Source organism: Mauremys mutica, chromosome 8 (assembly GCF_020497125.1).
Source record: "Mauremys mutica isolate MM-2020 ecotype Southern chromosome 8, ASM2049712v1, whole genome shotgun sequence".
NCBI classification, from domain to species: domain Eukaryota; kingdom Metazoa; phylum Chordata; order Testudines; family Geoemydidae; genus Mauremys; species Mauremys mutica.
The window spans coordinates 32,574,552-32,695,794 of NC_059079.1; the positions used below are offsets into that span (position 1 = coordinate 32,574,552).

At 41.4% G+C, this 121,243-nt stretch overlaps 1 protein-coding gene and 1 long non-coding RNA gene across 9 annotated transcripts in view; both read right to left on the reverse strand.

The window, feature by feature from the left end:
• Positions 1-17,261, reverse strand: part of LOC123375327 — a 22,691-nt gene extending 5,430 nt beyond the window's left edge. Inside the window, exons 1-7 of one of the 2 annotated variants that reach the window (XR_006581401.1) lie at positions 16,735-17,261; positions 14,810-16,268; positions 10,001-10,165; positions 5,494-5,613; positions 5,142-5,181; positions 2,932-3,053; positions 2,397-2,574 (exon numbers count right to left, since the gene is read on the reverse strand). This is a non-coding gene — a long non-coding RNA (uncharacterized LOC123375327). Of the gene's footprint in view, positions 1-2,396; positions 2,575-2,931; positions 3,054-5,141; positions 5,182-5,493; positions 5,614-10,000; positions 10,166-14,809 lie in introns of both variants that reach the window. The other variant, XR_006581400.1, reaches the window with a different exon arrangement.
• A 28,150-nt stretch (positions 17,262-45,411) lies between these two features.
• Positions 45,412-120,744, reverse strand: ZNF644 (zinc finger protein 644). 7 transcript variants are annotated; one of them, XM_045027538.1, is made up of 10 exons: positions 120,350-120,521; positions 118,014-118,895; positions 86,236-86,285; positions 65,509-65,603; positions 61,006-63,052; positions 60,009-60,564; positions 59,201-59,806; positions 56,566-56,688; positions 46,542-46,644; positions 45,412-45,953 (listed from the first exon to the last, which is right to left on the reverse strand). In XM_045027538.1, exons 4-10 carry the CDS (start codon positions 65,592-65,594, stop codon positions 45,761-45,763), a joined length of 3,714 nt encoding a protein of 1,237 aa, XP_044883473.1. In that variant the 5' UTR covers positions 65,595-65,603; positions 86,236-86,285; positions 118,014-118,895; positions 120,350-120,521; the 3' UTR covers positions 45,412-45,760. The 7 variants fall into 7 exon arrangements, with proteins under 7 accessions (XP_044883473.1, XP_044883467.1, XP_044883466.1 ...); XM_045027532.1 differs by lacking the exon at positions 120,350-120,521 and adding an exon at positions 120,601-120,744 and having other exon boundaries at positions 60,009-63,052; XM_045027531.1 differs by having other exon boundaries at positions 60,009-63,052.
• Positions 120,745-121,243: the final 499 nt, after the last annotated feature.

Sequence of the window (121,243 nt, forward strand, 5' to 3'; positions counted from 1 at the left end):
AGGAGGGATTTGAAGGAAGAGAGGACTGTGACCTTATGGATCTGTTCAGAAAGGGTGCTCCATACTTACAGAAAGGCATGAAAGAAATCACTCTACAGTTATTGGAGGAGCAGACAAAGGGACAGTCAAGGTTCCAGTCATAATCCCTAATCTGAAGATGACAGTGCTTCCCTTCCACCCTACCTCTCCCTATCCCAACTCTAAATTTGGCCTCCTCCCTGTATCACCAGAGAAACCAAGCTGCACAGAAGGCTGAGTAGCTAGATGGCAGCACTGAATGGGGGGCATACAGGTGATGGGGCACTGAGGCCAAGAACAAAGGCCCACCACTGGCTGTGATGGCAGCCCAGAGCACCAGCACTGGCGGCATATCTGTAGTAGGAAACTTCTGCCTAGAGTCTTTCCTGGCCAGCTGTATAGATAAAGTTCTGGCAGGCCTCAGAAGGGATAGGAGGCACACCTGGCCTCTTGTCACATTATCATAGTTTCATCAAAGTCTGCAACAAAAGGAACCAAAGGGTTCCAAAGCATTTCCAGGGAGAGAAAGAAACTCTAGAGGATCTGGACAAGCCTTCCAGAGCCCCATGGCTGCTAAGAAGCCAGCAGTGGTTTGAGAAGATAATATTTCTGAGAGGAAGCTATTTTGCATTCCTTCCCTAAATTGTCAGTCTGCATGTTCCTTTCACACTAATTATGTGACCTTCAGAGGCATTAGAGCTGCAATTCCCATAGCCCTAGGAGAGGACAACACACACTGCTGCTAAATCGAAGACATGAAACCCCAGAGATTAAACCAAGATGGAAGTTCCTGACACACAAACACACTGTCGCTGTGAAGAAGGCAGATTTGTTTAAAGCCATGGACCAAAGCAAGAATATTAACAAGCTAGAAACACCAGTAACATCTCTGGGGCGTTTTTATTAGTATCACCCCTTTGTAACATTTTAAATGCTGCTCTTAAGGAAAATGCTGATAATCCTGCTGAAGTACTCTCTCTGAATTTTTGACTGAGTGTCTGCCAGGCCACCCCCCTGCAAGGCCAAAATGTAGCAAACTACTCCCCAAACAATGTGGGTTTTAAGTAGTGGGCCTAAAGATCAGCCAGATGTCTAAGTGGAGACTAGCGCCTCCTCTGGGTAAATGCCCTTCAAACATTCTTTTGAGAGTTGACCATGGTTTCTAAATAAATAAATTTTTAAACATTCACGTTCTCTTCTTGAAGGAGGAAAAAACCCTGAGTTGCAGATCTTTGCCTAGCATACAAACTGACTCAAAGCAGAAACAAATGGCATTTGAACACTGAAGCTAGACCCTATTCCCAATGACAGTTTTCCCCACTGGTTTCATTGGGAGTAGGATCAGGGCTTCTAGTTTTAATAGTACCAGTATTATAAACAACATAGGTGGAATCCTGGCCCACATAAGTCAATGGCAAAGTTCTCTTTCAGCAGGATGAGGATTTCACCCTATGTCTTCTATTTGACCATAAAGAAGACTCATCCATTTCCCTCTCTTTTCCTTCTCCGTCACGTGGGTATTTTCAGATGCCACCAGGACTTTTTATCGTTGTGCTTTGCTTCTGAATTAACTCTGAGGAAATGATCCCTAAAATCTCCTAAACAATTAAGATTGTGGCAGGTGATTATGCTAAATCCAGCGAACAGCAGACTCCCTTAGTTTTGGGGATGGAGCAGTAATTGATAGCCAAAAAGAGAAATCTTCTCATGAAATTCTATATCAGCAGTGTCATCAGTCTTTTGCCATGGAATCAAATTTAAGGACAATACAACTCCTTACATCACTTCATCAGAGATGGGCCATTGGGAAATGTGGCATCATCTAGTTTTTTCCACAATGTTTTTTGAAGAAAAAGTGAAGTCACAGCCTTGGTATTACTTTTTTAAATGATGAATGGGAAATGCAATGTTCCCCCCTCCTCTTCTTTGTAATGTCCCTCCAACCCCCATAAAAATACCAAATAATTCTATTCACACATCAATCATACAAAATCACGTAGTTCAAAGTAATCTCTTAACTGTAGAGGCTCTGGGCTGGAGATCCTGCTGTTGTTACACAGGCAAAATTCCCATTGACTTCACTGGGCTTCAGAGGGAGGTTTAACTGCCTAGGAAGTGCAGGAGCTTGCAGCAGTGTTTCTTGAATTCCTTAAAATTACTTTTGTACAATATTTTTTTAAAAACTGTTTAGGATTTCTCTAATAAGTAATGCATTGCGGTGTAAATGTCTGCCCTCTGCTTTTAACAGCATTAACTACAGCCCCTGAATTTTATTAATCCCAATTTGGTTTTCTTTGCATACAAAAAAAAAAAAGAGGGTTTTGACAATAATCTTAAAACATAAATATAAATTTATTTCTTAAGTGGTTTTTACTTACCCTTTAAAATACACACTGAAATGCTGACACACACATACTGCTTTTATAATATTTGTGTTATATGAAAGTGACATTCAGATTTTCTCTTAAACTGAAAAGCTTCCTGCATATGAAAGCGACCACAATGAAATTGTGAAGCTCATCTTATATTCTTTCCACAATATAGGAGGGATATCCCCTGTAAAATTAAAGTCAAGAATAAAACAAGACCATTAGGATATTAAATATGCCAAGATACATTCACTGTCTCTAAATCAACGTTGTTTACTTAGAAAACAGAAACCCTTTTTGCACAATGTCAAAGTGCAATTAGTTCTTTATACAATAACAATTTAGGGTGCATTAATTTGGATTGAAATACAAAGAAAATAATAGAAAAGTTTATAACTTAAATTTTAATGCCAATTGAATTAAATTGGAGCCACTGCTGTTCCAAGAAACATTCAGCTCAATAAGCCACTAAGCACTATATAGTGTCAAACATAACCTATTTCCCAGTGTACTGCTGAAAGAAAAAAAAATCAAATCTACATACCTGGAACACCTAGGAGGTGAGGTAAAATCTTGATATGTACCAAAGCTATGCATTAGTTGTGGGGCCCAATTCTGCATTCACTGTTCAACCCAGCCTCCTCTTTCTGTCAATGACGGTGCTGGCTGCACAAAATAGTGAGTGTGGGGTGCTAAGTAGGTTAAGCACTTTATTTAGGAAAATCTATTTACAGACATTTCTGAAAAAAATGACACGCTTGTTCCCAGCCCAAAGATATGTGTGTGTGTGTGTATATAGAGAGATCAATACAAATTCTATTTAGCTCTTTTTAAAAATTGACTTAGTGACATGGTTTGAATGGGAGCTCTGGATGTAAAGTGCTTGTAGGGTTGGGCCCTGGGAATGTGAAAAAAAGGTGTTTTCACATTTTAACACTTCCTGTTTTTTTTTTTTTTGTTTTGGCAATTCAAACAACAGGTTTATTTTTAACATCAGATTTGCCAGTGACTTTGGCCTGATCCTGCACTCTTTATTCAAGCAAATGTCAAGCTGAGTTGTGCCTAAGTAATAAGCCTTTGGCTGGTCCAATAGAATTTGGTTTAGAAATAGCCAAGTTACAAGCATGTGAATATAGGGAATAGAGAATTAGCATGCGATTGTCCCATGTTTCCTGTTAAAATTCCATTGAAGTCAACTTAAAGAGAATGAAGGATCTGGCCCTAAATGTTTAAAACACACCACGTTGGAGAGTTTTAGATAGACACATAACAAGCATGACATGTACCGCAACAGTGTAGTCCACTGTGAAAACAGTCTAATAAATGCATTAAGTTGCAAATTCAAACAGCAGCTAAACAAACAAATGTAAGGCCCAATTCTGGCCTCAGAGGTACACCCAATGAAAGCCAATGCACATACAACTCAGGACAGAATTTGGCCCTAAATTGGTTCATTTTAATCTTATAGTGTACGACTGAACAAACAAAAATAACTGAGGGGTCCAACATGATTCCTCCAATCTTCTTCCTCTCATTGAGTTCGCTGGAAGGGAGATTAGGCCCACACTTCACTTATTTCCACGGGGTTTTTCCTACTTCACTTCTCCTGTCCATATTTTCACTAAATGTTGTTGCCTGAATAATGTGTACTGAAAATGGCAATCACACCAGCATAGCTCCTGCTCCCCTTGACTTCAGTGGGGGCAGAATTGGCCTTTCTGGATTCAACACTGAGGTAAGGAGACTATCACAAGTGTGTCAATACCCTTTCATAGCACAGGTGCTTCCTTCATGCCAAATACTACTAGATTAAAACTCTTTTTGGAAATCTCTTAAAATTTAAAATCTATGTTGATACAAATATCCCTATCCTCCTATCTCGGAGGGCAGGTTGTGCTAGACAATTATGGTTACTGGTGGAAAGAAAAACTTTAATTAGTTTTAAAACTTTTAAAAGCTCTAAAAGTGATTTAAAGGAGCCTCTCTGTAAACAGTGATAGTCACAGTTCTGGGATCCAATATCACGTTACCTGCCAAGACAAGACAAGTTGCAGTATCTATATCACTAGAAGGCCCAGAATCCTAGCCTTCCAATAAGATTTAGCAAGTGGGTTTTTTCCCCTAGCAGTTTAATTCATCAAATCTGATGCTGATTCAGAACCGAATAATGCCAATCCTGGACTTTGCATCAGTATGATTCTAAATCCCACTGGTTCTTTTTCAGTGGGGAGTGGGGAGGAAGGAGAAATGAATGTTTATGTTCGGTTCTTTTGGAAAAAATGTCTGCTATCTCAAAGTTGCTCAGAGGTGTAGAGCATTAGAAGTGGTCTTGGCTAAGGTAGATCAGAGGGCAGAATGCAGGTGAGATGATCAAAGATGTTAAATAAATGCAATGTGTTCTATGGTTCTGCAATGCTTGCAAAAATAAAGAAAATGGAGTGTTTACAGCTTGTCTACATAAAGGTGTAAAGATATTTATATATGATGGATTTAAGCGTTTAACTTCTTTCAGTACTGATGGTAGTTAGGAGTGCAAATCTCCACCTATTAGGAGATCAGTAGACCCATAGTTGCTCAATAGCTTTCTCATAGTGTAAAGATACTATTCAATGGTGGGAAATGCAGCACACTTTTTACATTATATATATTAGTGATGACCATGCACACATCATTTCTGGTTTAGCATAATTTAAGAACTGTATGATGATTTCCAGTATATTATACTGTCTACCATCACAGGTGCTCTATAGCTACCAGTCTTTCTGCTGAATCTTCCAAGGCAGAGGACAGCTTCCTGTAAGAAATACCAAGCAACATTGTAAACAATAGAGAAACATTCACAGTCTGTGCATATGCTTATGTATCAATCAGTACACATCACAGCAGAAAATGTATGCATGTGCTCTGTGTATGTCTGTGATCATGTATAGATAGAAACAAAAAGACACAGCTAGAGAGATAAACACATATCTCATGGTCCTTTTCACTGCTGTTTGGAATTTATGATAGCTTTTCTATTTAGGTCTTCATTAACATTCTATGCAATACTGAAGAAAAGAATGCTCTTTATACACAGAAATGCATATATTAAAATATGCATACATACCAAGGTTGAAAAGTAGTATCACCACCAGTAATAAAACCAAAATGGTTCTCACACAACAGCCAGAGTCGATCATTAGACAGACACACTGTCATGGACTCCGGGTAAGTTTCCCAATTGCACCTGTAATTTTCATATGACATGTATAACATTACCTTAAGCATGAAGTGCAAGAAAATTAAAAAGACTCCCCTTACTATTCTTTATTCAACACTTCCAGCAAGTGCAAAAGATTGGCTGGTTTAAAAATCGAATATTTACATTTCAAGCACTCTTACTTGAGGAACCTTTACAACAATAGCATGCAAAGACCGCTAAAGACATTTTCCCCCCATCTGCTTTCTAAATATACACGTGGCAACTTGCTAAATAGCACTCTTTGTGCTATAGAGATTGCTATCCAAAGCAAACTTGCAAAATAAAAAATCTGAAGATAAAAAATGCCTCAAAAATTAAAATAATCAAATATTTAAAATCAGTGACTGCATTATAATTTAGAATTAACAAAACACTATAATCTTATTTTAAAATGTCATTTCCAGGGAGGCAATTGTTTACCCCTTAGTGGTGGGCCATAGATAGCCAATTAATGCAACTTAATTCTGTAGTTGTTTCTGTTTAAAGAGTATTTGGAATGATTTTTTCTGTTGTTTATGATCAAACAAACGAGCCCTGCTAATCTTATATTTTATCTCCCTAACATATGGAAAAGCTATTTATCCTAGCCAATCACAATAAAGTGAAGAAAACCCCATTTTATGGAAAGGTATATATCACAAGTTTGTTCATCATTAAAGATATGATTACCAGTGAAAACCCTCCGAAAGTGGCACATTTATGATTCCAGGAACAGATGGGGACATACATTTTCCTTGCAAATACTTTTGAAATTGCTCTACTGGTAGCAGTATAAAAATGATATACAGATGCCAGTGCCAACGAAGCCAGGACAAGAGGTCCAGATTTACACAGTAAAAGCTTCACATGCGCTCTGTCAGCTTTGATTGATCTGTACTATACCTCAGAAACTTGTTGACTGGTAAAGGAAACAGTGCAAATAATTCACTGCAACAAGCCAGATAATTCACAGAGCCAATCGGTCTGCTTCACTTTTCCTCACCAAGATGCATCATTTTCCAGCATGAGCAGTATTCAGTGTCAGGGAGGGGGAGGGAAAAGGAAAGAAAGAAAGAAAGATAGGAGTAGCTCACACAAAAGAAAAGGCAAGACAAGAGAAGTTGTTTTGGGTAATGGGCCCAGCCATCTACCTTTTCCACTTTGAGCCCTAGCAGAGCCATTCAGCCCCAATTGTCATTATCATATTGATTAAGTTCATCAGAGTGCAATTTTAGGTTTAACGCCAATGGATTGGGAAAGGGAGCAGAGAATTATCTAAGAAAAGCACAACATTCTCACCGCAGGGACGTTTCCCTGTTCCAGTTCATTGATGGAGTTGATTAAGTTTAAATGAAGCAGACACTGGATAAAAGTAAGGGTATTGACCACTGGGCAGGGCGGGCTGTGCTTGAAAAGGCCTGATACATGCAGAAAAGCAAGATTTGCTAAATGCTCTAATCTTCAATCAAATCTAACATCAATACAGACAAAGTTTGGTAATGAGAGATTCAATGAAGCATGCCGGAGAAAGAATTAATCCTCTTGGTCTAAACTGGGTTCAACTTTGAAGCCTGCTCCGAAGGAAAGACAGTTATCTAAATGCTAAATAAGAAACTTATTGTACTTTTCATGGCATGCTAATCTTTTGTCTATTTCATCTCTATTATTTGTATGCTCATAGATTGCAGTTGTCATGGTGATTATATCAAACCACTCGGAGCGGATGGCTGCGAGGACTCAGGGCCTCCATATAACCCTCAACCACACACACAAAAACAAAAAAACAAGGCCTGGCAATTAAGCCCCTTCTGTCCGGCCGGCCAGACCCCCAATATTGCCCTGCGGGTACAGGTCAGGAAATTCTTTACGCTACCAGCCGGGGAGCTAGCAGTCAGTCGGGCCCTGGCCACTAGCTCTCTTCAGTACAGCGATTTAATTTGCTGTGGCAGTCAATACCCTTCTAAGCACCCCTGCTACCCCAACCCTTGGGAAGGGAGACCATCCAAACCAGCGAGATCGCTCCCCTCCACGCTCAGCCCAGCCTACGCGAGGTGCTTTCTGTAGGCTTGTCTTGATAAGCTTTTGATGTCACAAATCAAACACTCGCCAGGAGGTAGATAATGGGGAGTGTGATCTCCTCGATTTGTACATAGCTAGCGCTTTGCATCGGCTCTGCCTTGAACTTTTAGGAGGGAGAGTAAAACAAAGGAGCGGAATTTGACAATTGCCACTGAAAGTGGGGAAAGCGCCCGGGCCAGCGGGGGCTGCACGGCCTGTCAGTCACATGGAGCCGCTCCCTGCGCACCACCTGGAGGGACGCAGGCTCCGGGCTCCCTAGGCCGGGCAGCCATCGACAAGGGGAATTAGGATTCATATATGCAAATGCCTAGGGGCCGGCAGACACTTTAACTGAGAAAGATTGGAAGGCAGGGGGAGGAGGAAGCGGTGCGAGCAGGAACGGGAGCTCGGTGAACAGCGCTTGGTTCCCATTTGCAGACAGGCTGCTCGGGACAGCCGCAGGAAGCGCCGCGTAGTTTGTTGGCAAACAGCGAGTTCGCCTCTTCCCTCCGATCGCCGGGCGGGGGCTCGGGGAAGGGCCGCGGCCGTGACAGACAAGCAAGCGACGCCTTGCTGCTGCTATTGCAACTCCTGCGTCTTGCGAGCCTGATACAGACCCCCCTCGGGGAGGGGACCTGACCCGCAGGCCCAGAGCTGCCACTGGCCACATAGGTGAGACACTGGCGAGATAAAACAGACCAGAGAGGACAGATCAGCTACATAAGATTGGCTAGGCGGGCAGACCAGACAGGAGCCAGGCAACCCTAATCGGTCAGGCGGCACAGACAGACCGCCCAGGTGGATACACAGACAGGCAGATGCCTGGAGAGAAAGACCGGCCCTTGTCCAGGGGCACCTGCTCCCTGTCTGCCCAGAAAACTCCAAGTCCAGTTTCTCCCTAGGAATTTGAGGGAGTAATCAGGATTTCACTGCAAATGGAGGGGGAGGGGAGAGCGACCAGCAGAAGGGCAGGAGGAGTCCAGGCAAAGAGGGGGAACTTCCCTTTGGTTTGTTTCACTATTATATAGTCATTTGAGCGCACAAAGGGTAGTACCCCAGCTTTTATGTGTTTTACAAAAGTTACCAAATTAAGGTCGGATTAGGGCTCCCTCCAGGATTGGAGGGGGCTTTAGAGGCTGGGAGCGGCAGATATAGCCCGGCTGTGTTTATGAAAAGCTTAAAAAGTAATAAAAGGGGGGGGGGAGAGATTCCGAGAGAAAGTAACATGTATAACTCTTATTAAAGGAGCAGCGAGCAGGGCTGTGAACTTGAATAACTGTTTGAACTTTAATTTGTTCATTAACAGGATTTGCCCCTGACTGTGAATGTTATTGCTTCTCTAAAAGCGAGGTGCAAATGCAAAGCCATAATGAAAGAGCCTGGCAAAAAGTTAAATGCCTAGTAATTACACTTGTCTCATTGAAAACTTAAAGTAATACGAAAGTGATGAAAAATGGGAGCTGGGCTGATATTCTCCCACTGTCCCAACCTTTAAACAATAGAAACGGAAAGCTTAAGGCCTCCATTTGAACTTCATCTCAATTCGAGAGCAACGCACCAAGCTTGTGCGAATATAACGGAGACCCACTGATCCAGCTCAACTCTAGGTATATTTAAAACGGTTATGTTTAAACAAGTTTAAAAAAAACCAAAAACCTTGGTCTTGGATTTTTTTTATGTTTTATTTTCCTTTTCCTCAGTGGGGGAAATCTGTTTTATTCCTCTGTTTTAAGTCTTGAGTGAAACATGGTGTCAGAAGTCTGATCTAATCTGCATGTTTGTATCCTAAACAGGGCACATTAGCTCCTCTCTCCCCCATCATACCGACAGTAGATAAAACTCTGGAGATCTGGAATAAAACAAACTACTGCTCCTCTCAGAAGGTATGTGACTTTGTACTGATGCTTTTGCCTGTTAGCTCCGCATTGACTGTCTTTTCATCTGTCAGTTCTTTCTTTCCTGTTTTTGTCAACTGTTTTTTATATATTCACTTGTCATCTGCATCCTTCCTCAACAGGAACATGCAGCCAGGTCGCAATTAAATATACAGATACACGAGCTGTTAGCAAGATTTCACCCTCGCATCCGAATCAGAAAGCAGCAAAGTTGGCGGGGATGATTCCCATGTCACTTATTCTTTATACTTAAAATGTCTTAAAACTCGCCGGCAGAGCGGTGTGTTTGTTATTCAGACACTTTCTTTTGTTAGTGTCCCTTTTCGCTACCGAAAATCTTTGAAGTATTGACTTAAACTGCTGCTTTTTGGTTTTTAAACTCAAATGTATAAAAGAGAGAGCGCGAGTCCCCAAAGAGATTGTCTACCAGCTACTCTTACCCATCCGCTTCTTCACAATTTTCTCCTCATCACAATCACTATTTCGAGAAGAAATAGTGGAGTCAGGTGGGTTTGATGCTCGGTTCTCCTGATATTCTCCCCCTGGATATTATCGCTTGTCTTTACACGCGTTAGAGGGGATCAGCCGACGTGCTTCTGTTGTGCCTGGGAAACATTCATACCAAAGCGTCAGAGGGGAACCCGCGTTAGCCTGATCTTAGCCCTCTCCTGCCATCACCCCCGGCGGGAGCCTCTGCAAAGGGAAACCCGACTCAATAGCCCGTAACGTCTCCCTGCCCCGGCCCTTGGAAAACCTCAGGCCCGCCCCCGCCGAGCGGGCGAGTGAACACACAGGTGTGGGGCCCGGGTCCCATAGCTACGGGGTGGGAGGGGCGCAGCGCCGCAAGGAACGGAGACACCCCCCCAGCCGGGCAGTTGCAATGGCCGGGCCCGGCCTGCAGCTCGCAGCAGAGGCCTGGGAGGGATGCCCGGGACTAGAGACGGAGCCTCGGCAGCAGGGCTGCGTCCTGCAGCAGCTCAGCTCCTCCCCGAAGCTGGCGAGCCGCCCCGTCGGACGGAGCTCGAGCCCGCAGCCGCCCCGCCCTGACGGAGGCCGCTCTCGGCCCGCTGCGGGCGCTGGGAGGGAGCGAGGGAGGAGCAGGCCGAGCTGTTGCACGCACGCCGGGCTGGCGGGGGGATTTGTTTACACGGGAGAGCGGGAGCGGGGCGGGGAGAGAGGCCTGAATAATTGATGTGGCGGGGCCCGCGCGCCTCCCGAGCTTCCTTTCAGGGGGCGGGGACTCGTGGTCCCACAACGAACACTGCACGTCCAAAAAGAAATTGTAATGGCGGGGCGGCCAATTACAGCAATTAGCTCCCACCAGCCTCTCTCCCCGCATCTCCGTTCAGCTGGAAACGCTCAGCAAGCAGCTCCTCCCAGGGGCTCCCCTGCCAGCCCCACGCGCTCCCTCAGGCGTGGGTGGGTGCCTGCTGTTCGCCTCCCCCTTCCCCGGGCATGGGCGCCAGCGGGCCAGGCAGAGCGAAGCCACCTCCATCTGCAATGGGGAGACCACGGGCCCCAGCCTTTCAGGAGCCGCGCTGAACTTAACAGGAGGGTCCTTAGGCCACGCGATGGACCATTGCATGGTGGGACCTGTGGTCTCCCATCAACTCCATGTCAAAAACTAGGGTGCTGTGGGGGGGCTCCTGCCATGTGGGCTATTCTTTACACCTCAACCACCCCTTCCCTAGGCTGTAACCAGGTACCAGAGGACTCTGCTATACAGCAGGTTTTTTCTCTTCACCCTCTTAGAGTTTTTTTTCTAAGTTGAATTAAACCTCTAGATATTTTCAAGATGAGCTGTAAACACACCTGGAGTTTACCAAATTAAAGATGCTTTTGTGAGCACATGTAAACTATTATTTCCAAAGAAATGCCATATGGGAAGTGATGTGTGACAACAGGCGAAACAGAGTCCTGTGCAGAGGGCCCCTAGGAAGCCAATGCACCTCTATCAACAAGGCTTAGGTGGGATTGAGTGATGCACTGGCCTGGTGGTGGTGTTCTGCACAGGTTAACCTCCTAAGGATGTCCTACCAGCCAGCTCAGGCCTTTTTCCTGAGAGGACACATAGTGTCCTGCAGGTTCTGCAGTGCCATTTTTGGGGGAAGGAACAATTCTGGGTCTTCTGACAATCTGGTATCTCCACTGTTTGCATGTATTTAGAATCATCTACCACTGGGGGGCAACTTATAAGTTTGTACTACCCAGTATGTCTTTCATGAGAGTGAAGATGAACCACACTGGTGGTACAGGGGCAAGCAACTGTTTCAAAATAGCATTAAGGGCCACAAGAAAAGCAAAATATGTGTCATGTAGAGAGCAGTAAATATTCCCTTTCCTGTACAGGAACAGCTGTGCCCAACCTTTATACCCATATAACTGTCTACAGTAGGGTGATGGTACTGCATTAACTATACTGGTATAGCTTAAGTGGTACTACCTTGTTGTGTAGAGAGGCCTTATTTTTGTATTTACAAAAAAAGTAGCTCTAGGGCACCATTACCATCATTAGAAGAACACTTTTTTTGAGGGGTCACTATCCAGAAAAAAATCCTACCATCCACAAGCAAATTCCTTTCCTTCAGCCCCTCTCTAATCCCCAGTCTGCCTGATCAACAATCCCACCCCAGGGAAAGCCTGGGTATATCAATAGGCTTTGCCAGGTGAGCTGAATGGCAACAATTGCAGACTCTACTAGACCCTAGGGCAGGGGTCGGCAACCTTTCAGAAGTGCTGTGCCGAGTCTTCATTTATTCACTCTGATTTAAGGTTTCGCGTGCCAGTAAAACATTTTAACATTTTTAGGTCCCTTTCTATAAGTCTATAATATACAACAATAGTTTAGTTATATGTAAAGTAAATAACGTTTTTAAGATGTTTAAGAAGCTTCATTTAAAATTAAATTAAAATGCAGAGCCCCCCAGACCGGTAGCCAGGACCTGGGCAGTGTGAGTGCTAGTGAAAATCAGCTCGCATGCCGCCTTTGGCACGTGTGCCATAGGTTGCCTACCCCTGCCCAAGGGGAATGGTGGGTACCACAGCTGAAGACTCATCTATTGAAGCCACTAACAATCTCTGATTTAAATCAAGAGCTGCAAACTCCAGTGCTTTAGCTGATCATAACTCTTGCATTGTCATATGAAGATAGAGGTATTTTCTAAAATATCCAGAACACAAGACACTATGGGTGCTTGAAGTCAAAAAACACCTTAAACTGCACCAGGAAACTAAATGGAAGCCAGTGCAGATCACAGAGATTGGGTATAATTTGCTTTATGTGAGAAGTACCATGAAACATACAGATGGCTACATTCTGCACCAGCTGAAATTTCTGAATGGCCTCAGCTACTTTCTCACATATTAGTAACCCAGTCATTAGGTGACAGGGATCAGTAACTAACAAGGTCCACATCCAAAAGAGAAAGTCCCAACATTTTTTCCAAGCAGAGATTAAAAATGTGGGCAGTCACACCAGTGCAACTATCTGGATAGCTAGAAACTGCTGGAGTCCAAGTTACATACTTGGCTGACGAATGGCAGGCAAGTGCCCACAAATGAGGGGTCAGACATAGGCCCCAATCCTGCAGTGAACTGTGCATGGGCTGCTCCTTGTGCCTGCATGGAGCTCCATTAATGTCATTGACTGCCCGCATAGAGCCTATTGTAAGTTCAAGGGGAGAAACCATTTCTTCTGTTTTTTTCACAGACTGTAAGCATTACCTAAATCTGATAAGGATTTAACTTTAGCCAGATAACCCTCATCCAAAGGATTGCCAAACACTGCACTGGCTGGATTGTTTAACTCCAGCACACAGGCTTATTAATTGGAGACAGAGCTGGGTGTAACCTACTTATTGGAAGTACATCAGCATCAAAAGCCTCACTCACTGAGGTCAAACTTAGGATGATCAGACATCCTGATATTATCGGGACCATCCTGATATAGGGGCAACTATACCACTCCCCCCAAAAGGGTCCCTATTTTTCAGACTTGCTATCAGGTCACTTTAGTCAGACTAGAATGATCACAGTCGTCCCTTCTGGCCTTAGAATCTATGGATCAGCTATCTCCCCCAATAGTCTCATATGTACATTGAACAGAAGTGACAAAATAGAGCCTCATGGAAACTCATGAGAGAATACCTGGGGCAGAGGAGTAGCTGAGGTCACTCAGAACAGAACACTCAAAAGCAAACTTCACCTGCCCTCACTAGAGGTATCAGCAACACCTCATGGGAAAATAATGTTTGCAGCTGATGGGTTTAATTGGGAGCATTTGCCACTGAAAGAGGAAGAGTTCTGGCAGCCAGGCAAGGTGCTTCACAGTGGAGTATGGGATTTGGTAGGATTCTGCACATTGAAAAGTGATTGGGCTCTGGGATTCTTATGGGGGGATATATGTGAGGGGCTTGTCACTGAGGTGAAGGCTTCTCAGAGAATTGCAGGAGAGGTGTCATTGAGGATGCACCTTCCAGTTTCTTCTCCTTTTATCTCTGCCAAACACCACCTTTGATGGCAATGGAAGTTTTGCTTTAGTAATATTGCAGGATCAAGCCCTACACAGTCATAACCAATATATTTTAATCCTGAGATATGCTATATCATCTGTAAAATTTTAATAAATATGTACTTTATAGGATACATCAGATAAATCATATGCTGCATGGTAGGACTACATCAGTTCATAAACCAGTCTTTGCCACAGTATCTCAATAAAGCATTAAAAGGTAGGATGTCAATCCATGGAGTTCTAATCTTAATCTAAATACAACTGGTAAACTACATTTTAAAATTTTATTTCACAAATATCCACATTTTTAAATATTGGCAACTTAGCAATAATAATTATATTTTTATACCAGAAATGGCCTACAGCATAGTGACAAATATTGGCCCCCACAGTTGCAATTGGAGTGAAACCTCCCCCAACCTTTTTTTTAGTGAAAGTGCAAATAAATGCACAAAACTGAACAAAATACTATTTACTTCTTCTGCAAATAAAAAGTAAATGATTTTATAAAAACTGTAAAAATGCCTACAGTCAGAAGATTTGTAAGTTGTTTCTGTTATTGCTGATATTTTTTGTATATAACTACATAAAACTGATTGGTGCTTTACAGGCAAATAAAAACTGAAGTCCCTTCCCTGAAGATCTTACAATCTAGGTAAGGATCATCTCTGTTCAGCCTGACTTGTGTAATTGGAGAGGTATTTATGTACCTGGGCAATTGTTGTCACTTATTTACCTGACAGATGGTAAAAGCTCTTCTGAACCAGGTGTTAACACAAATAATGAAATTAGTGCAGATTTTGTCTGAGTAAGAAATTCAAGAGTGGACCATAATATGGATTGCTTCTGTGTGCCATGTCAGAGATCCTATCTGTGCTTCCATTTATGTGCTGAGGATTGAAGGGAGATTCTGAGCACACTGTGAACTAAATCCTGCAGTTCTCACTCAGGCAAAATTCTCATGATGGGAGGCAAACTCCCTTTGGTGCAAAGACGGCAGGATCAGGCCCTTTGATCTTTGAAAAAGCTTTACTTAGAAGCAATTCTGAGGGAAGACGGAGGAGAGAAGAGTCTTTGGGCGCGCCTTTTTTCTTCTTTTTAAATCAAACCATTTCATTAGGCCAGAGCAAACCGGGGAGAGAAATTCCCCTGCATCCTCACTGTGTATGAAACAGTCTCGTTCTAATATGTGGTCGAGCACGGAACATCGAATGCAACGTAATAAAGAAATGATGTATAACATACAAATGGACAGACTTCAGCCTCTCTTACTGACAAGCGTCCCCACTTCACTCATGAGCTTGCCAGAACCGCTCAATTTCGCTCTTGATCAGCCCTGACCTGCTCTAGTCTACCTCACCTATAGATGTAGGGGTACTTGAGGGGATTGAAAAGAGTAGGTGAATTCCGGTACCATAAATACTACAATATACAGATAGTGATTTACGAAGATAATTAAGAGATCTTGAATTTCTGGGCTACTATGGGTTTACCTCAGATTATTCACGGATTTTAGTGAATCTTTTGTATATTACGAGTTAGTTTATAGCATGTTTTCTGCAACCCATAATTTATTAAAGGGCAAAAACTACAGAGAATAAAGGATACATATACATGTAATCATACAAATAGTAACTGTAAGCATTTCCTGTGGGTATTTGATCTTGAATTTCAATACTTTAGTCCCTTCTTTTTTCCTTCTTCCTTTCCCTGCATTTGTGGTAACTTGAATCTTTGGTCTTAGATCGTAAACTGATTAGTATAGCTTTTATAAATTTACAGCGAGGAGGGAGAGAAAAGACTGGAAGGGAAGAAATAAAACCAGTTTTTATCGAATAGTTTACGGTAGCAAAATGATAAGAGCCACACACCCACTCTTATGATCAGACAATAAAGCTGTAATTCATAATGGGAGGGAAAATCATGATCGTTGTCAAAAGTCTATGGCAAATATGCGTCCCTTTTAACTCTCGCTAACCTGGATGGTAGTAAAGGATATTCGGTACTTACTCTCTTGTAAGTCCAACTGGCCTTCTCCAAATGATTCAAAGCCTTTTAATTGTGAGGTTTCTGATTCAAACCTTCTTACTCTTTGGCTGGTGTAGGCAGACCACGCGCCTGATCGTGGTAGAAGTATGCAAATAGAGCGGCCTCTAGTGTTCATTCTCAGATTTGCATTTCTGACATGGAAACAGCTAGTAATAACAAAACAACACATGAGGCTAATGCAGCTACTGGGCAAAAGACGAACAAGAAGTGACACAGAAACCATTCTACCAAAATGAACTGTGATATCCTTTTGATGGCTATAATTTATTCCGCATAGTCCTGGACTGAAACGATCAATTAGCAGCCTGAAATGCACTGTGAAGTAAATTGTCACACTCCCTATTACAGGGTGGTTATCATATATTTATAAGGTGGGTTTTCTGCAATCAGAGCCAACAAGGTGTTGAGTGATCAGTCATAAACGTAATTCTTCAAAAAAAGAAAAGCCCAAGTATTGTGTACTGAAAAGAGAAATCTTCGTGACAGATATTACACCTTTCCTCCAGGAGTGTTAGATTTTATCTGGGGAATGCAACAATGCACTAAAAATGGGAACCGTGCTATTGCTAAATAGGAAGAGATTTCTATACATGTATTTAAAGGGCAGCCTACTCTGGCCGCTAGTCGGGAAGATCCTCTGTCTTCTCTCGGTTCATGCGAAGGAAACACTGAAATGGAGAGTTTAATCTGTTGACGTGCCTCTAGCTCGCCCAAACCGGCTGTGACAGCTCTCTCTCTCCCATGACATGTTCTGTGCTCGCCTTCTCCACTGGCTCCCCTTTCCAAGCAACTCCTTGGTAATTTGCGCTTTTAATGAATTAGGCCACAGATTTCGCTCCTATTGTTTGTTTCCCAGTAGCATGATCGTTTCATTTGAAAATAAATAAGCTTTTAATTGGAGTTGACATCTCACATTGAGAGAGCCAGGGGCAGGAGTGAATGAGCTACCACTGCCTTTTAGGGACATTTTTCTTATTTGAAATAAGCCTCACAGAAACTAAAGCGACCCCTCCGATCCAGGCGCTGGGTGTCCTTTGGAGCTACCCTCCCAGGAGATGGAACGCAGGCCTCTGTGCAGGGGGTTCTCTGGGCCGGGCGTCACCCGTGTGACGGGTTCCGTAGAGCAGGAGTCAGTCTTTCAAATCTGGGATATAACCCGGCTACAGCCTCACCTTCTCTCCTGAGAGCTACAGGCCGGGTTCCTTCCCCACAATGCACCTTCCCTGGTGCTGCTGACCGCCCCGCGGCGCAGGCGGGCCTGGGAAAGGAGGTCAGATGGCGCCGGGAGGGATGAGGGGCAGCTGCTGGGTGACCAGCTCTGTCACACCTAGAGCTTTTTGTCTGGAGACGTTCTTAAGCGAGTAATCAGTGGGAAATAACGGCCTAGCCCGAGGATCCGCCTCCCCCCGTGCTCTCCGACTGGGGAGCTGCACCGCGTTAGCATATGTATACTTTTAAATAGCACTTCAGCCAGGGGAATCGGCTGCAGCCCACTGCTGCGCCGGCTCCCAGGCCGAGGGGGCAGGTTGCCGGGACCACTGGAGGGCAGAAACAGCGTATCCAGGAGGGGCTGGGTGGCCAAGGAGGAGGCCGCCCTCAGAAACGGCCGGCCCCTGGGATAGCAGCTGCCCCTGTTCAGTAGGACCCCAGCCCCACCCCCTGGCCGTGCAGAGCTGAGAACAGGGCACATCTCGCAGGTCTCCCAAGTCTAAGCCAGGCGGCGGCGGTGCAGACACGGAGGCAGAGAGGCCTTCGCAGCCCAGTGTGGCTCACCGGAGGTGGAATTTAGCTTCTTAATGGACTTCAAATTACCAGCATTGCTAAACTCTTCCCTAATAGACTCGTAAAGATCCTCACGCTACCTTTTCCCCTTGCATCTGGAATTCGTAATCAAGAGCCCAATTTTGTCATTTGGAAATACTAATTATCTAATCACGCCACGCGACAGAACGCACTTGTCTGCCCAATTAGCTAGGACAATTATTAAAATTCGGAGGCCTAATTATGTCTCAATTTAATGCTGGCAAACTCGTGTGTGGAGCAGTAATTAAAAGCCGCTCTTTGCCTCTGCCTTTAGGGCAGTTGCTGATTAGGACCTGTCAGAGGCTGTACTGAACCAAACCAGTCAAGCGTATTGTGCAACATGACCCTGCATTGTTAAGTGTGTCAACATATTAACCTGAATTCCCTTCAGCCCCCATAATCACGTTTGGTAAGAGGAAGAAAGGAGGCTACAACATGAAGCATTTTATTAAAAACACATACATTCTTTTTAATTAATGCTACAAGAGATCTGACGCGTTTTGAGCTACCAAGTGCTGCAAGTCATAAGACCGGTTCTTCCTAATTACCAGTAAAGGAGGGTTTATTCTTGCCCCTTCCAAACGCCTCCCTTCTGCTCTCGCTTAAAGAAAATGATCGGTCTGGTGGAGAGTGTATTTTTTAAAACCCAGCTAGTTGGCTCGCAGTGATAAAGTTGATTTGCCAGTTTTTCTGTTTGATGAGGGGAACGCAAGTGACTCCGGGCTTCTGCGCGAATCAAACGGAGGGCTGGAGGCGCAAAGACAGAGGCCAGCGTTTAAGACTTGAAAGTAGTTAATGGCGGTTGGAAATTAAGAATCCTAATATTGGGTTAATTGCTCGCTATTGATTTTCGTTCCGCTTCCCAGTTCGGTGCCTGACCTGAATTCCGCCGGAACCCCGCGACCGGCAAGACCCGGGCTGAGCCCAGAGGCAGGCCAGGGACTCACTCCGTTGGCGTGGCTGGGGTTACACTGCGGCCGCGCTCCGGCAGGGAATCCGCATTGACAGGTGGGGAGCGCGGCTGCGCTCCACAGAGCCAGTGGCGGGGGAAGGCCCTGCAATAGCGACGCACCCTGTGATCCAGGAAGTTGTCCAGGCTGTGTCTGTGCGCACAGGGCCCTGAACGCCCAAGGCCGGCCCGCTGAGGGAGCGGGGGCAGGGCCCAGCCCTGCTTCGCCATGGCGTTTGCCCTACATCTGGGAGCAGGCCTTCCTCTGAGCCTCTCTGGACGGCAAGCCGAAGTGCAAAGCTGTGTTTCGACTTGTTCTAGTGGCTGTCAGCATGTTTGCCTCTTGTCAGCAGCAATTGACTGGTCAGGTTCACCCTTGCACAGCAATTGTCACAGCTCATTGACAGACCAGTGACCCAGCCGCACCCGATAATGGAAAACTATTGATTTTTGTAGGCTCCACGAATCTAAAACGAACAAGCCCTGTAAAGTCATCAATTGCCTTGGACCCTGGTAAAGAGACAAAGTTCCAAAGATCTGCTGCACATCCTGACAATTCGCGTGTAAAAAAAATCAGTGAATACAACAATGAAGTGGACCTTTATCAGCTTGTTTCCCAAATAAACAATGATCAATCAATCCCTCTTTAAACCCTAAGGCTGCACTACTACATGCCCCTGTAGGCCAGCTGCGGTGGGGATTCCAGCTACCTTTTAACTGAAGAGATCTGTGTCTGTCTCTTCTGCTGTTAACACTTGCAAAGGAAGAACAAGCATAATGAGAATGATAATAAAAACCGCACCAACCCAGTCTAGAACAGAGACCAAGCAATGCCAGGGGAATGAACAAAGACAGCACAGTATCACCTCTGTAGCCAATGCTATCAACTTATAGTTGTAATCAAGCAGAAAGCTAGAATAACTAGACCCAGCTGTGCAGACCACATCTCCTAGCTACAGAGTCTGGTAAGGCACCGTGAAACTTTTACTAATTAGGGAATTGGTTCAAATGTGACCCACCTCAGGTAAGGCTTGGTTTTCAGAAGAGATGAGCACCCACAAGTCCACCTGAAGTCAATGGGATATGTCTACACAGGGATAAAAGACCCTGGCACAGCCACTGGCCGGAGTTTCTCTTGGGAGGGTCTTCTGACAATTAGGCCCTCTCTGTCCAGCTGCTCTTTAATGAATTCTTGTTCTTACTCCCTACTGGACAAATACAGACAATACAAAACCCAGGAGCAGAGCAGAAGTGAACAGTCAGGAACAAATTGTGGGGGTCTGGCAAAATTGTGCTAGCACATAGAACATTGTGTGATTACGTTATATCCTGCAGAGGTGGGGAAGTGGAAGACATAGATCTATGAAAAGTCTAGGGGGAAGGCAACTGCACCCCTGTCTCATAACAAATGGCATCCCTGCTTGTAGCCAGTCTCAGCAGAGAAGTCAAGGATTGACTGGGCATGGCAAATGAGCTATTCTCTCACTTGTTCAGAGGTCCATCCCTCTTCCAGGTGACAGGAGAGACACCAATAGGGAAGCTCACACTGCTGTGAGACTGGAACTTTGCTTTGACTGCTAGGTTCCATCCTGTAAGGCACTGACTAAATGACAGTTAAGGGTACTCAGCAGCTTGCAGAATAAAGCCATTAGGATCTGATCCTGCAAAACGATACTCATGTGAGTGCTCCTCCCTCAGAGGCAGGGAATATGTCTCACTCCTGCAAGCACTTAAGAACAGGTGTAACTTTACTCGTGTGAGTACCCCTATTGAGTAAATTAAGTGCTTGCTGAAGGGAATAGTGTCATATATAGCTATTAATGACAAAGGATTTCATTCATCAGTATTGTCCATCTAGCATCTTTCCTAAGAAATCATTACTTTGGGGGAAAACTGATAGTTTAACAATTATCTGGTTTAAGATTACCTTATTTTAAAATCACAGAAATCATAGTCTATTCCTTTATAAATATTGAGTAAATCATTCCTTTTATGAAGGAATATAGAGTAATGAATCACCTTTAGTTTCTTGTAGGCAATTGGCTGAACACAGATCTTGCATACACTTGCATAAATCAGGAGTAAGTTAGTGGAGTTATGACAGTGTAATGCATAGGGGAGATGAGAATCAGGCAGGTTCTGGCTGGGGGCTACTAAGTATATTTTTGCAGAAGGTGTTAAAAGGCCCTTGAAAGGAGATAGACAGAACTTTACTTGTTTCTGCTAAATGAAGCTTCCTTAAAAAAGAGAGAGAGAGAAGGAAACAAATATTTATCTTGCAGATGACATGATAAACTTAATTCAACACCTAATAACAGTTGAGACTTGAATAGCTTTGTAATCCTGGTAAAAAGTTAAAGTACCTTTGCAGGAAGAAAGTTTCTTTTACACCTTAACTATTGACCAGCCCCTATCACCAAAACAAAAATCCATTCTGCAATAATTTTTCACTCATCTACTGTAATTTCTCCTTGCTGGCCTCTCACTCTCCTGCCTTGTTTCCATCCATGCAAAGGCAGCTCCCAATATCACCTTTATCTCCCACCTTTGTGACAATGGGCCTAACCCAGCAATCTGCGGAGGACTATCAGTCAAGCAGAGTAATTCAGCATCTTGCAGGAAGCACTCAGCCCCTCACAAGATAATGACTGTCTTGCCCCACTTTTGAATTCTTTCTTATCTTCTTTCTATAGTATTAAAACTTCTTCTCACCTTCAGGCAACTCCATAACACTGGTTCTGCCAACACCTGAGCCCTGACTTCCCCCTTCATCTCTATCCTCTCCTCTCTCCTCTCAACCCTCTCTCCTTAGTGTTCCCTTTTGGGCCTGATACTGTGAGGGTAGGTATGCAGCACCTGAGAACTGCCGAGTGCCATCAACTCCCAATAAAGTCATTGAGAGTAGAGGGCATCCAGCCCCGCACATAAAGGTGCTCAGGACCACACCTTTTGTCATAGTCTCTTACTATGAATTCTGTCATACTGGCCCCCTAATCTTGCAACACCTCCCAATTAAATACTCAATGCCTCTTCCTTCTCCTTGCGTCTATTAAGCCAACCAGGGATCACCTCTATTCACTGCTCTCTGTTTGACTGCAGCGTACCCACACAGGCCTTTAGATAGTAAGCTTGTGGGCCATGGATATTGCTCATTATTACTGTTGTCATGTTTTCCCTGCTGTAATGTTTAATGTACAATTATGGCACCTCATAAAAATATAATAAAGACATGTTGGAACACACATGGAAGCAGAAGAGAAAAATAGAAGTGGAGCAGCCATCTAGGTTTGTTATCTGAAACGATGATGTATCTGATGACATGTTGCCAACCACCAGATCTGAAAAGGAAATGAACTACAATTCTGAACATTTCAAAATACAGCAAACTAAAAGGAGCCCAGGCTACGATTCCCCATCACTTAAATGGTGCATTCATTCTGGTCTTCAGTAGTTCTTTGTCCCCTGGCTTTTGATCATCTCCCTTAACACACTTTTTCTTCATTCAAATGATTAAGTTTAATTTAGGCAGTAGTTTTACTGCCACGTGATAAATCCAGCAGCAATGAAAGCAACTAACCACAGTAATTATAAGAAGGAAAACATTGTGTATTCTTGTGTCCCTTGTGTGTTCTTGTAGCATTTGACTTTTCCATGATGAAGCAAATCTTAACTCAAACAGTAATCTCTTTTTTACTCATCTCACACACGACAGAGATAGAGAGAGTTCAGAAACTGGCTGTAGCTGTCCCTCTGCAAACACCTGCTAAAATTAACCAGTAAAAGGTTTGCTTCAAATCACCAGAACTTCTAAAGGCAAATCTGACTTGCAACTAAATCCCTCTCTGCAAAAGTTTTCAGTATGAAATCAGTCACCTCCATCTTTTCCATAAGAAAGAAATTAATATAATACAGTCATTCATTTGGCTTTAAATGAGTTTAAATAGATACCATACAGAATCCAATGTCTTGGGCAGTGGCTTGCCAAATCCAAAATGATCTATACATTTAATAGACATAGATCCCCATCCTGCAACTTCTCCCACACAGGAAGACTCCTGCGCCTATGGAGAGCCCTACTGTAGTCAATGGGGATCCTTCCATTGGATGCAATTGCAGGACTGAGGCCTAATTTGGGCTGTGATTTTTGTAGGGATCTTACAAAGCCTAGAATTTTTCTTTGCAAGTGGCTACTAATACTATAAACCCAAATCCCACACTATCTTTATAAGCACATTTTGCTGTTAATCTCAATTACTCCTCTGGCTAGTTGTTGTCTATCTAAACTTCCCAGGATTTTTAGTAGAATTTTCTAATGCTTAATAATTACATTATCTTTTCTATATATGTTACAAAAGACTAATTTACTTCATGATCAATTTATGTTAGATTTGGTAAGAGCCTATTAATCTTAAATTCTACAGTGTTAAATATTAAACTAATATGATCTAATTCTATACTTTCTTTTTCAGTGGAAGGTAAACATGGTTTTCATTCCTGAATAGTAGAAGATCCAGAGGAAGGCCAGCTCATGTTATTTTGACTTCATAAATAGCTCTCTATGCCTATAAAAGCTCATAAGTGTAAACACAGATTTAACAAAATCAGGTTTATTCAGGTTCCTGTGAATCCAAATGCACAGGTTTAGTTTCCACAAAGGCACAGTGGCTCAGAGAGGTTACGTGATTTATACACAGTCATCACAACTCAGTGGAACAACAAGAACCAAACTTAGAGAGACCCAAACCTCCCAAAACTATGGCCTTTTTTGCACTACTCAAGCTGTTCAAAGTCCCATAAAGCTGGCTAAATCAGCCCCTTCAAGATTCCTCTTGAGCAAGGAGAAAACCCACATGATGAACAATCATGTGCCTCTGTACCAACACCCTTCTCAGTCCCTGGCATAGGTAGCATGGCTGGTGTGCCCCTGTCCTTTGGTAATTTCCAATTGCACAGCCCTTTGGTGCTGTTGGGCTCCGGACATAATTTAAAATAGCCTTAAGGCTGCTTTAAGTTGCACCAGAGAACAAGCCTGGATGGGAAGGAAAGAGAAGGGTGTAAAGCTGACTTATTTTCCCCATCCAGAAACGTTCTGAATACAGCTCTGGCCTGGCTCAGGATCAGGGTCTAGGAGTCTAACTTCAAAACATGCCACAATGAGTTAGTGTGATCCAACTGGCATTCTTCTTTGAAGTGAAGTATAAAATACAAAAGCTTTCATTGGTTAGTTCAAATCCCTGCTAAGCTAAGAACGCTCCTATTTCTGACCCCATATGGAGCACTCTTAATTTAGTCTCACTGGGAGCACCAGATGCTCTAATTACATCATCCTTGTCTTTTATAAGTTCTATTAGACAACAAATGGGAACATTTTAAATTTAACATTGACAAATATTTTTTAATCAGATCAGCAACATTTTTTATATCGCAGCTCAAGAATCCTCTTCAGCGGGACTATTTTATGTTTTAACACTACCCAAGAGCGTTAGTGAGGAATTCTTAGGATGCACACGCTTGTATCTGTTTTGAAAAGACTCAGGCACATAAGGCCATGAATATATCTTGCCCATCTGCTCCATAAATTTTTCTGTAAGGCTTATTTGTAGAACGCGGTAAATGAGTTATACTTGGTCAGCTGTTGCTTTCCATTTTTGTTGCAGTCACTTAATATGTTGCAGATAAAGCCCATTTCTGCATCAGCCTGTTTGATTTCATTTAAATCTAAATTAAATGGTTAGGTTAAATCAGAATTACTGTTATCTGTATCATCTCTTAATTATTCATTTATTTTAGTAATATTAATAGCTGCATGGAAAGGACCCATGTTATTTTCCTATAACATTATACAAAAGTGAAGTTTCCCCACTAATCAGATGTCTCAAATGGAGCATGGCAAACTTAAAAATCACAAGCAGTGTAGAATGATCATTGCATTCTTAGCCAGAGTTTTCATCACTTATTGAAGCTGCCCTTCTTTTGTCTTCACGATTGAAAGATGTTCCTTTCCTATTCCCTTCTACACCCTCTGAAGGTATGTGAGCAACTTTTGAAAGTTAGTCTTAAATAAGGATTTGGATTAAGTGCCATCAGGAATCGCAGACGACAGGGTGCATGGCTGTTGTGAGATAAGCACACATCTCAGGTGTGTGCTGAAGTGTAAGACTGAATGCCAGGTACCTTCAGCATCTGAGAAGTGCAGATTTCTCACAACCATTGCAAATCCTGAAATGTGTTTTTTTAGCTATGTAAAGGAATAAGTAGGGGGGACAGTGCTAAGCCCTAGTTCCAAGAAGTGCGGCTGTTGTCCCATATCATGTGGGCTAAGAGCTTAGCTAGCCAACCTAATGTCTCTCTTGGTCCTGCCCATTTTATAGTGTTCATTATGCAGGGGAAGGGATATGAAAAACAATGAAATACGCTGGGAGAACAGTGAAAGTATAACCTAAAGTCCAGGGAGCTAACTCGGGTTTCAGAATGGAGTCAGCACTTCCAGCCATCCCCTCACCATCATACATGCAGACACCTACACTGAACAAAACATTTTATAAACTGGATTTGGGCAAATAAAAGGAAGAAGAAGAAGGTCGTGTGCCTTCTGCTCTACAAACATTGCCAGCCTCTGAGGACTACGCTGCACTTTGAGTGCTAAGTTGTAAAACCCTTCCTGTTATAGCATGGTAAGGATAGAAGAGGATCCCCTAGTGCTCGCTTCCCCCAGTAATTCATTTGCACAGCAGAAGATCTAGCCCTTACTGTATTTCTCTCAGCCTTTCTGCCAGAGATTTTTTTTTTGTTAATTTAAATGATTAATTTACTCTGAGTATCTTGCTCTGACCATTACTTGTAACCAACGCTCACCACTGTCATCAGGAAATTCATATGGTAAATCCTTTGCCCAACTGGTATCAGAAACATCTCTTTGTGCTAGGAGTAAGTGAAGGAAAACTCATAAAAAATTGAAAAATACTTGGCTTGAACAAGCACTCTGAATTTTGGCTAGTATACAGGGGGAAGGATCATTTAAGTCTACTCTGTCGTCATGTTTTGGCATTTATCTTTCTGTTTAATTATTTCTGAAACGTTAATTTTCTGTAATTCACTGGTTTTACTCTTAAATTCTCCTTTCACTTCACTCCTGCACCAATGGTCAATCAGTGCGATCTTACTTATCGAAGACAAGGCTGCCAGAATCTAGCTATTTCTTTAATAATTTTCAAAAAATATGTAGGGTTAAAGGGTCCAATTATTCACAGAATGGCTTTGGTTAAGGCAGTTTGCAACTACTAAAAACGGTATGACAAAATGAGTAATGAAAAGAAGTCCAGATCCTGGGAGACTGGAGTTCAAGTCCAGGTTTTGCCACAGATATTCTACGTCAATGATTCTCAATCGGTATGTGTACCCCTGCTGGTACACAGAGGTCTTCCAGAGGGTACATCAACTCATTTAGATATTTGCCTAGTTTTACAACGGGCGACAGAGCACTAACAAAGTCAGTGTGAACTAAAATTTCATACAATGACTTGTTTAGACTGCTCTATATACTATACACTGTAATATAAGTACAATATTTATATTGCAAATGATTTATTTTATAATTACATGGCAAATATGAGAAAGTAAAGCAATAGTACTAGTGTGCTGTGACACTTTTGTATTTTTATGTCTGATTTTGTGAGCAAGTAGTTTTTAAGTGATGTGAAACTTGGGGGCATGCAAGACAAATCAGACTCCTGAAAGAGTTACCATAGTCTGGAAAGGTTGAGTCACTGTCCTATGTTACCTTGAGTAAGTCATTTAGTCTCTCTATGCCTTAGTTCCCCATTTGTAAAATGGGGATGTTTCTTTACCTCACAGGGGTGATGTGAGGATAAATACATTAAAGATTGTGAAGCACTCAGATACTACAGTAATGGGGCCGGATCAGTATCTTAGAAAGATACCAAGAAAAGAATGTGTCAACTACAGGCGTGATCCAATTATTCACAGAATGGCTTTGGTTAAGGCAGTTTGCAACTACTAAAAACCAGACAACTGTGGCACACTCACTTTCTTGGAATTAAGCATAGGTAGTTGGGGTGAGATTTCTGAGAGAGGAGATTGCTGTTTGGGACCATCTCTGTTCAAGGACTGGTGTACAGTATGTAAATAAACCCATTGTGTATGTACACACACACACACCCTCCCCCCTGCCCTCTTCCACACAGAATACCCAGACTCTGCATTTGAAAGGCATTCAGATGGATGGTGGGTGAGGTTAAGATTGAACACAACTAAAACACCTCTGCAACCCATTAATGAATTAATAGTTTGGGTAGTGGGGATGGTCAGAACCTGAGGAATTACCCTTAATTTGATTTTATTCAAGATGTGGTGTACAGGGAAATCTTGAGTTTATGTAGCTATTGATATCTTTTCAAAAACCTAGACTGGAAGTTACCTTTCTAAAAGAAATCAATGCAGAAATAGAATATTTGATCTATGCCCTCTTTTTGTGTTTAAGCCCTATGAAGCCTGAATTCATAACATACCTTTACCAACTTCCTCATAAGGGTGAAACCCTTCTGTGTGATCTACATAATCTAGTAAATGTTTTGTTCTCAATTATACCTGTAAACAAGTGAGTGCAATGAACAGAAGTTTTAAAAAGCATGCATCCAAGATACTTTGTCTTTTGTTTTTAGAATGTTTTTCACGACGTATTCCCACATAATATAAAATTAGGGCCATATTCAAGCTTTTGTTATGAGAAGATGATGAGCCTATGTTTAAGCAAATTTGGTACGTCCCCTTGGGTTATGTGTCATTCACCGAGCTGTGCTTACAGTCTGAGCCAGATGGCTGATGCAGAAGTCTTTTGGAAGAACACATCTCTACAGAGGATGATGTCGCACTGTACGTGGTGGCCAGGCTGTCACTGAATGCAACTCCGTCACGGTATTTAAATCACATTAAAGCTTTCTTTTATTTATGTACCCCCTTGTGATTTTGTCTGGCTACATTCTAATTGCTAGCCTCACTGCAGTGCATTGATGTGCCACAACTAGCTATCTCTTTTTATTCTAGGGAATATGACCTCCATCTCCTGCACAGAGTATTCACAATTCTGTTCAAAATACTGTGACGAAGTAACTCACTCTTCTGTAGAGAGGTCAAGGTTTCAAAAACATGCACTATCTATTCCCCCTCAGCAATGGAAAATATAATGTATTAACTAGAAGAATTGTTGAAAATAAGATGTTTCACTGACTTCTGATGACTGATTTTATAAGAAAAAAAAGTCCAGCAAAAGTTAAAGGTGATAAGTAGCGTAGCGCTATTCCCTCTATTACCCACTCGCCTGCAGACTGGATAGGGAAGGGCTCACTGGAGTTTAAAAGAAAAGTGGAGAATGTAATAATCATGAAAGCAAAGGATGTAAATCAGTAATCCAGTCCTTCATACATCTCTGCCATTGCTCTTCAATCATAGCCTGGAACAACCCTTGCCATTCCAGGCCCAGATCTCTCTTGAGTAATATGTCAACTATACTAAACTGTGTGTCAGTTCCATAATCTGTCCACCATTCCATAGCTGCCTATTTGAATGATACCCAAACTCATTTCAACTGGTAACCAAAGCAAAACTCCAGTGTGGTGAAAGGTCAAGTGTGTACTTACTTTCTCCTGGATTTTTCCCGTAAGAATAAAATTGTGGACAATGAGAATGAACCACAGCAGAGGGCAATTTCAGTCTAGAAAGTGAAAAGTTCAGACCTACTTAGAGAAAAAGGGGAGCACATGTAGAGATCTCAGCTACACAGTTATATCTGCCCCAAACCTAGACCTTTCATGAGAACCATCTTCATTAAAATCCACACAACTAATAGCTCTCTTGAGAGCAAGGTGCTAAAGAAGAAAATTCTAGCTACATGGGGACAGTTTCATAGTGGTGGCAAATTGAGATCTTTGTGAGATAGTAATCAATACAAGGCATTGACTGTATACAGACAGCGCATGCCAATGATCCCAGGCAGCCTCCAAATGGAACAGTTGAAGCTGAATTTCTGAATATACCTGCTTTAATGTTCACTAGGTACACAATTTCATTTTGATTCTGGGGGGTTCAAACTATTCTATCTATGCATAGTAATAACAGTAACATCACTGGAGGTTTGTAAAATTAGGCCAAATTATTCAGATGTTGGGAGTGTGAAATGAGACACCTAAATAAGTTGCCTGATTTTCAGAGATGCTGAGCCCTCACAGGCCATTAATGGGTTTCTGAGAAATCAGGACACTTTTGAGGTGGCTAACATTAGACAACCAAGTTTGAAATTTTTGGTCCAAGAATTTGTGTAGAAGTAAAATAAGTTGTAGATAAACTTGTGAAATCTGAGACAGCAATGTAAGAAAACTTATGCTTCAAATTGAAACAAGTAAAGAATCTGCCTGTGGTAGGCATAGCTGCTTTGGCAGTAGATATTCTATACATTTATCTAGAGATATAAATACCCTCCTTCACAATATGCGAACTACTTTACATTTCTAAGGCAACACAAAGTGCATTTCCTTCACATCTTATCTCACCATTCATAAACCAATCCAATGCCCAACACATGTTACAGCAAGTGTAGACTTCAAGCCAGAGCTGCTGCCCCCCCCTTTATTAAATTATGTGCCAGCTGTTATATTCTGCAAAGAAATTATGTTAAACTGCAGGTTGTTGGTTTTGTTTGCTGCTAGCAGTGGGGGGTTCAGGTACTTCTGGCACATTTCCAGATAAAATCTGAAATCACAGTTTAATTTTGTATGGATATTTTCCTGACATCTATTGTATTCATTTTTAACATGTATACGTGCCATGATTCAGGCTCTTCAATATGTTTGTACACAACATATTTTCATTTAAGTCTCCCTGTGACGTTATCAATACTACCTTGCTTTAAAAGCTAGCTGGCTGCTTGCTCACAAAAAACCATTCAAGTCAAATACTTCATTTCCCAGTTTTCTCCATTTTAAATTGGACTTGTCAGCATTTTGCTGTTACATTAGGAAACCAGAAACATGGGACAGGGAAAAGAGAGTATTCCATTCATGTGGCCTGAGCTCATTCTATGTAAAATAATTCAGCAGAAAAGAGATTTCAATCACGAAACCAAATAGAAACACAAGTGCATTTGGACCATCAAGATTTGGGAGAAATTGTTACAACTCTGGTCTTACTATACCTGGTTTCTCTCATCTGCTCAAAAGCATATTTAAACATTAACAAAGACACCGAGGGTCTATTTATAGGGGAGACACCAACAAAAGACAGTTACCTTTTCCGTAACTGGTGTTCTTTGAGATGCGTTGCTCATGTCTATTCCACAGTAGGTATGTGTGCTCGCCACGTGCATCAGTGCCAGAAGTTTTCCCCCTAGCACAGCAGTTCTCAAACTGGGGGTCGGGACCCCTCAGGGGGTCGCAGGGTTATTACATGGGGGGTTGTGAGCTGTCAACCTCCACCCCAAATATCCTGCTTTGCCTCCAGCATTTATAATGGTGTTAAATATATAAAAAGTTGTTTTTAATTTATAAGGCGGGGGTCTTATAAGCCACTCAGAGGCTTGCTATGTGAAAGGGGTCACCAGTACAAAAGTTTGAGAGCCACTGCCCTAGCAGTACCCGTAGGGGGGAGTGCTCCCCACAACCCCTGGGGTGGCGCCTCCATGGCACGGTATAAGGGATGCTGCGCGCTCCCCCCACCCTCAGTTCCTTCTTGCCAGACAACTCCGACAGCAAGGAAGGGGGATGGGATGTGGAATAGACATGAGCAACACATCTCGAAGAATGCCAGTTACAGAACAGGTAACTGTCTTTTCTTCTTCGAGTGACTGCTCATGTGTATTCCACAATAAGTGATTCCAAGCTATATCTGTCGGAGGTGGGAAAGAGTTCACATACTCTCAGGACGGAGAATGGTGCTGCCGAACCCAGCGTCTTCTCTGGTCTGAGAAACAATCGCATAATGCGAGGTGAACATGTGAACTGAAGACCACGTGGCAGCCCTATAAATGTCCTGAATGGGGACATGGGCCAAAAAGGCAGCCGACGAGGCCTGCGCCCTAGTCGAGTGTGCCCTCACAATAGGTGGCGGAGGGATTCCTGCCAGGACATAACAGAAACGGATGCACAAGGTGATCCAGTTGGAGAGCTGCTGAGTGGAGATTGGCTGACCTTTCATGCGCTCGGCCAAGGCAATGAACAGTTGCAAGGACTTTCTGAATGGCTTAGTCTGCTCCACGTAAAAAGCCAGAGCCCATCTCACATCCAGCTCCTCACTGGATGCATGGGGCTTGGGGCAGAGGACCGGCAGAAAATGTCCTGACCCATGTGATAAGCAGAGACCATCTTCAGGAGGAACAAAGGATGTGGGCGGAGCTGGACTTTATCTTTATGAAACACCGTGTATAGGGGCTCGGAGGTCAGGGCCCTGAGTTCCGAGGCCCACCTAGCTGACCCTGATCACAACCAGGAAGGCCACCTTCCACGAGAGGTGTGACCAGGAGCACGTGGCTAGCGGCTCAAATGGGGGCCCCGTGAGATGGGTCAACACCAGGTTTAGGTCCCACTGCAGGACTGGGGGCCTAACATATGGGAAGAGACGATCCAACCCCTTAAGGAATCAGCCAGTCATAGCATGGGAGAATATCGTGTGGCCCTGCACCGGCAGATGGAAGGCCGATATGGCCGCCAGGTGCACCTTGACTGACGAGGGCGCCATGCCCTGGGCTCTAAGGTGAAGGAGGTAGTCCAGAATGAGCTGGATCAGGGCAGCCACCAGGGAAACGCCCCACTCATCCGCCCATCTGGAAAATTGAGAACACTTTGCCAAGTAGGCTCGGCATGTGGAGGGCCATCTGCTTTCTAAGAGGATGCGCTGAACACCTTCCGAGCATGTCCTTTCCTCCCTACCTAACCATTGAGCTGCCACGCCATGAGGTGGAGTGCCACTAGGTTGGGGTGGAGGAGGCAGCCCTGGTCCTGGGAGAGCAGGTCTGGGCAGGACGGCAATGGCCACAGCGGGGCGACCGCCAGGCCTGTGAGGGTCCTGTACCAATGCTGCCAGGGCCATGCCGGGGCAATTAGAAGGACCCAGGCTTTGTCCGTCTTTATCTTTTCCAGGACCTTGCCAATTAGCGGGATCAGGGGAAAGGCAGAGGAACTGGCTTGACCAGGACAGGAGGACGGCATCGGAGATAGCGCCCCATCCCAGCAGAACTGGGGACAGCGACGGTCCTGCCAAGTCATGAACAGGTCCACCTGGGGAGTTCCCCACACTTGGAATAGTCTGTGCACCATCTCTGGGTGAAGAGACCACTCATGCTAAGAGGAGAAGTCCCTGCTCAAGCAATCTGCTTGCATGTACCGGGCACCCGGCAGATGGGAGGCCTGTCAGCAGATGTCATGGGCTATACAAAAGTCCCACAGCCTGAGGGCTTCGCGGCAGAGGATCGGGCCCCCGCCTTGCCTGTTGATGTAGAACATCGAGGCCGTGTTGTCCGTGAGAACCCTGACCACTCTGCCCTCCAGGTGCGAGCGGAAGGCTGTGCATGCCAACTGTACCACCGAGCTTCTTGATGTTTATGTGGAGGGTCAGATCCTGAGCTGACCATAGACCTTGGGTCTGAATGTTTCCCACATGGGCCCCCCATCCCAGGTCTGATGCATCGGACACTAGTTCCAGTGACGGGGCCCTGCCCCTGAACAGGACCCCTTGGAGCATGTTTCTCATGGAGGACCACCACCGTAGGGAGGTGATCCCTGGCTTGGGCACCGTGAGGACTTTGTCCATCCTGTCTCTGGCCTGGGAGAACTCTGAGGCCAACCAGAGCTGGAGGGGCCTCATTCTGAGTCTGGCGTGATGGACCACATACGTGCACGCCAACATGTGACCCAAGAGCTGGAGGCATGCTCTGGCTGTTGTCACCAGAAACCTTGTGACCGTGTTGATGAAACCCTTCAGGGTCTCAAACCTGTCCAGTGGGAGGGAGGCTCTGGCTGATGAGGCGTCCAGGACCACCCTGATAAACTCTATGCATTGTACCAAGACTAATGTGGACTTTGTGTTGTTTACTAACAGGCCCAAAGTGGTACATGTGGACAGAAGGAGCATCATGTGATCCTGCACCTGCGACTGGGAGCTGCCCTTGACCAACCAGTTGTCCAGATAGGGGAAGATCTAGACCCCATGGTGCCTGAGGTGGGCTTCCACCACTGACATACGTTTTGTGAATACCCTGGGGGTCACAGACAGGCCAAACGGGAGGACCATAAATTGGTAGAGTTGCTGCCCCCAGATTGAGGGCAGTGTACCAGTCCCCAGGATCCAGGGAGGGGATGATGGAGGCCAGGGAGACCATGCGGAACTTGAGCTTCACCATGTACTGGTTCAGGCCTTGCAGGTCCAAGATGGGCCTGAGCCCCCCTTTGGCCTTCGGGATAAGGAAATAGTGGGAGTAGTACCCCTTGCCTGTGAACTCCCCCGGTACTGCTTCCACCGCTCCTAGGCCCAGGAGCCATCCCACCTCCTATTCTAGCAGAGCCTCGTGTGAGGGGTCCCCCAGGAGGGACAGAGGCAGGGGGGTGGCTGGGCGGGGAGGAAGTAAACTGGAGGGTGTAGTTCCGGGAGATGGTGTTGAGGACCCATTGGTCTGAGGTCAGCCGCGACCACTCCGAGAGGAAAGCATACAACCAATTGGAGAAGGGAAGCTTTATTGAGGGCGGATCCCTGATGAGAACTGGCAGGGCGCCCCGGGCGTCCTGTCAAAACTGCCTTCTCCCCACTTGCTTGCCCTTGGATGACCCAGGCTGGGGGGCAGGCCGAGACTGCCTCTGTGGGCACCTCTTATAGTCCCGCAACTCCTTATAAGCGGTCTCATATTTTGAATGGGTGGCCTGAGTGGGAGTCTCCTGTGGCTTGAACTTATGTTTAGCCAGAGCTGGAACATAGAGACCCAGAGTCCGGAGAGTCATGCGGGAGACTTTCAGGCCATGCATCTTTGTATCTGTTTGTTCCGCAAACAGAGTTGCCATCAAATGGGAGGTCCTGCAGGGAGGTCTGTGCCTCACTGGACAGCCCAGAGAGCAGGAGCCATGACACCCTTCTCATAGACACCGCAGAGGCAATGGACCACATAGCCATGTCTGCTGCATCCGAAGCAGCCTGCAGGGTTGCCCTGGCAGCTGCTGTGCCCTCCTCCACCAGCGCTTTGAACTCCTTCCTGTTGCACTCCTGGAGGGAGTCCTTGAACTTGGTCAGGGAGCCTCACAGATTGAACTCATACTGGCCCAGGAGAGTCTGGTGGTTCGCCACCCATAACTGGAAGCTCAAGGACGAATACATTTTTCTTCCAAATGAATCCAGCCTCCTTGAATCTTTATTTTTCAGGGTAGGGGCTGGTTGGCCCTGCCCTTCCCTGTGGTTGACCGACTCGACCACCAGGGCGTTAGGAGCATGGTGGGTGTATAAGTATTCATGCCCGTTGGTGGGTACAAAATACTTGTGTTCCACTCTCTTAGAGATGGGGGCCAATGAGGCCAGGGTTTGCCACAGGGCATTTGAAATTTTCGCCACCATTTTGTGGAGAGGCAAGGGCACCCTGCCTGGTGCCAAGGAGGACAGTACATTAACCAGGAAGTCCAAGGGCTCTTCCATCTCCTCTGCTTGGAGGTGGAGGCTTGATGCCCCCTTTATAAGAGTTCTTGGTGGGCCCTAAAGTCCTCCTGCAGGATGGAGGGAGGAGGGGCTGTAATTGCCTCATCCGGGGAGGGTGAAGAGGCTGGCGCGGTACTTTGCATGTCCACTGGCACTGGAGGGTCCACCACCTGGTCAGTTTCCGGGCACGGTGCCGAGGATGTATGTCCGACCGACTCCTTCCTCAGAGGTCTGCAGAGGGAGGCCAATGGTCCTTCTGAGGCTCTGGCAACTGAGTGAGCCCCCATTGGGGGCTGCGTCAGGGGCCATGGTGCCCCCTGGTACCATTGGGCCGGCCACGGGGCCCGGTGCCACTGCACCTGCTGTGGCTCTGGCAGAGCCGGCTGTTCAGCCTGGCTGGCCTGGCCCATTGACAGATGACTACGAAGGGAGGCCAAGCTGACATACGACCTGCCGCTGTCCCTGGACCGGGAGAAGCGGTGGCACCAGGAGTGTTGCCAACATGGAGGACTGGTACCATTGGTAACAGCTGCTCTGTGATCGGCTTTGGCAGGCGGACCCGCGCTGGCGATCGACGCCCGGGGCTGTGGAGGCAGTGTTGTGGCAGGATCCTGGAGAATGACGAATGGGAACGACGTCGATGTTCATGCTGTGACTGGGTGCAATAGCCCCGCTGAGATGAGGACCTTTGGCGTCGACTGCCTCAGTCCCATCGGCGTTCGCGCCTCGAGGCGGAATGGTGCCGAGAGTCTTGTTCAGACTCAACCAGAAAGTCTGGTGGGCGTCGAGGGCAATCCACGTGGACTTTGCCCTGAATGGTCACTGGGTGGTGAACGGCATCAGGAACATTCCCTCAACCGAGACTAGTACCGAGCCAGGGGTGACTGCGGAGATCCTATTGGTGGCTTGCTTCTGGACCATGGGGTTGACATCAGCGGTGCTCCTGGTACTGGCATGGACATAACATCCCAGGCTGCCTGCAGGGCCTCTGGTGTGGAGGGCACCCGGACATCTGGGGAGGCCTGCTCCAAATGGGCTGGGCTACTCCGCTCAACTTGAGTCGGAGGCCTAGAAGCTGGTGGGGATCGAGGACTGCCCAACATGGGTATAGCCTCTGTCATGGGTTTACTCCAGTGCCACGGTGAAGAAGGCCTCTTCCTAGCCTACTTGGCGTGCTCTGTGGAAGGGGAGCAGTGCCGATTAGTCGATGGCGCCGAAGGGTCACTGCACGCTGACACCGCGGTGCCAACTCAGAGCGGCGCGCCGGAGCTGGGGTCAGCGCTGACTCCATCAGAATAGCCCAGAGCCTAATGTCCCTTTCTCTCTTGGTCCGAGGCTTAAAGAGCTTGCAAATCTTGCAGCAATCACTGAGATAGGTTCCCCCCAAACAGTCCACGTGCAAATCACTCACTGGCCTAGATTGCCTACAAGTGTTGCACGACTTAAAACCTGGGGCATGCCCCGGCCCAGGCGCTCTAGCTAAACTAAACTAAACTAATTACAGGTACCATACACTGAAAGAACAAGCAGTTTTGGGGACGAACTACAGCAAAGCTGGAGCAGAGTAGTTCCGAAGCATCTTCACTGGTGGCAAGAAGGAAGTGAGGGTGGGGGGGTGCGTGCAGTGCCCCTTATACCGCGCCATGGAGGTGCCACTCCAGGGGTCACTAGGGCGCTCCCCTACGGGTATTGCTAGGAGAAAAACTTCTGGCACCGGTGCATGTGGCGAGCACACACACCTACTGTGGAATACACATGAGCAATCACTTGAAGAACAACTTTGGCTTTTAGCAACAAAGCACAATGAGATAGTGAAAACAGGTACTTACTATTAAGTTACAGGTGTTCAAACTACATATATCCTGTCAGCCTTTTTCAATACAATTAGGAAACAAACCTTTAGCTCTGAGGTGGCAGAGGTAAAACAAGACACAACAGGACAGGAAGAGAAGAGCACCAGGCCCCTTGTTACCCCCCTAGGCCGCACTGGACCCAGAGCCATCCCATCCATAGGATGGACTGGGGCAACTGCCCCAGGCCCTGCGCTCTGTGGGCCCCGCGTTTCAGGGGGATGTGGGGTCTAGCGCAGCCGGGGGAGGGGTTAGCAGGGAGGCCTGGCGCTGGCAGCAGTGAGCGACCTGGCCCTCAGCGCACCCCTGTTCTGCCCCTTCCTTGCCCCCATTCCACCCCTTCTCCCGAACCCCCACCCCACCTCTTTCTGGCTTCTGGCCCCCCACCCAAGCAATGCCGGGGCAGGGCAGAGCAGGGTGGGCTGGGGCCAGGTCGCTCACTGCTGCTGGCACCAGGCCCCTCTCTAGCCCCTGCATCCCCATGAAGTATGGGACCCCCACCCCAAAGCACAATAAGCCGAAACATTGGTGGAGCCAGGCCCACGTTCCTAAATATTGGTGAGCACGGGCCCCATGGACCCATATAATTCGCTGCCTATGCCACCCTGTCTTTTGTAGAGAGGGCTGCTTCCTACCGTTCAGTTGGAGAAAAGGACAAAATGGCAGATGTGTAAGAGAGAGAGACCTTTAAGAAGGAAAACAATACACCCAATAGGAAGAGGAGTTAGAAAGTTATCAGTAAGGGGTCTGTGACTGAGGCTAAATACAGTGAAGGGCTCACACTAATTTGTTATGTGACTAATCATTCATGTCTGCAGATTGAACCATCATTAAAAAAATTTACAGTAACATTAATTCAGGTGGCAAAGTGGAACAAATAGCTTCTATGGTAATTTGGATTCAAAACCTGTATTTGTTCCTGGCACAAGCCTACTTCTTTTATATATTTTATCTGGACAATCCAGGGCCACATTAGTGATCTTTGCCCTGTAAAGACACTTGGAGAAGATTTGAAGAGTCTGGTAAATTCAGCAATCAGATTTCATGGAACACAACAAAATAAGCAGCAACTTTATCTTCTGCTGTTTCTCTCTCAGAAGCTGGGGAAAACCTAGCAAAAACTGTCTATGTCCAAAAAAGGACAAAGTTATTTTACATTCTGTAACTGGCTTTTTTTAGAAAAGAGGTAGATGAAAGTCTGATTTCTAGTGAGCAGGGTTTATACCTGGTTGACATGCACTTCTTCATTCAGTTAAAATGTAGCTTAATCTTGTTAATTCATACTCTCTTTGTCAGTCATATCTCTTACACTGAACAAGTGCAAGAAATCATTACTTCGGCATTCATTACTGCACTGACTTAAGTTATTAAGTTGAATTTGAATATGTTTCACAACGACATACATGAACATGATTTGTATTTGTAGCTGTCTAAAGTATCCATCACCAATACTACCTTGTGTAGATAACCCAAACATCTGAAGAACAATCACTGGCAATGAAATTCCAAAAAGCACAGATCATTACAATAATATACAAGTACAAAGATCAGTATACAGCACTTTCCCTAAAAAGTCATTGGGGGGAGGTGAGGGCGATGTTGCAGGTCTCTCCAATACAAAATGCTGCATTCAATAAGTAAAGATACAATTGTCAGTTAACTTTTGTCAAAAGATCCATTTTTGAGAGGTTAAAAACTTACAGTCTGCTGCTGTAACACCTCAAATGGTGCATATAGTCCTCTTCCATCCCAGAGCATTCTGGTGGCCTGTCTGGTCTAGGTTCTGTGCTCTGGTGACTAGAAGTCAAGATGGTCAGACACCACTTACCTGTTCAAAGTTGCACACACACATGGGCTGCAGATGCAAACTACTTAGACTGCAAGTATCTTCTGCTTCAAGCACTTGAATATTATCTGCATGTCATAGAGGAAGCCTTCTCATAAATGGGCAGCCAGCTGGCAGGCCCTGCTCTCAGGTCTGGGGAGAGGTGGAGATGCAAGGTAAGCCAGGCAACATAATTAGAAATACCGTTTTATGGCCAGGTGGTGGCAGAGTTTAGGATAACCAAGACTAGCATCCAACGCCAGGGAATTAAGGGCCTTAAACTACAATATAACAAGGCCAAGAGAAAATAGCAGTTAGTGAAAAACATGCTCATTTTATGATGAACTTGATTGGCTCCTGGGCATTTGCTCCCCCAGTGACCCTTAAGTGCTGTGAGTCTGCAATGAATCACTTTGTGGTGCGGTTGTGAGGGCTCAGGACTGCCATCAGGGAGGATCAAGAGGCTAAGGAAATGCACTGAGAGATACCCAATATACTGCTGGGATCACAGGATCTTTTTGAGGTGGACTCAGGATCCAAACGTGACTGGTGACCCAATGGGCAAGCCAGTTCTGTGATGGAGGAGTTGTGGGATCTGGGACCCTCTGCGGGAGATAGGTAGCTCCTTATGATAAAGGTACCAGTGAGAGTGGATTTGGCAGGCTCAGTGGAAAAGTTCTCCAGATTCTTATGAATAGTGCCATTATTATTTGTGAAAGGATGGATATAGCCTCCTATCAGGGCAGAAGCGTCCACACTCACTCTCTGCTCCACCAGTCTCCATTCTCCACCTGCCCCACTGTAGCACAAGTAACAGCTGGCTGGACCCTTCCTAGCTCCCCCAATTCAGGCCCCTCAGAATTTCCTAGGTCTTGTAATTCTCTTGGCCCCCATTTTAGCTGCATAGGGCATTGTTCCAGGTGGAAGCAGAAGGGCCTGGTTTGGCATATATGGCAACTCACTGAACCAAGTCAGGTGGCTGAACTTGGAAAGGACCAGTTGGGAAAAAAATTCAAGAAGTCACACAAACTTCAGTGTTAAAAGGCAAAACATAGGAACATTTTATTGCAAGAAGTTACATATTGGGCACTATGGCCAAAATGTTTCCATTACATTGACTCTGCTAGCCCACGTGCCAGGCAATGGCATCCACATCGCATGCTGAGCTTACACACCTGAAATCACATGAAATTAGTCTGACTTTCTATGAAACACTTTCCTTAGCAGATTCTTTCTAGCTGTTCAGGTAATACCTTTAAAACTGTATAAAGCACAATTCTGGAATGTAACCAATGTGCAAGTAACAGTCCACTGATTAGTGGGGTACAAACTACAGTTTAGTAGAGAGTTCTGTTAACTATAGCCCTTATTTCTTCCCAATCCCTAATTACGGTTTCCAAAAACCATTCATAAAAGCAAACACTTGCTATTCACCATCACCATTCTACTCAGTGTATAGCTGAATTTTCTTCTATATATGTTTGCATACTCAGGAAAAGGCTTAATCTTTGAACAAGCCTTGGAAGATAACACCATTAATGTCAAAATAGTTTGGTGGATTCCACACTGCTCACTCTTCTGAAGTTCTAAGTTTTGAAAATCCTGGAATTATGCATGTTTCAAGGCTCCAAAGGCTTCATGAACTTTTCATAAAGATCCAAAAAAGCCTGCACCACCATGGAGAAGTAGCCCTTCCAGTTAACTGTATTCCTGAACTTGTTTGGGAAGATGGTGGGACATAGAATGGATATATGGATTCTTCCATCAACAACTCACAAAACCCATCTGTTTAAATACCTTGATAAACTTAGGCACATTAGCAGCTTGATCACACACTCCTGCAATACACTAGGTTTTGTCTTGCACACTTTCACCAGAATAGCAACTACCATGGACTTCCTGATTCCAGACTGACTCTCTCCAGATGACTGGTAAGGAATCTGGAGTGGTCAGATTCTATACCAATCTATCTGCTGGAACTGGAAGGGACCTCGAAAGGCCATCGAGTCCAGCCCCCTGCCTTCACTAGCAGGGCCAAGTACTGATTTTTGGCCCCAGATCACTAAGCGGCCCCCTCAAGGATTGAACTCACAACCCCGGGTTTAGCAGGCCAATGCTCAAACCACTGAGCTATCCCTCCCCAGATTCAACAGGATGACAACTACTCTTTTCCACAGAAGTCTAGCACTGTAGTATTGGGCCCTGGTCAGCATAAGAGTTCCAGAACAGTTTCTTTTTTCATCCCAAGGTTCTGTAGGTAGAGCTGGCCATCCCAAGTCACCAGAACAACTCTGTCCCACAAGCCTGTGATCGTAGTTCACCGGGTGCAATTCAGCCAAGAGTTAAAACACACAGCTATGCATGTGGCAAGCAGCAGTAAGTGCCTGATGTGTGTGTGTGTGTGTGTGTGTGTGTGTGTGTGTGTGTGTGTGTGTGTGTGTGTGTGTGTGTGTGTGTGTGTGTGTGTGTGTGTGTGTGTGTGTGTCTAGCTCTCTGCAGGTATTGTCTGAACCATTTCGCCACTCTGCAGCAGCTCACTCAGATGCCTCCTAAGGGCTTGTCAAAAATTTGACTTTTCCCATAATTCTCCTGTGCTTCCCAGGACATTCTAGAAGTCCTTCCACAATCTGCCAGAAACAACTGCTTGCGAGAGCTGTACCAGAAACTAGGATAGTTATTGGGAGGTCAATGCAACTACATTGCAGTAGAAGAGAATAATATAAGGAGACAGAACAAAACTGCAACTGTCTTTAGCCTGAAACATGGCTAGTGTGGACACACTATCACTGGTGCTTACATGAGTGCAATTCAAATGGTTCAACTCCCTAGTGAAGACTCTGTCTAAAGCCTCCTAAGCACAGCAAACATGCAAAGATTCAACATCCCTATGCTTAGAGGACTGGACTTATGAATTTTGTCATTTGGCAGCCTCAGGAAGGGTGGCTAACAAAAGACTGAAACATTTTGGAAAATGTGTGTGGCCTGATTTTCAGAGGTCTTGAGTACCTGTAACTCCCATGAAAGTCCATGAAATCTAAAAGGTGGCACCTCTGAAAAATCAGACCAATCATCCTTATTGCTTGACATCCATTATAAATGATCCACTGTAAAACTGTCTTGCACTTCACAAACATCCTATGGATCACCCCTCCCTTTGCTTTTCCTGTCAGTTCTTTCCAACTTTTAGGAAAGCTGTAATCCCTCTTCTACAAATTATATATTTTACCTAAGAAATCCAATAAATGCTTTTAACTGGGAAAAAAAAAATCAGCCTCATCAGTTCAGGCTGAACATGGTCATTTGAATTGGCCACAAAGCAACACGAATAAACTAGTCAGAATGATTTATGTTAATTCAGCCATCATCTCCATTCAGTTCCAAGGAGAAAAATGTCTGCAACACAAAAACAATCCTTCACAATTGGCACCCTTCCTGGCGATCTCATCGGAGAGACAAGGCATGGGAACCCAGCTGGTTACCAATAAATATATTAAAGTACAGTAACCAGTAATGGCTATAAACAAAAGAAAAGGCCAAACACTAGACCAAAATTTTCAAATTGGATGCCCAGCACGAAGAATCCATATTTTGGAACCTACATAACGTGGGCTGTGATGTACTGAGCAACTTACTGAGTCAATGGAGGCACTGAAGTCAGTGGGAGCTAATGGGCTGTGAATGCTAAGCACTTCTGAAAGTCAGACCACTTATTCAGATGCCTAAATATGGAATTAGGTGCACAAGTTTGAAAATTTTAGACTTCTCTGTGAAATGAAAAGGATGAATGATTTAACTAAGCCTGTTCTATCAGATTTTTCATTACCTCCATAGTACTGGAAATTGGGATTTATGGAATCTGACAGCAAATACTGATGGGGACCAAGACTCCCAGCAACAGTTACACTAGGAGAGTAGAGAAGTCCTAACATCTTGGGTCAATAGGGTTATTTGAAAAAGACCTAAGGATAGATAATTTAATAAGCCGCTTTTAGATAATTCATTTTAAATCCAATGTAGGTCCCAAGTGCAATGAATTTAACTATTCAAAGAGTGCTAAGATTTGCCTATACACCTCTACGCCGATAGAATGCGACCCAATATAACACGAATTCGGATATAACGTGGTAAAGCAGTGCTCGGGGGGGGGGGGAGGGCTGCGCACTCCAGCAGATCAAAGCAAGTTCGATATAACGTGGTTTCACCTATAACGCGGTAAGATTTTTTTGCTCCCGAGGACAGTGTTATATCGGGATAGATGTGTATTTTAAAAAATATATATTGGTAGGAGTCCAAGCACAGCGGGATGCTGCATTTTGAGACAGATCTGGATTAGCAGTGAGGGTATAGCTGAAGAATTGTGCAGCTCTGGCTCACACTACGCAAAATTGTAGCCATTACAAACAGATCATTTTCTCAAAATTTAAGGGCCTGATTCTGGAAGTTGCAGAGCTCCTCCTTCAAGGGTTATAGGACTAGACCCATATGCTCTTCAAACTTAACTTTAAAAGTGAAGATGTTACATAAAGTGATTCACTCAGTGATATTACACACTGCCTGGTTTGAATGAACTAAATTAAATTCAAGTTATTTATCTTGTTGAAAACCTAGTTAGATTTTCTACTACTGCTAAATTCTGCATGGTACGGTTTTACTCTATCAGCATATTTAGCAATGATAATTATCAGTGTAGCTTCACCGAATTTTTCATAAGTTAACCATCCACAAAATATGCTTAACATCTTTTTGTGAAAAGAATAAACAAATATTATAATAAAACATTCTGAACTTTCAAGGCAATTTCATTGTTCTTATCTAATTTACATTCATTTCTTATGAATATTTTTTCTAATCCTCCACCTTACAAAGCAAGTTTTCTACCACAAGAGCTCAAAATCCCACAGGTTGCTTGCAAACACCTACTTATTTTTCAGTATCCATAACTAAACCAGCTCCCATGCAGACAGAGACTAAGGCCCTGATCCCACATTGTCTAGTGTGTGGGTTTACTGCTGCACTGAAGCAAAGCCCAACTGATGTAGATGGAGCTTTGCATGGGCACAGCAGTCCACCTGTGCGCTACACAACGTAGGATCAGTTCCTAAAGGATAACAGACACTCAGTTTTACGATCAGATATAAAAAAAAAAATCAAGATTAAATGCAGTTTTAGTATATCAAACCAAACACATGTAAGGAAATGCTCAGGAGTACTGCTATGAGATTTTCCTCTCATCCTAAAAATATCAGGAGGCAGCACTCTTTCTCAATAACAAGAAAAGCCCTACAACATTATAGTAGGATGTTTTTGTACTATACATCAACATATTTCAGTTATCCTATTTTTAAAATTTTTCCCACAGCCAAAAATCCTTTGAATATTTTGAGGTATATTTTTGATTCAGAAAGGTAACAATATAATGGACATGTTAAAGCTTCAAGTTATCCACAGGGAGGTTACACTAAGACAGTGGCGCTCAAACTTTTTTACTGGTGACCCTTTTCACATAGGAAGCCTCTGAGTGCGACCTCCCCTTATAAATTAAAAACACTTTTTAATATATTTAACACCATTATAAATGCTGGAGCCAAAGTGGGATTTGGGGTGGAGGTTGACAGCTCGCAACCCCCCATGTAATAACCTCGTGACCCCCTGAGGGGTCCTGACCCCCCAGTTTGAGAACCCCTGCACTAAGAATACATTACAATACCTCTCTAATGACTTTAGCCTAGACATATAGAGAGCTACTTTTGCAAGATATTAGCAAGTCCTAGTATGGAGATTATTTCAACTTTATAAAAAAAAAATCATCCTGACATTTACACCAATCAAATGTAATGCATCTGTGAACAGATCATATTATGTTGTGAGTAAATGTATTCTACTCTGGATCACTAATGAGGAGAGTCTAATCTCAAGCAAGACAAATCAACTTCTCATGAACTGTTACTTCATACATAACACAAATAAATGCTTCACATTATAGACATTTATATTTTGTTTAAACCTTTTTATTTAGAGATTTTTCTGGTAAGGAGATATACCATAGGAAAGCAATTTCACTGGCAGTGAGGTATGTATATACTCTACCAAAATACTCCTTGTTTTAACTGCTTTTAACTTTATTTACATATAAAGAAAATATCAATGCATATTCTTGATTTAACTACAGTTTTAGTTACCCTACATGAATAAAATGAAATGTTACTTGCATACAAAACTGATTTGTAGAGGAATCTGATTTACTGATTAAAAAATTAAATCACGTTTTGATGACAATTTAAATGAACAAACACAATTTATCATGACCAAGACACCTGCACCATACTGTCCATCCTCACAGCACATTTATTTCAGTAATTCCATAAGTAGGTCCTTAGCATGAGCATAGTGTTACACAGTTTTCATACATAGAATCACATCCAAAACAAGTTCTAAAATTTAAATTGTAAACATTCTCTTCATATGTAGAAACATTTCAATGTGTTCAAATTTCTTAAAATGATCAAAAAAATTTAAACAGAATTATAAATGAAAAGTCTAGTCCTAAACCGTGTAGTGAGCAGTTCTTATTAGTACATTTCTACAGTGTTAAATAAAGTAGTAGAGAGGCAAACTGTTCTGTAAGCAAGTCAGACTTTAAGTAAAACATCATAAGGAAACAAACTTTAAAAAAAATGCTTTGCAATAAAGAAAGTTAGATTTGAATCTACTATGATACAAAAACGTAAAGGGTAAATAACATCTTTGTTGACAAAGTAGGAGGTAGCATGGATGCACCACTTTATTGTCAGTGAGAAATGCAACTGAAGTAAAGAATACTTCCTTACCACAAATAATTTCCAGTACTATGTACATATTTCTCTTAGAAATATTTGTTTAAACAAGTTTCCCTCCACTTTTTAGTACAAAAAAGCCTCATATGATTTAAAAAAAAAAACACTTACACACCTAGATAGAATAGTACTAATTGCCCTATTTGAATGAAACAGTCTCTTGAACTATGAAGTACATGATATTTAATGCCCTAAGTTGAGTAAGTTGTATTAGCGGTTCTTGGTATTATACAAAACACTACATACATACAAACAAAATATAATATCTTATTTTACTATGCAAGTGTGTTTTTTGTGTGTGTGTGTGTTTTTTTGTTTTTGTTTTTTGAATAAACAGAGCCTTGATTCTGGTAACACTGCAGAGGGCATGGTTTGTTTTTATTAAAATCTGTCTATAAGTACCCATGTGCAACAATTAAAAAATGGCTGCTTACATGTAATGATCTTGTATTGATAGTGAACACAGTAACTGACAAAAACATAGTAAACCTTAAAAACACATCTGCCACCCTATATAAAATATAAAGACTACTTACTGTAACTGTTAAGTACTCAATTTGTTTTGATGTTACTGTAATTCACTTTCCCTACTTCTCTGGCTTTAGGATTTATAAACATAATTTAGTGTAGCAATATTTTTTAAAAAATGACAAAGTATTTCAAATTTACATCCAATTCAAATTTAAAAGGTTTCCTTGTTCTATGATGCTGCTTCTGCCATCAGTAAAGAAAACGAAGTTTCAGTAATTGAAGCAGGCTTTTTAAGTAGCGATGTGACCTCAACCATGCCAGCCCCAGTCCGTGGAAGATTTGCATTGACGATGTGTCTCTGCAAGTGCTTTATCCAGTCTTCCTGAACAGACAATGGTCCTCGAAAGACCAGACCACAAAACCTGTGCAAATTTTAAAATCATTCCATCAAGAAGATATATTAGCATTAAACAAAGTACAGGTCAGCAGACATTGCTAAGGATTAAGAATCATACAGAAAGTAAGCTTTTCTCCTAAAAGCTCATTTTAATATATTTTTTAGATGAAAATCCTAATGGTTTCATGGTTAATTCAACAATACTTGATACCTGTTTCAACTGACTATGAAGATATAAACACAAGATTGAAGTTTATACTATAAATTATACCTTCACATTTGTAATGCTATAGTTAATGGCCCATTTCCATTAATAGGCTTTTGTTTGTTTTGTGCAGGGGAAGAACACTGCCCAAATATGAAATATGGAAAACACATTTTCAGCCAGGAGAGGGAAAAAAAAATCTGTTCCAAAATGTAAGACTGTTTCAGGTTCTTTTTTGTTTAGGTTAATGTAATATTCAACTTAGTTGTTTGTTTTGCTCAATATTGACTTTTTAAATCAAATGCCGTTACAATATATTTCTGAATATTCTTATGTAAAAGCAACAATATATAACCTCTCCCAGATACGGTAATTTCAGTTAACCAATTATAAAAATCCTGTATATACCTGCATCGGAGTATGTAAACTTCATCAGCACTATGAGGTAATGGCAGCATTTTTTTCTTGCTTCCAGATCTTGATCTTGACTTTTTTTGCTTACAATCTAAGGCTAAGAAGGAAGGAGAACATTTTCCATATATAAAAGTTAACAATTAAAAGTTAGTCCTAAACCAAATAGAAATATTCAACAAACCTTCATTTATAACCATGCTGAAAAACCCATTTATTTTCTCTTACTGTGCCATGTTAAATTACAATCTAAATTCCAAAACTTTCAATTACCTTTCAAACTCTAAAGAATGATTCGCAAAGATAGTCCTTTCCTATCTTTATCACAGTGTTTGTTCTCCTCTAAAAACCATAGGACAATCATGAAGCTAGATACTAGTGCTTGCTGGAACTAAAATGTAACTGTTATTGTGGAATTACCTGGAATTACCCAATGACAGTTTGAACTTCCCTTTCATTCTTAAAACTCTTTCGGACATGGAAGATCTGTTGATAACTATAGTTCAAATTATGTTATAAAAATACAGTTATAGCTTCAAAATGTTGACGCATTCAAGCTAATTTGATTTAAATCCGAAACATGAATGAGAACTTCTATCTGCAAGGAAGTCTTGTTTACATCTGCTACAACAGTGAGGAATGCACAATCATCTGCTCACATCATTCAAGCGCCAAACAGAAGCAAAAGTTTTGGTCCTGTCCTGTCTCTGGGACTCTTAGCTGAAGCTTTCTTACCGTTTGTCTATTCAATGGTTAAAAGGAATAATAAGAAAACAGGGATTATGAACCTCTTGTAATAGGTTGACAGACTTTATGACAATGCATAGAGATGAAGAGCCACTTGCTGAATCACTGTCTTATCAGGTGTTTGAACTATGCATGAAGGTACAGTGTAATTACTGCTGAAGCATACTAGCATGTGGATTTAGGATTAAGAGGGGCTGAGCCCTCTAGGGGCAGAGGAAATTGAAGTTTGCAACAGAGGCCTTGCAGGGAAAAACTCTACATCAGCCATGGTTGGGAAATAACTTTAAAAAGTACTTTACATTGTGTAATGATTTACACTTACCATGAAGCTAAACTCAAGGGAGAGTCTGGAGGCATGTGGAAACGTTAACTACTCCTAAACACGAACATGAAACACTAATGACATAGAACTACCAAAGTAACAATCATGGAAAGGGCATCAGCAGCACCACGGACAGTCACTCTAGACCAGAAGTTCTCAAACAATGAGGCACAGGTACCAGTTGCCTGCCTTTTGGCCAGCGGTTAAGTGCTCCCAGAGCAGACGCAGAGCTCTGTCCTGCCTGGGGGCAGGGCAGAAGGGGCCAGAGCTCTGTCCAGAGGACAGTGCTGGGACAGCGGACAGCCAGGGGTCTGTGAGGGAAGCAGCTTGCAGGGGCTCCCCTGCTCCATCCCCCACCATATCTCTGCCTACAGCAACACAGGGATTCTCCTGATTCCCCATCTTTTCTCCAGTAACACAAGGCCTCCCATCCCTGCCATCTTCCCCCTGTGCTCTGCTCACCAGCTCAGCTGGGGCTCGGAGATCTCCAGGAGCTCTCCCCTTTGGCTGAAGCTCCCCTGCAATATCCCAGGGGCTCCCTTCCATCCCCTTCCACCCAGCCCAGCCACATACCTGGGGCTCCCCTCCACTCCTGCCTCAGCCCGGCCCTGCAATATCCCCTCCATTTGCTACTGAGCTGCTGTTCATCCCTGGGCTGCAGGGCTGGATGAATTGGGCTTAGCAGAAGGGTTCTCTTTCCCCAGCTGCTGCAGCTGTTCATTTCCAGCTGGTGCCCCTATCATGGCAGCAGCCCTTATGCAAAGCCGGCTCTTCGCTCTGCAGAGGCTATTGGCACTGCCTTCCTCTCCATCCCTGGTGCTGGAGATTGGCTGCTTGCGACAGGGAGAAGCCACCATGGGGGTCCTTGTGGCAGTGGGGAGCCATGGACCCTGCATGGTTCCTGCTCAGCATGACACACCACCTCCCCTATGGCACCAGTGCAGCTAGACAGTAACCAGCTGGTCCTGGCCAGCAGCAGCCCAGCTCAGTCCCGGCTGCCAGCTTAGTACCCTGATGGACTTCCTGCTGCACCAGACCTATGCGGAACTCACAGTGCTGGTGAACCTCTGACTGCCATGCTCTGACCTGCCCCCCACCCCCACCTGCACTAAATGGGGGGCCCTGTTCCCTGCCTGTAAGCCCAGGACAGCTGGGGCGGTGTCACGCAGTCAATGGTGTTACGATTTCCTAAAATGTTAGTGGAGTTTTATTTTAGTTGCTACAGTTTGTATTTTTTGGAACACAACTGTGAGATAGCACGAAAGATAATTTCTGCAATAAAATTAGTACTTTTGATACTCATACCCTTATTTTAACTATACTGATCATACGCTGCTACATTATTATTTGTATTCTTGCAAAGTATAGGATTTTCAGTTTTGTGTTATCACTGTAAACGACGGGGGGCTGGGAGGTGCAATTTTCTCTCTCTCTAAGCTTAGGGAGGCTCACTGTGACAAAGTTTGAGAATCCCTGTTTTATGCTGATGTTTCTCAGGTGCAGAAACATTAAGATGTAAAATCCTAATGTTTGCATTCTCTGATATACCAGTCAAGGATAATGACACAAAGACAATAGCACTCAAAGCCTCCTCTGCTTACGCATTCATACCAATTAAGAGAAAAGAGAGAGCATCACACTGCATCTTTGCATTTTTTTCCTACCGTGGGTGAATATTCTGGGGAGCAGGGGATCCCTTTTGATGGACATTTGATCTATAGGTTTTAATCCAGTGGGCCAAACTTATTTTTAGAGGCCTTGTCTTTATCCCTGATTCTGTCCAATAGAAAAACTATTTAAAGATTTCTGTTCCTCTAATTCTTTCCAGATAGAACCTCAAGGCCATAGTGTTCAGAAGCTGCCACAGAAACTAGCTACTGACTGAGTACCAAGATGTTCCCTCTCTCTCTATCATCTTTTTGTTGTGGAAAGAAAGTAAGGGAGAAGAGATAAAGAGACAGCTGCCAACTTGCTGATCCCTTTTCTGGAAACAATATTATCTAGAAAAATGACTAAAAAGCCAATAGAAAACTCACTGACACTTCCAAGTCTTGAAGGTAGGAGAGAACTAAATTCAGACTCCAAATGGGTACAAAACAGGTATCCAGATAGGCTTATTTACACAAAGTTGAAGGAAGCCTTCTATTAGTAGATGAGGCCCAATGGTGTTCTCTTTGACAGCAGCAAGCAAAGGGCTCTGGACACAAAAGGTGCTGATAGCAAGGACTTTGTCAAGACCCTCTTGGAGAAAGTGAAGGATGTGATCAAGGGAACAGGAATTGGCCCTAATGCTTTATGGCAACATACAAGAACATGTTCCATTTTCTATAATGGAGAGAAGACCATATCTTCCAAGCTTTAGGGAAGTATGAATTACACAGGAGTAGAAACCATTAAATTGGTGGCTTGGCCTTTCCCACACCACTGGCACCTTATCTTTGGGGAGGATCATAGGACTGGAAGGGACCTTGTGGATCATTAAGTACAGTCCTTGGCTATTGCAGGCAACCCCATTATGTAATCCCATTCACAAATTTAAAACTAGTTGGGATGTTCATCCTCACTGCTCCGCTAAGGAGTTTTGAGATCTTCAAGTGAAAGGTGCTCTCAGTACAAGGTACTAATTTTAATCACTTTGTGTCCTCTCATAGGTATCAAAGGTCCTTTTCAGCCTCATCTATATATATATATATATATATATATATATAGGTTTTTATGTAACCCTCATAAATGCAGCATCTGAGCACCTTCCACAAGAGATATAGTCACCTGCACAGAGAGATAATCTCTCCTCCCAGTCAGGAGGAACTGGGCTTAATTCATTTTGTATTTTCCCCCTTTTAAATCTAGTATTACTGATGGACATCTTGCTCAAAAAAGCGGGATTTGCATTTTGCCTGGAAGGTACTGAAATTTATGGCCATCCTTCTCTCTGAGAGAGGAGACAGGATACCTGAAGCCTGGATACCAGTGTGCCAGTGGAGAACAATTAGCATAAAAGGAGATCCATCTGGCCAGGTGGAAATGATTCTACAACAATGGCTTTGCCTCTGTGGATTTTGCAGAACACCCGAGAGAGGAAAATTGGAGGAAACAGAGACCACAGCTCCATTAGATTGCCAAGACATTGATATGAGATCCTTCTGAGGTCAGTTAGCAGTTACAAAATCAATGACATTAAAGAACGTGAAAAAGGTCTGCAAAGTGGCAGCCCTATATGTGTAGCAGGCTCCAAAAACCAGAAGGATGTCGCTCTTGTGAGATAAATGCTTTGTGGCTCAGAGTCTCTTAGATCAGATTTCTCTGGATACAGACAGACTTCAAGGCTAGATTCCCTCATTCCCATCAAAAAATTGGACTCTTCTCACTCAGGCAAATACTCCAGTGTTTCAGTGAGGCTATACCATCACTTGTGTCCTAATCCTAGCTTTTCTAACAAAGGGTTCCTGAAGGCTAGCAATTCTAGGACAGGGATGTGCAATCTTCTGAGAAATAAACCCCCCTAACCATCCCACACTCTATTGGGCCCTAACACAGGAAAATGGAGTCTGGCATAATGCACCAAGAGAGGTGACTTTGCAATAGCCAGACAGGGATTTTACAGAGTGTAGAGGGAAGGAAGGAGAGAATGGGCAAGTAATTTTCTGCTGTGTCTAGTACACAGACTCTAGATAGAACAACTATAAAACACAGGACTGAAGAACTCAGCGAAGACTTCCAGTGAATGCAGCCCCTCTCACATAGGGTAACAGGACTAAGGTTGGAACACAAGGATAAGTCCACATGAAACAATAGTAACAACAGACTTAGAAAACAAATTTGCAAGCAATTCAAATGTTAAAACTGGCCATGAGTTGAAGTAGCATTCCACACAACACACTTGTCCCCTTTTCTTGTGGTTTTTGACTTTAAATACATTTCTTTACTTTTAACAGCACAAACTAGCATGAATATGCTTTCGGGTCACTGTAGGAGAGAAGGTAAGACCAAAACTTTTGGTAAAATTTGACTGACGCTTCTGATCAACATTCAGATGATTCATTCTCCAAACAGACTGGTATATGAGTAACTGTAAAACTGTCATCAAATTGCTAAAACTCAGGAGTAGTAAACTCACTTAAATTAAAGCCATGTGTGCACAAACACTTTTGATGCTCACATACTGTACTGACAGGATACTAAAACAAGCAGCACCAATTTAAGAATAACACAGTCTCACCCCTAGGTCACCTGTTCCAACCCAGCCCATGTTTACAACCAAAACTGGTTATTTAACAACATCTGTCTGGTGGTTTCAATCCAGTTCCTAGTGGACAATTTCCACATGACAAAGTAAAACTCCCACAAACAGCAGGCTCACTAACACTCAGCAAAGAGATCAAGAAAACTGAACCCCAACCAGCCTCATGGAAACTCCTTAAGATTAGGGTGAGGCACATTGTCAAAGTGTATGGAAGCTCTGACTGCCACTACCTATGCCCATGTTGTGGATAGAGGGTATCAGTCTCCACAGCTGTCAACTACCACCTTTCATGAACACTATATTCAGTACAACAGTCTCTCTGAAAGAAGGCTTTTCCCTTCAACCTTGACTACCCGCTGTCTGCTTAGTTGCTCCTTCTGAAAGCTGTGTGTGACTGACTGGATTCACTGCTCATCAAAAGCTCTGATTCAGCATGGCAGAGTAGAGGAACAACCAATTTAAAATGGAAGATAATTGAAAATCTTTGGAAAGATCACTTGGAGGAGCTCCAGTTCCGTTGAGAACACACTATTTAAAAAAGCATACACACATTAGGTAAACAGGCTGCATATACTCAATTTCACAGCACAGTGTCAGCATGGCAGGAAAGACCCCAGTCTCACGGAGGTGGCAGATTAAAATGTATGCCCAATATGAGTGGGCAGCAGCATGGATTATGTTGGAAATTGTAACTAGTGGTTCTTCGTTGCACATCTTTAGGTCCAATGAAATTCTCAGGCTGTGAAATAAGTGTGCAACTACACAACAACTTAAATTTGTGCTTTCTGCTAATCCACAGTCCCCAAAACGGGAACATTATTTACTTCAAGTGCTGAAGCAAGGTCTGTTCTTACTAGGACTTCATTATTTTTGCTTCAGAACATTTACTAGTATACTAAACTCAGGCAACACTACAATTAAGTGATATATGTTATCATTTAATTGTATTTGTTTGCTTACTTGCTAATTGGCCACATTCAAATCATTTGCAATGTCTCTCCCAGTCATTAGGGCAAATTTGTAGGGTTTAATTATACATCAAAATATTTTTATCTACAGTAATTTTTATGCCAGGGAACTTTATTGTGTATTCCTCAAGATATTAATACATTTTCTTAAGTACTGCTTGATCAATTATGGATGTAAGACTGCAGAATAAAGACTTCCATTGTATTTCTTGCTCCTCCTCCTAGCTCCAAGGCCACTTCCCTTGTTATGTGCCTCACTGCAGCAGCACATCAGAGAGCAGTAGCAGAGAAAGCATACGTTATTTTCAGGAGAGCCAAAGGAAGGGTAGGACGGTAAAGACAAAAGAAAGGTGGAAATGCCAGGGTGCAAGAGAGATCAAAGAATCTTAGGGGACAAAGAGAAATTTGGGGAGGTCAAAGAGAGAGAAATGGGGGACTCTGGAATACAAGACCTTAATAGGGAAAAACCAAGTGGAGAAAGATGTATTTTGAAGATGGTGAAGAGGTATGTCCTTAAAGTGACAGGGTGAAAGAGAAAACCTCTCATCTGCTCTGCAAAACACCAGAAGTGGACAGCAGTCCACTAACCCTTTCACCAAAATAGGTAGGAGGAAGAAAACTAGCATCTGTTGGGCATGGGGGATTAAACCAATCGTGCAAACCTGTGTTGTACAGCCTGAAAACTTGCACTAACTTCTGGAACCAGACTTCCAAAGTTAGATGTGGAATTTCACAAGCAAATTGGGTAACTGTGCACACAAATGCACCTAGGTCCTTTATGCATATAATTACAGTGAACAGTGGACCCATATTGCATAAATTAAGTTTGCAATTACACACTAAACTTAGCATAGCCAATGGCCTAACAAATCTTGGCCTTGCTTGAAGATTTGTTCCTTGAACTATTTTTCAAATATTGGCAGCCATATTTCATATTTTTTCTTGTTAAATCATAACATGTGGCGGCATAATACTCCTGTATTTTCTCAGCATGCAAAATTTGGTTACATACCCTGTAAGTTACTGGTTGTGAAACAGCACGGAATCTACTAGAAAAGTGATGTTGTAATAGTTAATATTGAAAATACGCATAGTCAAAATAGTGAGAAAAACATTAATTGCCTAAAAGAAGGGTACTTAAGCTAATGCAGCCCTGGGAAAGTTTTCATTTCTGCTTTAATGACTTGCACAGATGATTCTATTTCTTTTATCGAATAGCAAAGTATAAACAGTTCCCATAATAATTGCTACATCACATAAGAATTACAGCAATCATGTATGCATACAATTATGTAATTAGAGCAAGGACCTGGGACAAGTACTGAACTAATAAAGAATTTCTCTGACTAATATTTCTTTACAAAGATGTAAGGAAGTAAAAGAGTAAGTTCAGGGCTTTTTTAAAATAGGAAAAATTACTAGATACTCAATGCCTTTACACAGTTTAGAAGCTAAGGTCAATGAATTATTATATGGGCTATAGACCCCATATAATAATTTATCTAAAACATAGTCATCTTCATCTAACAAGACAAGAAGAACTGGGATCTTCCCAATATAGGAGATGCTCAGTAATACCTGCACTCACACAGAGCCATCTCTTCTCACTTCTCAGAAAAATAGTGAAAGCACAGTGCTTGTTGTGTGGTATTATATCACTAAGACCTCATCCTACACAATGTACGGCAGTGTAGTAGATTTACTGGTACACTATGAATTATCAAGTAATTAAAACCACAATTTTCAAAGTACATTTTGTCATCCATTATCCTTGCTTTGTTTATTCGCTTGCCAATTGACAAAAGTCACTAATTTGCAAAGGGTCTCCCAGTCACTAGTGAAAACTAGCAGCATTCTAGTATCAGTTACGGGGGATAAAAGTAATACTAAATACTGATTATGTATTCTAACATAATTTAATCTTCCTATACATCATTTCTGAGACACCCAACCCATGGATTTCCTCTAGCTTGTTTAATGTATTTATCTCCTCTCTGTGACCAGATTCAATTTCTGCACTTAAAAATTAAGTTTCTAGCTCTTCCAGATGAGAAGAAAAACTTCCAAATGGGCAAATATAAATGAAGAACTACTCATACAGAATTATCACTGTAAGTTTGCAGACAGCCTGAAACAGCTCTGAAAAACATGAACTGCCCTCAATCTCAGAGGTGTTATATAATAAATAATAAGAATAATACCACCTAGCTTTTATATAGAACTTTTCATAAGTAATCTCAAAGGACTTTATTAAGTTAGTATCATCTCCGTTTTATAGATTGGGAAATGGAGGCACAGAATGACCTGGCTCAGTGTTACCAAATTTAGGTATCCTGAGATGCAGACCAGTGCTCTATACACTAGGTCACAGTGCCTCCTCTGTTAACTTTTAAGTCTAAAGAAAATATTTTAAAAGCAATAATTTCCAGTAACTTACATATGCAATTGTGCACCTATCTTGCACAATTATCATAACTGTGTGCATAAATTGAATAAAAGCACTAGCAAAGAGTCCAAAACCTCAAAAACAGCAGTGATGGTAAAGCCTTGTGCATCATCTTTTCCCCACTGAGTGACACTGCACACAGTAACCTTAACAACAACATTAATTATGTTGTAAGGGCCAGATTCTACCATGCAGTCTTTGTTCAAACCTCCCATTGTTATCAGTGGGAGATCCACTGTGAATCAAGGGTAGCACACAACCCAACCTTCATAGACTCTGCCTTCAGACTAGAATTAAAAACGTATCTTGGCCCTCTTCACAGAAAGTTTGACATCCCTGCTTTACATATGACTTGTACTTCATATAACTAGCAAGATCTATAGCTAAGAAAATGGAACACTACTTTTACCAAAGTTTACTTTTTCCTGTGCTTGTTTCTTCTTTATGGAGTGACAGACAGCTGCCTTCCCCAGTTACCTAGTATTTCTATTTCAGTCTCTCCACCTCCCAATTTTCTTGATATCTTCCCCTTCTGCTCCCCAACCCTCATTCTGCCTCCTACTGTAGACCATACAGATTCAGATCACACTGACTTCAGTGATACTTCATGTGGCCACAAGGAGTTGCCTGCAGAAAGCCAGCTGCAGAATCAGGCCCTCGGATATTATTCCAGATCTCAACATAAAATGGTAAGGGACACCAACCTGAAATCTAGTTTATTTTAATATGAATGAGTTAAAAGTAGTGTCAGGACAGTACTATACTCACCCCATAGTACCACTACCAAATTATTTTCGCTTTGTGAACCACCAACACAAGCAGAGAAAACTGTGAAACTGACTATACACAAAGTGCTGTCAGATGCATAGACTGAAAAATTAGTTATTTTTCGCTCATCTATTTCAACTGTAGTACTCTTAAGGGCTATTTGTAATAGTAAGTAGGTAAAAAGTGTTTGGACAGGCATGATTTTTTAAAGCTGTCATATCCCTTTCATAAAAAACAAATAGCTATTTTGATTTTGGGGTGAAGAATGAAAGTTGCTCAGCTTGCAGCTTTGTTTACATACCTGAAATGCTGGACCAAAATGAGTGAGTAAGAATGAAAAACAAACATGAAAAATGGACAACAGCAACACCTATATGTTTACAAGTTGCTGAAGTTCAATCTCTTAATTAAACTTGTTTACCAGAGAAAGCGTCAAAATTCATTTGGATTAACATATAAGTTTGTGCAGTCTGATGAGGAAAATGCATCATACACAAACTTGCTTTTACATCTGTAACAAAACATACCTGTCCCAGTCAAAAGTCCAGCACTCTTCTTTCGTGCATAAGCGCGTAAGTGGTTGGACAGACTAACAGCACTTGTAAACGTCGTATTGCAATGCACACACGTTCTAAGCTTCACAGGCATACCTATCATTCAAAAGAAAACTATAATCCAGTTCTCTCTTCAAAAAATGAAATTCTCAAAGCGTTGTAAAAAGTTTTCTGTAATAAAGATGTTTAAAATATATTCACTGCATTGATGCAATCGTTTAGTATATTAGAAGGATCCAAATTAACCATTATTAGTTTTGCATGTAGCGTTTAGAGCCAAACCATGTTATTTTGAAAGAAAAGAGGGGTAAACCTTGAACCCCCAAGCTTCTCTGGAATTAACACCTATTATCACTTTCCTGCAGATCTCCACAGTATGCAGATCATTTCCTAACCCCAAAATACAATCCTGTGATTTGAATAGCACAATTCTGTTGAGAAGTTTCAAAGCCTGCAACATTCCCAATAAAGAGAATTAAAAAGTCTAGTTGACGAAGTGGTAATTAAAGTGTTTTACCCACAAGACTGTAAAAGGCTCACTACTAAATTAGGCTGCTGATGAAGGCTGGGAGAAAAGGTGGTAAAACACACCACTGAACAGCTGTTAGACAAAACATTTTATTCAGTGCATTTTATGTTCATTACTTTGGATGCGCAATCAATAATGAAAGTTAATGATTTGAAGTTTTTTGCTAAAATCTTTGTGCTAAATAAATGATCAACAAACTAACATCTTATTTATCACAGGAAAGAAAACATAGTGAAACAATACTAAACTCCTCACTTACCAGACAAAGAAACCATTATAATTGGTTTCTTCTCAAATTTACTGTGATACCACATCAAAGTGCTTCCCTTCCTTTTGTCAAAAATACATTATCTTGGTCAATGATGTCAACTAATATTATAGAAAACTTAAAATATGTTAGTTTAAAAATGTCTAGAGCTATTATGTTGGAAAACTTCTGTTTGCAGGATAGAAAGAATCCTATAACCAAGCAGCCCACAGAAGAAAGACTGCTTTTCAGACAAATTACAGAACGAGAATACCTGGTTGGTAGACAATTTTTTAAATTGGAATTGTATTAAAGATATTTGAAATAACTTAATTTTTGCTTGATAAGCAACTTATGGCTACAGAGATTTTATTTTCTTTTTAACTCAACAGTCACAGTGAGTTAGTTGTCAAATTCTATTATCTTAGCCACAGCTAGCTTAAGGGCTTTGTTTATAACTATTAGTATTATGCAAGTGTATGTTCATTTTCACTTAATTTTTCAATACAGCCAAATAGATACCATCTAACATTCAGAAGTAAATGTATTAAATTTGGCAAGCTATACTTCAGTATGTTTTCCCAAATATAGTGAAATCTGTCAAAGAGACAATTCCCTTATTAGGCAACTTCCTGTTTGAAGGGACCACCAAAAACACCCAAATGTACTGAATATAATTCTGTTCCACCTTTGTTAGGCCAAATTAGAAAGTCACCTTTGTTAAGAAACTGCTTTTTGTCAGACAATTGTGTGGTCACTTAAGACAGATTTTACTGCACAGGCAAGTTATTTTTTAAAAAGGCAAACACACAGGTGAACAAGCATTGAGCACTGCCAGATATGCTATACTGTACTGGAATATTGGCAAGAGAACCAGCAAAACAAAAAACTGTTAAGGGAATAAAATAAGAACCGATACTTCAGTATCTAGGATATTGCAGTACCAGAAAGCGGTGTCCAAACTAGGAGCAGAAACATACTAGCTAGAAATTCTGTTTACACAAAGGCGTTATCAAAGAATACTAGTAGAGTTTCCCTAACCAATGGAAACAGATTTTATTGCAAGAGCTGCGTTAAGAATATTGCTCTAAAATGGGGCTAGAGACTATCGAGCAAGTAGTCAAAAATTACAGAATTGTTTTATTAGCACAGTTCTCAGGGAAAAAAAAATCTTTGCCCGCAACAGTCAGGGATTGTGCGTTAGAACCCTGCTGGCAACCACTGTGTTCAAACAGAGCTGTAACTAGCACAGTTCTTCTCCCAGGGTAGACAGGGCTAAAAGGAGAACAGCAGTTTCCCACATCAGCCACAATTATACAACAAACATGCATTAATTTATGCTGAAGAAGCATGTTTGCCTAAAATGTTGAAATTATTCAATAGTTGTTCATAGTTTTGAAATATTATGCCTTTGTAACATTGAGAATAGTTCTGTCAGCTTGGGTAAATGCTGCTTCTGCACAAGTTAGATTACTCTCTGGGAGGTCTAAGGGTTGCACCCAGCTACTTCAACTATTTTTGTTGAGGAGCAGCATATTTTGCTATCAAAGACTGTACTTTTGTCTAACCTTTTCCTTAATTTCTGGCTCCTTTTAAATCACACCCCAACCACATGCCAAAAAATAACTATTTTTTGTTCAAGAGAATTCACTAACGTTGGCAAGTTACACTAGAAGTTTATTGCACTCTCTTTCCCCATTCAATACTTTGCAAAGGAAACAAGAGTTAAATGAACTGTGTTCTAGGAAAAATATTCTACACCACAATACCTTTGCTAATAAATGAAAGAACTCTTTGGAAGCATAGTTAGACAGCTATAAACAGCCTCTTACCTGACTGCATAGTCAAGTCCATTCGTTGCGGCTGATACATCAATGGACTGTCTTCATTTAATGGAAGAACACATTTCTGAACAAACCTCTTCCTTGCAGTTTGATTATGGATCTTTTGAGGAGAGATATCAGGATTCCTTTCTTCTCCTAACCTTTTATTTTTCAGAAGTTCTATCAGTGTAAGTGACTGATTTTTTTTTTCATCATGTAGTACTGTTTTTGTTTCATCACATTCATTTAGGAAACTCAGACCTTCTTCCTCCGATGCAGACACTGAAATATCTTCAGTCTTTAGGCCATTACGGTATGCTTCAAGAGGTATAACATTTTGAGATAAAAAGTCATCATTTGAAGCAAGTTTCTGAGCGACAAATGGTCTGGGAATAATACGGCGACTGTTCAATGCCTTTAGGATTTTTTCATATTTTTCTTCATTTTGCATCATCTCATTTAGAACGCAGATTGGAGACTTGTGTGCATCCCACTTGGTTTTGCCAAGCCTTTTCAGGTGTCCTCGCACATGATTAGACAATCCAATTTTCGTATCAAACCAACCTCCACAGAGCTGGCATGTGTGTTCAGAAGAAGTTTCAGATTTCTCAATAGCTAAAAAGAGAAAATAATGATTTATCAATTTTCCAAACAATTTTGAACATCTTAACTGTACTTAATGCTATAAACTTTTAATCATGAGTACAAAAAACACCTTTTTTAAAGGAAAGAAAACATAATTCATCTTCTTTTATGATTAGCAGACCATTATATCCTCCTCTACCGCCCACTGCACACCCAAATTAAAAAATTGTACCTTTTCTAACTCGTTTAACAGGGGTTCCTGTTCCAGTTCTTTTGAAATGCTGCATTTTGTCACTCGTCGCTATCTGCTCCGGTGAAACAACATGGCGGGCTTCATAGCTTAATCCAGCTCTGTGAAGATGCCCACGGACATGATTAGACAATCCAACTCCTGTTTCAAATGTTGCTGGACAGTATGGACAGGACTTCTTCTCAAGTGATAAATCAGTCCAATGGAAAACTGAGTTATGCTTTGGCAATGCTGTTCCTACGTTTTCTAAATTTTGAGGATCATGTAATTCATGCAGAAAGTTACTACTCTCTGCATCTTCATAATACTCAAAATAAAAACCATCATTCTGCTCATAATGAAGAGAGGATTTATCACCAGCTTCTTGATCCTCCATTTTACCTTTGAATAAAGGGAATAGGTTTACATGATCCTGATTAATATCACTGTAAGATTCATCCTCCATAGACTGTGCAGTGTAATCACATAGTTCAACATTATCCCATGAACTTTCATCCTCCGTTTCATAGCTGTCTTTTTTTTCAGCAGAGTTAAGTTTCTGTAAAACAACAACAGTCATTTTATGTAGAAAATCTGGATAGCAATCCAAATCATCTCCTGTAACAGAGCCTTCCCTCTTAGACTCTTTAACCACTCTTTTTACAGCTACACGCCTACGATCTTTATAGCCTTCTGGGCTTTTGGAATCAAGATTATGAGAATCCATCATAAAACAATTATTATGGGGATTATTTGATGATGAAAATAAATGTAAAGAACTAACAGAGCTGGACTCTTCCTTTTTAAAATGTAAAGGATAAGGATCACTAGATTTTTTAATCATCCTGTAGTTTTCATATTTGTGCCTATATAAATAATTACTGCTTGTTTTGACACTAGCTTTTTGTTTTGCTGCTTGATGGAAATATTTAGGTTTTTGGTCAATGCTATTTTTAATCAAAATAGTCTTGTTTGTAGAGTTTTGATTGCACACACTTACAGCTGACTGTGAAACACTTTTCCGAGCCTTCTGTATCCTGTGGGGTCTCTTGTGAAGTTTCGCAAAGTTACTGGATTGTGAAGCTGAGCCAAACGATCTTTTTACATCTTGCTTTAGAACAGAATTCTTTGGAAATGTAGATGATTGTTTGATCAAATGTTTAGTTCTGCTACCAAAATCTAAAGGTTCTTCAATTATGCTGCTTTTCCTTTTTTCTAATCTAAGATGGCTACCAAATGGATCAATGCACGATGTTGGATGCAAGTATTCCATGTGTTTTTTTAAAATGCTTCTGGCTGATGTAGTAAATGGACACATTTTGCACATATATGTGGTTGACTTTTTTGATGAGCCTACATATGGATCTTTCAGGGAAGTCTTTTTCTGTGTTTTTCTCTGGGACATATCACTACTGATAATTGAACACTTCACTACTGCTCCATGAGCAATCCCTCTATGGCATTCCAGTTCATTTTCTGTCACAGCCATGAAATTGCATTCCTCACAACAGTAATATCTTTTATCCTTTTCATGGGTTTTAGCATGTTGCACAAATGTTTTGGGACAATTGGTACCAAATACACATTGTGGACACTGTAATCGTGCACTTCTACCCTCATCTTGGAGTTCTTTCAACTCCCGGATTTCTTCCATCAGTTTCTGCCTTCTTTCCTGGTGAATTATCATGTGCTTAAGAAGTGAATTACGATCTCGAAATGTCCGTCCACATTCCCTACATGCATAGGGCCTTGGAACATTGAGATGACGGAAGTGACTGTTCCCATCCAAATGATACATCATATGCCTATGCAGGTGTTTCTTCTCCCTAAAATTCACATTGCACTTTGTACAAGGATAAAATGATGGCTCATCAGTACTAAAAGTAGATGGTGATTCTGAATCATTCTTTTCACATTTGTTTTTTAAAGTACTAGAAAGAAAAGTGCTAGTGTGAACTGGAGAAGTATCTTCTGCACATTTGTTAGTAGGACTATAAATCAATTGTTGGATAGCATCAACAGCTTCTAACTCCTCATCTGTTGATTCAGGCTTCACTTTTGTTAATGCATATTTCTGTGGTTCTACTACTTCTAGATCCTCACTCTGCTCTAAATAGTCAACATTTAGTAATTTTGATTTACTGGGAATATAATCTGTATCATCAAAACAGTCCTCTGTATAACGTGTTATCTTGCTAACATCCATTTTTCTTTTTCTCTTTTTCTCTAGACCTACTTTACAGTGAACTGGAGACTTCTCTATTGTTTCTTCATTTGTCATAAGAAACTGTATAAACTCTTTTTGTGGATCCCAGTTTGTATCATTTCCTGATCTGAAACAACCTGTACCTGAGGAAATTCCTGTTAATGTATTGACACAATCATCGTCTACTAGTAAACTTTTGCTATCCTCACACACTTCTACTTGGCTTATTAAAGTGCTATCTGATTTCACACTATTTCCTATAGATTTCTGTGTATCACAACCAACTGAAGCAGAGGTAGGTAGATTTTTAATGGAATGAGTCAGGTTCTTAGCCTGTGCTACATCAGGTAACAAAAATAACACTTGGTGTTGACTTGATTTCTGTGTTGTACTCTTTGCAGGCAGCTGGAGATCATGTACCACTGGCAAAGTTGAGCAGGAATCTGTATGACCCACAGGTTGTCCAGTGGTTAATGAAACACTACCTTTATTCATAATGGAAGTTTTAGTTAAGGTGGAGTGTGAAACTGGTCCATTAACAGCAGTTCCTTTAGGCAAGATAAAGTTTTCGGTAGAAACAGTAGGAGCACCAGTATGTATAAATAGAGACTTCTGGCCTCCACTTAAGGCTTTTTCAGATCTGTCCCTTGACAGCTCTTCCGGCAGAGTCAATATATTGTTTTTCTGAAATGATGTTTCACTCTCTTGTGGTGTAGGAATGCCACTTTTTCCCTCGGAGATGAAATTGCTGTCATCTTGGAGTCCTTCTTTAGCACCAGTAATCTCAGTATTTATCTTTGAATCATCCATATTGCTGGTCTGTCTACTAAGCACATTTATACTAAAAATAAAAAGAAATACAGTAGTTAGACATGCACAGAAATAGCCGATAAAAGCAGTTTTAAATTGATATTATTTCTGCAGCAACATACTGTATTATGATTGGCTGTTTAAAGCTGAAAAATCATTTTGACTGTGTTAAAAACAGTTCAGTCTTTTCATTTAGGAGATTCAGGGTAGACTGTTTTCTATATTAACTTGAAAAATAAAGTGAATCCAATGCTCCTCTCCCCTTAATTTGTGCAACGTTAAGGTTGCAAGATAAAGCATTAAAAACAAACTGAAAGTTCAAAAAGTTAAGTTTGAGATAACAAGATTAACGTAGCCACATTACACAGCCTGTATACTTTATGATATATTAACATTAACATTTTCCAAGGAAAAGAAACAGTATTTCCTATGTATTTGCAATGGGCAGGCAGTAACCTTAACTTGTGGAATTTCCAAAAGTGCTTACACCCTGATCTTGCAGCCTTGACACCATTTCCTCTGGCTAATGTCCTACAGTTTGTATTTGTTTAAAAGGGAAAATATGGTGGAAACTGGAAGTAATTGGCTTCGGCAGCTTAACACCAGCAGAACTTTTAAGGCCCCCAATCCTGCAAACACACATTCTTAACTTTACTATGGGGAGTAGTTCCAGTGATTCCAGTGGAACTACTCACAGTAGTAAAGTGGTTGTAGAATCAGGGCCTAAATACCGTGTTCCATATCTGTTGGGTTTGCACACCTTACAAACTTCACTGGCTTTGCACTTGTCAATTTACAGAAATTTTCTATTATTCAGCGTGTAGTTTTTAATGGTTAGATCTTAATTACCGTATATACTCGTTCTTAAGCTGAATATTTTTGGTAAAAATGTGAGGCATCAAAGAGCGGGGGTCGGCTTATGAACGGGTCTACACCAAAGTTTGATGATTTTAAACTCTATGGAATCACTGAATAGAATATCTAATACATTGCCATTTTGTTTACCTGGAGCATCTGCAGGCCTGGAGCCCCGCAGCTCCCTGTGGCCGTGGTTCGCCATTCCCAGCCAACGGGAGCTGCGGGAAATGGCGCCACTTCCCACAGCTCCCATTGACTGGGAACGGCAAACCGCAGCCAAGGGAGCTGAGGGGCTCCAGGCCTGCAGATGCTCCAGGTAAACAAAACGTCCCAACCCGCCGGTGGCTTACCTTGATGGGCCGGGAGCCAAAGTTTTCCAACCCCTGAAATATAGGGTCAGCTTATGAAAGGGTTATACAGTTTTTGCTATTTTACCTATCCATTTGGGAGGGGGGGGGAGAGGGTTGGCTTATAAACGAATAGGCTAATGAACGAGTATATATGGTAAATCAAAACCAACTTTACAACAAAGTAAGAGCAACAGTGCTTAATGAGGATATTTGCAGGTAATTATTTAAAAAAAAAAAACAGAAAAAAGGATCTTCACTAGTTTGATGTCTCCCTCTCCCCCAAATTATCCGCCAGTCATCTATTTATACAATATTTAATCTCCTGATTAAAAAATTAACTAGTACATGCAGGTAAAAAGGGCAGGAAAGTATTAACAAAAAATACTGAAAATACAATTTATAAGTACATTAATGTGGATTACAAAGCCAACGGAGAGATCATTTTTAGCTGTTTACTATAAACATTCTAATCTACACATTAGTGGTTACAGATGTAAAATTACAGTTGGAAAAGAATAAAGGCTTCCAAGATCACGATGTTAGAATTATTTCAATGAATTTGCATCATCAGAAAAGTCGAATGCTCCCTTTAGCATCTGCAGAGTTAATCAAGAGAACTTGTTCTGTATCTGAAAGCATCACCTACTTCAAGGTGTTTGCCACAACAGACCTGACACTTACTATGGAACAATTTATTAAAACCTTTGTTCTGGTGGTCAAGGAACTCCCCAGTACCAGAAAGAAGAAAACAAAAACCTAATTCTAGTCTATGAGCATTGATATAAAACATGGCAAAGCACACTGAGTATACAGACAGACCTGGGTTATTTGAATCAGTTAATGAATTTAAATGTGTCTTGCAAGAAAGAGGAGAAGTTGGGTGTCTGTCTTTCACTACTTGCTTATGCTACATAAAGTTCACCTGAAAGATTTTTCCCTCCTTCCTCCACACCTTTCCTCAACTCCAAAAATATTTTTTCTTTTACTTGGTTTAACATTAGGATTTCCAGGCCCATTTAGAATGGAACACTGTGGCAACTGGAGAGCAAGTGTAATATGACATCTCAAGGGTACAAAAGGTGAAAGTTAAGCAACAGAAATGGAGAGAAAATTTTAAAAGGTGTATCAAACAGGGCACCCAAAACTTGAGGCAGCCGAAATTACTAAGCACTTTTGAAAATTTTGATCTTTGTTATCTGTTTGTTGTTAACACCTATTTAACTTCAATTACTAATTAACATTTTGAATAAAGAAAGCCTCTGTTAAAGTCATCACCTACACTCCTTCAATTAAAGCGTCACAACAAACATCCTTGGCTCCTCCCAATGGTCCTTCAACAAAACCAAGGAAGACCACACTTGACATCCCTTTTTCCTAAAATTAAAATTAAAAATAGAAATCAAGCAGTAAGTTAAAGAAAGCACACTTTCATCTTATTAACAAATCAAAAACTAGTAAAATGGACCCACAGTGTCTTTTTTTTAAATCCTTTATAGTTTTCACTCTAAAGACAATCTCCTCCTCCTAACACAAAGCCAGCAAAGGCCTCATGGAAATGCAGCTGCTATACTGCTTATATTGGAGCCAATTTACAGAGAAGGAAAAGCACAGATTTACCAAGCCACACTTAATTTTCTCCCTCTGCCCCCCCCCCCACTTTTTTACTATCGTATTTTCCTGGCGTAGTTATTCTGTACCACCTTCTAAAAACTAAACTGGGCCTAAAGAGTGTGAAAAAGAAATGATAATACAAGTACTGCTGTATAATGAAAATAGCTTTTATTACATGCAATATATATCAAAAGTTTCTCTTCATTGTATCAATATTCAGAACAATTCCATTTAAGTAATATAGTGTTACTCATATCAGTGTGCAGTCACAAATACATTAGGTATACATTAATGACAGAACATTGTTTAAACGGATTTATGCCATATCCTTAAGTAAACCTAACCAGACAAAACATCAATTTTTAATCCTTCCATTTCTCCCATTTTCAAAATTCTATTAAATGTTGAGATTAGCAAATTTCCACAGTAATTAAAAGACTTATAATAAGATCATATTCAATGTTATCACCCTAAAATGGCGATAATGCAGCACCCAGCAGGAGTCTTTACATCACATACACAAGTTAAAAATGGGTAGCACAAACATGCACTAAAAAGCAATAGTGCAAATGTCAGTTAAAAGAAAAGCAAACTCTAAGGATGCTCCACAGTTTCCCTGTCAAATTTCTCATGGAATAAGTATAAAATATTGAACTCTCAATCATATGTTATTCAATCATTCTGAAATAGAGTTTAGAGATTTCATCTTTTTAAGTTATTTATTCTGAAAAGATTTGTATTTTTTTCATCTTATTATATTCACAGAGGTAGACAAACGTATGCTCAGTCAATTTGAGAGCCTATATTAGTTTTTCTCAACAGGAAGCAATGTTGCTAACGAAGTGGTAAATTCAGTGTTAATGAGTGGCTTCACTGTTACCACCTCTTGAAGTAAAACCTTCCATGTTCCATGTTCCACCCATCTGTTCTGGTGTTAGGGGTTCAGAGAAAGAACAGACGCTTCCCATTTAAAGCAACTTCATTGGTACCCCCTGAACAGCAGGGTGGCAAACTGAGAATATCATGTCTGCTTGGAGATTGCAATCCTCATTATCAAAATGGCTTCATGAAAACTTTCCACAAGTTCAGATGAAGACACAAAACCATACTGTTGCACACGTGAAATTGTAAATGCATAAAGACTTTAGTAATCTAAAGAGAGCATTTAATTTTATTAAAATTATGGAACATGGAAATATTACAATCCAACCACCTCCAGCTAGAAATTTACTTTAATGGTATGATGAACAACAGTTTAATTATATCAGATATTTTTATTTTTCATAAATAAATTACTTCAGGTGTTATATGTTTATGAAGACTGACAATGAGTCAGAAAGGGCTCGATCAAGACTACCAAAATTGATAAGAGTCTTTCCACAGACTTCAGCAGGCTTTGGGTCAGGCCCACAATGCATACTACTCCAACACTAAGATGTATCAGATCATTTTAAGCTAGTTGTAGCATTCTCCTACCTATGAACCAAGTGTTGGTGCCAATCAGCTGGCACCAAAGGATGAAGTAACTTTATGTTTGCAATGATTTTAAATATCTTTTTGTGAGTGCATTGGGAGGTGGAGATTTGAGGCTGAAATTCAATACTTAAACCTATTGGGTTTTACTTGAATACTACAACATACAATCGCCTAGGGTCACCAGATGTCCTGATTTTATAGGGACAGTCCCGATTTTTGGGTCTTTTTCTTATATAGGCTCTTATTACCCCCCACCCCCTGTCGTGATTTTTCACAAGTGCTGTCTGGTCACCCTACAATCGCCCACTCCAATATCCTGAAACGGATGCAATAAAACAATATGCAGGGCTAGATGGTTTTAATAGTGTTCTATCCTGAGCTTTCAATGTCCTTATTTTTAAGAGAATGTTTATGTTTGAACCTCAAGAGGAATAGTGACCTACTGAAGTGTAATCTGATCCAAGGCACTTTCAAAATTAGGTGAATCAATAGAGCAATTAAGATTTAGCCAAGATTGTATATTATTCTTAACATGCAGTCATAGCACACATCTTAAAAAACTTCATGCTGTACACTGTACCATGAAAGCATAAAACAATACAAACTGATCCAAATGCACAGTAGTAACTTTTAAATATACTTGCACAGTACTAGCCACTTTAATATGTCAGGATTTAAATCACCTCTTTCTTTGTAAATGCTGAATGTATATAGTATCCCCCCTCTCCCCCCATGTTAAGCATTGTCTCTCTTTTTCTAAGATAGAGAGCTGAGCTAATTTCAATTTTTTTTAAAAAGGTACGACTTCTGGCTAAAATCTTGTATAACAAGTCATTTAGATTGCAGCAATGCCTAAAATATGCTATTATTTTACAAACACAGAATGACACAGTCCCTGCCTTGAAGAGCTTACACAATATATACCTGCAATATCTGGCTAATAAATACTGATAAATTACTACAGTAGTGCTATCATCCAACTGTATATAAGTACTGGGCCAAATTCAGTTAAATTAGCAGAAGCCTGGAATAACTCTGCTGCTCCTAGCAATCTTACTCCAGATTTACAGCAGCACAACTATTTATTGTATTGAGTTACTCAAGATTTGTCCTAGTGTAGCCAAGAGTAGAATATGACCCATTGCTTAGCTAACCGAAACAGTTTGTCCCCCCTACTTTATTTATAAATGGACATTTTAAAAAATAAAACCACTAACTCTTCTTAAATATCTTGTTTTCAATATTTAACATAAAACATCTCATTTTCTGAAAAATCCTAATGAGTTCTGCAGCTATAACTGCCTGTAGCTAGATACTACAAGCCTTTTTAAAAAAAAGTGCAAAGGTCAGATCTGTCTTCAAGATGACAGATCATCACTTAAATGCCTCAAGCTAATCTTATTGTCTCAGAAATCTCAAACATCAGTATTTTTGCAAACTATCAGCACTTGCTATAACACCCTTACTACACTACATCTTGAGGTTACCACAGAAGAAATGAGGTGATAATTGCATATTAACATAATTATTCTGTAATCCCTCTGAGCAAGCTTCCTAGGTCACTCAGTAATTCAGATTAGATGCAACCTTCTTGTCATCAAATCTATGCTGTCCACTTTCTGTTCATTAATAATTCTTTTTGATAGAAAAGGTACTTAATTCCATTCTTTTATGTACATTATTAATTGTATTTATTACAAGTAGGTTAATATTTCTTGAGTACTTATTTCATAATGACAACCTTTGCCATGTAATACTGTCACACACCAAATTATAATATTGCTCTCATTCAAGGCTAGTTCACTACAGAGCTAAGTATATTATACTGTTGCCTGCTAGCACCATTATAGTTAGAGGCTTGTCGATTTCTGTTATAACCCCTCTATTTTACAGACATTTGCAGCATACTCAAAAAAAACACTGGAACTGAAAGAACAGGATTTAACCAAATTTGTAAAGAGCATAAAATGCTTTTCCACAGCTAATATAAATTTTCATGCAAAAGCTACAAGTACAAACGTAAACGAGCTAAAACCATGGATCTTAAAGTCACATTAACATTAGACATTTTTAATAAGGCCATAGGATTTGTTTGTTATTTTCTGAAACCCTGATTAAAAGGAACACTGGAAAGTAGGTGGCCCAAAAAATTGAGCCAATTTAAAGGTGAGCTAATTTTATTCATCCTGTTCATACTATATCAGAGAGAGAAAACAAGCCTTTCAGCATAGTTTTAACCCTATATAAGCCCAGCACACTGTTTTTTTAAACAGACACATGCACAATCTTTTCACAGGAAATATGGATCCAACATTTAGCAACAGGAAAGGCATTTAAAATTCTGCACCAAGTTTTCACTTGAGCCTCTTTTGTCACCCAAGAGTGAAGCCTTGAAGAGAGAAGACTGCTGCCTAACATTTTATATCAACTGACTATTTTGAATGTACTTACTAAAATGCATAATTTTACATACGGAAGCTTTCATAGAGTAATGGTCTCTCATACACACAACCCCTATATGACTGGGAGACAAGATGGTAGAGCCAAATCACAGCTTTTCATGAAATGAAGGGCAGAAATGGAAATTTTAGTCTGCTGGCTCTTTGGTTCTGGGATCAGACAGGACCGCAATCAGGCTAGTGGACGGGTCCAGTAGCCATGCTGAAGAGGGGCCATTTGCAGCCAGAAGGCATATCAATGAAGACAGAAAAGTAAAGATAATGGGTGAGAGAAGAGAAAGAATGACCAAGAGATGAGGAGACACTGGTCTAGTCTGGAAGCTATTTTTGCCTAAAGAAAAAAGCATACAGGACAACTGGGGAGGAGGGAAGAGTCACAGCAGGCAATAACTCATTACTTAGAGAATGAAATTAAAAAAATAGGAAAAATGAAAAAATACAAGAGAGAAGAGAAGACTAAAAGATGCACAGTTTTTGGGTTGATTTTTTGTGTTTTATATTTTCTCTCTCTATATCATCTTGATCAAAGTAAAATTTGAGATGACAGGGAAAAAGCATGTTAACTTTATGCGAACAGGAGTCATTACTTCATATTGTTATAGCTGAGCATGTAAGAACTCATATTGTTTGAGGGGGGGTTGTTTCAGTGAAGCTAATTGCCACATCATGTTCAAGCACTGGTTTGGAACATGACTGAAAGTTTAAGACCTTTTAAAAAATGAAAGGGCACAAAAAGAAACAGTTATGACGAGAAATTGGTATTAACTTGCCAACAGTCAGCCTGGAGGAAGACAGCCTGCTCCACCAGTCACCAACAATGCTAGCAGAAGCCAGCCAGTCACCCAGCAAAACACCCAAATGGTGTAAAGCAAGAACAAAATCACTTGACTTTAAGTGGATTTTTGGCTAATAATTCTGAGTATTCATATTGTTGGATATATAATTGACTATAAGTTTTAACTTGTGCTTTTGAAGGAACAGTTTAGCAGTTTCTGGTTCTCTGCCTTTTAGAGCAATTCTGACCGCTCCCTGAGAGAAATTTACTGTTCCTTATGTAAGGCTTCACAGTGCTATCTCCTCTTTTCTGCTTGTACTTGCAAAGCAGATTGTTGAGAGTGTGCTCCCATACTCACGGCATAGCACTATGGATCATACCATCTCCACTGTTTGTGGGCTTGCCTTGTTTAGAAACCCACAATTTACAGAATTCCAGTAAATGCAGATGTGACTTTGTTTAGCATGTGGTCTGACCCTCTTCTTCCTTGGCTACTCCTGCTGAATTTAATTAAACACACACAGAGCATTCTACAACATTTAATAAAAGAGTAATGGAGGAAGGCTCCTTTAAGCTCTGAACAAAAAGCTCTCTTTTTAAAAAGAAAAAAACGGAATGCCAATGGTTCTTCCTGATATTTACATGGATCGATTGTTTTGAGTATAGTTACTAAAATGCATCATCCGCAGGGTGACCAGATAGCAACTGTGAAAAAACGGGACAGGGGGTGGGGGGTAATAGGCGCCTATATAAGAAAAAGACCCAAAAAAACAGGACTGCCCCTATAAAAACGGGACATCTGGTCACCCTAATCATCTGACACACAGAAGTGTTCCTAAAGATCATTCAGGCCTTCTCTAGATGTTTTTCATTTGTTTTTATAAATTCACATGTGTAGAGTTTTGAAACAAGTATGATTACTGGTTTGGAAACAATTCCAACCTAACTACCACTATAATGAAGTGCTAAAATTAAGTTTTCCAGGTAGTGTGGTGTGGCACTACTCAAGTCAGAGAGCAGAAACCAAGTCCTTGTATCTGGCTCCAGTCAGCCAGGGTTGAAAGTGCTCAAGAAGCAACATAGTTGCAGAAAGAAGGAAAATGGATAATTGTTCAAGTCATTCAACTGGGACAACAGATCTGTTAACACCGAGTGACTCTGAAATCTTGTAGTATAGTAGTTGTAACTTGGGTCCTTAAGACATATTCTGGCTTGCTGGAGGCAGTTTTCGCCGAGAGAAGGCTGTAGTGACGCAAAGTGTTCACACTATTCCTTCTGTTGGAGATATGCTGGGGGTGATCACAACCCACAAAGTGGATAGTACAGTCATTGCAGGAGTTTTGGCATGGCAGCCAGGAAATGTGTCAATTCAGTACACTACCAGGACTGCCTCAATTAGCAGAGTGTGTGAGATTAGACACCAAGCACAAAATAAAACTGGCCCTGGTCAAACCATGACCAAAATTCAAACTGCTGCTGACCATTGGACTCCTCCCCAGGTCCAAGGTGGAAATAATGTTTATCCTCACTAGGTGTTAATCTTTGCTGAAATGCAGTGGGCCTTGTAGTGTGGAGAAGTGTAATTTACTCAGCCATCCAACAATCAGAATATATCCAGCCCACTTTTGGATGTGTGATCTCAGATTCAGAGAAGCATACCAAATGCATTTACTTGAATATGCACTCTTTCGTACCTGGGGACATACAAACTATCACATTACATTTAAGTACAGCAGAGTCTTCAGAGTAATTAAGGTTAAAGATGACCAATCAGGCAAATTACTTTACACCATATATTTGACTGCACGATGATCCAAATTTCTACCAAAACTATTTCTAGAGTATGTCATCTTTGCATCTAATTCTGCAACAAAAGCATCACATCTTAATGTATTAAGTTAATAGAAAATGATAATCTCAAAGCACTTTTCAGATAGACAATGCCTTAAGACAACACTCTTGTGAGGTACAGATATCATCCGCATCTTACAGAAAAGGAAACAGATTTTGCCTTGGCCAGAGAAGGGGGGTGGGGAAGGAGAGGAGACTGCAACTAGATGTGATTTGGTAACCAAAATCCTTTGAACAAGACAAAAGGCATTAAAAGTCAGACAGTTTAAGAAACACAGAAAAAGTGATGGAGTGCAAACCCCCAAAGTTTCTGAACTAGTAAAATACACCATATCCTCAGGCTCAGATCTTTCAGGAATGGCAAAATGGCTTTTTACTAACCAATCAAACAACAAAAGAAATTCACCTTTCATTGAGGATATACATGTACAAATAAAAAGTCCCATGAATTTTTCTCTGTGCATCATTTTAAAATTAAAATGTTTAAATAAGATAAACTAGTAATGAAAATGAAATCCCAATTTCAAAAGTAGCACATTGATGCATATGGCAAAAATGTACTGTTAAAATACTGTTTCATGTATTATTTGTAGCAGTAGTCATGGATCAGGAACCCATTGGGCTATTAAAAAAATCGTATGATTTCATTATTAACAGTAAGACTTTTATAGTGAATTTAGTACCTATGAAAGATGCCTGATTGACAACATTGTAATCTGAATTCCTATTTTACTACAGCTTGGACGGCAACAGCGCAAGCTTCCCTAAGCCCCCAGTGTGTTCAATTCTGTTCTCTGAGGGACCATCAGGTCTCCACATGTATTCAGTGCTTGATGACTCTACTGAGATTGCCAACGAGTGTATCAATTGCAGGGGAACTTCACTAAAGCTACGGCTGCACTAGAGAGCTTACAGCAGCGTAGCTATACCAATACAGCTGTGCTGCTGTAAGTTCTCCAATGTAGCCCTCTACGCTGACGGGAGCCCCTGTGAGCGGTGGTAGCTATGTCGGCAGGAGAAGCTCTCCAGCCAACACAGCGTTGTCCATACGGCGCTTATGTCAGTGTAACTTATGTCGCTCATGGGGGTGATTTATTCACACCCCTGAGTGACATAAGTTATGCTGACACAAGCTACAGTGTAGACATAGCCTAATTCTCACTAAGGACTGGGAGACCATATTTGAATCACTGAATTTTCTAAGCAGCCCATGCATACAGCAATCAATGCAAGAGGAATGAGTGCTTCTATAAACGGCAAGATAGATGTCTGGAAATACCATTTTTAAAGCATTTTTAATTAAAACATATAAAAAGTGGTTTCTTTAGAAAACTTGGAGTATTTTGTCTTACAAAGAAAATACTGACTTTTGGTCCTTATTCATACATAAGTAGTAAGAGACAGTGTTGTAAACTCATGATTATACCACAAGTCTCAGTATTTGGTGATTTTCTTAAAGCCCCAGTAAGTTGGACTGCATGAAAATCTTGATATTTGAATGCTTAGGATTGGTAATACTGAAGAACATATCCCCATCCTCCTGGGACCATAAACTGGTAACCAAATTAGCTGTAACACAGAAAACTACTTCTAAAAGCCTGAAAAGAGAAAATCTAGCTAAGTACAGCTAAAGCAGCTTTTTCACAGTAAGTACTATTGCTTTAAATTTTCTCCAGGAAACTCTCAACAAAGTCAGAGCCTTTAAAGTTTTACTGTAAAAAGAATGAATTCTTTTCAACTTAAGCATGTATTATGTATGCCCCATTAAGAAAATCAAATTATTTGTAAAGGTAAGAGAGCCTCAAGCTAATCAACACTATGGATTCAGTTTAGAATAGTGAAACTCCAAAAACAGGAAATTTGCTCGTCTGCACTGAAACTTGTTTAGTATGCACCTTTGTCACATGACTATCTTTAAAATGAATATATTTTTGCAGTGGCAAATAACCAGCAGTTTCCTCTAGCTGTGATTCAACACTCATTAAAGCTGTTAAGTTTTTGCTTATTACATACTCAGTTTTAGAGTTTCATTTACTATTGCAGAGACATCCGTTTAGTATAAATTTCAATAATTTAAAAGCCACATTAATAGATTACAGAACACGAAGCCCATATGTTATACAAAGCTTCCATTCCTCAGATAATTTTTTTTTTAAATTACCGAGAGCTGGATTTTTGTGTGGTATTTGTCAGCAACTGATCACCACCACACACCAGCAAAAGAAATTAAGAACTCAAGTTCTCTCAAGAAAACAATATACCCCAAACAAGTATAATACAGTGTCCAAGACCATAGAGACTATCTAAGGTCAGAGAGGTTATGTACATTTGGGGGAGAACTGGTAGAGAGGGGAGACATATTTTAGTTTGATTTTTTTGGTCCTGAAATAAAGTGCTATTTTCCAAGACACAGTATATCCCAGCCATTCTTCCAGCTGCTCTGTGTCAGTGCTCTCTCCCTAATGTCTCTTCACTTAAGCCACGTCCACACTACCTCTTATGTTGGCAAAACTTATGTCACTCAGAGGTATGAAAAAAAACACCCTCTTGGGATGGAATCCTATCCACTGTAGACTTATACCATCTCATAATTCTAATTCTTTCAGGTCTTACACTTAAAAAATGAGAGCATGCTGCAGTGCAGAACCAAACAATATGGATATCAAAGTGTCAGGGTGGTTGATTCATGTATCTCCTGCTTCAGTCCTCTCTAGGGTGACCAGATATCCCACTCTTGCATCCGACGAACTGGGTATTCACCCACGAAAGCTCATGCTGCAAAACGTCTGTTAGTCTATAAGGTGCCACAGGATTCTTTGCTCCAATTTTATAGGGACAGTCCTGATTTTTGGGTCTTTTTCTTATATTGGCTCCTATTACTGCCTCCTGATTTTTCACACTTGCTGTCTGGTCACCCTAGTCCTCTCATTCTGTTTTTTGTTTGGTTGTTTTTTAATTCCTTAATCTAAAAATAACATATTTGGGTTGACAGCTGCATAGCCCAGGATATTTTTTCTAAAGTTAGAAAAAAAAAGACCCCATTATTATGGAGTAACACTAATTAAGGTGAAAACAAGCTTTTTAAAGCATTTTCCAGTGTATTTCCTTGCCACTGAAAATGCTGCAGAACTCACTCGTTGACAAACTATGCTTCAAAATCTAAGTTTTCATCTAAAAGGAGTTTTGTTCCTAGCCTTCATGATAGCAAAGGTAGCCTTTCAAAAGTGAAATGAATATAAATTATGTAGTGTTGTTGCCTTCCTCAGTTTGCAGGCAGTCTGAAGCAATGTCTTTAAGATAGATAAGACCAGCCCCCCGTTCAGCATTATGGGATATTATATTATAATCATAGAAGTGTAGGGCTGGAAGGGACCTCAAGGAGCCATCAAGTCCAGCCTCCTGTGTTGTGGCAGGGCCAAGTAAACCTAGACCATCCCTGAAATACTTCTCTCACCTGTTCTTAAAAACCTCCAATGATTAAACCTCCTCACTCAATTTCAGAATCAAAGGGCAACGTTTTTAACTGTCACTGCTGATCATTTCAGTAGAAACATCCAGTTAATATGTTTATCCCAGCAACTCAAACGACCCTGAGTGCTAAAAGCCCCATTCGTCTCTATCCAGCTGCCAAAACATCTAGTTTCCCAATGATCCCTGATGAAATTATATGGAAACTCACGAATTTTCTTGTGTGAGGATGTGTCATCCCACAGACAAATGAAGTGCCAATCATCAAATGGTTATCAGAGAAGCTGAAGGTTTTAAGAGTTATATTCTAATACTAAAATACAAAGATGTGTACAAAATACATCTAAGTACTGTTGAGACTAAGAATGTTAGAGAATTGTGAAAGCCGCCTCCTGCTTTCACGTGCATTCAAATGTTAAGTAGCACTACTTTTAACAAAACTGACATCCAACTGGCAGAACAGAAACTCTATTTCTTCAGTATTTTAACAGCAGCCAGATTTTCAAGCATTTTCAGCACCCAGCAGTGCCCACTGAAAAAAATAGGAATTGAACACTCCTGAAAAATCTGGCCACTTTGTTTGGGTGCCTAACCCTTCTCCTGAAATTCTGGTTCAAACTGCGGCTGTGGAGTGCTTTTGAAAATCCAGCGGTTTTTTTATACAACACAACAGGTGGATATTTTAAAATACTGTAATTATTTGATTATGAAGCAGCTTCAAATGTTCTATATCAATGGCACACAGAGAATAAAGGAGAATTTATCTTCTATGTAGCAAAAATGTTTAGTCTATTCAAAATTTATTTTCCACCTCAACCCACCCCCCACCAAAAGGCTGACCATTCTCAAATGATTTGGGGCTGGTTTGTGTTTAAGTTTAGTTCTCACCTCCACCAACTGTAACACTTCCTCAATATAAACTCTTGTTCTCTTCACTATTATTTCACAGACTTATAGATTTTTCAAGCCAAAAGGGACAATCGTAATTTAGTCTGACCCCGCCCCCCATCTAAACACAGACAGTAGAATTTCACCCAATTATTCCTGTATTGAGCCCAATAACTTGTGGTTGAACTAGAGCATAAATCCTAGAATGTCTTATTCAGTTTTTATTTAAATATTTCAAGGGATGGAGAATTTATCACAACCCTTAAACTGTTGGTTAATAATCCTTATTTAAAATTTATATCTTCTTTCCGGTTGGAATTTGTCCGACTTCCAACTTCATGCCACTGGATCTTGTTATGTCTGTCTATTAGAGCTCTCTCATATCAGAAATCTTCCCTCTTTTGATGTACTTGGCATGATCAAGTTGTCTCAAATATCTCTTCAATACCACAAATAGACTAAGCTTCTTAAGTCTCCCATTGTAAGGTCTTCCAGACCATGAATCATTCTGGTCAATTTTGACTTCCATCCTTCATAACTCTTCTTTATTTGTACACTTGATTTCTCCTCCAAACCTTTCTCTTATGTTCCCCTCTGCCTAGATTAATTCCTTTCCTTCATGCTAATTTCAGATGCCGAAGCATCCTTTCTTTAAAAATCTAAAACCTTGATACCATATCATCTAGGTTTTCCTTTCCTCATTATCACCTGGCTCCTTTCATTCAGACTTCAAATATTTTTTATTTCACTTATGTCTAGAGTAACCTGCAGACAGATCAGTATTTTGGCTACAAGTAACTTTTTATCATTAAAATTCCATTTTATTAAGTATTTGCATTTCAAACAAAAATGTTTGGTGTAGACTTTTTTTTTGCTGTCCATTCTTCCCTTCCAGTAAAATTCTCAGCCTTTTCTTTCTTCCCTTTTTTCCCCCCAAATTAAAACTCTACATTTTATCAGTCCCTAGAAAAATTCTAGGTTTTAACATACATATATAGATATACAGGGGCCTCATTCTGATCTCCATTATAACTCTACTTCAACGGATGTGCCCTGCAGGCTCAGATTTCATCTACAACTTTCACCCATTCTCAAATCTGGCATTATGCAAATTAAGGAATTTTACCCAAAAAATGTCCACTGATGCTACCACCAGATGCAGCCGCAGTTAAGTCTCCTGAGCAGGTTAAACCCCCTTTACTGAACAAAATATTATAGGTGCATTTAGAAGATAATTATTTTACACAATGGCGCTATGAACATCATCACGCCTAATATATTGCCCACCATCCCCTCTAGGTCTCTTTCACCATTGGTGTTTTCAAAGAGTGTCTCATTAAATTGCTCAGTTTGGGATTACTCTTCCACCACTGTATTAACTTGCATTTTTCCAACTCGCAACTTGGTATTTTCTATTAATAATTCTAATATTCAAGGTATTTATTATTTCTGAATTTCATGCAATTTAAGATCTGTAAATTTCACTACTGTTCTGTGGATTATACCCTCCTCTAGATCAGGACAGCTTACCTGGACTGCCTTCTTGATTTATCGTGTTTCAAAGGAGCCTAAGGGAGTTAGGCACCCAACCTATATCAGCTTCTAAGGTGATGCAAGAAAAGAATGCACTTTCTTCTGGCAGACTTATTTGTTTTTGTTTTTGGTTTGTTTATGGTTTTTTGGTGGGGCACACACAGCAACAGCCAATTCTAGTTCCTGTTACAAGAGATGAGAATTGTCCTAACAGGAGGCACTTTTACAAGAGTGCCTGCTCGGGGGGAGGGTTTCCTCCATCCCCTGCAGGCCCCGGCCCTCCAAACACACAGTCTTCATGAAACAAGCAATTCTGAAAGCAGTTTTCCCTCCAAGCCAAAAAGTGCTGCAATCACAAAGGTATGAGGGACATCATTAGGAAAAGAACAGGTGAAAGTAGTCCTTGTCCCACTGTCTGGAGCCATCATCTCCAAAATATTAAATAAGTTATGCTATTTCAATTGAAGTAACTGAATGAAAACTTTTCCATTTAGAGAAATGTCATCATATTAGTAGCAAAATTACAGCAGGTTAGAATTCCTTTAAGTACACCGTCCCCAATTAAAAGTAAAACACTAAGGTAAATAATACGTTATTACACAATGAAGGGCACACCAGTTCTTTAGCTTTACAGTTAAACATTGCTCAAAGTTAACATTTAATAAAAAAAAATCACATCTCTTTAATTATACATTTTAAACATTCTAACTAATTTCTCTATAAAACAGTTTTTGGGACATAACAATTAAAAGCTTTTCTTTACGTTAAATAAAAGCCTCTTGCATTTCTGAACACATTGCCATTCTTTCCTATTTTAAAACAAAATTAATACAATTCCTGTATCCTCTAATCTGTAATTTTAAAGAGATTTAAGGCCATTTTCCTTTTGAAGCCAAGTACTGCCACCAAGTGGTGATCAAAATCTTTAACCAACAATTTGACGGAGTACACAAAAAAACAGAGAACCGAAAACACTTATTTTTTCAAAATGAGCACAAAAAAATTATTAAAACCACGCAAGTAGCTCAGGACAAAATGGATTTGAACATTTGTTTCATGTTCCAAAACGGAACTTTCCTTTCAGTCAGAATAACTAAAGCTTTTTTCTAATACTAAAGTAATCTTTTACATATAGTATTGTTTACTGTAGCCTTTAACCATTACTCCCATAGCTATGAACAAAAAGAATTTAAAATCTTATATTTATACTGAAAGTTACTATTGTATGATAGAGCAGTTATATCCTGCAGAGTTACAGTAAATTTAATTTTAGTAGTTTGTTAAATTTTGATTTCTATAAGAATTTACATGTTAAGCTCCAGTGGACAGACAGTGTCTTCCTCTGATCTGCGCAGAGCAACAAGTATATTGTCCAAGTTTAAATGTCTATATCTTTCACTGGAATTAATGAAAGTCGAACAACTTTGAGAGGGGGGAAATTACCTTTTTTTATTATTATTTCTTACATTCCCTTACACACTTTCAAGAACATACTTTTCAAAGGACAATCCAGGCAGGGCTGGCTTATATGTAAGGCTAGCACTCACCCAACCATTACTGAAACTTTTTAAAAATAGTCTTGTATTTGTATATTATCCTCTTCTGCAACCTATACATCAAAGAAGAGTTTTATAGCTCTTTTCAGTAGATATTATTTCATGACTTCTCTTCAAGCTGTCTGATCATGCTGCTGCAACAGGCAGTCATATATAAGGCTTATTTTCACGGTAGTTATAGATTTTTATGAGTAGTGTGAAATTGAGTTCTCACAGTAGAAACCATTAATATTCAAAATTCCTAACAGCTTTTTGTTTACTGCAAAGTTGATTGAATAGAATCTAAGTTATTTAATATTTATATTGTTATAGTGCCTAAAGGTCACAACCAGGTTGGTCAGGAAATGTAAGAAATCATCTCAGTTTGATTCTTGACAAGAACATTTCCCAGATTTGTCAAACTTTGCAGTCAGCTTGTGCATTAGTCCAAAAGTACAAGTTCTAAAAGATTTTCATATAATGCATAGAAAGATGATAAAATCAGGAGCACAAAGACAGAGAATTTGCATGTCAACAGCATGCTGCCACAGAATGAACTTAAAGTACAGCTTCCCTACAGCCAACTTAAGAAATTTTTAATTCAATTTTACTGAAGTTTGTCATGGTTTTATAACAAGTTATACATCTTCTGATTTTTGGAATTTTTCAAATTGAAGTTCCATCAAGCTAAAAAGTGAAAATTCTTTCTTCAATGTATACTGAAACATACCTAGCTACTTGTGATACTTTCTTTGGTTGATAGTGACCATTGCAATCACGAAAATTCATGACCAAATTTTGCCATTTTGCTCTTCGAAAGCAGATTTTTTCAAACTGAAAAAAATACAGCCCTAGTCATATGTTCTGTTAAATATTTTATAGGTAACTGGATGTTGTATTGGTATGATTGATAAACTTAAAAATACAATGAAGTAAAATTGATGATCTGAGGAAGCCATCCACCCTGCCTCATCAAGATCCATCTTCCCTAAATTAGGAATTCCTCAATGGGAGGTGGGAACGATCAGCACTTTTATTTTCTTCTCTGGCCCCTAGCACACTACCAGCATGCTATCCTTTCCAATCCCATGATGTGCCTTTCAATAGGGAACCTTTTAAGGGCAAACCCTCCCTCCTCTATCCCACTCTACAGTACTGTACAATGACTGACATTTAGGGAAGTACTTTGCATCTGTCCTGGGGCCTGCTTCTTATGCTCCTAGCTCAACAGCTGTACTCTTCAATGATCACGTGTATTTTTAATTTATAAACAAATGCCAATTCTAGGTAAGGCCAAGAAAGTAAAGATTGGGAGCTAAGAATTTGGCAGTTTGGTGGGGGGGAGGAGGGTTCCCTTTCAGTATTATCCAACATACTGAATGATTAGGAAAGGAACCAAATTTATTTTGGAAAAAAAATTGAGAACTATCAGATGTCCAATGTGCTAATTATAGTAAAAGAGGAACACCACGTTGTAAAAGAGGAATAGGATACAAGACAAAGGGGATAGTGATACATAAGAGCACCCAATGTGTCTCTTCATTGCCCAAGAGGCATTTGGACTATATTTAGTCTAAGGTAAAATAATTGCATAAATCAGTTTGCTTGTAAAAATATTTCAAGCTTACTAGACCAGATACTTCAGTTCTCATACACACACAATCTAGTTGGAATCTTCCAGAGGAAATAAAAACACATGTATTACTTTAAAGTTTTTTTTTTATTGCTCAAGTAAATGAAAAGTTGGAAATTTGGAATTCTACAACTTCAAACTACAACGATCAAAACTTTAGGATACATGAACGCACAGAACACTAATTGTTCACCAAGTCCATCCTCTGCTTTATAGTAAATATATCTTGCTATTTAACAAGTATACCAAGCTAAGTATTTTGATGTCATTACTGTACATTGTATTAGGTAAGCCAAATCTGAGAGACAGATCTAGGAAAGAATGGTTAATAATCTTCAGTAGCAGTGGTTCTTCAAGATGTGCTGTCCACATTAATTTCACCTCTGGTGCGCACGCACCATGCGCTAAAGAGCCAATTCTTTTTGGCTAGCAGTATCTGCTGGAGTCACACCTGTATTATGGATGTCCTCGCACTCTCCCCTCACCTCCCTCCAGGGCATAAAGGACAGAGCTGGCCCAGCTATTTCTCATTTCCTTTGAGGATACAGAATTCTGTAGCTATGAGACATGAAAGAAGCAGGGAAGAAGGGCAGGTGGTAGAAAACTCTGTAGAAACAGGGACTCAACAACAGGCTGCGAGCCACAGCCTGTTTACAACCAACAGGGACTGCAATTGGGGAGCTCTGTCTATAGCAAGGGATCCTTCCCAGACAGTAGAGACCCATGCCAGCCCAGGAATGTATCTTCGATCTTGTGTGTTTGGTTTGGGGATTTTTGCAGTCTTGTTCATCTGCCACTCAACCATGGCCCACACCACACCCCTCTTCTGCATGCTAGCACCGAACCTCATACTCTTGCCTCTTCCCTTTCCTGCTCCCTCTTCCTTTCCTGGTAACCTTCACCCCTCTACAATTCTTCCTACCACCTATACCTACTCTTTTCCTCTCCATCCCAACCTGCCCCCTCCTCCTGCCAGCACAAATCTAGGTCCCACATCCAATTTGTCCTCCTTATCTTTGATGACATTTGCCACAACCCTGACCTTCCCTCCACCCTCACCACAACTCTTCTTGTACTACCATTCCTACCCTCACACCCATCCTCCCTCCCCCCCGCCTTTTCTTGCTGTCATTTCTAAAAAGATCAGTCATTCAGGACCTCTTCCTATCTCACTCTCTCCAGCTCCTGGCTCTCACAGAGATCTGGAGCCCTCTGTCTGACCTGCTTCTGCAGTCACCCTCTTATGGAGGCCCCTCCTTCTCTCACACTCTCTAAGACCATGGTGAGGGTATTGAGATTCTCCTCTCCTGATCCTGCTGCCATTTTCAACAACCCTTCTCCTCCCTTACCAATCTCTCTTCCCTCTTTTGAATGAACCTGTATCCGACCCCTCTCCTCTCCCCCTCCAGATTGCTGTCAGCTGCCATCCATCCAACTCCTCCCCATCAGCCTTCCCCTCTGATTTCAACTCCTGGCTCTTTCAATTCCTGGCTCTCTCACTTCCTCTCTTCTCAGTCTCCCACACTCATCTGCAGCAACTTCAGCTTTTGTGTTGATAACGCATCTGACCCCTGAGCTGCTCATTTCCTTACCCTCACCTCTTCATTTGACCTACAGCCCTGATTCAGTTCTCCCACTCACCAAAAGGGCCATTCACTTTACATGTCTCCAGACAGTGGCCTCTCTGTTGTTGAATTCTCCCTCCCTGACCATCACCTGCTCTCTTTCAGCACATCCAATAACCCCCATGCCCTATCACCCTGCTTTTCCGTGACTTCTCTCCTCCCGCCACACCCTTGAATAACTCCATACACAAACACAAATTCAACTCTCTCTATGATGAGGTCTCACAGATCTATCTCTCCAGACCTGTCTCCTTCTGTCCAATCTAAAATCTTTGCCCATCTCTTTAGCTTCTCTTCTTTTATTGATTTATTGTGCTCTCTGCACTGGGAATATCGCTGCACCAGTCTATCCAACAAGAAAAGAAAAATCTCCCCCCATATTTAAACTATTAATACACTGTACCTGTATCTACCCTATAAATCAGGAAGAAAGCAGTTAAGATAATCATTATCAGGCATGAAAAATAGAGGTAACAAGGGGCCCAAAAGACTTAAATACACACTATATGTGGCCCAACAAAAATCATCTCCCCATTCATGGTTCTTCTATTATAAACTCAATCTGGGAGGTAAAGATGAAAATCTTTGTGGGCATAGTTTTGCAGAGTTCTGATTGTTCCACTTTTCAAAGTCTGGCTTGAAATTGTCATCAGTTCCAGTGTTAAACATATTCATGCCACTATGATACACCTCTACCTCGATATAACGCTGTCCTCAGGAGCCAAAAAATCTTACCGCGTTATAGGTGAAACCGCGTTATATCGAACTTGCGTTGATCCACTGGAGTGCGCAGCCCTGCCCCCCCCCCCCCCGGATCACTGCTTTACCGCGTTGTTTCCAAATTCGTGTTATATCGGGTCACATTATATCAAGGTAGAGGTGTATTGGAAACATTCTTCTCTAGCTAAATATCAACATGATACAATAATCCGTCTGTTTATATTGTTTCCTCCAAACAACAGAAGATCACACTATTCAGCCCAGAGTTGCCTACTCCAGTACACAAATTGACATTTCAAATTTGTAGGAAGTGTTCTCCTATAATCAGTGCTGTTATGTCCATACCCGTGGCTCCTTCAGAATCTTAGGACAAAAGAGGTGAAGACACAAAGCAGCTCAAGCCTATTTTAAAATGTACATTTCAATTTATTTTTAAAGCAATTTGAACTCACTTTAGGTCTACATATTAATCACAGATCAGAGAAACAAAGCAAGTTCAATATGTGTAAACCCATCCCATCCAAAATAGCAAGCTGCCCATTATTTGGTTCAAAGATTACATGTTAGTTGAATAGCGAGCAGAAAATGGGATGTAGAGCCTAAATAGTCAGATAAATGAGGAAGCTTCTGTACATACAATGCCATCATGACCAGGTTTCAAGCACAGAAAGTTCCTTGAGAAATGGGTCCTTAACTAAAGCTGCCATGCTTTAGTAGGCCAAGTAGTAATGCAAAAAGTAGGCCAAGTAGTATGCAGAGAGATTAAAATTACAGAGGCTCAAATTTAATTTCATTACCACAGAGAACATTTTCTATAATCTTGACTTTTTAAATCTGTGTTTGTAACAAATTGATCTCTATAGACTGTAGGTATATTTAGGTCTAAAATGGAGTGATGCACTCAACGGTCCCTCATTATTAGGGACCGCTGAGTGCATGGGTAATTTTTGGTAATGGAACCTAGCTATTATTGACCAGTGACCCATGTTTCTTAAGTCACCGATATATGCAGATATCTTTCGAACAGCATAGATATCTACAAACGTTATTCTTGATACAACCCAAACTTTTTTGTACTCTGTCTTCTGTGGTGTTATCTACACCCGTCTCCCCAATTCCTCTCAAGCCACGTCAATTTGTTCAAAATCATGCAGCACACTTGACTCTTGCTTGGCCCAGGAGTTATCTTTAGTTAAAAAAAAATAAATAAAACTAAAAAAATCAACCTGTTTGCATGCTTTATTTTACCATGGGATTTCCCACTTGCTGCACAGTCAGAAAGGGTTTGCTCTAACGCAGCATTTCATTCCAGCACGTTTCAGAATACAAATGGCCCTGGTCATGTCCTAGAAAAAAAGCTTCTCTAACATGAGTCTTGGCCAAACTCCTAATACTCAACCCCACTGCCTTAGAGACTCATCTGTTTGGTCCCTTAATTCCCAACGAGCACCCTCGCAAGAAGGTGAGGACACCTTTGATTGCAAACTCCTATACACCTAAAAATGTAAAAAGGAATGCCAACTGATAATCGAAAGAGGTTTTAAAAAGATCTGACTATGTGAATCATTTGTTCTTCAAAGTTAAATTTGCTTAACAAACTTTAATGGGGAATAGAAGGAGAGGTTTTCTGACTACAGAAATCCTCCACAAACAGAATGTCCAGCAATAAAGAGAGGCCTAGAATCCAGCTTTAGTTAGAATTTCCTTGATCTGAAAATATTTATTGTGAATTGTTCCTTTTTGGCAATGCTGCAGTGAAAAAAAAATTCTCCTCGAGAACATACATTTTGCAGTTATCTGAGAATGCCCATGTAATACTCTGAAGAATATCAATGCTTTATAGTAAAGTCCTTACTAGCTTGTCAGTCAGTCTCATGCCACCTGATACAGTCCCTGAGGACAGGAAAACCAAAGAATATAGGTAAACCTGATGTCCCCTGGTATTTCATTTTGTAAAACGTTAAATGTTCTGGTGGCCACTCAAATTTTCGATCTACCAGTTAAGAGAGCTATGAACTGAATTAAATCTGAACTACAAATCTAAACAATACTTCTGTAGCACAGCTAACTACATTGGCAGCTTTTCATAATCATGTGAACAATTTGCAAATAGAAATCCACATGAATGAAGTCTTCACTGTTTTTCGTTCTCCACAGCTAGCACAAGTGCAGGTTACTTTCTCGGCTATGGATCATTTATCAGATTTGTCATCATAATGTTAAATACACAGTCAACACAAAACAGCACAAGAATTTCATTTTTTTAGACCTCCGAAGAGGAAAAATAAGCTATTTCAAACAAGTAAACATTCACTTTAACTTATTAATTTATTCCAATTTCTGTAAACCAGTGTTTCTGGCTATTTATAAGTAGGTATTAAGAGATAAAAGATTTGCTACATACCATTTTTATAAGCTGGTTTTCTACTTACCTTTGTCTGTTTTATTTGTATCAAGCTGCGAGGTCTGATTTAAAACAAACCTGCAAAATAATAAAAAAGTGAAAATCTTAGAGCCATCATACTGCTTAGGATCCTGTAAGCATTTGATGACATATCAGCAGAGCTCCAAGTGAGGAGTTTATACATACAAAATCCAAAGTCACTTTCCCTCTCACATGCACAGATATCAAGATGACTGGATAATTATAATTAAAAAGGTGAGGAGAGACCCTGAATATCTACAGACCTGACACTTGATACAGTAACAAAAATGTACGCAAGATATTTCTTCGGTAAACTGTGTGTACAGAGCAGGAAAATCACATAAAAAAAGTCAGGGAAAACCCCTTGCCAACATCTTCAATGTCTGATAAGCTATTTCCCTGGACTGCACCAAGCAGCTAACTGAAAGAATAAGTTCAATACCTGGATGTAAATGGAAAATGGGATGAAATGCAACATGAGTTTACCAAAGGTAGATCATGCCAAACTAACTTGATATCTTTCTTTGAAAAGACCTGATTTTTTTTAGACAGAAATGCAGTAGATCTAATCTATCTGGACCTCAATAAAGCTTTTGATACAGTCCCACATGAGATATAATTACACCTCTACCCCGCTATAATGCGACTCAATATAACACGTGCTTTAAAGGGTCCGGAGCTCCGGCTGCTATGGGGAGCCCAGGGCCCTTTAAATCACTGCCAGAGCCCTGCTGCTGCTACCCTGGGGCTGCGGCAATGGGGCTTGCCGGCGACTTAAAGGGCCCGGGCTCCCCGCAGCGGCCAGAGCCCTGCCACTGCTACCCGGGGGCTGCGGCAACGGGGCTCGCCGGCAATTTAAAGGGCCCGGGCTCCCCGCAGCGGCCAGAGCCCTGCCACTGCTACCCCGGGGCTGCGGCAATGGGGCTCGCCGGCGATTTAAAGGGCCCGGGCTCCCCGCAGCGGACAGAGCCCTGCCACTGCTACCCCGGGGCTGTGGCAACGGAGCTCATCGGTGATTTAAAGGGTCCGGGGCTCCAGCGAGCCCCGGGCCCTTTAAATCACCGCTGGAGCCCTGCTGCTGCTACCACGAGGCTGCGGCAGTGGGGCTCCGCTGGTGATTTAAAGGGCTTGGGGCTCCCCATGGCCGGAGCCCTGGGCTCTTTAAATCACCGCTGCAGCCCTGCCACCGCTACCCCAATATAACGGCGTTTCACTTGTAACGCGGTAGGGATTTTTGGCTCCCCACGACCGCGTTGTATCGGGGTAGAGGTGTAGTTAAATTGGAGCAGATAAGGATTAGTACAAGAATTGTAAAAGACAAGTTGTGCCTAAAGGAGAACTATTGGGCTGGAGGGTGGTTACTAGTGGAGTTCCTCAAGGGCCAGTTTTGGGACTGATCTTATGTAACAGTTTTATTAATGAGGTTATTAAAAATAGTGGGAGACTGTTAATGAAATTTGCTGATGAAAAAGTTGGGAGGCACTATCAATACAGGAGGATCAGAATATTGTACAAGAACAATTTGGATGACCTAGAATATCGGTGGGATTGTATAACTGAGTTGCCTATGATGGTGGGGAACCAGACTCAGTGGACAAGGGAGTTCCAGTCCTGAGTCTTATACCCCTAAATCTCATGTTTAGAGCTTTAGCCAGTTGCTTGCAAGGTCAGGAAAGAATCTGTCCCCTCTCCCCCACGCAAATGCATTCTAGGGGGGTTATTTCCTCCCCTTCCTTTAAAACATCAAAGACGGTCACATCTGGAGATGGGACACCAGACAGGATGAACTTGTGCTCTAAGACGGAAAAGAGAATTCTCTTTCAGTTGCTCAGTCAAACTGATTGCCATATTTGGGATCAGAAAGAAATTTTTCATAAGGTCATATTGGCAGGGATCTTGGAGGATTTTTCACCTTCCTCTGCAGCATGGTGAGCTGAGTACTTGCTAAGATCACCTCGGTATATCTCAACAAATCAATTCCGTCATTGCAGGGGCTTTAGTGCACTCAGTCCCTCCTGTTCTCTGCCTGTGGCATACGATATTTTAGTCTATAGTACTTTATTCTAATCCAGGTTATTATGCTCAATACAGGCATAACTGGGTGGGGTTTAGTAATATACAGGAGGTAAGACTAGATGATCTGCTGGTCCCTTCTGGCACTCTCTGACTCAGACTCTATTAGAGAAGACAAGGAAGCAAGTGGGAAAAGTGAGAACAATTTTTCTAAACTACTTCAGAAGAATCACCAACCTTTTTGAGACCAAGTGCTGAAGGACATCAGAGCTGGGCCAAACTAAGGCCTTGTCTTCACTAGGAAAAGTGTGTTTTTAAGGTGTTGGCTAACACCCCTTAGAGTTTTATTCTAGACCAGCTAACCTGTTAAAATCCTAGTATAGACCAGGCAAACTGTAGTCTTAATATGTGTTAGTTAACATGCTCTAGCTAATACATTAAAAATACACTTTCCCCCAAGTGTAGACATGGCTTCAAAGGGCTTTGGCTTGGCTGTTTTAGTTAAGGTGCTTTAGCTAAGTCACCTCTCTTCCTTGTTCATCCCCTCCAACCAGACTCCAGTCCCAAACTACCAAGTATAATTTTATGAACCCCTGTGATTCGAAACTGGGTCACATCCCATTTTGGACTACACAGATGAAACAATTCTAACAAAAGAGCTGTAGACAGAGTTACCATACATTTGGGTTTTCCTGGACATTTCCTCTTTTTTGATCCTCCGCCCCCTGTCTGAGCAGATTTTTCAAAGAAGAGGAAATGTCCAGGATTTTTGCAGAGCAGACATTGCAGCTCAGAAAGAGCTGGCTCCACATCTGGATTGGTCCCTGCACTGCAGCCGCCCGCTCCCGCTCCCACCCACCCAAGCCCTGGCCCCCAGCCCTGGAAAGGGGAAGAGGCAAGGAGGCACTGATAGACTACTAGAACTGTGTCCCAGGCCTGCGCTACTGCCCCCCACGTCGAGAGTGAGCCTGCAAGTACCCCTCCCAGCACACATCCCCTCCTGCATCTCCAATGACCCCCCAGTACTCCCAAATACTCCCTTCCGGTACCCATGCCCTCCCACACCCCAAATACTCACTCCTGTACCCTCCAAATCCCCTTCCAATATACAGACCCCTCCAGCACTCCCCAAATACCCTCTCCTGCACCTCCAAATACCCCCTCCAGTACACACACCCCTCCAGCACCCCCCAAATGCTTCTCCCAGTACAGACACCCTTCCCATACCACCCAAATACCACCTCCCAGTAGACACCCCTCCAACTGTACCTTCTCCTCCAGCTGCCCCTTCCCCCCCTCTCTGGCAGTGTCCTCTTTTTGGGAACCTGAAAGATGGTAATCCTAGATGTAGAGTAAATCAAGACAGTAATGAACACGAAACATTCCATCCCTTCAAATCCTATGGCTTGACATTGTTACGGCCTGTCTTCACTAAGACGACAACTGAGTTTAAAGGTGACGAGCAATATTTTTAAAAATTGAACTTATAACTTTTGCTTCTTGTATGCTATATGGAGAAAGTCCAGAAGGCTCTCTCCCTTTTTCCCTGCTTTATATTCTACCTTTGAAATGCTGATGTCTTGTTAGATAATATACTCTGGTTTCACTAGTGGGCCTCTGAGAAGACTCAAGGACATATGTGTGAACTCTCACATCTTGACTGGAGAGCAAAGATGTGAAATATTTAGCGATGACTTACCCAAAATTATAAAGTAAGTCACTGAAATTAAATAAAAACACAAAGCCAGAGTTTTAAGGATATGTCTTTACTGCACAGTTAACTTTGGCTTTTCCTTGGGTGTTGCCCCTAACCTCCCTCCCAGCCGCACAACTCTCTCACCTGAGTTTAGTGAAGCTTTAAACCCAGGCTAGCTGGCCTGACTGGTGAAGAGATAAGCTACAGTTCAGCTGCTGCTTTCACTCAGGCTGGTAGCCCAGGCACTTTGCAGTGAGAACACAGGCTAAATCTCTCAATTGCTGAGAGTCCTCTAATGTCTTCCCCAGGTTCCCCCTGTATGCCCAGAAGGACAGAAAAGTTCTCCCACAATTCACTGGGAAAAGAATAAAAAAGACAGGTTCAATTTACTATAGCACAAAAAAACATGGGATGTGCCCCCAGAAGTCCTAGCAACACACACTGTTGAGGACACATTCACTTGGGTACGGCTTTGCAGTGTGGCTGCTCACACCAGGCTATGCTTATCTGGGTCCTCATACACAGGTGCTGATCGCCTCAGCTAACTCTGCAGTGAAGACATCCCTTTAGGATATTGTCTACACAGCAACTAGACACCTGCGGCTGGCCCATGCCCGCTGACTTGGGATCATGGAGCTTGGGCTGCAGGATTGTTTCATTGCTGTGTAGACTTCTATACTCCAACACCCTCCTTACCTTTCAGTTTTAGAGCCCGGGCTCCAGACCAAACCCAGACATCTACACAGCAGTGAAGCAGCCCCAGAGCCCAAGCCCCACGAGCCTGAGTAGGCTGGCATAGGCCGGCCATGGGTTTTCTTTGCAGTGTAGACGCACTCTTAGACAACCTAAGTAAAAGTCCCTTTCCCCTCAGATCCTTCATGCTCTTGGTTCTTGCGATGTCACCACTTTGAGTTCTCCAATTAGCTCATCGTAATTCCCTCAAGGCTGGACAGAATTTTATTCCTAATGATAAAAAAGAAGAGGAGTGGGGGAGGTGGTTTTTTGTTATTAAATTTAAAACTTTTCAGGCCTTGATTATCCATCATAAAGTAGCAAGAAAGGGCACGAGCCTCCCCGCCTTGCAGGTTAATTATAACAACTCTTATGCTCAACTGTGGCCCAAACATGTTATTAGCAAGTATGATCCAGCCTGTGTGGACAGTGAAACTAAGTTATAATCAGATTTTTAAAATGCTTTAGTCCAAGTCTCTTGCTTTCATAAATGTATCTTACACATACAGAAGCCTAACAACTGGCATTAAAATAAGTAGAAACTAAAGTAAAACTTTGCACTTTGGTTATGTCCTCAAAGAACCACAGTAGCTCCAACCATGTTTCCCTGACCAGTGCAAACAGGAATTTTTATTGCTAAGAACCATACAATAGAATACTGCCCCCTTGTAGTCAATACCATGGATTTACCATTCTCACAATCTTCAAATCTTTTGACCACACTTCTTAGGGAAACATTAGCAATAACTGTACTTAAAACGTATCTGTAAGTAGCAGGTTTCTGATCTAAATGTGGACAGAACATAGTTCTCTGAAGAAGTAGAATATAGTTTAGTTCTCAAATTAGCCTATATAAAATAGCAAAATAAGGCATGTAAAATTAAACTGTATATATTTCTCTTGGGGATTTCCATTTTCCTTATAAGATAGAACAGCTTTTGCAGTCCCCAAATCAGTAGCACATTAGAAGCCTTTCAGGAACAAAATGAAGTACTATAATCTGAAATATATTGGTATAATACTACAGTTGGAATATTAAACTAGAAAACAAGGAAGGGGTCTGCAGAGAAATAATGGTAATAAAAAAACCAGAACATACCCCCCTACAAGCTGGAGAAAACAAAAAACAAAAAAAAATGCAGGATTCCCAGCAAACAAAGACGGATGTTTTAAGTCAAAAATAAAATCTGTAGTTTACCAAAAAAACTAAAAGATCATTCATTATGCTATTTGTTCACAAACTGCAGTCCACAAAGTGGTGGCTGGTCAGACAGCAGTTACCAAAAAACCCTTTCCCAATATAATGATCATAAGGAATTGCTGTGATTGTCACGGGGATGTTTAGAGATTTAAGGCCACTGCAATGATCTTCTAGTCTGACCTCATATATAAAAAGTAAAAGAATTTTATCCAGTAATTCCTGCATCAAGCCCACATCCTATGGTTCAGCTTCAGTATATTTTATAGAAAGATACCTAATCCTGATGTAAAGATTTCAAATAATGGAGAATTCACAACAGGTCTTGGTTGTTCCAAAAGTTAATTTCTCTAATTTAAAAAAAAATCTGCATCTCGTCTCTAATCTGAATTTCTCTTCTTTCACTTTCCAGTCACTGACTCTTATTATGCCTTTGTCTGCTATTATCAGATATCTCCCTACTTACTTACAGGCTGTGATCAAGTCATCTCTTAACTTTCTCTTTGATAAGCTGGCAGTTTGAGTGGAAAGAGAAGTGATCCCTGCAACCATGAATGGGAGGGGGTGGTAATTCACAAGTCTCTCTCTACTAAAATCTGTTTCATGCTATGAATTTTTGAGAAGCATTGGACTATGCTATTGCTGCCTGTGTAAAGGCTACGATGAATCTGCATTGATTAAATAGAAGCCTGCAATGCTCCTGTCAACACTTTATATTTTTTCTGAGGAAATCATCTGTCTTCATTTCTGTTTATTCCATTAGGAAGGAGCCCTTTCCCAAATGAATTCTTGTCATTTGCTAAGGAATCTACTGCTGCATCCACCTGGGATATTTGCAACTGCTGATCCTAGGTATACACTACAAACTTTTTCTGAATTATATTGATCAGGGATGTGTTGAGGTGTGATTTTGACTGACACCGCTGAGCTGGCAAAAACCCTGAGCATAGACACAGCTATACCAGCAAAACTGCACTTTTGCCGGTATAACTTATTTCATTTGGAAGGAGGGAGTGGCCCAGAATAAGCAATAATAGGAAAAGCAGTTTTACCAGTATAAACTACACCCACACTATCTGTTAGGTATGACATTTACACTTAGGGTACGTCTACACTACAAGACTATTTCGAATCTACTTAATTCGAATTTGTGGAATCGACCTTATGAAGTCGAATTTGTGTATCCACACTAAATACACTAATTCGACTGTCTGAGTCCACAGTAACGGGGCCAGCGTCGACTTTGGAAGCGGTGCACTGTGGGAAGCTATCCCACAGTTCCCGCACTCCCCGCTGCCCAGTGGAATGCTGGGTAGAGCCCCCAATGCCTGCTGGGGGAAAAAATGTGTCGAGGGTGGTTTTGGGTAACTCTCATCATTGAACCGTCACTCCCGCCCTCTCTCCTTGAAAGCGCCGGTGGGAAATCTGTTCGCGCCCTTCTCTGGTCGGTTACAGCTCGGACGCCACAGAACTGCGAGCATGGAGCCCGCTGCGATCATCGCTGCACTTATGGCCGTTGTCAACTCCTCGCACCTTATCGTCCACCTCTTCCACAGTCAGCTGCTGAGAAATCGGGCGAGGAGGCTCCGGCAGCGCGGTGAGGACAGGAAGTCACACAGTGGCGCAGACCTCTCACAAAGCAGGGTACGGCGCGCAGTGGAGATCATGGTGGCAATGGGTCAAGTTCATGGTGTGGAACGGCGATTCTGGGCCCGGGAAACAAGCACGGACTGGTGGAACCGAATAGTGCTGCAGGTCTGGGATGAATCACAGTGGCTGCGAAACTTCAGGATGCGTAAGGGCACTTTCCTTGAACTCTGTGACTTGCTGTCCCCTGCCCTTAAGCGCCAGGACACCCGGATGTGAGCAGCCCTGACTGTGCAGAAGCGAGTGGCCATAGCCCTCTGGAAACTTGCAACGCCAGACAGCTACCGGTCAGTAGCAAACCACTTTGGCGTGGGCAAATCTACCGTAGGGCTTGCTGTGATTCAAGTAGCCCACGCAATCGTTGAGCAACTGTTCTCCAAGGTAGTGACCCTGGGAAACGTCCAGGTCGTCATAGATGGCTTCGGCGCGATGGGATTCCCAAACTGCGGTGGGGCTATAGATGGCACTCACATCCCTATCCTGGGACCGGCCCACCAGGCCAGCGAGTACATTAACCGAAAGGGCTACTTTTCTATGGTGCTGCAAGCACTGGTGGACCATAGGGGACGTTTTACCAACATCTACGTCGGGTGGCCGGGCAAGGTTCATGACGCGCGTGTGTTCAGGAACTCTGGTCTGTTTAAACGCCTCCAGGCAGGTAGTTTCTTCCTGGACCACAAAATAACGGTTGGGGATGTGCAGATGCCTACAGTGATCCTCGGGGACCCAGCCTACCCGCTAATGCCCTGGCTCATGAAGCCCTATACAGGCGCCTTGGACAGTGAGAAGGAACTCTTCAACTACCGGCTGAGCAAGTGCAGAATGGTGGTGGAGTGTGCTTTCGGACGTCTCAAGGGGAGATGGCGGAGCTTACTGACTCGCTCGGACCTCAGCGAAAAAAATATCCCCGTTGTTATTGCTGCTTGCTGTGTGCTCCACAATCTCTGTAAGAGCAAGGGGGAGACCTTTATGGCTGGATGGGAGGTTGAGGCCAATCGCCTGGCTGCTGATTACGCTCAGCCAGACAGCCGTGCCGATAGAAGATCCCAGCGGGAAGCGCTGTGCATCCGGGAGGCTTTGAAAGATAGGTTCCTCGGAGAGCAGGGTAACCTATGACTCTCCAGTTGATTTACAGAGAAGCTGAACCTGAGCCTGTTTCAGTGACTGTTGACTTCGATCTGCGGTTACATACCCCGTTCTCCAGGTTTCCCCCCTTCCAACACACGTTTTAAAATAACTTTAATGGAACACTGATTATTAATAAAGTTTTCTTTAATTATGAATTCCTGTTCAAGGGTTGAAACATGGACGCGGACTGTGGTGGGTACGGTGTGCACTGATGTCCAGACCGCTTCTACACTAGAGGAATGACAGGCTCCTGCTCCTACAGCGGTCTCTGGGGGGAGGACGGTTGCAGGTGGGTGTGCAGGAAGGGGTGGGTTTGCAGGAAGGGGTGAGGGGTGCCGTCTTTGGGACGGAGTTTGGATGCAGGCTCTGGGCTGGGGGTTGGGGCGTAGGAAGGGGTGAGGGGTGTGTGGGAAGGGTGAGTATGTGTCCGTGGATAAGGGCTCTTACTGGGGCTCAGGGCATCGGAGAGGCTCGTGGCTAGGGTGGAAGGGCATGGTAAGGGCAGCCTGCCTTGCCATTTGTGGATGTCAGGCGCTAGGACCCTGGGGCAGCATACACCTCACAGACTGACCTGGGGCAGCATTCACCTCCCAGAATGACCCTAGTGCCTAGTGACTGCAGTCTGTGTGTGTCCTGCTGTTGATCCTGCCCCCAAGTCTGTACCCTGGTAATGGACGCTGTCCTATGCAATTAAAAAACCCCTCCCCCCCCTTCACACAAAGTCTTCTGACAAGGAAAACGTGACGGAAACAGTGAATAACAACAAACTACTTTTAATACTCAACTACACAGTGGGGGGATGAAACTTGGATTTGGGACTGGGTGATCCAGGAAGGGAAGCACTTCTCATACTTTAGAGAATGAGAGCTGTTTGGTACATGAGCGCTCTGCTGGGGTGGAGTGACAGTTTTCACGGCCCCTAGCGCCCCTCCTTCTTGTGATTTTTGGTGAGGGGGGGACAGGACTTTGTGGCGGGGGAAGGCGGTTGCAGATACAGTTCAGGGGGGCTCTCTGCTCCTGCCTGCGGTCCTGCAGAACATCTACAAGGCGCCGGAGCGTGTCCGTTTGCTCCCCCATTAGCCCAAGCAGCGTTTGAGTCGCCTGCTGGTCTTCCTGCCGCCACCTGTCCTCCCGTTCGCTGTGTGAGCGCTGGTGCTGAGAGAGGGTCTCCCTCCACTGTCTCTGCTCGGCCGCCTCGGCTCTGGAGCAAGCCATCAGTTCAGAGAACGTCGTCCCTAGTCTTTTTCTTTCGCCGCCTAATCTGCGCCAGCCTCTGTGAGGGGGATGCCGGGGCAGTTCGTGAAAGAGCCGCAGCTGTGTGATGGGAAAAAGGAAGTGATTTCCTTGAAAAGATACATGTTTGCGAACACTGAACACAGTCTAGTCAGTTTCTGTGAACAAGACCATACAGGGCACCTAGTCTCACGAGCTCTCAGGACAAGTTCGAGATTTCGGAATACGCTTTCATTGGCTGCGGTCTTGCACAGGAGATCGGACAAGCGGGGCGGTACAGCTGAATCCGTGTAGCAGCCAGGCCTGGTAAGCACTACACTATAGGCTGCTTAACAGTTAATGGATAGCTGTGTCCTCCCGCTGAAGGCAATCTGTAAAGCATAAAGTCTGACCCTGTTCCAGCCCCTCGCGGCTGTGGCCGGGAAAGATCACTGTATGCTTTTCCTCTGCGGCCTCCAACACGTGGCTGTTAAACGAAGGTCATTGCTATGCAAAGTAAAAGTCAAGCATTCACAATAGTAACAGTACACTAATTGCCCTAATTAGATGCAGCAGTCGCCGAACGAGATTACCCTGAGGCGGGTCACTCGGAGAGAGAGAGAGAGGATGCTCCTAGAATCCCTGCACAGACCAGGACCGTACGCTGCAATGCTGGTGGAGGCAATGATTCCGCTGTACATTAGGAGGGCCTGGCGCGGAAGAGTGTGCTTCCACGGAGCACCAAATAAGGCACCTCTCCCCAGGAACCTCCTGCGGAGACTTTTCGAGCTGCTCTCCGAGAGCTTCGTGGAAGTGTCCCAGGAGGACTTCTGTTCCATCCCTATATGTGTGGACCTTCTCTTTATATAGTTTTTTAAGGAAAAGTTTTTATATAGTTTTTACATATTTTTTATTCCTGTTTTTAAAAAAATAAATGTTTCCATGTTTATAGCACTTACCGACTGATCCTTCCCCTGATTCTGAGTCCGGGTTAACGGCTGGGGAGGGTTGGTAGGGGATCTCTGTGAGGGTGATGAAGAGATCCTGGCTGTCGGGGAAAGCGGTATTGTAAGCGCTGTCGCCTGCGTCGTCCTCCACAAACCCTTCCTCATCTTCCCCATTGGCGAACATCGCCGAGGAACTGCCCCTCGACACTATCCCATACTCAGAGTCCACGGTCACTGGTGGGGCAGTGGTGGCAGACCCACCTAGAATGGCATGCAGTGCCTCGTAGAAGCGGCATGTCTGGGGCTGGGCTCCGGAGCGTCCGTTTGCCGCTCTGATTTTTTGGTAGCCTTGTCTCAGGTCCTTGATTTTCACGCGGCACTGCGTTGTATCCCGGCTGTATCCTCTGAGTGCCATGGCTTTGGAGACCTTCTCGTAGGTCTTTGCATTCCGTTTGTTGGAGCGCAGCTCCGAAAGCACAGACTCATCGCCCCACACAGCGATCAGATCCAGGACTTCACGGTCTGTCCATGCTGGGGACCTCTTTCTATTCTGGGATTGCATGGACTCCTCTGCTGGAGAGCTCTGCATCGTTGCAGGTGCTGCTGAGCTCGCCCCGATGTCCAACCAGGACATCAGATTCAAAGTGCCCAGACAGGAAAAGGAATTCAAATTTTCCCGGGTCGTTTCCTGTGTGGCTGGTCAGAGAATCCAAGCTTGGACTGCTGTCCAGAGCGTCAACAGAGTGGTGCACTGTGGGATAGCTCCCGGAGCTACTAAGTTCGATTTGCATCCACACCTAGCCTAATTCGAGATAGCCATGTCGAATTTAGCGCTACTCCCCTCGTCGGGGTGGAGTACCGAATTCGAACTAAAGAGCCCTCTAGGTCGAATTAAACGGCTTCCTGGTGTGGACGGTTGAGCAGTTAATTCGAATTAACGCTGCTAAATTCGATTTAAAGTCCTAGTGTAGACCAGGCCTTAGTAGGATGCTCCCACTCCAAAATTATAATTTGAGAAATGCAAGTTAAAAAACTTTTTAATCAGAAGGAAAAGATTTCACCATGTTCACATTCTGGCTTCCACTTGTTGCAGGCCTGAAGTATTAGAGTCTTACCATCATCTTAAAGAAATCTGAAGACTTTAAGAACTAAGGTCAGAAAGATTGGGGGAAAGAACAGAGCATGTACTCGCTAGGAGAGTACTAGCTAAATCCCAGCTTCCCCACCTAGGGAAGTATGAAGTATATAACCACCTTATGAGGCACTCCTCTTCACACTTACGTAATTGCCTTTGAAAGGGATTGAAAAAAGTAGCATTTATCTTAAACCAGTCATTTCTGAGTCAGTTACTATAGCTGACTCAGCTGTTGGACTGAGTACGTGTACTCATCAGATTGCAATCACCCACATAGGCAATCAGCAAGGCTAACTAGCTCTGTATGAGGTACATAGCTTCCTGCTCCTTTTAAATGCTTGCGTAGGGAGGGACCCTGGATGATCTTTATGGTTCGAGTTATGAGTCTGAAATTACTTTATCCACATTCGATTCCTAAGACTAAAACTAGCACCCAGGGTGGAGCAATTTAGATCATTGGTTTATATCATGATTTGAACACATGATTTTTTAAAAACTGATTTAAATCAGGTTGAGGCTTTGTAAAACTAACATGATAACCTGTGCTACTGAAATGTAAAATTTATAAAGAGCTAAATTAAAAATGCTTTTTTTAGGGCAGTCGAGCGATTAAAAATTTTTTCGCGATTAATCACACTGTTAAACAATAACAGACTATCATTTATTTAAATATTTTTGGATGTTTTCTACATTTTCAAATATATTGATTTCAATTACAACACAGAATATGTGTACAGTGCTCACTTACTTGTAATCAAAAATAAAAATAGTTCCACTGCAAATAACAAAAGAAATAGTATTTTTCAATTCACCTCATACAAGTACTGTAATGCAATCTCTTTATCATGAAAGTTGAACTTACAAATATAGAATTATGTAAAAAAAAAACTGCATTAAAAAATAAAACAAAGTCCACTCAGTCCTACTTCTTGTTCAGCCAATCGCTAAGACAAACAAGTTTGTTTACATTTGCAGAAGATAATGCTTCTTGTTTACAATGTCACCTCTAAGTGAGAACAGGTGTTCTCATGGCACTGTTGCAGCTGGCATCACAAGATATTTACGTGCCAGATGAGCTAAAAATTCATGTGTCCCTTCATGCTTCAACCACCACCATTCCAGGGGACATGTGTCCATGCCGATGATGGGTTCTACTCGATAACAATCCAAAGCAGTGTGGAGCGATGCATGTTCATTTTCATTATCTGAGTCAGATACCACCAGCAGGTTTATTTTTTTTTTTAGTGGTTCGGGTTCTGTAGTTTCCACATCAGTGGGTTGCTCTTTTAAGACTTCTGAAAGCATGCTCTACACCTCGTCCCTCTCAGATTTTGGAAGACACTTCAGATTCTTAAACCCTGGGTCGAGTGCTGTAGCTATCTTTAGAAATTCTCACATTGGTACCTTCTTTGTGTTTTGTCAAATCTGCAGTGAAAGTGTTCTTAAAACAAACAACACGTGCTGGGTCATCATCTGAGACTGCTATAACATGAAATATATGGCAGAATGCAGGCAAAACAAAACAGGAGACAAACAATTCTCCCCCAAGGAGTTAAGTCCCAAATTTCACTAACACATTTTTTTTTTTTAACAAGCATCATCGGCATGGAAGCATGACCTCTGAAATAGTAGCTGAACCATGAAGGGGTATATGAATGCTTAGCAGATCTGGCATGTAAATACCTTGCAATGCCAGCTACAAAAATCCCATGCAAACGCCTGTTCTCACTTTCAGGTGACATTGTAAATAAGAAGAGGGCAGCACTATCTCCTGTAAATGTAAACAACCTTGTTTGTCTTAGCGATTGGCTAAACAAGAAGTAGTAGGGAGTGGACCTGTAGGCTCTAAAGCAGGGGTTGGCAACCTTTCAGAAGTGGTGTGCCAAGTCTTCATTTATTCACTCTAATTTAAGGCTTCGTGTGCCAGTAATACATTTTAATGTTTTCAGAAGGTCTCCTTCTATAAGTCTATAATATAGAACTAAACTATTGTTGTATGTAAAGTAAATAAGGTTTTTAAAATGATTAAGAAGCTTCATTTAAAATTAAATTATAATGCAGAGCCCCCCGGACTGGTGGTCAGTGTGAGTGCCACTGAAAATCGGCTCACGTGCCGCCTTCAGCACGCGTGCAATAGGTTGCCTACCCTGCTCTAAAGTTTTCCATTTTTGTTTTAGAGTGCAGTTATGTAACAAACAAAAAAAATTTACATTTCTAAGTTGCACTTTCACGACAAAGAGACTGCACTACAGTACTTCTATGAGGTGAATTGAAAAATACTATTTCTTTTGTTTTTCATTTTTACAGTGCAAATATTTGTAATAAAAATAATACACACTTTGATTTCAATTACAACACAGAATACAATATATATGAAAATATAGAAAACATCCAAAATATTTAATAAATTTCAATTGGGATTCTATTGTTTAACAGTGTGATTAAAACGGCGATTAATCACGATAAATTTTTTTAATCGTGATTAATTTTTTTGAGTTAATCACATGAGTTAACTGCAGTTAATCCACAGCCCTAGCTTTTTTATTTAAATACCAGGAGTAAGCTATTTAAATTTTACAAAACTGCTAGAGGCAAAACAAAATTTTGAAAATTAAAACACTGATCCTGCAAGCACTAAAGGGGGTATGTAACTTTATGAATTAATTCATTGACTTCAATTGGACTACCTGAGCTTAAAGTTAAGCATGTGCACAAAAGTGTTTGCAGTATCAGGAGCTAAAACTTTATTTCTCCTAGAGGCCTTTGGCCTCTACATTTGCTCAAGAAACCTTCCCTTATACTACAGAGAAAAAAAACAGACTTAGACCAGATCTACACTATAATCTTACACTGGTATAACAATGTCACTCAGAATGTGAAAAATTCACACCCCTGAGCAACATAGTTATCCAGACCTATCCCGCTGTGTAGAGAGCACAATGGCAGCTATATCAATGGGAGAAGCCCTCCCGTCAGATAGGTGTACATCTGCCCTTAGCTTCCTGAATCTGCTGCTAGATTTTGCCAGTCATATGAGCTTTTGAGTCTAGAAGAAAACTAATCTCAGAGAAGTTGCATTTATTCCTTTTTCCACTCATCCTATTCGAAGAACCTATAATACACATGCAGAGCTCCCCAAAACCGTGGTCAGGCTTGCAATCTCTCAATTTTCCAGTGTTAGAGAAATTTTTTATTTTCTGACAGTCCTAATCATAGATGGTGAAGCAGTTCAAAAAGATGCCTGACAAGCACAGGAAACAAATAAAACTGATAGTAACAAAAAATAAAACAAAACACACCACCACCCAACTTCACAGCCTATACAGTCCAGACAAATAGATTACAAGTCCCCACATGCCAAAAAAGAAAACAAACAAAGTAGTGAAGAATTGTGTCACTCAGTGAGAGGGAAAAAAGTAATTAAAGGAGCTAAAATGAGGAGTGAATGAAAAGATACAGAACAAGAACATGCGCTTCATCAATTAAGATAGTTACAGGCATGGATATTTATTCTAAACTTATACAATGCTAGTAAAATGAGCCCTCCCTCATGTCAGAAAGAAATAAATGCCCAGTAGACTGTAGACTCTTGGATGGACACACAGAATTTACTATTAAAAATATAAATGGGTATTTTTCCCCTCCGCATTCCTAAACAAATAAAAATATTCAATTTTAAGACATTTCTGTTAGAGAGGGTGGGAGAGGAAAGAGAAAAGAAATCAAATACTATTCCTTTAAAAAACTGGTCAGTATTCAGTCAAAGCAATGAACAAGTAGATGACTGAACTGTAAGTGTACATATGAAAATAGCAAAGTTTTGAAAACATTTTATGGACTCAAACCCTTAACAGATTACATATGTGTATTTGTTACTTGAAAGTTTACTTACTCTGCAAAAGGAAAATTGCCATGATTGGTGGTAATACTCCACAGAGTTAACCCAGTTTTGGTAATTAAAAATGTGTTTGCCACCTCTCGCTATGTCAGTGTCTGGTGTCTCTTACAATAAGAACTACCATGTAGTAGGATTACATCAAAGATACAAGAAGCAATGCAATTCAATTCTCTACATCTACCTTCACTCCTGCCATCTTAAGTTACAAGTTAGAGATATCACACCGATACTCCGTTGTACATCTTTCAGCACCACCTTCCACCTTAGTTATCTTGACCAAGTAAACTAGCTGTCTCAATTTCCTTCATCTATATATCTCAAAGCTAAGAGCTTCTCTTGAACAAGGAAAGCTAACTCAAACATAATGCAAGTCTCTCTCTCCATTTCACTCCGATCCACAAGTTGCTTCCACTATACATAAGCTTGGCATCATCCTTTGCCCTAAACTTCTTTTAGGTCTATGTGTCAGCAAAATCTCTCCAACACATTAGCAGTACATGATACTGGCATGACCTGTCACCTGCTGAAATTTTCTCTGTTTGAATTATAGAAAATTCCTTTTCCTATAGTATCACGAAGTCAAAGTTCTATAATCTCCAGTATACACAAACTACAGCTGTCCACCATCTCTCATTTACAAAGCTGCATGAACATACAAACTCAACACAGAGGAAGACTTGGGCTATTTTATTTCTTGGACTTTGTTCCAAAGCAATAGCTATTATTAGGGTACCCTAAGTGTTTCCATTCCAAACCACCATTTTCAGTTGCTCATGTCTTCAAACACCTTATAGGCTGAGAAGTTTTAGACTTGACCTCTGCCCCAAGGTGAATATTTCTGAAGGTTTTAGCAAGAATAGTTCAGCCATTTTTGAGGAACAGACATTTTTCCCATTACAAAAAAAATAACATTGCACGCACTTCTCTTAGATATTTAAAATCTGAAAATAAAACGTTCTTAATTAAGAAGTGCTTGAATGTTTGTGAAACAGCGCATGAGAAAAAGAGTACTATCCAAGAGACAGGCTGGTACCTACAAACTGCTGCCCACTTGGCTTCCACTCCCCTCATTTTTGTTCTGCTTCCTGCTCTGGTTTATATAACTGAGCTGCTAGGGCAGGGAAGAGTCTTGTTGATTATCCCCAGGCTGCAGGTGGCAGGCTACAGACTGTCACTTAAAGGGATAGTAGCCTTTTCTCATGCACTCTTTCCCAGTGTTCCAGAGAAAAAGATTTTATTTGAAAAATTGCATTTCATGCTTTGTTTTTTAAAAACAAAAGTGCATAAGTCAAGCTTATATATTCAAGTTTAACTTTTCCATTTCCTGACTTGCAAGCTTCACATTTCAACTTTAAAAATAAGTTGTTGTTTGTTTGTTTTTTCCAGAAAAAGGAAAATGCATTTTACTTATAATTAACAGTTATTTCTTCATCAGGAACTATACTTTCACCAGGTGCTTTCAATCCATACATTTCAATCCATTCTGTCCCAACTATGCAATAAGATACAGTCAGGCAGAACCCTTCATGTTTCAGTTGCAGGATCTGGCTTAAAAAAAAACCCACTAGACATTTTTAGATTTTAATATCAACAATGAAGGCTTTGTTGGACTAAAACCCACTGAAGGCTCATTCTTTGAAAAGTGGGATTATATTCTAGGTACCAAATACATTCTGGAAGGATACTGAATTTTTTTCAATATTACTGAAGAGACAAGACTTTTCTTTTGGGATGTTTTCATCTGTTATTTTACAATGTGGAACTAGAAATAAATGCTTTTCTACAAAGAATGAATGATTGGTTTACTACAATTATATTTAGAACAGTCAAATATTATTAAAAGATTCTAAGAATTCAAACTCTGAAAGAGCAATCCACTTACAGAAATGTAATTATAAAATAAAATTCTGACAAAAATCAAAGTTTATAAATAACTATATGTGAACATACATTCCCATTAAGCATCTCTTTTCTGAAAGGCAGGCCTTATAAAACAATTTCAAATGATATATGAAAACGGTACATTAGGAGTCAAGTCATGTTGTTGCTGTAGCAGCAATGATTTCTAGTGGCCATTTTCTTTTCAGTTCTAATACTGTGCCAATTCCAACACTTCTTGCTGCAATCTCTGTTTAAACCCAAAGGTGGCAATTGCTTTAATGCCTGGTCTCTCCAGCTACGTATACTGAGATCTCTTCTTCGACATTATCTTCTTAAACCTAATGTACATTCTTAATAGTATTTCCTAATCACATATTGCATACCTGTATTTCATATGTAAAAATTATTTGGGTCAATAAAAGTCTAACTTACTACATTTTGTGGACTAGTTTGCAGTCAAAACAGCAAGAGAATTAGGGCAGTATGATGGTTATCTTAAATCTATGGCCTACAAAAAAATACAGTAAAAAAAAAAAGCCTATTGAAAATTTGAACTAGACAGGGCTGAAATTTCAAGTCAAAAGCATTGCTACAACATAAACAGAATTGAGTACTACTATAATGTAAACTGTATTATCTTTCCACCTGTTTAGGTCCTTATATAACTGCACTACTGTTCCCCAAACATCAGAGTACCTGAAGGACAGTAAAGGCAAGGAAAAGTAAGCTACTAAGGATGTTCGTTTAAATGTTTATTGCACTTGTTTTTATTAGGAAAGATTTTTAGCCACCAATTTATATATGTGCATCATAGCACCACTATAGTAAGAAGTGATTATTAGAGAAAATACATCCATACCAATCCAAAATACTGCCCATAGAACTGGGCATAGTAGATTGCAAACGACTGAGATTGAAGCTATTGCAGTTTAGTAATCCAGTATATATGTACACTACTACAAAGACAATAGACAGAAGCTGGAGAAAAAGAAATAGGAAGGCTTAAGTAACCATTCACTGAAGAGAACATAATGGCATCTCCAGCAAGGCAAATGTGTTTTAATTACAAAAATGCATGTAATCTTTGTCTCTCATTTTACCTTTTAAAGAAAATTTGTAAATAAGGGGCAGGAAATTAAAAACTGCAACTACGGCCATGTCTATACGTACAGCACTGCAGCGGTACAGCTGTACCGGTACAACTGTGCCACTGCAGCGCATCTGGTGAAGATGCTCTATGCCGACAGGAGAGAGCTCTCCCATCAGCATAAAAAACCCCACCCCCGCTAGCAGTATAAGCTCTGTCAATGGGAGAAGCTCACACAAGCGCTTATGCTGATGTAATGCATGTCGCTCATGGACATGGAATATTCACACCCCTGACAACATTAATTTTTGCCAACATAGGCTATAGTGTAGACATAGCCTAAGACTCCATATCTAACTCATGCAGACTTGACTTCTCAATATGGTGATTTAGAAAGACGAAGTCTATTGTCGGTTTCTCACCATCTTATCTTTTAAGGATTTTTTTAAGTGTATTAGCTGTGCATGTGAAAATGTTGGTTTAAAAATTAATTTATTTTAAAATTCTACAAATTGAATAGAAAAATGTGACCTAACACACTTGAATACAAGAAAGATTAATATAATTCACACCTTCAGTCAATTTGGATTAACTTTCCTGAGTGCCCCCTCTAGACAAGACTTCAATTTTCACTCATTTCCTCTACAGAAACTACTCCAGCAAAAACCAGTACAAATTCAGTTTTACTACATCTACAAAGTAGTTACAAAGCTTGTTACTGTAAATAATGTTCCAGAATTCCAAAAGATAATGTGTAACTTCAAGAATCAACTATTAGATAATTCTTGACTGAGAAAAGTATTATTACAACTGTTTTGTCCAAACATAGAGAGCAAAGATCTCTAGGATTTTACCACTGTCTATAAACAGTTTTAAAGATAGCCTGCAAAAAAGAATCTTTTTTAATTGGACTTGTATAAATTCTGCTTCTTTATAAATTCTATCTAGTCTTCCCTAGTTTTACATGAGGAGATGCTAAGAATATGTTGAGAGTTCCATCATCTTAACTGAAAGGGTGCAAGTGTTAAATGTTTAAACAGACATCTTTTATCGAAAAGGTTAGTCACTGAGGTGAAACAGGTGTTGAGTTATTAAACAAGTCAAAATCCCTTCCTCTCCTCTCAGCTGCTCAACTTTCACCATTGTGAAATAATATTTCAAGAAACATTATTTCACAAGTCCCCCAGGTGTCACTGTTTCTAAACCTGACGTTAATATTGAATAAATTCATGACTTTTTTAATATATCACAAAGTGATAAAAAGGGTACAAGCCCATTCCTTCCCGTTTTGCAGGTCACTTTTGAAATAAAGATGTTAGTTCCCATCAAAGGTTTAAAAAAAAAAAAAAAAGTTGCAGAACAGTAAACCAAAAGGATCAGCTTATATTGTTATAGCTTATTTCCATATGGGAAGGGGAATAAGCTATCCCAATATAAGGCATCTTTATATCAGTATAACTGCATCCACAATGGGGGCTGTTACTGGTATAAAATTAAACCCTAACCAAAATAATTATACTTGTTCAAAATCTGCACATAAACCAGTACAACAGCATCTGAACAAGATTTGTACTAATTTAACTATATTGGTTTGAAAAAGAATTGTTAAACCAGTGCAACTTTCCCCATGTAAATAAGAACTACATGATTATATCGTCTCAAAGTCTAAAAAGAAATGTCAAATAAAGACAAGAACTCAGATTCAAGCTTCTGATCTAGTCATTAACAAGGAATAACAAACAGGATGAAGTATTATAGAATTTAGACATGCAAGAGCCCATAGAAAGCCATAGAGACGTGACGGTCCTGGATCCTTTTGTTCCCCATTAACTTGCATCAAGATAAACTAAAGACATATTTCAAACTTTCTGACTACTACTTTTCTCTATAAGTCATTGCTGTACTCACTATGTTGGACTGCAAATAGATGATCCATGAGACAACTGTTCTATTAAAATGTGGACCTTCTGTAAACATCTGGGAACCCTTACACTAGATCATTTTGCCCATCTCATTGTAAACACAGGATTGTTTTATTTAGTACATTTTCTAGTGTTTTGTCCAGAATAGTTTTAGAAGTGCTGAAGAAAGGAAGCTTCTACCACTTCCTTTGGAAATTTATTCTACTGCCTATACATTTCACCATCAGGTAAATTTTCTCATTTTCTTAATTTCCTCCTAATTCATATTTATAGTGCACACAATTACATAACAGTGAAAGTTTCTCACTCCTGCAGTGAGCTTCACAGAGTCAGATCCCTCTACCCATACAGAGTCTTTTTGACTTCAGTGGTGCTCCACGTAGGGCAGAGGTCTTTCTGGGGAGAGTTCATTGGAAGATCACAGCCTAAATAATTCTCTCTCTTTAGTGTTTACACCTTTCAAATATTTGTAGGCACTGTACCCTTCACATCCCCTTTTGCTAAGTCATCACTTAAACAAGCTATACAAATGTAGCTCTTTTAATTTTTATTCAAATTAATCCCTCCAGCCACATGATAATAGATGAACAACAAATTAACTCTCTCAATCTTGCCAATATTATGTTTAGTTCTGGATGTCAAATTAACATAATATTCCAGGTACGATTGTGTGAGTTTCACAGAGTAACTTCCCTCTCTGCTCCATGATTCCTTTTCATATGCAGCCAAAAATTGCACTGGCTTGTTTTTTTTGTTTTTTTTGCTGCCAGCTTATACTGCAAGCTCATGCTGTCCAGCTTGCTTTCCATTACAATAGGTCTCTTTCAGAATTAATGCTTCCCAGGTTTCTCCCCACTATCAAGTATTTGTTTCTGATAACTTTTCCTTCCCCATTTATATAGCTTGCATTTTTTCCAAGTTACAGATATTTATATATTAGCTACAGTTTTGGCGAGGAAATTGATATCCCTCTTCCAATTTCTACATGATAATATCCCATGATGTGAAATTTACACAGGATGTTTCAAAGAAAAACATCATTGAGATAGGCTAGACAAGAGACAAACTTCCACATATTTCTGGCTAAGGTATATTACCAGAAGGCAATGGGGTGGGGGGAGTGGATAAGCAAAGAGAAACTTGTCACTTATTGGATTAAGGGAGATAGCAACACACACCAAAAGAACTCTGCTAGAAGAATGTTTCAAATTTGCTTTAGCTAAAATTGACAAAAATCCAGAACAGATGGGGAAAATCATAGATTTTGCACTTTATTTTAGCTGTTCCCAGAATAAACCAATTAACTTCAGAATACAGACCCCAATGCCAGGATTTTAACTGGAGGGAAAGTGATTCCAGATGAAGTATTTAGGTAGAAAATATTCCACTGTCTGGTGGAGAGTACCTTGTCCTACCAGTATATAGCTTACGTAACCTATACCAAAGGGCCCAGAACCAAGAATCCTCTTGAAACAAACCAAAATGAGCACTCAGATTAAGAGAATGGGCAACACTCACACTGTCAGTGAGGCTTTTGACCACGTAAGCTTTAAAAATTGACTAAAAAGGCCAATCAGATGATGGTTCCAATTAATTTATGCAGAGACGTTATCTGAAATCTCCAGTCTGTACCCCTGAAGTGAACCCAATCCTTACAGGACACACCAGGACCCATAAAACAGGGGAGTTCATGGGAGCACTAATGTAGCAAACATATTGACTGACAGAAAGAAGGGAAAGCAGCCATCTTTTTAGTAAAAAATCTGAATGGCTTCCCTTTTGGGATAGGAACAGCAGAGCCAGCTCCTTTCCAACAACAGCGAGGAAACACCTCTCCTTGTCCAGACAGAATTCTGATGAGGAATGGAGTACAAGGTGGAGGAGTCAGAGGCAAATTGGCCAATGATTAATCAGAAGGCAAAAGAGGAAAAGTTCTGAAGGGCAAAGATAATGAAAACAGCCTAAGAATGGCACGATGGCTTAAAATGTGTTTAGGTCATCTGCTGGCCTTGAAGTTATCACCTCAGTATTTTCACCTGGGAATTTTGCAGCCCTAAGTTTGACTGTTAGTTTGTTAGTGTTATAGCACTACAAGTTCGGATTTTCAAGGGTAAACATAGCACTCCATATTAGTTTCTGAGTAGGGCCCAGAAGTATCATATCTGATACAGAATGCTCAGAGAATGCTTCAGCAAATTAATCCTTCCTGTTTAAACATTTCAGGGATATAAAGACAAAAAAAAAAATTCCAGGAGTATCTGGAATGTATCTTAAAGCGGGTTACTTTGTCAATCTGAAACCAGAAATCGTTCTGAATATTTTTACATTTCCCATTTATCTAATCTCAAAAACCTTCTGCAGAGCCAATGAGATACTACAGTTGCTATCTATAAGTCTGGTGAAGGAAGAATACAGAAGAGCTTAAGGAATGTTTAGACCAACTGAAACCAAATCTCCTTGAATAAGTCAAAAAAGTGACATTGGGAGGACAGGCCAGCTTCTTTAAATCTTCTTCTGATTTAATAATATTATAAACAAAGGTACAGCCAGAGAATTAGTATGCCACCTGAAAATTTCTTGAAGATTGACAATATTTAGAAAAGAAGCCAACATCAAAATGTCTTTTTCAACCATTAGTTAGTATTGCTCCCAGGTGTGCATCCTTAAGTTTACCATCAGGCTTTGTGTCTGTGTCAGAGGATAAAGGACAAGACTCTAGAGAGAAAAAGAAGAGAGGTAACTATCTTTGAATTAGTAGTGCTGTCCCTAGATGACATTCAAGTGAAGCTAAATTTGAGCAAAGAATGTTACTGACAAATGCTTGTGCTTCAGAGCACCACTTTGAATTCTCAATACTCTCCCAATTAAGCTGTTCCTTAACATCAAGCATTTTTCTTTAGTAGATTCCTTGGATGATACAATCTACTTTAAGACTAAGAATTAAGGCTAATGAAGCTGTATGAATTGAAAAACATGAAAATATGAGCATATGTTGTTTCAGTTTAATTTGCTGGGTCCTTGAATTTGTTGTAAGAAGAAACTCTGAAAATCTGACCTGGAACAATACTAAAAAACAAATGGGAAGAAGGAAAGACCCTCAACATAAAGAAAAGTTTGCTCAAATTTTCAAACACAGTCTGGTCTGAGGCAACAAGGAAACTTTTTTGAAACAGCTCCTCCCAAAGCTATTTTTTCCTCTCCTAGATTAGCTTAGAACCTCGTTCCATCACCGTCATTTTGAAAAAGCTCAACTTGAGGTGCCCACAATACTGAGAGACTACTTTTAAAATTCTTCCAGGTCTATCTGCACTTGTACATTAACTTGGTTTTACCAATGTATAAATAATGTTCCACTAGGTCAACTTTCCAACAGTTTGGCCATCCAATGTTAAAAACCATCTTAGAGCCCAGAACTATTTTTAAAACAAGATTTTAACAGCTGAACTTACCAGCTAAACCACATCAAAACCAATTTAGCTGAAACAGTGTTTAAACAGTTTATCAATTCTTCAGCTGAGCTATACAGTGCCTTAATACTTCCTCACACATCAGTCCTTCTAATCTCTTGGTCAACTTTGTTACACTTGTCCAAATTTACTCTAGTTTCTTTCTAATATGAACTGCTCAGAAATGAACACATTAGACTGTACCTAGAATAATCATTTCAGTTTTTATCTATATTCAAGAGTTAAGACAAATTAACTAACAGTGTGAAGTTAATACACATAAATTAAAGCATATTAGTTCACTGTGGCTTAGTTCACTGTGGAAGATTGATTGGTAACTTCCAACACTACTTCCCCCAGGACCCTCAAACATTTAAAACCTCCTGATTCCAGGGCAGAGCTAAGGCAGCACACAAGTGGAATCAGCCTTCTCAATCTCCCCCACATCAGTTAGACCTAAAAAGAATCAACACTATGCAGCCACTTTCCTTCTTGGAGGATCAGGTTGAGATAATAACCCCTTATGACTTGTAGGTTATTAGTCCATTAGGGGCCAATTAAATTTGATCACTACCAACTAAGAAAGCACGCTGCAGGGCCCCTTCTTCTGGCTGCAGAGAGCTGAACAAGGCTCCCTCCAGGCCCATTACTCAAGCTCCAGAGACTGACCATGCAGGATTTGGACTGCAAATCTCTCCTTGGTACTATGCCCAGGTGACAGATCTAACAACAATAAATAAACCAAAGATTTGGGCTCTAAGCAGGAATCACTAGGTGAAATCTGGTAACCTATGTTATACAGGAGGCCAGATTATATGATTGTAATGGTCCCTTCTGGCCTTAAAATCTATGAATGTACTGAAGTACCTGTATGGTATTTTTGTAAATATTGTGACACTTCAGTTCTACTAGAGCTCAGATGGTGTCTTCCAAGTTCTGTTTCCAATACTGATTCCAATGCACAAATATAAAACATGAAGCAAACTGGCTGGGAAGCAGTACTGCAGAAAAGGATCTAGGTTATAGTGGATCACAAGTTGGAATGAGTCAACAGTGAGATGTGGTGACAAAAAAGGCAAATTTATTCTGGAATGTATTAACAGGCGTGCCAGATGTAAGACATGGGAAATAACTGTTTTGCTCTGGTCAAAGCTGGTGATGCCTCAACTGCAGTATTGTGTCTTATTTTTGGGCACCACACTTTAGGAAGGATGTGAACAACTTGGAGAGTCCAGAGGAGCAACAAAACTGGTAAGAGGCTTAGAAAATATGACATATGAGGAAAGGTTGAAAAAACTGGGCATTTTTAGAGAACACTCAAGAAGGGACATAGCAGTATTTCAAATACATAAACTGTTTTTATAAAGAGGACAGTGATCAACTGTTCTTTAGGTCCACCAAGGGTAGGACAAGAAGTAATTGGCTTAGCTTGCAGCAAGAAGATTCAGAATAGATATCAACAAGTTTTTTCCTAACTATAAGGATAGTTAAGCACTACAACAGGTTACCTAAGGAGGTTGTGGAATCCCTGCCATTTGAGGTTTCTAAGAACAGATTAGATAGATGAACACCTTTCAGGGACGGTCTAAGTATACTTAATCCTGCCTCAGTGTAGGGGAGTGGTCTAGAGATGACCTCATCAGGCCCTATAGTTCTATGATTCTCCATCTCCAACCCACCCATTCTTTATAACTAACCTGGGTAATTCACCAATGCCTTCTTTCTTTTTTCTACTTCAGGAAAGTTGTCACAGTACAATATCAATCCCTTGCCAACTGCTCTTTATAAAAATGCGGTCTATCTGGTTATTTGTTTTTCATTTCACAGAAGACAGGACAAAGTTTTCAAAACAAGTTTAGAATTTGTCAACTTCAGTGCAATGTTCTTATAAAGTGTACTAAATCTGTCCTATTGAGTTCCTCAATTTTTCAAAGCTCTGATCAAGTACAGCAAAGATCAACTTAATGCCTTGATTGAGGCCAACCTAATTAAACAAGAGTAAGGGAACCAGGAGTTGCTAAATGCAAGAGGACAAAGAACACACACAAATGTGGGATAGAACTGGGAAGAAATAAACTGCAATAACCATTGCTGCCATCCACAGATTCAGTGCACCAGGGTGCAATGCATAAGCACAGAGGGGGACATGATCCCTCCCCCCTCTTATTTTTTTTTGCTTTTTCACTCAGACCAGTACTGGCAATGTTTATACAGTACTAGAAGCATTTTTGTGTGAGGACACAAACCTTGTCTACATTAGGAAAATTTTCTAAAAATATCCCACTATGCCCAGAACTGGTCTTAGTAACATTAGGACAAAGTTTCATTGATATGGTGGTATAAAGCGGTCCAGTTGTAGGAACCGTGTCTATACAAGGGTTCCACTCATGCCAGTGGTATCACTGGACATACAATTTTTGGTAAAATTCCCTAGAAGTATACAAAGCATAAAAACAGTGAATTCTAACAAGTGAGGCACTGTCCTGAAAAGTTTGAATAAGGTAAACTAGATGCAACTGGTAAGTAGAAAGCTTTTGCCAGTAAACATGAGTCAAGTCATCTCTCTTGCAGCTTTAAGATTTCACTTTAAGAAGTTTCTAATCCTTAAGGTTTGCAAAGAAACTTTCAAATACGAAATGAATGTACACCAATTCATTTTTGAGTCTGCATAGAGCTCCAAATCTGCTGTCCATTGTGGCATTCTAAAATGCCACAAAATACAATTAACAAGACTGGTCAGTTACCATTCCCTTCCAACAGCTACAGCAGACAGAACTTAAAATTTAAACAGACATCCTTTATTCAGAAGCTAACACAAAAGATGGAGCCCCAAAAAGGGTCAGCACAGCCTTCATACTACTTCAAGTTGTTGGGTAGGAGTGCAGTGTGCTTTGGACAGCTCCTAGGTAAAAATCCCAGCATCCTCCCTTCCCAGGAGCTGGATAACAAAAAGTAGCTAAACTTTTCACCAGACAACATAAGGATCATCTTTTCAGTTTACCACAAAATGAATCATTTTAATGTTATACAGTTTGGTTTTGTTAAGGAATACCTAATTTTTCTGCCATTTTTAACATATAAAAGTTTAATAATCCACATGTACAGCAGAGAACATTACTTAAGAAACACTAACACATCCAATGAAAGCTACAGAATTTATACCTCGTTTTGCAGCGTGTTCAGTGAGCCATAGGTCTGTAAAGTGAGCTATTACCATGTAGAATTGCCAATTACTGATCCACAAAATGGGTGCCCCTGCAGAAAAGCTGAGATAATCCTGACTTCATCAGTGACTGTAAAACAGCTGAAGGGCAGCAATTCTAACTCCTCCTCCCACAAGGCTTTCTGATTAATATCCTATTTGCTTGATTTCTTTTGCATTTGGACGTCCCGTAACATTATCCAATTGTGGCTTCATATAAATGAACTAAATAGTGGTAACTGAAATTTATAAAAATAAGTGTCCCTCAAAATAATTTGACAATATATATTTGTTCATAAAGTCAATTTGCATCATTTTACTTCCCATATTAAAACTGAGTGAGGGAAACTGCAAATTTGAACTGCACGACTACATTTAAAGAATTGCAATTCCATTTTTAGAAAATTTTAACTTTTACATCATAGACATGTCACTAATTAGTTATTTTAGGCACTTTGGAAGTAGTCACCCATACACTGACACTATACCAGAAGTTCTAGCAATCACAGAACTGGAAGGGATCTAGTCCAGTACCCTGCACTCATGGCAGGACTAAGTATTATCTAGACCACCCCTGAGAGGTGTTTGCCTAACCTGCTCTTAAAAATCTCCAATGATGGAGATTCCATAAGCAATTTATTCCAGTTCTTAACCACCCTGACAGCTAAGAAGTTTTTCCTAATGTCCAACCTAAATCTCCCTTGCTGCAATTTAAGCCCATTGCTTCTTGTCCTATCGTCAGAGGTTATGACGAACAATTTTTCTCCCTCCTCCATGTGACAACTTTTTATATACTTGAAAACTGTTATGTCCCTTCTCAGTCTCCTCTTTTCCAGACTAAACAAACCCAATTTTTTCAATCTTCCTTCATAGGTCATGTTTTCTAGACCTTTAATCCTTTTTGTTGCTCTTCTTTGGACTTTCTCCACTTTATCCACATCTTTCCTGAAATGTGGCGCCCAGAACTGGATACAATACTCCAGTTGAGTCCTAATCAGCACAGAGTAGAGTGAAAGAATTACTTCTCGTGTCCTGCTTACAACACTCCTGCTATTACATCCCAGAATGATGGTGGATTTTTTTGTTTTGTTTTTGCAAGTGTTACACTGTTGACTCATATTTAGCTTGTGATCCACTATGACCCCCAGATCCCTTTCCACAGTACTCCTTCCGAGGTAGTCACTTCCCATTATGTATGTGTGCAACTGCTTGTTCCTTCCTAAGTGGAGTACTTTGCATTTGTCCTTATTGAACTTCATGCTACTTACTTCAGACCATTTCTCCAGTTTGTCCAGATCATTTTGAATTATAATCCTATCCTTCAAAGCACTGACAACCCCTTGCAGCTTAGTATCATCTGCAAACTTCTTAAGTGTACTCTCTATGCCATTATCTAAATCACTGATGAAGATATTGAACAGAACAGGACAGAGATCCCTGCAGGACCCCACTCATTATGCCCTTCCAGCTTGACTGTGAACAACTAATAACTACTCTCTGGGAACAAATTTTCCAACCAATCTGAACTTCATACTGATTTAATCCTAATATTAACATTGCCTTGTCCTCGTATGAATTTTAAGAAATGCTGAAAGACTAAACATCGTATCATCATTCATTTGGTCAATTACATATGAGTAACTGTTAAAACTGCTCAAAATCAAAAAGTATAAATAATTCTTAGAATTCTAATTATTTACAGATGGAGCTGGTGAATTTAGTCAGTTCTAAAGTACTAACTCCGATTCCATAAATATTAGTATCATGCTTATGCTAGTTTGAAAGGGAGTTTTAAATATTATCAAGTTCACTAAGAAACATTAAATAAACTGGTTAACGTTGGGTGTAGACGAAAACAAAAACACATACTCACTGTTAAGCCAGTTTCTTCCCCCTTGAACCTAAGTGGCAATAATAAACTGTGCTTATTCATCACAACAGCTGCTGTATACTGCTAAACAGCCAAAGTGCACACAACTACTCATTCATCTTACACTTCAAGTAATACAAATCAAGGAATCAAAATATAAGTGGATTTCTCTTATTCAAAGAACGACTATTTAAATTTGAGTATTGTCCGATTCTGAGCAAAACACAATTCATACCCAGATCTAGGATGACTGCTACAAACTGAATAACAAATAACATTACTCTACCTAAAGAATACGTACTCATGTCAACAATCTGGAAATCTTATATTAAAGTCTATCCAAAGTCACTGATCAGTGCCTTTTCTTGGCAGGCAGCAGGAGCGGATTTACCATGAAACAAACCGAGGTGGCACAGGGCCCCCAGTAATAGGGGGGGCGCGATGGGGCAAAATGCAGGACAAATATCTGACAACCAGCCCGAGTCCCAGCTGCTGGCACAGCAAGGCTCAGGCAGGCAGGCTGCCTGCATGCTGTGGCCAGTGGCCCCATGCCACTCCCAGAAGTCGCTGGCTGCTGGCACATCTCTGCGTGCCCCTGCTGGGGAAGAGGGACGCAGCTCAAGGGGCGCGCAGAGACGTGCTAACAGCAGGGCTAAGGTAGCTCCCTGTCCGCTCTACCATCCTCCCTCCGTGACACTTTGCTCCTGGAAGTAGCCAGCATGTCCCTGTGGCCCCGGGGGTGTGTGTGTCTCTGCACGCAGCTCCCACTGTCCAGGAACTTATGCCAACGGGAGCTGTGGGGGTGGCACCTGCAGGCAGCACCACACGGAGACCTCTTTGCCTCTCCAACCTAGGAGCCGCTGCTGGAGGGGTGTGTGCGCCGGTCGCTTCGGGGTCCACGCCACCCGAGGTAAGCGCTGCTCCCCTCCTGCACCCTAAACCCCTGCCCCAGCCCAGAGCCCGCACCCAAACTTCCTCCCAGAGCCCACATCCCTCCCCCGTCTTCCCACACCCCAAACCACTGCCCCAGCCCAGAGCCCACACCCAGCACCCAAACTTCTTCCCTGCACCCCAAACCCCACCCCAATCAAGGTACCTCACTTTATTTTCATTTACTTCCCATTACTTATAATATAGGAGGAGGATGAAGAAAAAAAATGAAAAACAGGGGGAGATGAGAGAATGTTCTTTTTCTTGGCTGGGTCCCAAGGGGGAGCTCCCGAAAATGAAGCTGTGCATAGGGCCCCACTAATTTTAAGTCCGCCACAGGCAGGCAGCTGTCATCTCAGAACCTAATCAAATCCTGCACAGAAAGTATTGCTGTATCTATGGTAAAATTCCATGAATTAGAAAGAAGTGAAGGAAACTATATTGAATATGGCAGCGCCCAGCAAAGACAGGAGGCATATTCCTATGGCCTCTGAATAATACAAGTGTGAAAGTGCTGATGTAAGTAGTACACACACAAATGGAACAGCAAACATTCAGAAGTTTTTAATGTTAAGGGGAGCAGCATGTTCGGACAAAGAAGGGCATGAAAAAGGATGCTCTCTCTCTCCCCACCCCCACCCCTTTTTTTTTAAATGGGGAAAAGGCATTCCTTCAAAGATACTTCATGAGATTTGACATCCTTTTAAATTCATTTTTGGAACTACCTAGCTTAGTAGCATCCATCTGAGAAACAGCTTATATGTAAAACATCATATTTCTGTGCAATTTTAACTTTCCACCCGAAGTGTTACATACTTGGCCAATAACCTGAAGTACTTTTCTATAACTAGGACATGCCTACAAGAGAAAATTGTACTGGCTTAATTAAAAATGTGATTTAACCAATTTATAGTTAAATTGGTGGAAAATAATAGAAACACTTATTTTGGTATAAAACTGTCTTATGATTTTAAATTGATAAATCTATTTATGCTAAATCAAAATAAGCAGCTCTTAAACTGAAGTAAATGTCCACACAGAGGTTTGCACCAGTCTAAATCAGTTTTTAAAAAAAATCAATTTAAGCTAAACCAGTCAAAATTTTCAGTTTCATGCCTTTGATAAACAACGACAGTACTGTATTTCTACCATAGACTACAAAGAATAGACTACTAAATGTTCAATTTAATTTAGCTCTTTCAAAACACAAAGTTAATACTGGTTACACTACCTTGAGACACCAGGCAGCAAAAATCTTAGAAAGATGCCCTCTCCTAAGAGCACTACTTATTATGCTTATTGTTGAAGACAAGGAATTCTTTTCTTCTTTAAAACCAACAATGGGGAGGAGGAAAGGTTTGAGTTCCACAGAGTCCACATACTCTTGTTGTGCCATAATTAATAGCAACTCCCATCTGGCTATTGCATCAGAGGTCCAAGTATTTTCACTGAATCCAACTAATTGTGAAAATAATTTCTTCATGAAACTGTAATGGGAATTATTTAGCCACTCCATACTTTTTTTCCCCAATTTTAAAAACTCAAACAGCTTTTGCAAGTCTGTAAGTAAGCCTGTCATTGCTCAAAATTAAAAACCTACGGGTCAGTAACTGTATAATTAATACTGTCCATCACTTTAGCATTTTTTCAAAGTGTGTGTTTTCTAGGGATGATTTTGAGGAACCTGAAGCAAAAATGCATGCGCATTAGTACGTTCGGTTTATACATACAGCTATATGCACAAATCTTCTTGATGATAAAATGCAGTCATCCCTTAAATTCAAGAAATATCCATAAATAAATTCAGAATGCAGTTATTTCAAAATGGAAAATATTACTACCATTGTTCATTATCCTGTTTATTCAACTGCTGACGCTAGCACTCTGACACATGTTCCAGTCAAGTGTTACATTGCTAGAGAAGACATGTAGGATGCTCAAAGTCATCATCATCTTCTCTTCTGACTACCCAGGTCAGCTAAATGGAAACAGCAGAGACAGGTTTCAAGATAACACTGCAAGAAAACATTTCTAACTCAAAAACTTTATAAGTACTTTGTATTGTTTTGTATATAGCATCTAGCACTACAGAATCTAAAGATTTATAGATATTGCATATTCTGCAGAAAATTCAGAAAGTAGGAGAGGGAAAGGTGTTGCACTGAAATCAGAGGAAAAGCACTGAAATGCAGAGTTTTTATATTAAAATGTATGAAAGTCATACAAGGAGTATACAGACACAGTATTCTGGTTTTCCTTTAGTTATTTCCATTACAAGAAAATTTTTTTAATGAAATTAGTGACCAATTTATTTTTGCATCCCTTCTCTTATACATGTTTATTTGAGAAACAAAATGTCACTTTTTGACGCAAGACAAACATCCAGTTTTAAAAGCTTTACTGGGATGGCTGTGGAAGTAATACATAAATTAATTTTCTGAAGCTGATTGCAAATTCTGGTTATAATTCATGAATATTTCTATACCACAGCACTTTACTATCTTATTGACAAGTTTGCAATAACAGCTCTGATTATAAGTCAGTGTAATAGGATTGTCACACTGTACTGCTCCTCCATGCACTCTGCTTAAACTCTTCTCCGGTAAGGGAATTGCTGAATTCTCTCTGCATCTAAGTGATCCGTTAGCAGCTTTTCAAGATTTATTTTCTCTGTCTAATCACTCCACTCCTGCAGTCTTCAAAATCAGCTGCATCATGTAATCCTGGTAGTGAAGAATTTTATGCAGAAGGGTTAAATTAAATTGTGGAAGTCTTGAAGCATCTTACTCATCTTAGTGTAGTAAGATTCTTCTGTTTAAAATTATTTCACATCTTGAAACAAACAAGTAATTTAGAACCTACTTTTAATGGAAAAAATATTATGAAGAATTCCTGATATAAAGCTACATACAGCTATAATACCATCATGGAGTTGAGAAACAATTCAAGGGTTGCTCTCGCGGTTTAGGTCCTCATTAAGCTACCCAAGATAAAATGGTTGCCTTGGTTGGGTGCATATGGTTTCTAATATGCTTCTAACTACTAAATTCCATGACGCAGCCTTCATAATTAAATTAACTGCTAGAAAATCAGAATATCACTTTTCAATACCGCAAGTGAGATTTTGCCTAAAGTGTTATTTTTGTGCAACACCAATGGGAACCTATTTGGGCACATTTTTATTAATGGCATGTCTTATCAGCTTACAGTCCACAGAGCCACAATGCATGCCTTTTCAACGGGCCTAAAATACATATAAGGCATTGAAAGAAAGAAAACTTATTTTGGGATTTTGAACAATTGGCACAATGGCAAAGGGGCTTCAACTTCAAAAAAAATCTGAGCCCACAGATACAATTTTAACACCTGATCTACTAACTTTTCCTTAACTATTGTAAGTCATCTGCATATTGTGAAGCATGTGCCCAGAAGACAGTGACGACGCCACCATATTCATAGCACAGGCTTCTCAGACTCTACAATGGGCCACAGACTTGCCAGCTTCAGTAACAATGACATACGTTTTGCTGACCTCCCGGCTTCATGCAAACGGGACAAATGTTGGAACAGACTTAGCACCACACCCAGGTGGGGACGCCCCTCTCCGCCACCATGACCACGCACCCAGCTGGGCACGGGGTGCGGCAAGCCCCACTACGCCGCCGTGCCTAGAGGTGGCACCAGAGTGGGCAGAACCCACCACGCTCATTTCCACACCCAGGGACATCGGGCCTGCCAGACATCACCAGTGACCCCGGCTGCCCTGCAGCTTCTGCATCCTCCTATCCCAGTCTCCCTCTGGGCGCCCCGGCGCGCAGCAGCACCGCCGGCGGGGCCCTGGCACCACCGGATCGGGGCTTTACCTCTCCTCCCCGCGCCCCAGCTTCCTCTCGGCTCTGCCGCCCGGCACTCCCGCGCCCCCGAGGCGACGCCGGGCTCCCCCAGCTCCTCAGCGCCTGGCAATGGCGGCGGCCCCGCTCCCCCTCCCAGCTCCTCGCTCACTGGCTGCGCCGCTTCATGTGACCGAACAAAACCCTCCTCAGCGCAGCCCTTTGTGTCCGGCCCGGCCAGGGCAGCGGGGAAGCCGCCCGCTTGCCCGCGCGGGGCTCCGGGGGAGCCCGCTGAGCCCGGCCGCAGCGCCGCCTCCCCCGCTTCGCCTCCGCTGCCCACCACCTACCCTGCGAGGGCGGCCGAGGCCGAGTCCCTTTGCCGCACCAGCTCGGCGGCGACGGCGGCGGCCATGTTCCCCGATGCGGCAGGATGGAGGGGACGCCCCCGAGCCGCTAGGGCAGCCGGTTCGCCCCCGCTCGGGTGTCCCCCCCCGCCCGCGAGTTCCGTCCTTTCCCCGCGCGCCCCCTCCCGCAGAGACCCACCCTCCCCTCCCCCACTGTCAGCGCCGGAAAAAAAAATCCATAACGGGAAACTCACGGGCTCGCCAGGGTGTGCGTCACACCGCGGTTACGTCCCACGCTCAGCGTCATGACGTCACCGCGCAAACTTCCCCCCTACGGTAACACACATCGCCCTCTCCCCTCCTTTGGTGAAGAAACACGCAGGCGTGTAGCTTTCCCGCCCCAGCCGCCCAGAAGCAGCGGGCGAAGGGCGCCTGAGGTGTCAGTGGAACGCGCACAAGTGCCCCGGCTCGCAGTGGGTGGTTGAGCAACATGTGACTCTAGGGGCTGGAGACAGGGGTGCCGCACTCCCCGTGCACTTTGCCAAGACCCAGCCCGTTCTCACGCACGGGGAAGTGTTATTTGCGTTACTGTAGCGGCCAAAGGCTCCAGCTGAGATCAGGACCCCTAGGCACTGTACACGCACCGTACACGCACCTCATAAGAGACAGTCCCTCCTCTGGAGGTCCCAGTCCTACTGACTCTGAGGGGCAGAGCCCTGTGTCGATGTAGATCCTCCCTGAAGTCAAAATGCAGAACCAGTTGCAGGACTGGGCCTTAAACAGACAAGGGGTGGAGGGGGATTAGCAGTAGTAGCTACACTTCACTGGTAGGGAAGGCACATCGCTCAAGAATATGTAGGTTGTCCTGAACGTCAACTGACTCTGGGTATCTCACCT

Bases quoted from the DNA above. Each gene is read 5' to 3' on its own strand.
- ZNF644 (XM_045027532.1), bottom strand. From the start codon at position 65,594: ATGTCAAGTGTGGTCTTCCTTGGTTTTGTTGAAGGACCATTGGGAGGA. The intron at 59,807-60,008 runs GTACAATTTTTT...TTCTCTTTTTAG, and splicing joins TGTTAAACGAGTTAGAAAAG to CTATTGAGAAATCTGAAACT. The intron at 45,954-46,541 runs GTATATACAGGA...AAATTTGCACAG, and splicing joins GTTTACATACTCCGATGCAG to GTTTTGTGGTCTGGTCTTTC.